General features: G+C 38.5%; 1 protein-coding gene and 1 long non-coding RNA gene across 2 annotated transcripts; one reads left to right on the top strand and one right to left on the bottom strand.

The window, feature by feature from the left end:
* Nucleotides 1–7,009: 7,009 nt before the first annotated feature.
* dchs1b (dachsous cadherin-related 1b) lies at nucleotides 7,010–104,478 on the bottom strand. The gene is made up of 29 exons (XM_055148251.1): nucleotides 103,648–104,478; nucleotides 103,031–103,228; nucleotides 102,165–102,521; nucleotides 101,207–101,623; nucleotides 32,417–32,605; nucleotides 29,329–29,560; nucleotides 28,191–28,427; nucleotides 25,949–26,995; nucleotides 25,691–25,878; nucleotides 25,412–25,508; nucleotides 25,071–25,228; nucleotides 21,999–22,433; nucleotides 21,240–21,535; nucleotides 20,588–20,703; nucleotides 18,295–18,534; nucleotides 17,673–17,798; nucleotides 17,169–17,378; nucleotides 16,467–16,723; nucleotides 15,739–15,945; nucleotides 14,811–15,207; nucleotides 14,443–14,556; nucleotides 13,882–14,093; nucleotides 13,117–13,268; nucleotides 12,684–12,814; nucleotides 12,046–12,332; nucleotides 11,417–11,558; nucleotides 10,666–10,837; nucleotides 10,161–10,570; nucleotides 7,010–9,504 (listed from the first exon to the last, which is right to left on the bottom strand). Exons 1-29 carry the CDS (start codon nucleotides 104,476–104,478, stop codon nucleotides 7,457–7,459), a joined length of 9,903 nt encoding a protein of 3,300 aa, XP_055004226.1. The 3' UTR covers nucleotides 7,010–7,456.
* On the top strand, nucleotides 65,507–78,815 carry LOC129407510 (uncharacterized). The gene is made up of 5 exons (XR_008631583.1): nucleotides 65,507–65,639; nucleotides 66,407–66,460; nucleotides 69,547–70,006; nucleotides 77,666–77,810; nucleotides 78,027–78,815. It is a non-coding gene; the product is annotated as an uncharacterized LOC129407510 (long non-coding RNA).
* Nucleotides 104,479–121,896: the final 17,418 nt, after the last annotated feature.

The raw sequence follows: 121,896 nt of genomic DNA, 5'->3' as shown, positions 1-121,896 counted from the left end.
ACAGTTCTAAGTCTTAGTTCTTTGGATTAAGTCTTGTCAAGACATTTCAAGAGGAAAAAGTAGCATATTAACAGTTTTGCCTCCACAAAATATGGACTTGGATATCATTAAATTTTAAAATATATTATTCTAGTAGTAGTAGCATAAGTATGGTGTCTGAAACATAGACTGTATAAAAAAGTGGACAAAGGGAGTGTAACGTCACCCATAGTGTTCGACTCCAGTCAAATGAAGCTCATGATACTTGCAAATTTGGGGCAATATGGGGCAAATTTGGAGCTGAGTTCAATACTGGGAATTTATTTGCAGACAAAATAACAAAATAAATACACTAGGATCATGTAGAATGTGTTAATACAAACATTTTAAGGCCAAAATGATGAGGTTCACAACAGTGGTTACAAAAAGAGGGGTGACTATGTTTAGGTAAAGTCAATTGAAGCCAGACTTGTTGGAGCCGGAAGAGCTCCTATGCTCACTTCCTATTTGGAACTCAGCAGTTAACAGTAGAGGTGTAACGATATCCAAGTCTCTCAATACGATATTGTCATGGTATGAACCTCACAGTATGATATTTATTGTGATATTGTTGGAAAGCTCACAATATGGTGGAGAGACTCACTATTAGGGATGTAATGATATCCAAATCTCTTAGTACAATATTTTAACTTTTCACGATATACATCTCACAGTACGATATTTATTACAATATTTTGAGGAGGCTAACAAAACTGTTAATATGCTACGATATCATGATATTTTTGTAATTGTTACATCCCTAGTTAACAGTTTAGCAAAGTCCATTTATACAGACAGATAATACATTTAAATACATTTCTTTCTTTTGCAGTATTTGCCTGTTTTTAAACTCCATACACCTTTACCTTAACTTGAAACTACCACTACATGACATCACAAAGTGGGACAGAACATTTGAGCTGTGGAGATGTAGACAGACTAATAATAAAAAGTTACTCAAGTATGTGTGAATGAAACAAAACACAACAGCAGGTATGTTTTTAATGACATTATAACTTGGCTTAAAGCTCACAAGAGTTAATTTTCTGTAACTTTTAATGCTAGCGTAATCATACAGATTTTAACTACCTGTTACTGTTCATTTTCCATGGCAAGCAAGAAAGGAACCACTTGCATGTTATAAATGTTCTTGTGCTACAGCTAATACCTATGACATGCTTTTAACACTTCCTGGAACTATTATTATATTTCAAGTCTTGGCCAAGTCCTGTCTTTTTTATTCACGTATAAAAGCCACAGCTGATTGACACCTGCACAGTTTCACTCTGAACCCGCTCTGGCCAAGGGAAAATTAGCATAATTATTCCTTTCCACTAATTTTCCTCCACCGTTGCAGTTTATTTGGCTTGCATTTAAATTCTGATTATTATTTTGTTCTCTTTCAACCAAAAGCAATGAACGAGCCAGGCTTTCATTAAAACTTTCATGTAATTCACCGCTAATTAACAACATAACCAACATTTGAGCTGGTTCCATGTAATTTATTCAAGTCACGAATCTTGAACTCATTACTTCAGTTGATCTTGCTTCTTGTGCAGTGTGTAGAGGTTATAGGGAAAGTGACTATTGTAGAGTAAGCACTAAAGAAGCAGCTCTACATGACTCAGCTGTCCTTTTTCCTCTGTTACTATTTCACTACTGCACGCTAAGGGGAATACGGCTTGGGCAAAAATAGCAACAAAAACATCTTTAAATCTTCAAGGGGAGTATTTTGTTATATTACTTCCACTGGAAATTTGGATCTCCCAATACCACACTAATAGTGGCTAAAAGGACCTTCAACCAAGACCCTAAACTAGACCTGAAGTAAATGAGGACTAAAAACATGGAACTGATTAAGATAACAACAAAGCTAAAAAAAAAAAAAAAAAAAGGTTAAAGGTGCACTATAACTTGTCTTGTGGCAAGTGCTTCACCTGTTTGTCTCTGTGAAGATCATATTACTTTGCATGTAATGTTCTGCAGAATGCCACTAGGCTAAGGTCAGAGCTGTGTAGAAGCAAACCTGTTCACAAAATACATATTTTCAGGATATTTCTTAGCATTAAACACACAATTGATTCATAAATTGATAGATATGTTTAATGGCCAAGCAAAAAAAAAAAAAAAAAAAAAGCACCTCTCATTAAAGACAAGCAAGAAGCAGACCGCAGACCCTCCACCAAAAAACATGACATGACCAAGATTGAATTAAACCAGGATCACAGGCCCATTTTAATCTAACTGCTGTTGTGTCCTTGGGCCACACACTTTGCCCATCACTTGGCTGTGAATGTCAATGGTCAGAGAGACATTAAGCACATAATGGTTGCAACATTTAACCAGGCCTAAACCAGCTCCAAACCACTCATCAGTAAACAGCGACATTACACAAGTGGACAATGTTTTCACAAAATACACTGAAACACAATAGTGTTAATAGTACTTCTATGTGTTATGAGAAACCAGGCACATATCTTTCATGCTAGTTCAGATAACCCGTGATAAACAGCCTGAAACTTAAGCCTCGCACATGCAAAGGTCAGAGGTCACGGATGTGTGTGCTCATGTAGCTCCCAAGAGAGATCACACCACGCACCAGGGCCAAGTCACTCCAGGCCAAAGCAAACTTAAATCACATTGAACTTTTGTTAACTCTGGCATCCAGTTCAAAGACGTTTGTGGATGAAAAGAATGCGATTTAATCCTGAATTGGAGCCTAAAAAGTAAATTAAATTATGGAAATTTCAAAGATTTATCTTAATGTGATAGCATGATTTAGGGCTAAAAATAGTTTTGACTGTGTAGAGAACCAATTATTTAGAGAAACCGTAAATCTCTGAATGATCTTTAGTAGAGGTTAGTTTGGGTCTTGGCTGATTTGTAATTGTCCACTACAGGTGGGACTATGTCAGAAGGCTATAGCACACATATGAAAAAATATGTTATAAATGGCACTGGCACTTTTTAAACATTATCCATTAGACAACATTATGGGATATACTATCATGTGTAAAGTTCTGAGTACATTTCCGTTCATATATTTCCCACACTATTCTATAAAAAAGTTCAGTGCAAACAGTGCGTGGGAAGACCAGTACTGATGAAAGGTAGTTCAGGAATCACCTGGAATAGCCACAAAGAGGAGCTCTAATGTAATGTGTTTTTCTGTTTTATCCAGTGCAGCTGTAGGAGACCAAACTGACTCAAACAAAGTATGTCTTCTGTTTTGTCACAATGTGGCTCTTGTTGAGAACAAAACAATGCTCATATTTACATGTCATCTATTTAGAAATGAGAATTCTGTGATGGGCTTTATATTTCATGTGTTATCATCAAGATAATCAATGAAAAATAAGTTACAATTTTACTCTAAAGACTGATTATTCATTTAGTTCTCCATAACTTTGCTACATACATTGTATATCGTTGGTGCTGTTTTGTACCTCATGGCAAGTATTTAGACACATTTTCCCCAGATTTTGGAAGAGAAAAGCGTGCCAAGTATGTGCCTGCACAGAGCTGGAGGTCAGCCAGTGCGGGCTGGGGGCTGTTGTGTGTCCCATTTGAGAAGCATGTCTTTGAGCGGCCAGGCTGAGTAGTGTGGGGGGCTACAGCAGGTCCTGGGACAGAGGTAAACACAGCTGTGTGGACATGACCATCTAAGGGAGGGCTGCACGCTCATCTGTTTGTATTCACTTTGAGCAGAAAGCACCAGAGCTCTGGCATATGTCCATTTAGCTGTTTTGTTTTGCATTTTTGAATGAAAAGATTATGACATTTATATTTTACACAATGCAATATCTGACAATAGCCAAGTGATCTGAGTTTGACATTTGATATTGTGCACGGCTCTTGATTCACTTTACAGTCCGTATAACAGTATTTATTTTGGTCACAAGTTTTGGGTCATGATCAATAAAACAGGACTGTCAATAAACACAGGCAAAATTAATTTCCTCTGGAGGGTAGTTTCCCCTAACCTTGCACAGCAAGATGGATTCTCGTGATATTTGTGAATCCACAAGCTCATGAGAATCCACCTTGGAGTGTGCCGCTGTTAGGTTAATTGGGTGTGTGGACCAATCACATCACAGCAGCACTGAGGTATGTGCAGAAACCAAAGGTGAAGTGCCCAACTGAACCAAAACAAACATGGCAATGCTGACAGATGTATTTTTAGCCTATTTTAGAATCAATATAGACTATTTTGTTTGTGAAGAATGTGCAGAAGGTAAGCACTTTGTGCATTTGTGGACAGGGAGGATGTCTGTGCTTTTCTCTCAACTGGATGTGTTTTGGCTTCTTCTGGCGTTGTAATTCAGAGTGCTGCACATATAAGTTATACATTAGTTTTGCCCTGAGATGTGGAAAGGAGCTCAGAGTAGAGTCACTGCTCCTCCATATCAACAGGAACCTGCTCCTTTATGGGGGAGTTCAAGGGACATGACCCTGTCCACATTGCAAAGATTATTCTTTTTGAATGGTTGGAGAACTCCTGGTGTGAAGAGTGAAGACTTGGTGTCCTTGAATAGATGATGACAATAGAGACGAAAGAACGATAGATTGATGGTGCTCCTGGGTCTGAATGTAATTAGACAAACAGTATTTCCTTCATACGTGCAAATACCACACTAGGATCCTGTTGTAACCTGTTTTTATTTCTTGGCTAATGTAGCTAGCCACAGATGCTAAAGTCCTAACTGGCAGATGTTGGACTCCACAGTTTAGCACCTTCCTGTTGTGTTTACCAGACCGTGCTGTTCGTCTCTGGAGCTCCTCTCTGTGGGTGGCTTGTTCTGCATCTTGTCCAAATCCATGTATCTCCCCTGTCCTGTACATTATAGCCAAATTAGGCAGAAATCGCAACAGCTACACAAACAGGCCTGCGCTCCATATGGAATAAACATTTGTAATTATTCAGCCACACATGATATTACTTTATATGAGCTAGGAGCACTGATGATTGAAACCTGGCGTGAAATTTGGTTGAGGTATTTTCAAAAAGACATCCAGTAGGCCTGTTTTAATCCTCATGATTCCAAATATAACACAGTAAAGTGGAGCAATTTGTCAAAAGAGATCAGTAGGAATTTATTATTTGCATTTTAAATACATGTACATCTCAGCTCTGTGAATCAACCAACAATATAACCAGAAAACAACAGCATACACTAATGACAATGATATGTAACATTTAACTCAGTCTGTGCTTAAAGACATATTATGTAGCTTTTCTAGATGAGGGTCCGCAGCAGGCTTGTTTCCATGGAGGTGGTAATTTTTTTTTTCCTTTTTTTTTTTTCTCTGGATTTTCTACAGACTGGTATTTAACTTTATCTATTTCCATAGAGACAAGCAGGTGATGCCAGTGGACCAAGTTACAGGTCAGATCTATGAAAAGATGACACCTCGCACTGTAAGAATGCATGTTTTTAGGGATTAAAACACCCATAATTGGATAAATTGCAAGATATAGTACAGTTTAATGCCATACTGTGGAGTATTCCAGGTTCCACCAGAAAAGTTACATAGTGCACCTATAATTTTAATGGGAAAATGTATAAGGATTTAGAGGAAATTTTGACCAAACCTATATGTCCACACCTCAATGATGTAAAATGGAAAAAAAAAGTTAAAATAAAATGGGCATATTGACTTTGCGTTGTATGAATAGGCAATGTGTCTACTGTATTCTATCCATTCACACCACACACGTTTTTAAAATAAATCTTGAATCTTTGTCTTGGCCTTATAGATTCTTATATGTCAGCATAGTGTGTGAGGGACGTGAATGATGACCAAGACTTATGCATTTCTAAATGAAAACATATGAGTGTGGACACAGCCTATATACAATTGTAAATGGCCTGTCCAAAGACCATCATGTTTTTGATCTATAGTTTTAGATGTTATAAAAATGGGGCATGTGAAATACTGTGGGTGTGGGTACAGTCTCTATTACTCTTCTAATATGTATACGTAAACATATTTTTAAATGAAAATTAGTGTCATTACAATTTTCAGTTAGCAGCTTTTTGCTACATCAAATTATAAGGATGTTGACATGTAAAAGACAGTTGTAATACTGAACTGGTAGATCATTGTACATTCATTGACTTTTTTTTCCTGTGCTACATTTGACCAATGCTCCCTTAATCTGACTTTGATTGGTGCTACCCCTTTCATTGTGCTGAGATGAAGTTCACAGTTGATGGTTTTAGTTTTTCAAACAAATTCAATAGATTTGTGGAAGCACTATTTTTCAAAGACACAGAGGTGACACTTAGTCCCTGAAAAACAGAGGGTTGAAACTAGAGCTGAAGAAATGACAAATTATCTTTTGGAGAATTTGACAAACAATTTCTAAGTACATAGCATCATACAGAATCCATTTTTGTATAAATAGTGATCAAAACATATTTTTTATGTCACTCACACAAGAACAAGAACACTTAAAAAATGAAATATTTTACATATAGTACATAGCAGAGGCTTCATACATACACAAATGCATATTAGGAATTACACAATCCTCTCTGTGCGAAATACTGCTGTTTTGAGATCTGATACTTTCTTATAAAAATATATAAAAAATAAAGTAAAAATACATGTCCTCTGTAGTGATAAGGGGCACATTAGTCTTTAGTGTTGTTGAAGCTTGGCAACATGTATCCTTGTGAACAAATTTTCAGTTCAAATACAGTTCACTGTAAAGTCAGAGGCCATTTTAAAAGCAGCCACGAGATAAGGTAAAAGCTGTAACTTGTCCACAAGAGAGGAGCTGTACTCTCTGGCCAGCCAGTGAGGTAAAACATGGAAACTACATTATCTACAGCTAAGGGATCTCCGACTGTCCAACATGGAAAGTGCCTCCTCCATGTTTTCTGTTCAGTTCAGCAGACCTGCGTCACAACAAACATGAGATCTTGGGCTGGCCCGGTCAGCCTAAAGAAACCCATGTTATAATCCATTAACACTGAAAGAGTAATACTGTCAAGTATCTACCAAGAAAAAGGCAGTCACTGAAATGCCTCGATCTGGGCACATGGCACAAAAGTTCCTTCATCAACAGTTTTAGTCCATTATACTCCATACATTCCACTGAAAGTTGAAAAATGTTTACTATGTGCTAGTTGTCCAAAAGTTCAATTTAAATAAAATACATAAAATCCTTTACAATTTCTTCTTGAGAACTAGATTGACAACAACGTCTAAAAGCAGGCTGCAAGTCTTCCTTTATGGATTCTCATTAGGCACTCAGATTTTATGCTCTTTCCTGTAGTCTGTCCGGCCTGAGACCATAGCTGGGACTGTTTGGGCACTTCGCACAACAGTTTTTCCTTTTGTTACATTCCAAGTTGTGAAAGAGGCAAGAACTCCTAGTGTGCAGTCTGTCTAAAAGTACACTTTAAATACAAACATTTAACAAAAACCTTCATATTCTCATCTCATGGTCCGGGCTCTGGTCCAGTGAGGGCTCCCTAGTGCTGATCATAGAAGCTGATGGCCCCTGGTTGACTCCGAACGGTGAAACTGCCGGTGATCTTGCAGCCAGTGGTGATAAGGATGGAGAAAAGCTTGGAGACATGGCAGCTGAGGATATTGATCCCTCATGGCTGATGGGAGACCGTCGTAGAGATGCTAAATGCGGGAATGATCGACCAATCACTGGAACTTTTGGAGGAACTGACATGGCCCCTGGATGAGCCACGGACGTTATAAGTGGCGGAGGGTCAATTCTTGATTTTGTATCTATTTTGGGTTTTGGTTGGAAAGGTGGGCGTGGATTTTGCGTTTGCTGAGCGGTTTCATCCTTGAGCCTGGCAATTTCTGTAAAAACATTAGCTAAAGGTTGGAACTGCGGACACCAGTTCAGAAGGTAGTCCCAGTTGTAGCTTCCTCTTAGCTCCTCATCGCTGGCGACTATAGCGGTGAGAGACCCGTCCACGGAAGGTTTGCCATCTTCTGGAAAAGCGTAGTCTTTGGGGAGAGAAATATTGAGCCCTCGTCCCACTCCTAGATACCCTCCTCCTTCATCTCTGTAGACTGGCAGCTGTCCAGAAAGCAATGTCCCGCTAAGACTGCCCCCAAGCTTCTTCCCCTTGAACCAGGTGCTACCTTCTAAGCTGGAAGGCTCACAGGAGATGTCTGATAACTGATCTGCATCTTGTTGGATACCGGAATCAGGACCTCGGGCTGAGATGTGCTCTTGCATGGATGAAGTTATGGAGGCCACTCTTGGGTATTCATTGATCATTCTAATTTCATCGTCTTCCGCTGCTTCGGCTGAACCTCTGCCACTGGAGTGAGAGGGGTCAAGTGAGCCTCCTCGGGGGTACGGGCCACCTCCTGTGCCACTCTGGTCAGCAGCATACCCTGGCAAAGTTTGGTGATAGATTCTTTCTCCTGGTCCGGAACTGCATTCGTCTAGCTTTTGCATGGCAGTTCCAGATGCAACATTTCTATTTCCTTTATCCTGTGCTTTCTTTCTTCTCCTAGATTTTACCAAGAAAACAACGACTGCCATGACAACCAGTAATACTATGAATCCAAGTGAAACAGCGATTATGCTTATTAGCAAAATATTGACGTCAGGAGCAAGGCCAAAGTTTGTATTGGTGACATCAATGGAAACCTGGGCAGTTGTAGTCCTGGAAGAATCAAGAGGGCTGTGAGCTTTTACATCTAGATTCATTAGTCTAGCTTCTCGTTTTGACCGGCCTGAACCTGAACTGCTACTAGCACTGCCAGAACTGTCCAGCTTTAAGAAAATGACACCAGTGGTTTTATTGACATCAAAATAAGGCGAGGCGGTGGGTAACGAGTACAAAACAATCCCGTCAACTCCCCCGTCTTCATCGTTGGCCTGAACTTGTCCAATGCTCTGTCCTTTTTTAGCTCCTTCTGGGACCTCAAATGAAAACTCTGAAGATGTGAAAAGTGGATCATACTCATCTTCACCGGTAACAAAAACTTGGACGGTCACAGTGGCAGAGTGGTTACCTGAGTCAACGGCTAATGCTACAAAGTTAAATGAGTTGACTTTTTCGAAATCAAACGACATTTTGCTCCTGATTTCTCCTGTATTCTGGTCCACTATGAAGCTATCTTTGCCCATGCTACTTCGCTCGATCATATAGTACTTAAGATGGCCGTAAACACCAGTGTCGTGGTCTATGGCATGGAGGACAGTCACCGCAGAGTTGGCTGGTTGGTTTTCCCTGATGCTGGCTGTGAGGACTTCCACAGGGAAATATGGGTGATTGTCATTCACATCTTTGACTTCAATAGTGATGGGGGCTAATGCAAAGTGGCCTTGTCCATCTGAGGCCTGAACGATGATAATGTGAGTGGATTGGTGTTCCCGGTCGAGCGTTCGCTGAAGTCGTAAAGCTCCGGTCCACTGGTCCACGGAAAACAGGTTAACCTCATCTCCAGAGCTGATGGTGTATTGGATCTGAGCATTTGGAGTGGAGTCGGGATCTGTCAGAAGAAGATGACAATACATAAGAAAGCAATTAAGTGCTTATGTTTGATTAGAAGAAAAACTGAAAAACAAAACTACAATTGAATAAAAGTCAATAAAAGATATGATTGCAACAAGACAAAAATAACATCTGGTTTGCAATTAGAACTAAGTCAAGTCTTATGGTTGATGTCATTTCATAATTTAAGAGTAATAAGAATAGTAGTGTATCTGTAGGGGAATGATGCTCTGTAGAAAGCACTACAGTTTTTGTGGTAAAAGCTCCCTGGTAGTTTTTTTTACATCCTCTTTTTAGTTTAAATCAGAATGCCAAAACACTGATTTCATTTTACTCTATAATGAGTCAAATGAAATCAGCATACAATTGGCATGGAGTTAAAACGACTGGCAAAACCTTGAGTTCAATTGATAATAGCCAAGGTAACAAAACAGATATTGAGAAAGACAGGGCAAACCACATGTAGAGAAAAAGACAATGCTTCATACTATTTCACAAAATCAGAAATGAGTGTCCATTTGAACCATGTACAACTCTCCAGGAGACAGTGAAATCGATGAAATCTATTTGTAAGCTGCCAATTGAGAAAGTATGGTGTCCTATGTTGAACTAAACCTTGATTTGTTTTTTACTGGTAAGATTAGTGTTGCTCACCTGTTGCGGTCAGTCGTATGATCTCCGTTCCAGCAGCTGCTCCTTCACTGAGAGCCACAGTGTAGTCTGCTCTGCTGAAGACTGGAGGATTGTCATTCACATCCCCAATGGTTATTACAGCAGCCACACTCGAACTTCTCTGAGGTACTCCGCGATCTGAAACCACCACTGTCAGATTGTAGAGCGGTCTCGTTTCAAAATCCAGTCCCTCAGCCAATAGCAGCGTCCCAACAGTCTGGAAGCCCCGCCCCTCCAGGTACCGAACGCTGCTCTCAATCTGGAAGGCGTTCCCGTCGTTCCCGTTGGCAATAGCAAAGTCAAATCCACAGTTTTCACGGGAGAGGTCGCTGTCAAAGGCTTCAAAAGTCAAAATGGTGGATCCCAGAATGCTGTCCTCAGACACAGTGGCTCTGCAAAAGAATGGAAATTTATTTAAAGTTGACGGTTCTCAAGGTGACAGCATAATACAGCAGGAAATAAACGGATACAAGAGTTTTTGGCTGACCTGTACTCAGACTGATGGAACAATGGAGCATTATCATTGACGTCAGAGATTTGGACTTGGACAGTGGTGAGAGAGGACAGCGAAGGAGAGCCTCCATCACAAGCTTCAATCACAATATTGACAGAGGGACGTTCAGGGTCGAACTCAGCTCTCTGATTGATGAACAATGTCCCTGTGTTTAACAAGAACAAGCAGGTCAAACAACTGCATCTGCTGCATGGTAAACAATGCCATATGCAAGAACTATTGTTTTGTATTTATTATCATTGGTCATATCTGGGGTTCAAATAAGAGTGGACTAATACACAGCTCAAACTAAATATACATTTTAATCTGACATTGGGAAAATTAGCTTTTCTATAGATATTCATTATGAACATAGATTTTTTAAAATGATTCAGGCTTACTCACTACTTAATTTAGGAGGTTAGGATATTAAGTAGTTACGAAGCCTGAACCATCTTTATTGAACTATTTATTCATTATGAAATCTAGTTGTAATGGAGTGCTATGAAATTATCTTGTACAGTTAAGACAAAATTGTGTAGTGTTTATATTTCTGCTTAGTCATACTGCTGCTTCTAGGACACGTCATTGCTGCATTTCTATGGTTCATTTGCAATACACTACATTACGTGAAATGAGATACTATAGACTCAGACTATAAGATAATGAAATAAAGATGCATTTGACTTTGTACAGCCATGACACAGCTAAAATAAGCTGTCAGAGAGCATTATGTTGCGTGTACCGTTATTGGGGTCGATGTAGAAGCCCTCCTGTGTGGATGACATGACTCGGTAGGTGATCCGGCCATTGTCCCCTGAGTCTCTGTCAGTGGCTGTTACCGTGACAACGGCACTTCCTGCTGGGGTATGCTCGGGCAGTGTCACCTGAAGAAGGAATATATTAAAATTTTAGCATCTCATCATCATAGTCCTAATTTATGAGAGTAAGAAAATAAACCAACACTTCACAAACAATAACACATGCATACACTACTCGCATCCTCACCAACCATCCTTGTAGTTTTCCTAATTTTAATTGACTGAAAATGGGCAACACGTGCTAGAATTAATACAAAATTTTATAAAAATAAACTGGTGCGTTGACAATTCTCCTCTGACAAGACTTGGTTAGGTCCTGTTTTAGTCCTGGTTTTGTCCAGGTTTAATCCTGACACTGGTCAATTTTTAGGAACAATTTTTGTGTGACATTTCAAGCCATGTTAAAGGCCAGATAAATTCATGATGGTGAATGTTGCCTTTTTTATTTTTGTATTTTTTTCTTCTGTGGGAAAATACCTTCATAAAGTAGAACTAAGTTGTATACAGTTCTATAAGAAAAAGGAATTTGGTAATGAAATGAATGGATGAATACCTGATACAGATCATTAGTAAACGTCGGTGCATTGTCGTTGATGTCCTCCACTAGTATTGTGATATTGGCCTCGGTATCATGGCGACTGTCGGATGCTCTCACAGTCAGGGTGTACCAGGTCTTCTCCTCAAAATCCAGAGGAGCCGTGAGTGACACACTGCCACTGAAGCGGTGGATGCCAAACCTCCCCATGGCTGCAGGCTCCAGTCTCAGAGAATAGGACAGTGCCGGGCTGGAGTCTACGTCATTACCCGTTACCAAGGTGATCTCTGTGCCAATTAAGGTGTCTAGAGAAGAGGAAAAATGGGTTAAATTGTGTACTTAATATCTGAAAATAGGACAGTTACCTTAAATTATAAAATAGGACATTTTTTTAAATACAGTACCACCCTTACAGTCTTTTTACGATAAGTTTGAGTTTAAATATTGCACAATTGTCAAACATGTTACAGGTCAATTGAAAGGGAATGCGCTAAAAGTAACAGTAGTTCACCTTTATCACAAAAAAGTCTTGTTAAGTGATTCATATTCGTATCAGTTTTCTTTTTTGTAACTGAAATGTAACTGGTTCCAATACCAAAAAACAAATAAAAAAGAAAAAAAGTTACACAAATAAAAAGTAATATTTATACACTTACTTTCTGGGATGCGTATTTCTTGAGGCACGGGAATAGTTGGACTGTTGTCATTTTGGTCGACTATAATCACTGTTAGCGTGGCTGAACCTGCAAGCTGCGGAGACCCTCTGTCAGTGGCTGTAACAACCAATCTGTAAAAGAATTAGAAAATTCATATTGTCAAAAATAAAAGTTTAAAAAGTTATTCATCTGTCTGGCTTGGGCATCTGGTTTGCAGGTATGCTCAGCCTCTGTCTTCAGCAGATTATGTCCACTTCCTCACCATCTCTTTCAACATCCTCCATCTGACCGAGTGTGATTTATAAATTTCTAAATCTAACTTTTTCCTTCAGTAGATGTAGTCTGTGATATAAAAGACTTCACGGCACGCCTCATTTTAAAGAAACATAAAGAACATTATATGGGTGTATTTCTGCTGCAGATCTGTCCTCACTTGGTCTGGTTGAAGATCTCACGGTCCATGATGGCTGCCGTGGTGATGGTTCCTGTCGTGGGGTCGATTTTAAACAGTGCAGCCCAACTTGACGCTTGGAAAGAGTAAGTCACCTGACCGTTAGAGCCTTGGTCCACATCCTCAGCCACCACCTGGACACAAGACAGAGGAGGAATTTTATTTATTTAATTCATTTAACTATACTATTTTCACATCTGATCATACACGTCTGAAACAATACCTAAGAAAAAGAAAAATCATGAAGAATTCACAGTAAAAGGTAAAAAGTACATCTCCTATCTATACTATCCTTTCTGATTAAAAGAAAAACTATAAAAATATTAATCTTTCATGGATATTATGGTGTCTGTAATAATAGCTTTTAATATATTTGATAAAGCAAAGGTTTCTGACTTTTTTTGGAAATTTGTATATACTGTATCTTCCCCACAAAGAGTACATTATATAAGGAGCACTTTGAGACAGTTGAGATAGCTGTGCACTGTCTGCTGCTAATAATAAAGTTTTTTTTTTTTTTTACTGTCCCAGAAGTAGTCCACCCCAGTTTCACTTCTGTCTGAAAAAATCTGACAGGTAGTAAATCTAAGTAGTTAATGTCTTACATAGCCTTCATATTCTAAGGTTCCCAAAACAAATCAACTCAGCTAAGTTTTCTTTAGACATCAAGAGTCTCCAGCCTCTTTTCATGCTCTAAAAATACTTGATAATGTGCTCACAACATCTAATATGAAAGTTTTTACTCACTTGTATAATGGGCTGCTCATGTCCGTGCGCCTCTCTCAGGTAGGCCACATAGTTCTGCAGCTGAAAGCGGGGCAGGTTGTCATTGACGTCCTGCAGAATCAGGTTTATGGCCATGAAGGTCGTGGAGGTCACGGTCTCCGCCTTCACCACAAGACGCAGTCTGGGAGAGTCCTCGAAGTCCAAGCCTTTGGAGCTCTCCACTGTGATCTCACCTGCAAGAGGAAGCCAGAGTAAGCAACAAAAGAAGTACAAATAATCAAATCAAAATCTCAATTTGGATGGTCATAATAAACTGCTTAGACTTCTACAAACATGTTCTGATATGCATGTGTATCAATTTAGCAGTTCATATTAGTTCTTCTCTCCAATGTTTATGCTCCTGGGTATGTTTAAAATGGGCACACTGAAGTAAATCTTGGTTTAAACAAAAAATAAATCACGACAGTAATTGCAATACTAGTCCAAAGAATTACAGTTTAATATTCTGCCAACATATTTTGCCATAATAAAAATTGGAAAACAATAAAAGCAAAAAAAGAATGACTTGGTTTGTGGACTTACCACTTGAGGAGCTAATACTAAAAGACTGTTTTCGGTTTCCACTGAAGAGGCTGTAGCTGATTCCCCTATTCGAGCCGTCTGGGTGTTGAGCCACAGCCTGGAACACCGCTGTACCTGAAAGATGGACAAAAACATGACATTTGATTATTATTACAGATGAAAAAATATATCTGATATTGTGTTATTGAGTTGAAGATTGCAGTAGTATCATTCATTTCTTGTATTTATTTATAAGCAAAAGCATTTATAAGTCATTATTAGTCTTGGAAATAAAATTCTGTAATCATAGTTATGTTCTTTTATATCTGAATTTACTTACAGATACATATTGACAATTTAAAAAATATATATCTAAAATGAAGTCTAACCTTTGGCAGCATTCTCCTGTATGTTGACATCTCGGGCATTTCTGGAGAACCTAATACCACTATACTGGACCTCCTTGACAAAGATGACCACCACGCCCTGAGCAGACTGGGCGGGGCTGCCCTGGTCCATAGCCTCCACAATGAGAGTCCTCTGGGCCTGGGTTAGACCTGTGAGGGGCTCTGTGGCCTGGATCTCCCCTGTCAGAGAGTTAATACTGAAGCCTTTGACTGCAGTGGCAAAGCGGTAAAACACAGAACCGTTGGCTCCGAAGTCCTTGTCCTCTGCTTTCATTGTGGCCAAAACGCGCTGGCTACGTTTACTAGACACTTCTATGATGAGTGGATCCTGGAGGAAGAATGGAGCGTTGTCGTTGACGTCTGTGATTGTGACTATCACCTGGAAATAAAGAAGACAATGGTTAAGCTCCATGACCTAACAATTTAGCTAAAAATGAAACACAAATTCAAGCTTTTTGTCATTTTGAATGTGTCAGAACATTTTTAAACTATTGTGTCTGGAGTTGTTAATTGCTATGGCAACAGTCCTAATTTGTCATCATTTAATCGGATAGATGTGACCACTGAGATATTAACTGTTTTATGTTGGTGGGTGGGACACTGTATGTAACAACAAGTGAAGATTTGTTTTCAAAGTTAATGTTTTCACAACAGGAGAGAATTGGGAAGTATAAGAATTTAAGTGAGTTTGACACTGGCAAACTTCTGATGGATCGACAAATGGACTCCAGCTGCTCCTGTGAGGTGTTTTCAGTCAGCACAAGCTACCGCAGTCCAAGACACACTTCAGATTTAAAAGATAGTTGGGATTTAAAATGCATTGTGGTTATAGACACATATTAGGTGTGTGGTCATAAAGTTCAATTTGATCAGTGTTTGTATTTTTGATATATTTGGGACTGCTTTTTACCTGAGCTGAAGTGTTCCTGGGTTCGGCTGGGGACAGGTCCACAGCTAGCACCTGGAAAGTGTATGTGGCCACTTTCTCTCTGTCCAGGGGAGCAGATGTGATGATATGTCCCGTATTTTCATCGACAGTGAACGCGCCGTATGCTTCTTTACTCAGGAAGTACAAGATCTTTCCATTGAAAGCTTCATCCTTATCTGTAGCTTTGACCTGGAAATTAGATTAACATCATTGCACTGATCAGATTAATAAAAGGTATTAACTGCTGTACTGTAGATCAAAAGAGATGAATTTCAAGACGGAATTCTGCTATAACTGGCAATAATGTGTCTTTTAGTCATAATTCCTATTGTGTGATATGTTGCTGTGACAATCATCTTAAAGCCAAATACTTTTTATTTACACGTCAGTTTTTCCCTACAGAAGGCTTTATTGGACAGGTCAAGTTTTAAACAAATACAATACAATACAATAAAAATAAAATGGAGGGTAAGAGTTGGAAGAGACATTAAGCAAATTGCCAGACCCAGGAGTCTATTTCACAACACTGAGGCAAACACAGAGCCTGGCATATTCTGCAGCCTGAATCAACAGACTATTATAACACTGAAAATAAAGGAATAATGAATACAATGTTTTTCTTAGTTTGTGGTCTTATGTTCTTGATAATGCTTGGTCTACCCTTATATGAGCTGATACTGTCATCATTGTACTTTATAGATGCACCCTACCTCCAAAACAGGTGTCCCCACAGCTGCGTCCTCGGACACCTCCACTGTGTAGCTGCTTCTCTCAAACACAGGACTGTTGTCATTGACGTCCAGCACCCGCACGTTGACTGTGACTGTGGTGCTCTGAGGGGGGCTGCCCTTGTCCGTAGCCACCACCTCCAGGTTGTACTCTGAAGTGGTCTCTCTGTCCAGGGCCCCAGAGGTGGACAGAGCTCCTGTGCTGGCATGAAGCTGGAAATCTCCATCTGGATCTCCACCTGAGGCCAAGCGAAAAAGAAAGAGAATTACAAGATGTTTTTGTAAAATGAGTGATGAAAGATGTAAGAAAGAGGGATAAGCGGGCTATGCCAACTCTGCACATGTGGTTGAATTGACTCCAGACCCACTGTTGTTGAGTAAAAAAGCGTTATGAATGTACAAAAATACATTACACAAATAAAATACACACACTTCTGCCAAGGCACTGGTTCTATCAAGCACTTAAAACAATACAGTGCCCAGGCCTGAACTAAAACACAAACATCTTCTATTCTAGGGGGATGTTCTCAAGTTTCTAATTGAACCACAAAACCCCCTCAAAATAGACAGAGTGACTATAAAAGGATCAAGAGCCAGACAAACATTTACAACTTGCACAATACTATACAGAGAAATAATAATGACTACATATGTATACAAAATGTATCTAATATATCTTTTCACCTGTGATCCTGTACTCCAGTTGTCCATTAGGCCCCAGGTCGGGGTCAGTAGCTTTGAGCAAACACAGTTCCACAGGAGCCTGGTTTTCAGGCACCTCCAGACCGTACCACAGCTTAGCAAACACGGGGGCGTTATCGTTGACATCCTGCACCTCCACTCGCACGACTGCTTTGGCGAAGTTTGACGGCATCCCTCCATCTCTGGCATAGACTGGAGAGACAATGGATAAATCATTACATTTCACTGTCAATCTTGATGTAACCAATTAAAATATATGTATTATGTAATGTTTTCCCTCAGTATAAATATTAATGGTTCATGCATGTTTGAGCAATCCTGCATTATCCTGTATTTAAGGCACTAAAACTTAAAGCAGCACTTCTCTGGTTCTTAAAAAAAAAGAAAAAAAAAAAAATCTTAATCAATATTGTGTTTTACAATGCTCCAAATGTAAAATAATAATATACTCTTTACATGATCAATACACGATCTAAAATGTCTCACCGGTCAGAGTGTAGTGGTCGTGAAGCTCCCGGTCCAGTTCTCTGGTGGTGGTGATGGCTCCAGTCACAGGGTTAATCAGGAAGCCCTCCTCCGTTACCCCTCCATATGTCACATGACCATTAGAACCTGTGTTCAAAAATACACAACATTTACTCAGATAAACCAGTGTGGCTTCAGTAGGACATTTAAAGACCCAATTAGATTCCACATATACGAGCTGTGTGTCTGTTAACCACACATTTCATTAGCTTGCTCTTTAGCCTGTGGTACTTTTGTCTATTTATAAGAGTTTACTGCTTGGTTTGCAAGTCTTTTCCAACTGCACAAGCAATAGTCTTTAATAATCCTTACTCAAGTTGATATAGCAACATAATATTTTCCATTTCCACCATGGGACCAATTTAATTTCTGGTTAACTGAAATTATATAGGATTATATAGGCCTACACTTAACACTATATGATCTGCACTACAAATATAATCAAATATTTACTTCTGTACTTTGACAAATTAGAGCTGGAAATGATATACTAAAAAAGTGCTAGGTGTGCAATTTTTTCCACTTATCAAGTTTGTCATCTAGAGCATAAGGGACCAGTCTATAGTAAAGACTTGGAGTTCACCTTGGTCACGGTCTGTGGCAGTGACAGTCAGCACTGTGGTCCCTGGGCCTTTGTTCTCCATGACGACGGTCTCAAACTCCCCCCTCTGGAAAACCGGGGCTTCATCGTTCACGTCAATCACTTGGACGCTCAGCACTTGAGACGTGGACAGCTGAGGTATCCCATGATCCTCTGCTACTATGGTAAGATTGTACACCTCGTGCTCTTCACGATCCAGGGCTTTGAGAATGGATAGAGAGCCTGCAAAGAAAAAAAATCATTAAAATGTTTGCTTAGGTGCGTTTCAGTTATGACTTTAAACTAAAGCAATTTTCTCTACCCAAGAGAGGCATTTGGGATAAGCCGAAAGACGCCGTAAAACGAAGCAATTTTGCTTTTGTTTTATGGAGCTTTCCAGTGAAAATAGAAGTTTGTGACACGATAACTGTTTCACTTCAACTTATTTTTTATAGAAATAATTCAAGTTTACCAAATAACACATACAGATGGAGCCAAACAGAGCTCAACTGCTATTATGGTTAATTCACAAGGCAAAAGGTCAGCCTAATAACCTGAGAGGAATTAAAATTGATACAAGACTGGCTAAAGAAACTATTCACCATTTCTTACTTTCATTTGACTCTATTATGTGCTCACTCCTGTCTTTATCTCAAATACAAAAGGAGGTCAGCCAAAGTGATAGGAAACATGACGTGTGTACCTGAGCACTGCTGCCAATAGTGTCCAGGTTAAACAAGTGAAAGATACAGGATAGACCATTATAAATCACAAATGTCCTCAAATGCCAAACACATATATCAAGTGGAGACTTCTGTGGAGCTTTGATGTTTCTTTAGTCCATATTGAAAGAATATTCACTGCTTTATTCTGCTCTATAGCCAAAGTACTCCACTGACAAAGCTGGTATAGTACTTGAAGAAAAGTAATGGGTTATATATTGGTGATTTAATATCCTGTTGTATCAAAATGGTCATGGACTAGGGTATGGTCTAAAGACTTTAGCGAGTTTACCAGGCTATATATGTATACCAGAACTTATTTTGAAATGATTTGAACCTGTTAACCACTTAAGATCATAGAGCTACTTCTAACAAGGCTGGATTCTGTCATCATTCAGCAATAATGTTTCATGCAAGAGTTTGTATTTCTCTGCTTTGACAATATATTATATACAGTATACTCATTCAAATTAATCTCAGACCCTAGCTACAAAAGGGTGTTACAATTGGATGCAACTAATTTTTCATGATGAGTTTACTTTTTGTTTAGTTAAATACATTAAAAAGGTTTTAAAATAAGTTCTCCTTCTCACTTTCTTATTACATTTAAAAATCATTTATATTATTCATATTCAATTACAAATAATGGTTGACAAAATTAAAATGATTCAAAGCTCATAATTCTGCCCTGTACAAACTATCGCCTTTGTAAACAGTAAAAATATTGAGCGCAACTATGACAGCACTTAAGTAAGGCAAAGGGCAGAATCTTCTCAGGGCATTAATAAAACATATATACTTCAAAACCACAAGAGAAGCGACCGTAAACTTTAAAGTGGCCTTTGAAATTCTCTGAGCAGCCGTAATTTCTAATAGCACAACTTCACATTGGCAGCAAAACATATCATTTAGAGCGCTAACCAGGCTAATGATACACCACACATTAGCTAAGTGGTTTGGTAAATGTCTTCACTAAATGCTAATCGGCTATTATAGCTATTATTAACCTGAAGTTCAACATGGGAAAGTGAACACAGGTTTTATAAAGGCTAAGACTTGGTGCCATCTGGAACATGCATTAACTGTGTGCCTAATCTTATTTCAGCCAACGTCAAGCACGGCCACACCATCTAGCCACCCTGTGCTTGTGATGAAGAGATTATAATGGGATGTATAGGATATCAAAGGAGCCGTACCTCCCCAGCCAGAATAAAGAACGGTTCCCACGGATAGATCTATTGCGAACTTCATATACATTTTCTAGTTGTTAGTTGTAAGTGATTTGAGTGTTTTAGCAGTCAAAACACCATAGATGTTTTTAAAATAGCGTCCTAATGGAAATATTGGCTTATGCGTTTGTCAGTTTTTCAATCCACAATGAAATCACACATGAAGCTCTCAACATTTCAGCTTGTGTTAAATCATTCAGCGAAGAAATTATATTGCCATTTATACAGCACTGATGGGGTGTAAATTGGATATTTATAGGAATTTTTCTCTAACCGCATAGTCCATTTTATTATTGCTGCATTATGATATTTTTAGATTAGATCTCAAGCTGTGAAAATGCTTACCAGTGCTGGGGTTGAGGCTGAAGCGTCCAGCGCTGTTTCCTGCTTGGATCCTGTACGAGACACGTCCATTTTCACCCTCGTCGTTGTCTCGAGCCATCACGTACAAGATCACAAAACTGTTATGAAGAGACAGAAAGAATTGCATTAAAGATTATGGAGTTAACATTGTTTGTGAAGAGTGATTAGAATACATTTGTATAATTAGTTTTTTCCATACAACTTCTACACACAAGCTAACATCATGTCCACCTTCACTGCATCAATAAAACTGTATTATTCTATCAATGTAGTTATTATCCCTTGCATGTTTGTGGCTTTAAGTCTAATTTTGCACAATGATTGTTCATCAGTTCAATATTTATTATCTAAAACATATTTTTATGCAGTAACCCATTTGTGTAGAGTCACACCCAATGATTTCCCCATTACCCTACCAGAGAGATATGAAGATGCTAACAACTCAAGATAACATTCTTGCAAAAGTATTTTGACCCAGCAGTTAACAGAATTGTTCCATGGCTCTTTCTTAACTTTTCATAAAATATATGAGTCGATCTCTATTCCACTAATCCATTTCTAACATTACAGTTCTTCCAATAGTGCCAATACAGCCAATCCCAGTTCTGACATATGAAACATGAGCACTCCTTACCCCACAGGCTGGTCCTCCATGACACTGACTGCAGACGGAGAGCTGAAGACTGGGGCGTTATCATTTTCATCCCTTACAAAAATCCTGGCAGTGACCGACCCCCACCGGCGCTGCGAAATGTCCACTGCCTGATCGGTGGCACGAACCACCAGGTACAGAGAGGGAGTGGTCTCGCGGTCCAACCTCTGTCCCAAACTCAGGACTCCAGAGACGGGGTCAAGGGTCAAAAGGTCAGCTGTATCAGGCCACTGGTGCTCAATGGAGTAACGGAGCTCACTGTTGGGGCCACTGCCATCCTGAAAAGTGGACAGGAAGTAAATGTTTAGTAGCTGTCTGTTGTACAGCACAAAACCAGAATCATATTCATATTCAATATAAACAAGTTACAACTGAAATGAACGCTGCAAAAAGAAATAAAGTACTAGTTACAATTCTTTACAGTAAGTTTCAGTTTTTAATTCGAAAAATTAAGCCATTCATTCAATGTGTGATAGCACCTCTACAATTAGAAAAAAGTAGAGTTGTTCTGAAAAAGAAGTGGCATTATTAAAAGTTTGGTGAAGTTTGATGATATTCAAATTTCAGTGACTCTAAGAAAATGTATGGCATGCACCACCAGCTCACATTACTGCTCTTCAATCTTTGTCTCTTGTATTTCAGAATGACATATGAGAACTCTTTAAAAAGACAGTAAAATATACTCTGCTTTCATTTGACTCGCTCAATGTACAAAATGTACAAAACAAAGCACTCACAAACCTGGTCTATAGCTTGAAACGTGTGCACAAATGCTCCTGGATCGATATTCTCCTGGACCACAATAGAAATGGGGTCCTGAGTGAAGTGGGGAGCATGGTCATTGTTGTCCTGAACATAGATGTCCAGCTGCACCAGGTGGCTGCTGGGATACGCCTGGGAGAAGTCAGACACCTCCACCTGTAGAGAGTACCTCGATCCCCTCTCGTAGTCCAGTTCTCTCACCAAATACACATCTCCTCTGAGCCGGTCCACCATAAACGTCCCATCACGGTCGGAACCACCCACCACCAGATAAGTCACCTGACCCTCCACTGAGTTGTACTGGTCACGTGATCGCACAGAGCCAATCACAGAGCCTGGTGTGGCCCCTTCAACAATGTTCAGCATCATGGACAGGACATTGGGTTTGGGGCTGGATTTGGATAAACTGAGAACCTGAAAGAGAACACAATGACAACCATATTATATTTCTTCATTAGTTGCAGTCATCGTTTTAGTTTTTTTATGATTACATGGCTTTTGACCATTTAAAAGATAGAAGACTTTGAATTATAGTTTTAATGGCAATGGTCCTAGATTGAAATAACTTGAAAACCAAAGATAATTCATTAATCAATCGAACAAGAACTTTTGCCCAGTTTAGACCTGATATAGAGTGCAGTGTCATGCATGCTGTTGGATGTAATTTCCTATGATATTTCACAGACAATGAATCTATATCAATCTGTTCCAAGACCATCCCTGGAAACAGCCTTGTGCTCTAGTCTGTTTCTGTTTTATTGTTATTACCGTAATTACCCTCGGAGGAATTGCGCATGAAGACATTATGTACGAGCTTGCCAACACACATACCAATACTGAGGTTGTAGCATTTTGGCTAAGAGATAAGAGAAAAAATCTGTGAACTAAGACTAAAACATAATGATGCTGATGGGAATAAATTATCCAAGTCAAGTTAACGACAAGTGTGTTTTGAATATCGCTAGTCAGGTTTGATAACAGTTCAATAAATGCCAAAAAGTGAATAGACGCTAAGCTTCAGCACATACGAAACTTAAAGGACAGATCAAAGTGGTCTGTAGACAGTGAATAGACAGAGATTTTAACAAGCTATAATTCAACATCAGTGTAAGGGCTGACTGTTGAACAAATGAATACACAATTATTGTTGGCCTGAGGGGACGATGCTGGTTTGTATGATGTAAACCAGAGAAATACTTAAGGATAATTATAGTATTCTGTATTAGACATTACTTGATTGCAATGCACATGGAAAATAGCTTAATCAAATAGTTAAAAGGAGTGGCCCCTTATTATCTAATGTGTATTTGTATAATGTGGACATCTACTTAATACACAGGTCTAAATCGATATTTTCTGATGATGTATTTGTACGCCAAAGCATTTGTACATACTATATTAGTTTACTCCATAGATCTCTGGAGAGGTGGCTCTGCTCACATGCTTGCTTTTGAGTAATACCATTATGCATAATTGAATAAATGCAAAATAGATATTTTTAATGCCATACTATGTAGCATTTCAAGCAAAGCAATAACATTTTATGGAGACAAGCAGGTAGTGGATCTCCCACTTAAAGTTACATCGTGCACCTTTAGAAATGTATTATAGCAATCTTGGTCATACATGGTAAATAGTCACATTTTTCTAGAGCACTTTGTCAAGGAACCGTTCACCCATTCACACACACTTTAATACTCCAGTGTACGCATACACTGGGGGCAAGGACAGTTAAGTGTCTTGCCCAAGAATACAACAACAGAATTCATCAGTGGGGGCTGGAAACCATTCTGGATTCTAACCGCCAACCTTCAGATCAGTGGACACCACTGAGCTACAGTCACCCACTGAGCTCTTAATAGTTGTTTATTAAATGCCATTTTAAATGAAGCCAGTTTTGTCCAAAAATGTCCTTGAGTCCACTGTTTAGTGAAATCTCAAAACCATTATAGTGGAATGTTACCATTATGTTTTTACATTCACAGCATGTATGTCCTACAGCAGCTACCGTGTGTATTTCAATGTATTACTTTTCCTCTTGATGTGATTTGATGCAGCTGGATTCCATCAAATCTCATCTGGGAGCGTTTGTTTCCAAGGTGCCTGCTCCCCTTCTGCCTAATCTCAAAGTTGCACAAGTATATATGAAGCCAGCAAGTACCAAAAGCTAACACACCCATTGTAATTAGTAGCTCCTTTCCTCTCTCAAATCAAATCATATTAAAAACACTGAACCAAAAACACAACACCACCCTGAAAAAATACTTCCACTTCCACAATTTGAAATTCCTGATTGAACACGTTGATACGCTGGACAGGGCCTGAAGAGAGTCCAAATTTGTAACTGGGTCCAGACAAGTTCCAGCCTCCCGTGGACTATGGGGTTTGGTTACCTCTTTAACCTCTGGAGCAGGAAGGAGGAAGTAGATTGGAAATATCTCTTGTTTGGACAGGCAAAGATTTAGTTTCCTCCTTAACTTTCTGTATCGTTTTGTAAATGTCTTTTGCAATTCATGGGATGGTGGTTTAAGGTGAGACACAACAGGTAAAACATGCAGTACAGTACAGTATATTAAAGGAATGTAAACTGGACTATATATTGACAATACTACGTACATATGTAACCCGTGCCTAGCTTTTTCTTTATGATGTTCAGACAATATAACACAAAAATGTCAATCTTATATTAAAAACTATATCCTCCTTTGACATCTTCTAAGAAAGGACTAACGGGTGCAAATAAATGTCAGATAAATTCATTTACCTTTTTGTCTTGTTTGAAGAAAACCAAACTAAAAAGTAATACCTGCTGAAGGATGATAAACTCCACAAGCTGCAAAACATTCATGTTCAGAATCTGGTGGTGAAAGGTTTGTGAGCTAGAACTGAGTTGGGAGTTGCTGCTAACAGTTATGTTGAATTTCCTCCCTTTGTTGCTATTTGAGAACAGGATACGTTTGGAACAAGGACTTATATATAAATAAGAGGTTATATGAAAGATGTTATATCCATCTGCAGGAGATGTTTCATAATGTCATGTGGTGTGCTTACCTGTATGCGTATCTGGCAGGTCGAGCTGAGTCCAGGTGTCCCGTGGTCTGCAGCGGTCACAGTGAAGGAATACTCTGAGCGCTCAGCCCATCTCAGAGGAGAGGCAGTCCGGAGCTCACCACTGTTTGGGTTCAGGGAGAAACGCTCTGCTCTGGGACCTGGAGAGACAGATGGATTTAAGTTTATTATTAGTAAAACCAGGATGGAAGAACTTAGTCTCAAAAATATATATAATTAATGTAAGAAAAACTATTCATTCAATGCAAAAATCGAGTCCAGATGATAACTTTTTGAAACATTTCTTACTATGGAAATATCTATGAAAAAATGATTGCACCGACCTGATAAGGAGTAGAAAATTGTGCCATTTTCTCCCTCATCTGGGTCTTTGGCTGTTAGTGTTGTTATCACAGATCCAGATGAAAGTCCCTCGTTGACCTACAAAAATTAAATAAAGTTAGAAACACACGCAGAAATGGAGAAATGCAGAAAGTGTATGAACAAAAGAATCCATATATTTCCATTCAATTTCTGCACTCTTTGTTACAACATTGTGATGGCTGGTTGAACTGTATAATTAATTATTTGGCCATATATCTCAACTACTTAATCTTTCTTACCTGTAGCAGCAGTTCCCTGTCCGGCCTCACATGAGAAAACATTGGTGTGTGGTCATTTTCATCCAGGACAGTGATGTGAGCTGTCCCTGTAGCGCTGCGAGGGGGCGTGCCTCCGTCTTGGACCACCACAACCAGCTGGTAACTGGACTGCTGCTCTCGGTCCAGTGCCAGGCGCGTACTTATCTCACCTACAGGAAAAACATGGTGTTTAAAACTTCAGATTATTTTTAGAAGGCACTATTTGGAAGTTAGCGTTACCTGTTTGCGCATTGATCTGAAAGTGCTTGTCTGGATGCAGCAGTCTGTAGGTTAACCTAGCGTTAAGCCCTGCATCTCTATCCGTCGCCGATACTCTTCCGAAACCAGTCCCAGCCATGAGATTCTCCCCAACAGCCAAAAATACTCTCTCTTGGCTTAGTCTTGGCGCATTATCATTTTCATCAGTCACCGTTACTCTCACTGTGGCACTACCGGTTCTTCCCACTCCCCCTTGTCCTGAAGTGGCTAAAACAGTCAGTAGATACATATCCTTCACTTCACGATCCAAAGAACTTCGAACAAAAAGCCAACCGCTATCGGGCATGATCCCAAATCCTGCAGCGTCGCCATCTGGTCGGAGGCGGTAAGACACAGGGGAAGAGGATGTACCACCATTGCCAGAAGATTCTCTGTTTAAAGCTCTAACTTGCAAAAAGCGAGTATTGAGAGGTGTATTTTCTCTCAGTTCAACGCGATACGTCAAAGTGTCAAAATGTGGACCTTGAGCATCTTGAGCTTGTATGTGAACGACAAGGGTGAAGGTAGAGCTAAGCTGGGGTGCGCCTCCATCTTTGGCAACAATTTGTAGGTCATAGCGAGGGACAGTTTCATAAGATAGACTCCCGATTAGTCGTACTTCTCCACTGCCACGGTCAACGCCAAATGTCCGCTGTCCGCTACTTCCAGCAGCTCCAGCAGACACCAAGTCAAAACTGAGCTGACCGTTGTGGCCCGAGTCCTTATCCGTTGCTTGAATACGGTAGATTACAGAGCCCATTTTGGTGATTTCAGGGAGAAGTAAAGATTCAGAAGACGAAGGGTAGAAGAGCGGGGAGTTATCATTGACGTCGGAGATGGTGATGCGGACTCGAGTGGTCCCATAGGCGGGAGGGGAACCCGATCGGGCCTGGATCTCCAACTCGAGACTGGAGCAGATTTCGTGGTCCAAAGGCAGAGCAGTGCGGATCGTGCCAGAAGAGCTGTCCACGGTGAAGTAGCCATCAGGATCACCAGACGAGATGGAGTACAAGATGTCCTTTGAAACACCTGGTAAAGACAAGCAAGTGTACTTTTAATGAGAGTCTTTACTACATATCGTAAAATACTGTGAGAGGATTGAATATAAGATGACATAAAATGAGTGTGCCAAAAATACTATTAAAATTAACTATTAATCAATCAACTAATGAGTATAAACACTGTATTATACCAAGACAACAGACCTAGGCCTTGGCTCTTGTGCTTGTGATAATACAGTCCAGACTTAAACTCTAAATTTAAAATGCATTTTTGTTTGTGACTGATTGCTCTTTTTTCATATAGCTGTGAAATCTCTATATTTTAGAACAGCACAAGAATCTGAATACATTTGTAATTAAACTTTCAAAGTAAAATATGTGTTAAAAAATGAAAAATGTGTAATTAAAACACTATTCACTAGGAGCATTGCCACACACTTAATGAAAATGTTTACTGCATGTATAAAGAGAAATATGAAGCTAAACTAGCCTCCATCACGGAACCACCACAAATCTCTGAATGAACTTAAAGGCACATAACAGCACTATACCCACAACCCAGTTTTATATTTCACTCAGGTAAGTGCACATAAATCCCACACATTAAACTGTTACACAATATGAACATTTACATTCTTGTGGTGAAGAGAATGGCCCGTGTGTGTCTGCTGCGTTCAGTGGAGAGGAATCATTCAGGGTTCATGATAGGCGCTGAGAGCTTTGCACAGTTACTCAAACAGATAATATCTTCAGTCCACTCCACCTTGGGTATATTTCACTTCAGACTCCTTACTATTACTTTGAATTTAATTCTAAGAAGAATATTTCTTGCAACCACCAGTCGCACAATTGATGGATGTGATGCCTTAATGCACTATGTATTATGTACATGCCATATAACGATCCATTAGTGTTGGTGCCCTGGTTCTACTCAGCAAATGTCAAATTAAGTTGGTATTTGAGCAGGGCTGGTGTTATGTACTTGGGATGCCTACGTACAAAACATCAAAGGAAGGTCTAGAGTTTTGATATGAAATGTATTTTTATGTTATGTTTTTGCCATGTTTTTAAGGAAAAACATAACACAACTCTATCCATGTATTCAGGCTTACCATAAACATGAGAAAATGACAAAAGCATCTAATTCTTATAGTTGGGACTTTGTTGTCTATGTGTAAACCCGAAATATAAACAACACTGAAAAGTTGAGTAAATGTGTTTACCGGTCCTGGAAGCAGCTCGGACAACTCCCACTGCTGTTCCCCTCAACACATCCTCTGGGACAGTGAAGAAGTAATGTGCTTGTTCAAACACAGGGGATGCCACTGAGCCACCCACAATACTGATGTTCACCCTGGCATCCACGGGCGCCTTCAGACCTCCGCCATCTTCAGCCGTGATCACCATGGAGATGACCGTGTTGGCTTTACCGTGGAGTGAGCGGGACAGGGAGATCACACCTACAGAGGATAAAGATGATGAAATACTCAGGGTTTAAAGGTAATACAGCCCTATTGAATAAAAAAATAAATAAAACAAAAACAGCTGAATCTGGAATGCTACTAGATGTCATGTACTGAGACAATATATCATAGAGAGCCTTTTTAGATTTACTGCAAAGTGGTTGGTTGTAGTTATGGGATCTGGCAACCCAAAGTAAGGAGTTCATTCTGCTTTTGGAAGGGATTACAAACCAAAACACAAAATACATACACAACATAAAAAAACTGGACATCATATAGACTGTTTTTGTTGTTGTAAATGCATTTCAACATGAACATTGTTATCAGTAAAATTGATAAATTGAAAATGTTTTCATTTGTAGACACAGAGATAGGTAATATTTATGAAACAAAAAAATCTGACATATACAACCTTTAAATGTTTTTCTGCTTATTCAAGAGTGAAAGAAAAAATATTGTAAGATAAAACTAGAGGCACTTAAGGAGTACAGTCCTGACACAATCTTGCAATGTTTATATACAGCTCACAGTAAGTAAGTCTTTATTTATATAGCACTTTTTCACAGACATTTTTATGTCACAAAGACGCTTTACAGAGCATTACATTCAGCATTATTCATTCGATCTATATCTGGTGATGGTAAGCTACTGTTGTAGCCACAGCTGCCCTGGGGAAGACTGACAGAAGCACGGCTGCCATGCCAATCGGTGCCAACGGTCCCACCGACCACCACCATCACTCACGCACACACCACTTTCATACTATACAATGAGGGTGAAGTGTCTAGCCATTAGCACCAGTGCTAATTTCTACCTACACTACACTTCCACTACACAGTACAGCACACAAAAACTCAACATTTTGTAACTAAAACATGAAAGTTCTTTGCACAATTACCTGTGTCTTTGTTGAGTGTGAAGAACGCAGAGCCTCCTCCCGGTGCAGTTCGGTACGTCACCCTCCCGTTGGGACCGAAGTCAGGGTCGTTGGCTGTTACCTTGACAACAGAGGTTCCTGGTGCACTGTGGGTACTCAGGCTCACCGTGTACAGGACGGGGTAGAAGGTGGGGCGGTTGTCATTGATGTCCACTACGGTCACCCTCACCCGGGCTACTGAGCTGAGGCCACCCTAAAAATAGGCAAAAACAACACAGTTATAGTTTTATCTTGGAGGGGCTCTGTTATATGTTTCTATTTTATTGCTTTGCCTGGAGTAGTGTAGTAGTGTGGCATCTATCTTGTATTTAGTATTTATTCAGTTACAGTTTTATTATTGCTACTGTGAGCAGGGTCACCTCTCCAAAGAGCTGACCTGTAATTTGTCCTTGTGACAGTACCTGATTGTCTGTATGGAAATATATAAGATTGCTTCAAAATGTTTCAACACAAACTTTTCCAGTTGTTTATGGATGGTGTCTGTTTCTTCCTTTTACTGGAATTGTGTGGCTTTATCCTATACACCGTGTTTAGTGTTACAAAAACTCTGAATTTTAGTTGTGGTAAAAGCCTGTTTGAATCTAAATACTTTAAGACAAACGTCAAATTGTTTCTTGTCTGTTTTTCAATTGGGACGGCCTTGGACTTTTATGTTGTGACACTGTGGCAATAGATTTATGTTGCCCTAAATACAAAGCAGATGTAAAAAATAAAAAGTACAAAGAAAGATGTCTGAGCGTTGTCTGCTGAGATTGTCATCCATGGAGGCAGTTAATCATGATGTAAGTAATTGTCACAAGAGAAGGGGAAGTTTGTGTTACATTGTATTTGTGGGTTTGGTTTTTATGACAGCACTAAAAACAGGCCTAGTGAAACTGAAGGGGATGAGACAGCAATGAAATGGACCGAGAATGTCTCAAGGGTAAGAAGAAAGAATTTTTAAAACTACCAAGCAAGCAACTTCGTATAGTAGTTTACTTTTATGTGGCAATGATTTTCACAAGCATGTTCAATCTGTAAATACTTTTTGAAACTGCAAAACAAATGCTGATAACACTTTATAATAACTCATCTCAGTTAAAAGCATGAAGGAAAGACTTAATCCATAATGAACACTTTATAAGACTTATTTAAGCTTATTTTAGCCTGACCCTAACTCCTAACTAACCCTGACTCAGTCTCAATAAATATACAAACTAAAACTGTAAATACTGTTAACAGTGAGAGTATAAAGTATTAACAGTATTCACTTTTAAATGTGGGTAAGTAGTAATATAAGTAACAAAGGTTGCAATGTAGTAGTGATAGTAGCAGTAGTAGTAGTTGTTATAGTAATCAAATTAACCATTGTGTCTTCTTTATACAGCCATATGTTTTGTAAATAGCCACTGGTTAAGAATTATACCATTGTTTGAAGTATTTTTTTTTATCATTCAGGTTTATGGCTCGCATCCTTTGAGCATCCTGATGTCTTTGCCATGCTGTTCCTGTTTTGTTGTCGTGGCTGGAAAAGGCATAGGTACATTCTGTGTCCTCTTTGATGAGATTTATTGAGAAGCAGCTGCACACAACTTTAATTTGCCGTCTGTCCTAAACTTTGATCACCGGAGGCATTGTACACACGACTGAGTTTGTGCAGGCCGAGGAATGGCACAAATCAAATGAGAAACGGCTTATGGATGTAGTAAACAGTTAGCTATACATTGCTTATATAATGTTTTTCATTTTGGGCAAGACTGAGTTGCACGATAGGTTAAACAAATGTTGGAAAAACTGGACAGTGACAGAGATGACAAAATTCGGGAAAAGGACCATCTGTTTTCTAGACATGATGCAGCTGTAAAGATGCGATATATGGAACAGAACAGCTTGGTCTCTTTGAACAGTTTCTGCCAGATGCCCTTCCCATTTCAGACAGTCACAATTATTTATTTAATTTATTTATTTATTTATTTAATGAAACAGACACAATATGCATTTACTTTAACAGGAGAGAAGCATTGTACATCGCTGTAGCACCAGTGCTAATTTCCACTTGTAGACCCTGGGCAGGTTAATTGATTGATTGTACTTAATTGACCTTAGCTATCCTCTATTCTTCCTGGAGACCTGTGTAGCATGTTTTACACAATATTGTTAAGTGCCCTGCCCTATAAAACAATAGCCTGGTGAAGCTTAATATGTCCAAAGGTTTTATCTTTAAACATGCACTTTGCAACTTTCTGGTGGAGGGTCCGCCGCTTGCTTATTTTCATGGAAGCGCTATTGCTTTTTTGGAATGTACCACTGTCAAATCTGTGGAGTCACTCACTGTAGGAATGCCTGTATTTCAATGCATTTTTGAGCACTAAAACATACACACACACACACACACACACACAAGCACACACACATATACATATATACTGTAATATATAAACATAGGCAAGTTTAATGCCATACTGTTTCATGGAAGATCCCTCAACCAGAACATCTACATAGTGAACCTTTAAGTAATATAAGAAGAAAAATAATACATTATAACCCCCAAACTAACACAAAATATGAAAAAGGCATTACTAGAGTCAAAATCACTTAGTTACATGTAAACAGCAAACCCAAAGTAGTAGTAGCAGGCCAGCTGTTTTAGGAATGCTATGATGCTGAAACTCACTTTGCTTCTTGAAAGTTGTAAAACGTGCTTAGAAACTATTTCATGGTGATGAATTGCAATGTATTATAAAAGTAAGAAGTGATAGTTTGGTCCACTACTTGGGGCCATTTAACGGTGCATTGTATAACTTTTCTGGTCGAGGGTACGCCACATTTTTTTCTTTTTTTTTTCTTTAGGGAGATGTTATTGTTTTACTTGATATGTTCCACAGTATGGCATTAAAAGTCTAGACAGAACTAATCTCAGATAGATGAGTTTAATGCCTTACTCTGAAACATTCTAGTCTGAACAATTAAGTACATCTACCTGGAGACAAGCATGTAGTGTGCCCCCCCCCAAGAAAAAGTTACGCAGTGCACCTTTAAGTGGTGTTTAGTGTTTAGTGTAGTGTCTTACTCCATCTGTTGCCGTGACAGTCAGGTCAAACTTGTCCAGGCCATCATCCCGGTCGAGAGTGGTGCTGGTGCAGATCTGCCCTGTCTCCTTGTGTATGGTGAACTGCGTCGGCACAGCTCCCCCTCCTGGCGACCCCAGAGTGTAGGCAATGGCACCAAAGGAACCGCGGTCTTCATCTGTGGCTGTGACCTGGAAAGAGAAAGACACCAAGCGTGAGATAAGGCTGGTTGAGTGACACCCAATGGCGCATGGATTCAAGGGTGCCACTGTGGAACACCCAGCATGCTTTAGATGTAAGAAAATGTGTCAAAGTTGTTATATACGATTGAGAAGGCTTTCTGTTATCACAATAATGCCAACTCCAGCACACCATCTTCAAACAGAGACGACTTATACAGTTGTCTAAATATCACACACCATAAGAGCTTGTTATGATTTCCAGGGTACTATAAACATCTGTTAGACCAATTCACTTTCTGGATGACATTTTTTGCGGTGACTTTGAAGCACTGGCAATACGAACAGGTGGGGCCCTCTACAGTTACAATGGAGGTTAAATAAAGACAATAAGGACATAACATTGCAGTGGACAGCTCACAAAAAGGGAGGAGAGCTAGATCCAAGTTGTAATTTAGGTTTCTGTGGTCATTGGAGAAACTCTTAAGTGATCGTGGATATGGGCTTTTAGTGATAGGGTGTATTTAAGATTTTAAGACTTGCAACACTGGGGATACCTAACTTTTCAAGCCACATTTTCTCACAGTGACCCAATTCTGTCTAGAGCGTGCAGTCGACAGATGTCTTAACTTCTCGAGGATCTCGTTTTAAAATTCAGGCCATTGTCTCAATCCAGTGTAGCAATGAATCTTTTTAAGAAGTGTTTTTTAGAAATGGGCACTTGAACAAAAGGGCATTGATCGTTCTGTATTGCTCTGCTGTACACTTAAAACCGCAAGGCTCTTTGGACTCTATTGATTCCACTTAATTTCAATATTGATTTATTATTGAACGGCAAACCTTGAAATGTAAACATGGATAATTAGGATATTTTGGAGAGGTTGTTGTAGTCCTTGATTTTCAAAAACCTGGCCAGTATATTATAAAAGATTTTATTACCGTAATGTTTGCTAGTTAATATAATAACTAGAGACAAGAGAGCACCAATTCAATACAGATTTTGATAATATGGCTTTAAGTTTCTGCCGATACCCAATATCAACTGACACCAGCGCAAAGACTGAAAAGAGCATGTATTTTAAGACAATAAAATAAGACAAAACTGATTCAAGTGTAGCAATTCATCTCTCATGTCAGCACAAAACAGCTTTATGTAACCAAAGTCCATTATTTCCAAGCTGCAATTGGTCCAGAAAGTGTCATAGTCTTTTAACATTTATTTATTTGCCAAACTAGGATATCAGTTAAATTGATATCTGACAGCTGATATTTGATCCAGCAAATTTTTCAGTACCAGCGCCAAGATCCGATAACAGTATTAGTTTGGTGTATCCCTAATAATGACAGCATTAATAAGAACAGCTGGCCCTATCTTTCAATAGTGATGAAAATCTAAAATCTTAAATATATTGTAATGGTGAATGTTCATTATTTCCCAGATCATTGTAATTGTACAGAATCCATGATGACAAATTTGCTTACGTTACTTGTTATGGCTAGATCATTTACCCTATCTCTCAATGATACAAACTGTTCCTAAATATAATTATTATTTCAATGTATTAATACATTTTTGGACATCTAAACATCACAAAAAAAATCTCACATAATTGACTGACTTAATAGATAGACATAATAGCTGTGGTGCATGAGCAGAATAATATATGCTGTCCCAATGACCTTGTTTTGTACACTCCGTTGCTTTGACCAGCTCATGTCCTTGTCTTTATATTCATGCTACATCACAGACACTACAATGACTCACACTCCTATATGCCATTATAGGAATATTAAATACACCCCATAGAGGCCTTCCAACCACTTTTCCCAAGCACATTTCTACCTATCGCTTCCTCTTCTACAATGACTATTTACAACTAGGGATTTAGTCCATGATTTGAACTTCCCATAGGCTACGATGTTGAGACTAATAGAATCTATACGATCTGGGTGTTGCTCATAAACTGGTCAGTAATGGATTAGCCACCTGTGGAGAAGAGGGCTCCACACACAAAGATGGCCCCAGACTTTGGACTAAATCTAATTAAAAGGCTTATAACTCTAGTCACCACCCACCTGGTCCCAATGACTTCAGCTCTTTCTATATCCCAGTGCAGGCTGTGGATCCAAGACACAGAGGAAGTACTATTGATATGATTGGTAAATGGGACAGGATTTTCCACATATGAATTAAAATATATATTCACTTTATGATGGGGAATTATACAAATGTAAAAATGATGATTGGATGATTTTTTTGGAGTCACATCACATTTTTTTTATGTTATCACGATTGAGCCTGATTCATCAGCCAGTTTCACTTCGTTGAAACCGTCTGATTTGTTTGCTTGACATTATCCGGGTACTTTTTTATTTAACCAATCGCTGCACATCAGCAAACAAAGCAGAGAGTGAACATGTCGGTCAGCAATCATTGATGTTACTGCGAGGTGAATTTGTGAATTAAAGATGCAATAAAAAATGCAAAGTTTGTATTTGACAAAGGAAGTCCAAAGGAGGATAGTGTATGCAGTCTGCTATCACAAGTCAGGTTGGTTATGGCCAACACACTGCTTCACTCCAATAGACTCTATGCGACATGCTTCAGAGTAATTCTGAGATTGAAGCATGACACAAACACGGAGTTTGATGTCATGGCTTCACGGCTCTTCACTGATTGGCCGGTGCACGGTCTACAACTTCTGGAGTTCTTGCAAACCATCTAGTGTATTTGATTCCTGACCTAGTTGCTGGAGAGAAATGAAATTGAGCAGAGGCACTAGGTGGAGCCAGCCTGGCTAATCACATTTATATACACATGGACTTTTTTTCTATTTACCATTATTACTTTAAGAGGTAAATAAAGTCTGCTTCATCTGAAACTTCACACTTTACTTCACAGCGACTGGTTAGATTGGTTAGGTAGCTGACTCATAGATGAAGTCACTGGGAACCAAGTGTCTGTGTTTGAGCAGTGAGCTGCATTAAACAGAGACATAGTGAATCACAATTTAACGATATTGCCAAAAAACCAGGTCACCACAGGACTGAGCTCACAATTCAATATTTATCACCATATTGCCGAGTACTACTTGCATATAGCAGATAAGCAAGTATATCAGAGGTGGAACAAGTTCTCTGGAGAAGGGTTCTCCACCTGCATGTCTCATTGGTGATACATGGGTTTAATGCCATACTGTGAAACATTCTAGGCAAAACAATAACAACTTCGTCATTTCATACTCACAACAAGAAAACTTACAGTGCACTTGAATAGACACTTTTTCATGACAGTCCATGACATTTTTTGTATTATTATTACTATGCCTTTATTGCCAAATGTTCCTTCATCTATAACATGTTGACTAATAGTAAATGACAGATCTGTTTGATATACATGACACAAGAGATCTATTTTAAGAGTACAGGGATTATCTGAACTGATTATGCCAGAGTTCACTTCATATCACTCAGTCCAGAAGTCCTACCAAAAAAATCCACTCCCAATTTTGCTGTATTTCCAGGATTTGCAACACTTATCTCATCTTCAAAATCCTGTGGGCCGATAAGGTAATCTAGTAAACACACACTAGCTAGACATTGCCTTAAATCAAACATTTCGGTGAGCCAGACAGGCACTTTTGCCAGAGAGAGAACAACTCCCACGCCAAGGCCATACTGTAGTCTTACAATCCATGTTGTCCAATCCATCTCCTCTGTCCAAAACTGAGATAAACACACAACTACATAGCAACACAACGCAGACAGAAGCCCTATGTTTTCAAACCCATTTTAAGACCCATATTTTTCCATTACTTGTGGTTATAGCTCACTGGAGTAGACTTTGGCCTAAAGAAGTTTTTGTCTGTGGTCAAGTTGTCAAAAGATATGTATTTTCATTACAGGGTCAAAAAGTCTTCACCTCCTCTGTGCAACATAACTCAATTTCAGCCATTCAAAAAGACAAAGACTCACAATGTAAATCAATCACTGGAACCTTGTTTAACTCAGTGTTGCTATTATGGTGAAAAAAAGACAAAAGTGGAAAAGCTCCAAGTGGATTTATGATACAGATTTGGCATCGGGTGAAAATTGTTGCTGTGTGAGAAAGTGGTAGAGTTATACCAAAAGGCCCGCTGTTATGTTAACAATACGCGATTTGAAGTTAATGGGGTACAACTTGCAAATCCGACATGGCGGTTGTGTTACATTCACTCTTATTATTCAAACGAAGCCAAGATTTGAAAAAATATGAGTAATGTAGGCAAATGACACATCATAGGTTTTGATTTATGAGAAAATGCTCCACTTAGACTGTACGCCACACAACTATAAAACATGTTATACCTTTTTACAACAATTTTTATATTTTATGGACTTTTTATGAGCCGTGGTCTTATGATGAAAATGTGGGCAAGATTAGTGCCTGTATATAATATCAGTAAATGGCTAATATACAGAATGTTCATGGGGAATTTATAACATGTGCGTGGTTGGTGGTCGCTGGTCGGCTATGTGACTATGGAGTAACGATGACTACATTTCACAGTCAAACTTTACTTCCAATGCACATCTTCTGCTTTGTACAGTACATTTGAACCAAGTCAGTGATGATGAAGAGTAAAATATGCTGAAATATGATGGGGGTTAGCGGAAGTCTATGATTCTGATTCATTTGCAAGTCTGCTAACAACTCAAATAGTGCAAATGAGCCAAGTCTTGAGCAACAACAGCATTTTAAGCCCAGACGAATATTATAATATCACTCCCACCTTAATCAAGAAGTAAAGAATGAATGTCGTGAATGTGAAAGGGTTTTATACAGTATCGTGTGCAGTTTACTGGCATGGTGTTCGGTTTTCACATCATCGGCTGGACATGGGTCCTTTGAATCTGGACTAAAGACCTGGACTGTGCAAGTGCGGTCTTGGAAGCTTCATCTGCCAGTCTGCCAGCGGGCTTTCAGACTCAATATTGCTAACGGGAAGGCTTGATAGTCGATACCAATTTAGATACAACAATAATAATAAAAACAGATTTGGATGATTTAGTGTAATTTCAACACAAAATACTAGTGGTTAAGTAAAGACCACATATTACTATGTGGTCTGTGGTCTTATAGTTATCAGGGATGGGACAAGATCTTGTGCCTCAAGACCTTGTGAGGCAAAATTACAATAAGATTGTGCATACATGTGAAAAATTATCTCGTGAGATTTTTTCCATGCGTTTAGACTTGGATTTTACAAAAAGGGTGAAGTGCTGGCGAGTCACATTTCTTGAGAAGCTGTGCAGATCCAAAAAGCAGTCCTACAGTGACAGCAGAAATATTAAATAAAGTAAATCAAAACTGATGAGGCCAAAATTGTGAACTGAACTGCAAATTTATTTGTTAAAAAATCTGTCAAAATGTGCTCTCCTAAATCCAATCTTGTGTCTCATCTTGCCTTGAGGGAATTGTGTCCTGTCCCATTACTAACAGTTATGGCAAGACAATTCTAAAAGGTCAAATTTTGTCTGATTTAAGTCATTTTTAGTATGGAGTACTTTTCAATACTAGTTGAATAATGAGTGTGTTTTTTTTACAACCAGTGTACCATACAAACTTGAAAATATTATATATATATATATAGATTGTAGGAATATATAACTATATGTAACAGTATACAAAGTCATAGAGCCTTATATTAGCTGACTGAAGAACAGGACCACAACTCATTGCTGGAGCAACAGGAGGAGGATAATACAAAAAAATCAAGATAATATTTTGGCAACATTCTTCATGATATTCACATCAATTTATTTATATTATCAACCCCATTCATACATTTTAAATTACACTAAAATATCTTTAAACATCTGCCTGCCACGTGAATGCACAATTTATTCCAATGTGAGCGTTAGAGTAACCATTCCATACATAGACAATATAGAAACCTCATATGGTCAAAGTATGTGAAAAACGGTGCAGACGAAGCCAATACTTGTGCCTGTATCTCCACAGAGGACCATCCATCGCTGTGGAGGACGTCCGAGCAGCCATCCCTCACTGCAGCATTAGCGAAAAGCCAGACCTCATCACTCATGGCTCACTCCTGTGTCTTCTCTCTCCTACTTAGCACTCCACTTTCACATGCTCCTGCTCTGCCTTAATGTAAAGCAACAGTATGAGAGGTCTCTGAGGTAGTTCCATAGTACAGGTTCAGCACTTCATCTGCGTTTATCTTTCATTTGTCTTCAATGGTGCAGAAAAGGACTGGTCTGAGCACGGGAGGTGATGCACAGTAGTGTTGAATGAATGAGTAGAATGGCTGTGATTGTTGCCTATTGCCTTTTCCCATCAGCAAGTGGTATAGCGCAGTTCACTTTTGTACTTTTGAGTTTGCCGGTGAGGTAAAAGACAAAAAAGGTCCCAGATATATAGGTACAAGCTGTTTTCAATTTTAAGTGGAGGCTGCAGCATTTGCCTGTCACATAATCATGAGTGGAATGAGATGCAAACCTTTTCTTGAAAATAGATTGTCTTGTTTTGACAAATGAGTTGAAAATGTTCTTTTTCCTCAGATAAACTCTTGATTTCACATAGCCTAGACAGCTGCCTGAACCAACATTTTGTAGATCTCGTAATGATATAGAAAAATAGACCTGATTTCAATCAGGAATCATATCCAAGAGCACATTTGTAAGTTAATATCCAGTAAATTACATTTGCAGATGTAGATAACAGCAATGCACACCTATAATGAGTGGACTGAATAAATACTTATGCTAACCGCTCGTTTTTATACAACATTGTTTAATTTTCAACACTAGGATTATTTTGGTTTCTTTCATGTTACTATGTGGTCTCATAACAATTCTGAAACCATTGTAAAACAATCTGAGAAAGGTCATTTTACAGTATTGATACTACTGGTTCAATACACGTTTCAGTATTGCTCAGTATCTGGGTTACCCTCATGCTTTGTATATCAACAAACACTATGTCTCAAATATAAGAACACTGCAATTAAACCCCATGCCAAAGAAAATATTGACATTCCCAATTATTAAACAAAGCATACTGTGAAGACCAACACCATAATAAATAGCATTTCTGTCCTTATGCTATATTATGTTGTCATGGCGACAGGCCCTGGTCCAAAAGTCCCTCTGCTGTGGATCTGTGCAGAGTTTTGGCCACAGTTGGAGATCTGTAGCACTTTTACAACTTCTCCTTAAGAAACCCATAATGAATGCTGTAAAGCAGAGGACTGTCAGCTGTACTCATCCTCTGACTGAGACCAGGCAGCAGTAAAGCGATCATCAACTCCAACAATCATATGCAACACTTCTTTGTTAAGTATAAGCAACAAGAAAAACATATTCTTCAAGGTTGTTTGGTACACTGCCATTTGAGACACATTAGAATTCTAATTCTTTATTGAAGATGTCTTATTTTTGCACCCAAAGGAGCACTATGTACATTTTTAGGCAGGGGTTCACCACCTGCTTGACACAATGGAAAGGTTATATATCTGCATGGAAAGTTTTACAGTATGGCATTTAAAAAATCTATCAAACATTAGTGTTCTTATAGCTAAAAATACCCAGAAAAATATGTTTTTTCCATGAGAGGTGGGTCACCTCTCCACACATATGGTAACCGTGACCTTGGACTTGTGATGAAAGCTGCTTGTCTCTACCAGAGCGGGATGTTTAATACTACACTGTGGAACATCTAAAGCAATAACATCTCCATGGAGACAAGCGGATGGCAGACCGTCTACTAAACAGAAAAGTTAACTAATGCATTTTTAAAACAGGAATGTCATTATCACAAAAAAAAAAAAAAAAAGTTATTGTTTGTGTCACATTCACTTCCTTCAGAAAGTGATATTTCATAAAGCCAATCACATACTTGAGGAATTTTGTATTAGACACCAGTGTTGAAAGAAAGTTCAGTATTTCATTAACTTACTAGATGATAAACAGGTTTAGACCACACAAGCCGAGAGCATGTCAAAATATCTTCTATTATTTTGACATCTAGACTAAATCTGTAAATGTTCGTAGAATTTTTCGCAAGACTAGGACCATCAATTATGCAACTACACCGTACACATGATACTCCTCAAGTTGTAAAAAAAGCTCAATTATCCTTGAGAGAAACAGCGATGACCATATAAGACCAGAATGGAGCAAAGAATGCATTTTTACAGAGCGAATGCAAACTAGCTGGGCTTACTTTCAATGAGAGTAAATAGTGACGTGTCTTTTAATAGAAGTGCGGTTGGGTGTTAAAAAGAGCTAAAACAGTCCTCAAACTTTTTTTTCCGTGAGTAGCATTCCCCAGTATAAAGCATTCCCAAATTTCTAAAGCAATTTGTGCCTCCATGCTATGAATAGACCACAGCAGCATGTGTAAAATGAAGATGTATGGAAAGGAAGTGAAAAGAGGGAGGCAGATTTGTGAGAGAAACAAGCTAATGATAACATGAAACAGAGCCTTCAGCAAGGTTTTGACCTATAGCAGTACGAATTGATACTTCAACATCATTCGTCAACGTCATCATCATTCCCTTGAGGTGTGATGCTAACTGGAGACACTGCTCTGTCTGAAGCTTTGTAGACTTTGATCTGACCTATAATTTAACACAATCTGACCAGAAATAACCGTCTTAAGTAAGGTGAGCTGATTTTTTTCTTGAGATCTTAAAGCTTATTTGACAGTGTTTGCTAATGTGTGCATTGTGTCTACATGTTAATGGATGAACATTCCCCAACAAACACATACAAATACATGTAGAACACCCCCAGTGTGATGTCACTGCAAAATATCAATATAACGCATGGCCCAATTTCTCACAAACTTGCTTTTAGGTCTGAATAAAGGGCCCATATTACACTATTTTCTGATCTATGTTATAATGTTATTTCCTCATCAAAACATAGCTGGGGTCGTGTTTTGTTTCATTCACACATGTTTATCAAATCCTGAATGTTTAGGCTAAGTTCCACCTTGTGATGTCATGTGGTAATACATGAAGTGCTCCATTGTATTTTCAGACTCCATACACCCTCACTGGTATCATTTGGATGATGTTGAGCGCTGGAACTGAACATCTCTAGTGAACAAACAGTAAAATCATAAGGTAGAACACAGCATTTTGAACTTTGGAGATGTAGTCAGACTATCCAGTGAGGTTTATTTGGTCAGTTTCGACTGCTCACTAGTGGTGTTCCTCAGAGTGGTAAAAACTATAAACCGGGACGAAGGGGCTTTTTTACTCTCACACACTTAGTATACTGTCCTGAGGAAGTTGGACTGCAGATGGCGCTGTCATCCTGCCTCCACCAGTAGGAAGATCAGCTGACCGGACACGTCACAGCAACATCACGAGACCACTCTGAGGAAGACCGCAAGTGAGCAGTCGAAACAAACTCTTGGTTTGAAAAAAGGGCCTAATAACATGTATGTAGACACACTAATAAACCAGGGTTACTTAAACATGTATGAAATGAAACAAAAGACAACTCCAGGTATGTTTTTGATGAGTTAACAACATTCTAACATGGCTTAAAGCTCACAAGAGTCACTTGTGTGTAATATAGGACCTTAGCTTTACATTTGGTTTACAGCATGATGTCTGTTTTCGAAAGTTACAAATTGTATTGTTTTCTATCTTTCTTTCATTCCTCATGGAGCTGTTTTCCCAGTAAAATGTCCAAAATCAACCCATACGTGCCTCCCTGCTGTCAATGGCATAAGATGAAGATGTATGGCAGGGAAGTGGAAAGAATGAAAGAGGGAGGGTGATTGCGGGACGGGGGCGATGCTTTGGCAGAGGAACAAAAGGCCAGGCTAATGATAACACGAAACTTTGAAAATGGGAATTTAGAGGAGCAAGGACTTCATCTCCTCAATCTCCATTCCTCCCTTGACCTCCCCAAGTATTTTTTGTTTCTTTTTTTGCCTGTGTCTCCCTCTTGCTATATCGTCTCTGGAGCGTGATCTTTCGCCACCCTATTACACACGAGCACTTGTTGTCTTTCATGTGGAGTTCACGGCTGGGAATGATTAGAAACATCAAACCGCCAAAGGGAGGCATAGAGGGAGGACCAAAAGACTTCTGTTACTGCTATATTTGGAAGAAAGATTTATAATACAAACGCGAGAAAAGTTTGGACAATGAGAGAAATTTAAATAAAAACATATTGAAGACTACACATATCTATTTCACACTAGAAAGTCAGGTCCTAAGCTGATAAAGCTTCAGAGTCAGTCCTGAAAGGAAATCAGAAAATTCTATCTAAGTCATTGTAAATAGCACCATTGCCAATCGCTTCTTTATTGCAAGACCGCAATATCCTTTCACATTTTCCCACAATGCATAACAAAGTTGAACTATGTAACTTTTCGACACCTGCTTTACCATACTAGAAACCACAATATGGCTTTAAACATATCTATACTGCATTTATTAAATTACTAAATGATTGCAAAAGAAAAAAAATAAATACTTTGAGGGTCTGTTTAACACTTGCAGGTAAAAACAACAATATTTTATCAGAAGTGCGTTTCGTTTAGACGGTGATGGCCTTTTTGGGGCTTAAAAACGCAAAAATCTGAAACCACCCTCCAGAGAAGAAAAGTTGAATATGCTGCGCCGTAGCATTTCCGTGCTCGTGTACATGACGTGGTAGTGTGTCACAGCACCACCTAGCCGCCTGACATGCATACCCAATCAAATTCCACACACTTTTGTGTCACCGTACGCACGCAGATCTCGAAAATGCTTGTCTAAACGCAGAATAAAAAGTGAAAACACGACACCACTTTTGCATCTTCTGTTCAGACATCATCTTATAAATGTAGCCTGAGAAACAGGCTCTCCTCTCCACAGATCTGACCTCTTACTTGACCTGCTTGCCTCCAGGGCGATAGTTAAATGTAATGTCTCACTGTGGAGCATCCCAAAAAACATAAATACATAACATATCCATGGAGACAAGCAGGTTTTGGACCCCCCCCCCAACAGAAAAGTTACATAGTGCACCTTTAATAACTTGCATTGTTATGAATCTCCATGTTGTTATCTTGTAGCTTTTAGTATCGAGGTCCATCATGCGGTTTGCATTAGGGGCCAGTGTATCTACAAGCAGCATACAACTGACACTAAGAGACTCCAGTTGTTTACCCATTACCGTCGTGCCTGTTTACACTGAAGATAACCCACAAACAAAATAATGGACTCCAGCTATTGGACTCTTCAAATAAGGACGGCTGGAGTTTGCACAGTGGTTGAGTGCACTGGGGAGCAGCTGTGAACGCGCAGTGAAATTAAATTGTACTCGCCATAATGGAGTAATGCGGTCAAGAGCAAAACACCAAAGTGGTAAGAGGAGATGCACAGCTAAGAGGTCGATATAGAATGTTGAGATGGGGGAGTACAGTTTATGAAGAGCTTTTAAAAGTCAAAATGTGGTTCTAAATCTATTGTGGTATTGAGACATTTTAATTAATATACTGTATTATTGTAGCAATCATGGTTTCCAGAAAGGATAGTTAATAACTATCTGTATTTCCAATCCTTCTCACATTTTCATTAAATACAGAGCAACAAAGTACAGTAGATCGCAATGGGCAGCAAGTTATCCTCTGCAAACAAAATATCACTTATAAATGAAGTTTAGAGAATGCAATGCTTATGCTCTCAAAAGTTAAACTATTTTCTAAACTATTTTCTGATCTCTCATCACAAACATTCCTGGAGTTGTGTTTTGTTTAGTTCACACATGTTTAACACACAAACCCTGCATATTTACGTGGAGTTCTTCTCTCAAACAGAAAACAAGATGCTCAAGATGCTCTGTTCCACCTTGTGATGCCATGTTGTAATGCTCCACTGGGTTTTTAAACTCCATACACTAGAATCATTTGGATTATTTCAACCGTAGAATTTCTAAACTCTACTGAACTAAAGGTAAAAATTAACTGTTAACTTGGGGTGACCAGACATCCCGAAAAATTCAGTACAGTCCCGAAATCTAAGCTGTTGTCCCGAAACCCGAATTCCGTATCTGGCCCTAAATGTCCTGCAAATTACACTCAAACAGAATACTGAGTAGTTATTTTCTAATAAACATTAAAAACTGTTTGTAGAGAGCTTGAGTTCACTGCATGCAGCCCTGACGGCTTCTAAATGGCTGCAGGCATCCCCAACTAGCAGTGATTAATTGATGTGTATTGTTATTTTTCCATGATGACATTTTGAGTTCATGATTTTTATGTTGTTTTCTTGTTGCAGAAATATTAATGAAAGACTTGATCTTTGAATAAATATATGTTTATGATAGGTTTGAGAATTCATCTTTTATTATTGTCTATGTATCATCAGCAAGTCCTAAACACCAACACAAATTTCAACCAATCTCATCTGGCCACCCTATGTTAACTTGAAAACTACAACTACATGGCAGAAGGTGGAATAGAGTAATCTGAGCTTTGCAGATGTAGACAGACAAACAGTAAAGGGTTACTCAAACATATGTGAATGAAACAAAACACAAAACTCATGGCTAAAAGCTCACAAGAGAGTCAGTTTTGCATAATATAGGACCTTTAATGCAGTGTATAGGTTAAAGGCACTGAGAATTTAACCTTGATTTTGGAACATAAAGCCAAAATATAATTACAATCTTTAAAAAAAAAATTTCAATTGTTCATAGTATTTCATGATTTATATCTTGCTAATAAATAGTCTATCAAAACAATTAATCTTTTCGCTTTTGGAACAAATGGGAACCAGGTTGAGAAAGATACTGGGTGGTTGCCTTGTTTCTAAATGAAAGCTAAAAGCAGGTTTAGACTCTGATAAGACTCTCGTTACTGGACTGGACAGTGGGCTGCAGAGGGACAATGAGGATGACATCACCTCTCTGGACTCTGAGCGATAAGAAAGCCTTTGGGATTACAGTGCTAGGATCCTATCTCATCTAAAGCCCACCAATGTGTCCACTTTGACCCCAATGTACAGATATGTGTGCCTCCTCACCTCCCAGTCAGACCCACTGGCCATGATTGACAGCTAGACTAATCGGAAGAGAAATCACCCCCCCAGTTTACTTAAATATTTATAGCTGTTTAAAGCCAGACTCTAAAGCTCTACATCTGTGACACAGGCTTTATTGGATATATCAGCTAATGGGAAACTACAGGCCAGATGACTTAAAGGTGCACTGTGTAACTTTCATATTTATTCAATTAGAGTTTATTCATTTCTCAAAACTGTCACAAAAACATGCCTTACTAGCAGGTCCACAGATCTGAACTATAATTTGGGCCTGCTTGACTCCAAAGTTACACAGTGCACCTTTAATACCCACATGTGCCACACTACATCACAGTGAGTAGTAAGCATAGTAAGGCCCTATTCACACTAGTACCTATTTGAGTCGTTTTTGTTGTGGATGCAGTTTGTCCTCACTAATCCAATGGAAAACGGCTCCAGAGACGGAACGATGTGGTGCCGCCAGCCCCCACGAATTCATCTGAGTATGGATCTGATCCGGCACTGTGTGGACGCCTGAAAACTTTGATACTCTGACGTAGGAGCTCTAGTTGCGTCTTTATTGGACCACGTTACTGTGACTTGCGCCTTCCTGATTCACTGGGTTTGTGACATTGGTCATGTGACACTATTGTGTGAAATTGTTTAAACAAATCATAGACAAATGGGAAACAGCGTAGCTAGAACTACTTAGTAGATGGTCCACGAAAAGACTGTTTTCACGCTTGCCATCTTCCTCGGCTCAAAATTGAAATGAGAGAACACTCATATTCCACTGAGTATCCTTTAGTCTGACAGAAGCTGAACCGCATCAACACACATGGAGCAAGCTGTTTTTTGCGTTATTAGTTATGTGTTATTAGTTATTAGTTTATGCAAATTAGCCATGTGGTTTTAGGTTTTGTTTCTGTAAAACATAAACAAATATGCACAAAGCTGTGTGGATAGGGAAGGCTTGTGGACACAGAAAAGACGTGTCTGGACGCATATCGTTTCCAATACAGTGATACGGCGATATGGTGATACGATGATTCGTTTCAGTGTAAACGTAACATAAGTATAGACATGCTTATATTTTGTTTTGCAAGTGCAGAAGGATTATGGATCATCAAAGTTGCAGTTAAATAAATAGAGGATATACAAAGAATGGACAGTAAAGAGACCAATTTTAAAGCACCATGTCTGATGTTAATCCTCCTTGCTGGCCCAAGTTTAACATTGTTTGGCACTATCTCACAAATTCCTAGAATCTAAGAGCTAGTTGGGTAACATGTCCTAATAAATAAATACAGTATTGAAACCAGGAAATCATGAAAATCACAGACAGTACTTGGAGTTAGACAGTACACATTACAGTTGTGGGATTCTTAACATAACTGCACGCTGGCCTACATTTTGCCTCTCGATAGTACTTGCACTCAATATAAATAAATAAATGAATGAAATGTTGATCCTATTTAAATCTATTATGTCACAATTTTCCATTTCATTATCTTATGTTGATCAAAACAACATAATCAAAAGCTGGTTGTGGGTGTGTGAGGGGATGATTGTAATTGTCTTTGTAAAGCATGTTGGGTTACTTACTATGAAAAGTGCTTTGTAAATAAAGTTACAATTAATTGATGCATAATTAAATGGGAAAAAAAAACACTTCCTCTGTGGGTATTTTTCACTTTGAGTGGAAAAATACCAGTCACATTTTCCAATACAATCCTCAACAAACACAATAATTAGTGGAAACTGACACAAAGCCCAGTCAATGACCCTTGTTCTGCAATCAAACAGACATTTGGAGCTAAATGAGCCAAATCGCTATCACAGGTTTGACAGGCAACACAACTGCTCTGCTTTGTGTCATCAGAAAATACAACTTGTGCATAGCTTTGAGAGTATCTATAAAGTATGAACCTTATTATTTCTCTTTAGACAGAGAGAAAACTGTAATTACGCTGGGGTGCACCACATAAGTAAAGTAAAGTAAAGTACCACAAATGAGGGACTGTCTAAGAAGATGAAATGACACTATCTCAAGGGACTGACTCTCTGAGGGAGACTCTGCTTCCTCTGAGCTACAAATATTTCATTCACCAAGGGTTTTTTTTTTTTTTTACATGAGTGAAAAACCCAGATCCGCAGCAGACAGTTGTGTGCGGATTAAATATAACTATACACTTTGCATTTTGGTGGTTTGTCCAATAAAAACAAATCCCAGAGTGGCCATTTTGCTCTTCGTTCCCTCCAGGAGTTTATACTGGGATACCACTGGGTTTTATGCCCATTCGACCACCACTGTGTATTTTAATAATATCTTGTTGAAAGAAATGGCAGATATAAGTAGAATTTGTTTTGTTAAGATGTTACAAATCTGTCTTGAATGTGGGTAAGACATTCAGCTGCTGGAAATCCGGTCTTCCAGTGAGCTTGTTTAGTAATATGAAGTATTGTCACTGGAAGGGCATCTGGCCTATCACTGCATTATTATAGTGTTCAAATACCAGCAGATTCCCTCGCAAATTCATTATGTAACTGGTGTAATACAATAAAGTTCCTATAGTACACAAAATTCAGTCTTGTGAGCTTCAAGCCATGTTAGAATGTAGGGATGTAACAATAACCGAAATATCGTGATATCGTGATCGTGCAACAGCTCATGAACATCAGAATCTACATATCCCATGATTCATTTCAGTGCAAACAACATGAAGAGATATGTTTTTTATTTGAATTCTTGGGATTATGATGGAAATAATTCACACCAAAAACTTGTCAAGGTATTTTAAAAGCAAAAAAGTGTCCTATCTACAATTACATTAGCCTCTCCAAAATATCGCATTGTGATAATATCGTACTGAGAGAGTTGGATATTGTTACACCCCTATTGGAATGTTGTTACCTCATCAAAAAACATACCTGGAGTTGTGTTGTTTCATTCACACATTAAATTAATTGAGTAATTCTGCATTATTTGGCTGTCTCCACAAGCTTAAAATGCTCTGTTCCACTTTGTGATGTCATGTAGTGGTAGTTTTCAAGTTAACAGCTACCTTTTACCTTTTGTTCAGTAGACATTGGAAATTCCAGGGCTGAAATTATCCAAATGATCCTAGTGAAGGTGTATGAAGTTTAAAAACACAGTGGAGCACTTTCTGTATTACCGCATGACATCACAAGGTGGAACAGTGTTTTGCGTATTTTTTGAGAGAAGAACTCAGCCTAAATATGCAGGGTTTGTGCGTTAAACATGTGAGAATGAAACAAAACACAACTCCAGGTATGTTTTTGATGAAGAAACAAGGTTATAATAGATCAGAAAATAGGGTAATATGGGTCCTTTAGGGTGCCTTGCCCAATGACATACTTTGCACAGGTTCAGAGTGGGAATTGAAGTAGCAACACTCCTTAAGTATTGTGAACCATAACCATTCACTTGGAAAGGAAAATTGCCCATTCTACAGCTTAGCAAATTTGCAAATGATGTTATGGCTACTTGGTTAGTCTAAGCAGGCTTCACTGGTGTATTGATTTTGCCATATGTGAGAGCAGAGTAAAAGACTGGATCAATAAGGCCTGAGTCAAGAAATCTTTTATGCTTCAGCAGCTAAAACCATATGAACAACTGCCAAGATTCTCCCAAGATACATGTAAAAAAAAAAAAAAAAAAAGAAAAGAAATAAAGTATGTGAGTGGAGCTTTGATCTCAGATGTAGTAAATTCAACTCAACATGGCGTGTGCTATCTCTCTGTTTACATTTAGTGGTTGAGGCGGTGCTGATAAAGCTGAGGCTAGACAGTCTTCAAATAAACATAAGCGGCGTTGCTATTATGCCGAGGTGTTTGGACAAGTATTTCCAACCAGGAGACAATATGAGATATCTCAGTCTTGCTGTAGGATTTGCAAATATAGATATGCAAAATGTACTGCACTAAAATAGGATTAGGTTTATCTTGTTTGGATGACAGTTTTGGTTCACTGAAACAAATTAGTGGACAAATTAAGGATTTTATTTAGTCACCTACATAGTGGAAAAGAGACCTCTAGCATGCTTTTATAGTATTTTTAACCAGGTAGTTTTAGTTCATGGGCACATGTATAATAAAAGTGTTGCCACAATACTAAAATAAAAAACTGGTATTTATTAAGACAATTATAAAACTATTCAGAAAAGTATGAATTTTGTTCTGTTAAAGGAGCACCCTTTACCAAAAAGCAACATTAAAGGTACACTCTATAACTTTTTGGTAGTGGGTCCAACCAGAAATGTCATTTCTCTGGTTGAAATGTTCCACAGTATGACATTAAACCGATGCACCTTACATTTATTCAATTAGAAGTACTTTTATAGCTCAAAAATACCTACAAAAAAGATGCATTCTGACTGTGAGCAAGGTCGCCACTCCACAGATCTGACCGCAACCTGGTTTGGTCTCCATGATGACAGAAAGGTTTAAGGCCAAACTGTGAATTATTCCAGACAAAGCAATAACATGAGAGATGGCAGAGGTGGGGACTTACAAGTCATGACTTGGACTTGAATTAGACTTGAGTCACTATTTTCAGGACTTGAGACTTGATTTGATCAAATGGACTTAGACTTGGGACTCCACTTGGACTTGAAGGTCAGTGACTTGGGACTTGACTTGGACTTGAGGCCTGTGACTTGAGAAGACTTGGGAAGCACTTTTAAATCTGAATTATTTCTATTCTTTGTATCATTACTTGTTCAAATAAGCAGTTTTAACCTTATCACAAGAAATTTACATCAGAATTTGTTCCAATTTGCTCCTTGGCAATAGTTGCTGCTACTCCTGACTTTTACTAATACTACTACTACTACAACTACTGTCTATTTCTCCTACCAGGCTTTAATAAGAGGTTACTCTGGGTGAGATGAGTTTAAAAGCTCTGAAGCATGTCCTCTTTTGAACTGTAAAAGTTATTGTCTCACACTTAAGACCAAACTACGTTACAGATGGAAGCTTTTACCTCAAGGACTTATTGCATTACTATCTTTGACTATCTGTGCCCTGTGGCAAAGTCGACATCAATCTCTAAAGGATTCTCCACTGACATGTTTTAAATTGAATCTAAATCACGTCCTTAAAAAGTAAATCAGGTTGGAATAGACTGCCCTCTCCATTTTGTCTATGTAAACATTTATATTTTATCTCCCCATTTGTAAACCAACTTGTGCCTCAGTGGGAGGTTTGCACTAATAATGCAAAGTGTGTTTATGGTTACAAGTGGCTTCATTGAGAAACAGAGTATTAGTTACGCTGGTATAAAAAAAAAATACCATCTGTAAAACTAGGACACAAAATAGAATGCATTGTTGATTGATTTACAGGTTCAGAATGTAACGTTTCCAGTGGTACTAACGCACTAACTGTGAGGAGATACTATTAATACTTTTCATCTGATGTAAGGATGTAACGATATCCAAATCTCTCGGTACGATATTATCACGATATGCATCTCACGGTACGATATTTATTGCGATATTTTGGAGAGGCTGATATAATTGGAGATAGGAGATGCTTTTAAAATACCCTGACAAGATACTGTTATAAACCCAAGAATTCAAGTAAAAACCTATTTCTTCATGTTGTCTGCGCTGAAATGAATCATGGGATATGTAGTTCCCAATGTTTATTAGCTATTGCTACTATAAAACCATGTATTTAAGCAAATGATTTTGTAATTCGATTTATTGTAACAGCCCACAGTATTATTGTGAAACTTTTGATAATACGATCTCATGATATTTCTGTTGTTGTTGTCATCCATATTCTCTGGGAGTGTGATGCTAAGTGAAGGAACTACTCTGTCAGAAGCTCTATTAGACTTTAATCCAGGCTTTATCTGGGGTCTACCTAAAGAGCATCATGAACACTTGTATTGATCACAGGCTCCTGAAAATGAGTTTTTTTTTTTTATCTAGTTTGTAGTTTTCATCAATGTTTGCCAATGTTGTGGCTAATGGTGTTCATTGTGTCACCATGGTAACCACCAAAAGACATACACGTAGAACAACCCCAGTGCGATGGCTCTGCAAAGTATCAATTACTTTCCCTAGAATATCCTACAATATGGTATTTAACATCTCCAGATAATTGTATTTTTATATATATATTTTACAAATGGACAGTAAATTCTACCCTATAATTCATACCTTCCCCCCACCTTCACCTATTTTAAACATAGAATGTGAATGCAACCTATAGTGCCACATTAGGTCCATATGAGAATCTCTAATGTGTGATTAAATCAATGTCAGGCCTAAAGATCAAAGGTCAATCTCACTTCCATCTGGGCCTCTCTCTCCTCGCTGACCCCTGGAGACCTGCCTCAAGTGTGCGTGTGTGCAACAGGTCAAGCGTGATGGAAATAAATGAAAATGTGACCGAGGAGGAGGAGAGAACACCTGTTGTCTTTGTGCACAAACAGACAAATTAGCATAATGCAGCCGCAATAGGAAAGCTAATTGTATTGACAGAACAATAGACAAGCTATTGAGATCAAGATTACTTTGAAAAATGGAGGATGAGCATATAAAAAGGGTTTAAGAAGTGTTTTGTCTTTACTTATTTAGATCTGTGGTTCCTCTGGGTCACTTCCTGTTACCTTGTACTTCCTGGGGTCACGCCGCTGTGACCTTAACTCCAGAGACGTGATCACAGTAAACCAAAACAGCCCATAAGCTTCAGGCCACAGCATCTGGGGGACTTTATCTAAATATTTTCCTAAGAAAGATAACATAGCCATATACTACGAGCAATAGTTAGGGTTAATATATTGGAGAAGGGTCCGCAAAATCTCCATGGAGATGTTGTTGCTTTGCTCGAAAGTATTCCACAGTATATGGCATTAAACTTATCTAGCTGGAATTTATTTAATTTTATGTATTTTATCACTTAAAAATACACTGAAAAACATTGACGAACTTGCATTCTTACTCATTCTAACACGCTTCTCCACAGATCTGACCTGTAAATTGCCATCTGCTTGTCCAAATAGAGTTAGATAAGTTTAGGGCCTGTTTACATGAGAATGCTTGCAGGTAAAAATAACAAAATATTTTATTGGAAGTGCCTTTCGTTTAGATGGTGATGGCGTTTTTGGGCCTTAAAAGTGCAAAAATCTGAAACCACTCCAGAGTGGAAAAGTTGAATACACTCCACCATAGTGTTTCTGTCTACACTGCCCAAGACGCAAAACTCTGGTCAGATCCGCTTGAGTCACGTACACGTTTAGGTCACATACATCTCCATCTAGTATCACCACACAGCCTCCTGGCATGCATGCCCAATCGAATTCCACACAATTTTGAGTGCACGCATATTTCCTCCTGAAAACGCTGGTCTACACCAGATGCGACACCACACGGGGTAGTAGAAGTAGTAGTAGTACCAGGCTGCTTTGATAACTGGATTAGAGTGTATGACCTTCGTGTGAACTGCAGCAGGAGTCAGGGCTGGGGCACACACACAGAAAAGAGTCTGTGTTTGTATTAATGCTCATTAGTGAAGCGGTCGCCAGCAATGATCAGGTTAAACACAGTTAGAGGAGTTAGATTAGAGAAGAGGCTATTTCTAAAGGCCAAAGTTTATGGCCTGCTATTTCAAGTTCTACATCGTATTCTTTCCACTGATGAAAAAAAAGTTATAGAGAAATCATATGTTTATGTTTATGTTTCCTAATCTGCTTGTTCCATCTCAGCTGCCTCACACATTTTTTGCCTTACCATGGTCTGCAATAATGTTCACTTCACAAATTTATTATCAGAAAATGGTTATACAACAACCCCAAAAGAAGAAGTTGTCCATAAATTTGTGACCATGATTATGAATGACATGTTTTTGCCCTGTGAACATGCTTGCTTCAACACAGATCTGACCTGTTACTTGGCATGGTTCTGGTGTCGCCTAGTTATCCTCAGTGAGCTGGATAAATTTAATGCTATACCCTGGAAAAGAGGGGGGACTTCCAAGTCGTGACTTGGACTCAAGTCAGACTTGAGTCACAATTTTTACGACTTGAGAACTGACTTGATAAAACTGACTAAGACTTGGGACTCAACTAGGACTTGCTGGTCACTGACTTGTGACTTGACTCGGACTTGGCATGAGAAGACTTGGAAAGCACTTTTAAATTTGAATTTTTTTCTATTCTGACCATAATGATTCACACTAAAATCTTGTCAAGACATTTAAAAAGAAAAAAATAACAAAATTAATTTCTCCAACTCTTACATACTCTATAAATACTCATATATACCTTGACTTTGTAAGTACAATTTAGTTTAAAATTCATATAAATTGCAAAAAGCTAAGCTATATTTGGTACTTTGGTGTCAAGACTTGAAATGACGTGAAGCTCAAAGCAGACGACTTGGACTTGACTTGGACTTATGGGTCAGTGACTCGAGACTTGACTTGGACTTGCCTGTATTTGACTTGGGACTTGACTCTGACTTGAGGTCAATGACTTGAGACTTACTTGAGACTTGCAAAACAATAACTTAGTCCCAACTCTGCTATGTAACATTCCAAAATCTCCACTGATACAAACATTACTTATTTATTTATTTATTGCTCATGCTATTATTTTTATTATATTATTATGATGTTATTTATTTTAAATACATATTTCTACGGTTATTTGTCTTGTCTTTGCTGCAAGAACAAAAGGAAAAGGAAGAAGATAAATCTTATAAACCCTGCTCCTTTCACAGATCAAAAAATTTAACATTTCTTTAGTAATCATTCACCCCAAAAACTGATCCCAGTCACCAATCAGTAAGCCATATGCATGTTACAATCTCTCTCTTGTGCTTTCATTAACTTTTTCTTAGTCACATAGTCCATCATAATTTTATCCTTGTACATTTTCTTGAACAAGGCGGTGGACTCTGCACAAAGTTAGAGCACCTTTAAAAACAAGTCATTTACCATAAGGACTTAAAGAACCTTTGTATAGCAGTAATATGCAGCGATATTAGACACTGGATCTCCATACACAGCCCACGGGACCCAAAGAAGTAGCTTATCTTTGCTGAATTAATTTCCTGACTTTACGCAAGTGAGAGGAAATCAAGGAAGAGTGAAGAAACTTGGTCCTGATTCTAAAAGCACCTGTTAAATCATCCTCCGTGCAGTTCCAAATCTCTCTCCCTCTCCCCTACCTCTCTCCTAAATTTTCATCTGCACAGAAGAGGGAGCCAAGTTATTTTCTGGATAAACTGATCCGTCTAGAGTCACTCCTAAATCATTTCGCGTTGTTCTGCCTTTATCCTGTCCTCATGGTCAGGGCTCATGTGTTCCTTTCAGAGAGGATTTAAGCTAATTGTTGCGCCGTGTGGGTCGCTAACTTTCCCCTTCACTTGCCACTGATTTTGAGCACAAACAAAGGCCTGTGTAGTCAGTGTGGACAGCCAGCCAGCGGGGAACTGATCAGATTAAAGCAAGTACCAAAGGACTCGTAAAACCAAAATACACTTTACAAAAGGGCGAGGGACTGTTGTAAATTAACATCCATGTGGCGTACAAGCTTCCAAACTAGTTCCACGGACCGCCGAGCCAACTGGAATGTCCAAGAAAAACAGACTGGGCAGGCGTGATGCAACCCAAGGGTCAGAGCGGTGGCCAACTCCTGCAGCGAGCGAATCAGGGCAAAAAAGAGACAGAGAGAGAGAGAGAGAGTGAAAGAGAGTGAAAGAGAGAGAGAAAAGGGAGAGGAAATCTGAATGGTGAGTATCATACGACTAAAAATATGCAAAAAGGGGCTTCAAATCAGCCACACTCCCACACTGTCAAATATAGCACAAGGGAGTGAATTTAACATGCCTTATATATGAATTCTTTAAACATGTTTCACAGTACGGCATTAAAACACTACATCTTCAATTTTCAAGCGTTTGTGCTTCTGTTATTAACTGAATAACTGAAATATTGTGATATCATATCGTCAAACGTGTCACAATAGTATAGTGGGCTGTCACAATATATCAAATTACAAGGTCCTTTTATTAAATGCATGGTTTTAAAGTAGCAACACCTTATGGACATCAGAAACTACATATCCCATGATTCATTTCAGTGCAAACAACATGAAGAGATTTTGCTTTGTTCCACATACTCTCCACATACAAAATGTTTGCTGCAAACTCGGGTTGATTTCTTAGGCAGCCAAAGGTTATCTTTTTCATCCTTCCTGTGTATCAATACTGCCCATTGCTCACTATTTTTCAATTCCATCGGTAAGGGAAACAGTTTGAAAGGAGGTTTGCAGTCACACAGATCTGATTCCCTTTTGCATTTATGGAGGTCGCAAACTTCCGAAGCCCATTTCTTGAGCCGTTTTTGGCTGTTAGGACATCCAACAACCACATAATTACGATCTCTGAATCCCATAACTAAAATATGACAATATCACAGCGAGAAACAAAAGCGATATGGTTCAAAAGACTTGAAAAGACTGACTTTCACAATAGACACATCCCACTGGGAAAAACAAACATGGCGGTTTAATGCTCATTTTTTCGGAGGGCCCTTCCCAGTATGCATTGCGCGATGACTGGAAGTCCGAAATTCGGGATGCATGTATTCTTGGGATTATGAGGGAAATAATTCACACCAAAATCTTGTCGAGGTATTTTAAAAGCAAAAAAAATTTCCTATCTACAATTATATTAGCCTCTCCAAAATATTGCAATAAATATCGTACCATGAGATGTATATCGTGATAATACTGTACTGAGAGAGTTGAATATCGTTACATCCTTAGTTATTAATGTTATCACCCTAGAAACTGCAATTACCAAATCAATGATATTACAGTTTTATCTCATCTCTCTTTAAATTATTACATATATTACACTATTTTCTGATTATAACATATGTTTCCTCATCCAAAATAAACCTGGAGTTGTGCTTCGTTTCCTTCATACATGTACAACACACAAAAGCTGAAGTCTTTGTTCAAACTGAAAACAGTCTGTTCCACATTGTGATGTCACGTGGCAATACAGGAAGTGCTTCACTGTGTTTTAAAACTCCATATACCGTCATTAGAGTCATTTGGATAATTTCACCTCTGGAATTGTCAATCTAAACTGAACTAAATACAAAAGGTGGCAGTTAACTTGAAAACTATAGCTTCATGGCATCACAAGGTGGAACGGAGCATTTTGAAACAGTACACAACTCCACTTATTTTTTTGTTGAGGTAACATTATTGTCTTTTCTGCGTAATATAGGACCTTGAATCATTCCATTCACGTAGCCTGAGCCCATCCCAGCGACACAGACACAGAAAGTCACAAATAGCCCTTGTACTTTCCCTTTAAGGCAATTTAGAGTCGACAATTCACTCAACACTTACAATATCTTTACCAAATAACCAACCGCCCACCCCAAAAGGTTGAAGAATGTTTGAAAACACACCTATAGACCCGGAGAAAGACGCCTTAAATCAGCCACACGTCCACACTTCATCAGTCTGCTCACTGGGAAATGGCTTCTCCTCACACTGCACTTTAATACAAACAGTGAGAGCGCTGGGCAGACACGAGACCCAGCCACAAACTACTCCATTGTCTACTATAAAAATAATAAAAACACACTTTACATTTTTGAATGCTTTAGACCGTGTTATTTTACCAACCAAAGGGAAATGAAAGTCCTAATTACTTGAACAGCAACATGGAGGCACTGATAAGCTGCTATGAAGATTAATTTATAAGCTGAATAGAGTTGGGTTTAAAAAAGAGAAATAATGAGACTCCAGTGAGTGCAAGGATTTAAATGTTGTTTTGGCTCATCATCTCGTCTCCTATCTCGAGCCTTCACTCACTGCTGAAGAATTGCCTCTGATGTCAGGGACCAAACCTTCAGTTTACTGATTACTACACAGATTAAAGTGCAGCTTCATTTTAGACCAAGGACAGACGGACAGGAGGAAATGTTGTAAATCTGACACTAAAGTTCAGTCTGGTTACAATGTAGAATACAGACGTGTGGACAGACTTGTTTTTTGGTGTTATTTTCTATAGTGGTGTAATTTTAAAACGTCAAATTAGACACATTTTTTGGTTCCGATAACAATTTCTTACTATAACTTTAAGTATCTGTCAATAAACATTACCATTGGAGACTGAGAACAGTATTTATTTCCTTAAAACTAAAAGAAAATTAGACAGAACTGATCCAAATGTGTTATCTAGCTGTTATTTATCCCACAGCTAACTACAGAACAGCTTTGTATAGATAACAATTCAAACATTATGACACTTTCTGGGCCAACTACGACCAGTAAATAGTCTTATTATTATTTCAATTTATATGTCCAACCAGAATATTGGCCAGCAAAGTTTTCAGTACTGGTGCCAGTATCAAATCGGTGCATCCCTGAGATTTTTATTATTACAGCTTTGCAACTCACTTTTGGCCCCCCACAGTCCAACAGAGAATCCTCAACTGTCGCAATCAAAACAGTCCAATTATAGTGTTATTGCACATGCTAGAACAACGGCTATTATCAAATTAACTGTTTCCAAAATATCAAATACTTTCCAATAAACACTGAAGAATTTATGATAAATTTAGATATAGTTTTGTGAGATGTTATCATGTCAATAAAATAGCACTACATATGCTGTCTTCTGGATGGCATGACCAGACTAACCTATTGTATCTGCGGTGGTAAATGGCTGTGAAGAAAATGAGATTCCACAGGGTTGTACAACATTGAGAGGTGATGACATGCATTCTATAAGTGTTTGGTACAGTTCACATTCAGAGCAGTGGAAACTAAAGGATCAGACATGAGTGAATTGAAGTTACATGGCAAAAAAAAAGGCAGAGTGACACTTGAGAAGTAACTGAGGACTGCAAATCAACAAAAAGTTAGCCATTTTTACAGAAACTTTTTGAAATTATATCTGTGGGTATTATATGATTTTGCAGGGACTGAAGAAAAAAGAGATTAGTGCAAAGTCATGGGGTGCAGACCTCCAACACTGAGTCAGGAGAGAGAGAGAGGGAAAGGGGGGACATAGACAGAGAGATAGAGACTAAGGAGTGATCAAAAAGAGAGCAAGAGAGAGAGAAAGAGGGAAAGAGAGGAGGTGCTGAGTCAGATGCACTAAAGCATGGAGTAATGGGACACGATGGGGTCCCAGCTATCACATGACCGGTCACACCACGACTACAGAATCTAAGAGAGGGGGCAGATTACTAGAGAGATCAAAGCTGCCTGTGAAATAAAAAATGGAGGAGAACAGAGGGCGAATTGAAGATCCGGAAAATATTAAAGAAATTCTATTAGTCGCCTAAGGGGCATGCTGGGGTGCTGGCAAAAGTTCGCAAAGCTATGATGTATGTGATCCAAACTGCACTCAAGACCTCATAAAATGTCTTCCAGGATTTCATTAACAATACAGAGACATGCCAGTAAACTGGGGATTTTTATCTAAAATAAGGAAGAATATACTCACAATGTATTTCAATGTATCTTTATAATCCCAGTAAAACGTTAACTAATTAATTTTGGTCAACTAACAATCCTGACCGATAAATCATCTTACAGCCTGCCATAACTTTATTGGTGGAGGCTCTGTCACTTGCTTGTCTCCATGGAAATGTTATTGCTTTGTCTAGGATGTTTCACTATGCTACATTATAGTTCAGAACAGAGTCCTGCACCAGGTCAGGTATCAGCGGGAACCCAACGAGTACGGGCAAACAGTTGCTGAAACAGGCAGGTGTTAACGTTTTGGAATTTTACAGGCAGGTATACAGGTGGGTAGCAATTACACACGGGCAGATCAGGACTAAATCAGGACTAAACCAGGACTACACCAGGACTAATCTTGGACTTAAGAGAGAGGGAGAACCCCGAGCCCACGGAGCAGGGTCTCCGCAAAGCGCGATCAGGTGACAGCTGCGCTTACCTCCATGGGGTGCGAAGCTCTGCACCGGTCCTTTCACCTGCGGTCACCCATCAGTCTATGCGAGCACACCTCCAAGCCCACCCCGACAGTGAGTCCTGGTTCAGTTCTGGTTTAGTCCTGGTTTAGTTCTCCTGGTTCAGTCCTGGTTTAGTCCGTGGCGTGTGCAGCGCAAAAGTCCAGCATCCTGATCAATGTTTCTTCTGCTCAGTAAATAATTCCTGTGAAGTGATGACAGTCGAGTCGAGTTTATGAAGTCGTACTCGTACTGAAGAAAGCGTAACCATTTCATTTAATTTGTTCAGTGATTGTATTTTCTTGAAGTCGTAACTTTTCAATTAGTATTCTGATGGATGCTTCAGTTGTAATGCTTTTAATTTGTGTGTGATTTATCACGGGCACGGGCGGGTAATGGATGGAATCTTAACGGGTCTGGGTGGGTACGGGTATAACTTTGATAAAAACGGTTAACGGACGGGTGCAGTGCTGTACTGCGTGGGTGCGGGCTTGTGCAGGTCTCCAAAAATGGACCCATGCAGGACTCTGGTTCAGATCCGTGGAGAGTCGCATCTATTCACAGAAGGAATGATTGTGTTCTTGAGCAATAGAAACACCCATAATGAATAAATGCAGATTTGTCAGGTGCTCTTGACCAATATCCAGGCTCAACAGAAGAAGGGTCCTGTGCTGTTAAAATGAAAACAAGAATTTCAGCAGCTTAAAGCATTGTTTCGTTTCCAACCCATTTACAGTATACGCCAGTCCCTCTGATCTCACTGTGCACCTGCTTGAACAGATTTGCATGTTTTTTCTCCCCCCACCAACCCCGCCCCCACTTTCACATATCACGGGCTGCCAAACTCACTCTCCCCTCTGCCTGCATTTCCATACCCTTTAGTGTATTTACTTGACCTCTGCGCGCTGTCCCATAATGTTATTCTCCTCTACCCCCCTCCACGGGCTCAGATGGCCCCTTAGCCAGCACCAGTGCGAGTGTGGGGGTCACATTCAGCCCCGCTCAGCACTAACAAAGGAGAGGACACAAGACAAATAATCCAACTGCAGAAAAAGGAAGAGGTTTGAAGAGACATGGGGCTCCTATTGGTTTTCTCTTCCATTACTGGCCATTGTGTTGACTTGGCACACAGCTTCTCCCCGTGGATAGGGACTTTAAAGACTGCTGCGCTGCCAACACTCAAATATTCATAATAAGATTGGCATTAAAAATATGGTTGTAGATGTATTAGTGGGCAAACATAATATTATAGTTCAAATGTGCAATGAATAGAGAGAACTTGTGGCTACAATTATCTGAGTAGATTGGGTAAGCAGATTTCCTCATTAAAAACAATCCAGGAGTTGTGCTTTATTTCACTCACACGTTTAACACACAAACCCTGCATATTTAGGAGTTCTCCTCTCAAAAGGAAAACACTCTTTTGATGTCATATGATAATACAGGAAGTGCTCCATTGTGTTTTTAAACTCCAGACACCTTCACTAGAATCATTTGGATCATTTAGCCCTAGAACTGCCAATCTCTATTGAACTAAAATGTACCTGTTAACTTAAAAACTACTGCTTCGTGACATCACAAGGGGGAACAGAAACACGAAAATACAACCCCAGGTATGTTTTTGAGGAGGTAACTGCATTGTAACATGGCGTAAAGCTCACAAGAGTAAATTTTGGTAATATAGGACCTGTTAACATTTTTTTACTACTTTAATAAACATATATATATATATATATATATATATATATATATTTTTTTTTTTTTTTTTTTTTTTTACTGTAGTATTCATATTTTTGGACCATTATAGGGATTAAATAATTTGGAAACTGCTAAAATCTTTTAGCTTCCTTTGGGTGACATTTTGAGGAATTTGGACCATTCAAAAGATGCAAAACTGTGCAAAATTTCCATCTGTCTGAAACCCATGGATAGCTGTTTATAGCCACAATAATAAAACAAAACAAAACAAAAAACTAACTATGACAATGCCGATATGACTCGTTGTTTTAAAACTGGTAGGGAAAAAAAAACAACACTAATGATATGAGCAGGTAAGGCTTGCCTGACCAGCCCGCATGTAGGACCGGATGTAGCCAGTGGTAGCAGACCTGACCAAAGGCTAAATGTCCCTCTTGGGTCTTTTAACCGCAGGCCTTGAAACAGGGAAAGCACTGGTGATGTGGCCGAACAGCAGCTGCCTGGACGGTGGCAACAAAACACCCTGTACATTTCTATCTTAAACACATCGCTCCCGGCGGGCCTAGTCAAAACATGCCTGTCAAATGCAGTTAGAGAGGGGCTGTCAGTGTACAATGGCGCCTTGTGTGCAACGGCCTGAACCACAATGTCCCTTAGCTGGGTCTATACGTGATCTTTTCTTCACCTTTCACATCCACTGACTTCCTCCAGCCACTTCAATGTCATCGGCCTGCCCTCCTCCACCTTCTCCGCCCTGACACAAGTTTATTGACCATGTGTCCCCAATGGCTGCAGATTTCCACAGCATGTGCAATATTCCTTTACTGCATGCGAGTAAAACCTGGAAAGCTTAGCTAATTGCCCACTGTGTCAAGAAGTCCATTTTGTCTGTAGGGATTTCTGTACCAATTTCATTTCTTTACAATGACTATATAGTATTTTGTCATTATTGTCGAACATCCAAAGAAATGCGTAGTAGTTACATACATAGTTACATGTTTATTCAAAATTGCAAATATTATTCTAAATTGAGGGTAAATTTCCATCTTTCATTACATGTTTTTGCTACAGCCATCAAATGTGTACATTAGCTGTAGTCTCTCCACCGCTGCTGATTAGACTGCTGCATGCTGCCCACAATACGTCAAATTTTCCATTTGGCTTTTACTCATATGTGGGGTGCTTTGATTTGTACAATTAGCAATCCTGAAGCGATCATTATTTATCGATTTCATATTCAACTTGCTTGTTTTTAGTGGCTTCTTTAAAGGTCCAGTTTTACACACAATTGACTCTTGTGAGCTTTAAGCCATGTTATGATGTTGTTCTCTCATCAAAAACATACCCGGAGTTGTGTTTTGTTTCATTCAGACATGTTTGAGTAACATGCTGAGGACCAATGATCCAAATGATTCTAGTGAAGGAGTATGGAGTACGCAGGTATGTTTGTGATGAGGAAACATCATTGTAACATAGATCAGAAAACAGCGTGATATGCATTCTTTAAAACATCTGTCTGCAATACAAATACAATATGTTTTTTAAATTATTTTTTTATTACTGTGGTTTTCCCTCTACTCCGATATTTAAGTACTTGTTTATAACTGAATTTGCATGTGACATCATTCTACCCAGCTGGACACAGGAACAGTAAAATGCTCAATAAAATTCACTATAAGCTTCCTTTCTAGCTCACTTCACTGCCAGATCGCCGCATCCTCCGTGTTATTATCTGTGGTATTGTGCAGTCCCAGCCTCTGCCCTTTTTGTTCTGCTGGAGGTGTGACCCTGCACGTGACCACAGGGGGCAGTACAGTCAGGCTCACTGAATTACAGCTTGCACTCACTCTATGACACATACACAGCTGCCAAGAATAAATACAGCATCAAGGTGTAATTAAAGTCATTTAGAGAGTCATTTGTAAGTACAACTTTAAGTACTGTGCTAGCAATGTATAAAAGGGTCAAAATGGAAGACAGAAAGGTGTACAGCAGAATACTAGACTTCAGATTTTTAGAGCAGATTTGGGTTGCATCAATACAGTACTCTTATTTTGGTCTATAAATTGGTGTAATGAGATGATTTACTGGCCAATGTTCGTTCAAAATGTCTCATTATATTAAACGTTTGTTTTTTCAGGGCTGTTCTGTAGCTACTAATAACTTTAAATAACAGTTATAAAACACATGTGGGTAATATTTCAAAATACGCCATTTATGTTTAAAGAAAATAAATTATACTTTCTATCTCTGCCCTGGTATTGGCTGATATCAAGTACTGGCAGATACTTAAAGATAAAGTATCAACATCAGTATCCGAACACAAAAAGTTAGATTGGTGCATCCATAGTACAATGAGATAATGAGATTGTTGGGCAGAAATGCAAAGATTTGAGCTGTACATAACTGCAGCTGTTTGTCAAACCTTGTATGGAGCTAGTCTCATTTTGGTTGTAAAGTGGTAAGTGGTCAGTTTTCTGTTCCAGCAAACATGATCTATTATGTAAATGTTCCTTCTCATAAAGCAATTTGAAACTTTTATGTTTATTTACGAGAAGGAAAGAAAGTCCTTTGACAGTGTTCCATGTTATCCTATGTATTTATAGAGTACTTTATGATTCTATGAGCAATTCAGATGATTCACACAAGCGATACTGATCCTATATTTACAACACTGAATGCCGAGCTGTATGATTGCACATTATGGAAATTTGTACAATTATAGTCAATCAGTGCATCCTGGGACTGTTTTCAATGATCAAGATTGCCAAAAATGATGAAACACGCGACTCCTTTGACAACATTCAACAATAAAACAACATTGCTCCACACCCCTGGCACTGGAGTACGGTTTGGATAAATAGCAGGACTAGATCAGGTTGTCAGCACCGTAGCCCATCTCCCACAATGCACCACACAGCTGCTCTAAACAAGGCTCTGGGCCAGGTGGATCCTATGGCCTCTCAACTCTACACTAGACTCCTGCCATGACTTAATTCAGCAGTGATGAAACACAGATACGTGGGGAACTGTGGTTTTGAACAACTGCCTAACATGGACTTGGACTAAACAGATCAACAAAAAGATCCTCTACTCTTGGGCAGACCACCCCCATCTCCTGATAGACCACCAGCGCAGTGTCCATTGAACCAGGATGACCCAAAGATGGACCATAATCCTGCTAAGGGTTTGACTAAAAAAAGCCCCATCTTGACAGACTAGTGACATCAATCAAGAGAGAAAATACAATCTTATTATTATTAGAAACATTATTGTAATATATGTTTTTTTCTTTTTTAACACATCTGCAATTGCTTGAATATAAATCAATATCAATAATTTTTTTTTTTTATTATTATTATTTGCTGTCATAGTTTACAGCTCTTTCAATTCAATGCCAAGTAATACACTAATGCAGTAGATTGGTACCAGTGCCAATGTTGATACTTTTCTGCTAGTACGGATGCACCGACACAATATGTTATTGGACTCTGGCGCTGATATTGAAAATTTTGGTGGATAGGATATCAGCTGCCAAGATACTGACTCAGCTGCTATCCAGTTTTGCTTTATAAATTGGTGTAATATAGTAGCGTCTCATAATATTAAACTTGCACTTTTACAAAAATGTTCTGTAATCACTTTAAATGATAACTAACACATTTGGATATTTTTAATCTTTTTTCACCTATGCTGTTTGTGTTTAAAGGAATCAGCAGATAGCAAAGCCAAAGTATCGGTATCGGAACAGAAAAAGCTGTATCGGTGCATCCCTAGACTAGTGGGACAATGTCTACATTTATGACCTCTGTTTCGGAAATAGGTGACCTAAATCAGAAGTCATACTTAACTTAACGCGGCTTTACGGGTTTTAAAAGTGAGATAAAGGAAGAACTGTTGCCGACGAGGTGTAACATTTGATTAGTGTGGTACATTTAAAGTGTAAAGGTGACCTGCACACTCCAAAGGTTATAGTAACTGACAAAATCCAACCTCTACTGCTCCTTCAGTTTATACGAGGAAATAACCCTGATTTCCTCGAGCTGATTTCGCTATAGTATGTACATTCTTGTATCTTTGAGACCGGACGCCACTGTGTAAGATGGTGTTTGAACTCAGACAGGAAGTGACGCGATAAGACAGGAAGCTGACTCTATTGTTGGAAATAAAGGAGGAAGCAGTGGCCTGGGATGATATGCGCAGAAGCTGTTCAACAACCACACCAGAAAGAGACCAAGGAGATCACCAAAATACTCAACCTTAACCTCACTGTGAACACCAGCAAGAGTGAAGGGGTGGATAGTAACAAATCACCAAAACATGCAATTCAGGTAGGCAAGTGTACAGATTTTTAAAGGCGGACTGCGTAACATTTCTAGTGGAGGGTCTGCCACCTGCTTGTCTCCATGGAAATGTTATTTACTTTGTTTAGAATGTTCCACAGTATAGATTAAATATATCTATCATGAGATACACAAGTGGGTTCGAGCACTATGATACATTACAGTACAGATCTGTGGAGAGTCACCGCATTCCCAGTTGGAATAATTTATTTTGCATGTATTTGTGAGCAATAGAAACACCTGTAATGAATAAATGCTAGACAGGACTATTTAAAGTCATACCATGGGACATTCCAGGCAAAATAACATTTCCATGGAGACAAGCAAAACCACAAATATTGAAAAAAACAAAAAACTCTAAAATAAAACACCATAAACACAACGAAACAGGTTCGCATCGACAAGACTAAAGTGACTAAATTAAATAAAAAATATATATATGTTGTGAAGATAGATGCACTGATTATGATTTTAACATACTCAATAAAACACATTTCATTATTGCCTCCTGTTTTTAAAGCTTTATAAATCCTTGAAAATACATGCATGCAAACACAGCAGTGGCCTATTCTGCTTACGCACATTTCACACCTCTCCTCCACACTTTCAATTACACCTTTTTCACAGTATCGCCATGGGCAACACACACATAAACCATGGTGACAGCAAGCAGCCTCAAGTCTCTGCAACATTTCATTTACACATCTAAGCTGAAACTAAAATTGCTTTTGAACATCCTAAATTCTCCATCACAGTGCCAGACGTGGAGGTGAGCCGTGCACTGTACACAGCGTGATGCCAAGTTCAAGGTAATACAAAGGCATAGACCTCATTATGAACAAGGACAAAAGGAAGCTTGTCAGTCACACAGAGACTTAATGTAATTCCCACAGTGACATTCAAACTACCTCTGAGTCAGTGTTTTCAAAGGGATCTTCAAGTAGACTTTTGTAGACTTATTAAACCTGCTTTAGTCCAGGTTTTGTCTTGGAAAAACTCAACCCAGTCTTGGTTTGAAAATGAAAGCGTTTTTTTTTCTAGTTCCTACTTAAGTAACTTGTATAAATACTTTTTTCTTGTACTTGAGTCATATTTTAGTAATTGGTATTTTGGGGCAACCCATCTTTTTATTGATGTGCTATTGTAGTAGTTGTTGATTTAGCTTCAAAAGTACATTATAAATCAAATGTATTCCTATTATTATTATTCTTATGTGGTACTTTAGATTAGCCTGATTCATCAGCCGGTTTGCCGGTCAGTCCTTGCAGCATTAGAATTCATTCGCTCGACGAGCGGGTACTTTTTTTCATTTAACCAATCACGGCTATTTGGTTGTGACATATGTAATGTGCCACTAATGGGGCTATCTGGTATATTAAGCTTTCCCCCAAACCTGTAGGAAAAAGGACAATAACGTCTTTCCCATTGATAAAATTCACCAAACATTCTCTTTGTTCTGGCTTCAAATCCCCGATCTCGGGAATTGTTGCCAACACAGAATGTATGACTCTTTGCTGATTGGCTGGTGCCCAAACTCGCACTTCTGGGGTTTTTGTGAACCGTCTAGTGTATTCTGACTCCTGACCTAGTCGTTGGAGAGAAATTAAATTGAGCAGAGGTCCTAGGTGGTGCCAGCCTGGCTAACTTTAGACATTGTTGGATGCAGAATTTGTTTTGGAATTTTGGAACTGGATTAGACCAGAACTAAACCAGAACCAAAACAAGTCTACATCTGGACTAACCTTTAGCCTTTTGAATTTATTCTGTAATAATATAGAGAAAGACCAGGGCTACTCTTGGACAGTGGGATTACACCATCTCCTTCTGTAATAATACTTAAGTCTTTTTTCTTCCATTTTAGCTTTTCGGATTACTTGGTTTTGTTAATTGTTGGACTATACAAAACCATAAATCATGTATAATGTTATTCTTAAACTGACTGTAAAGACCATTTCAGGTGAGATAATGTAATATAGTAAAACTGCTTTGTTCCATCTGGACAGGATTATACCGATTAGTGGTTGTGATATGTCAATTTCAATTATTTTTAGACCTGGTTTTACTTCAGGGGACATATCGTTTTTACATTGACTCTGGGTAAAATAACACATAATATACCCTATATAGCATAAAGCTGTCTCCTATACACAAATGGGCTGTCATATTTAGTCTGTGTAAAAGGTATTAGCATTAGCGTAGCTGTTTGATTAAGCCTATATGACTAAACCAGATGTGCGACTCTATAATGACCCATGTTATTTTCATCTCAATGCAAGTCTATGGAGGTCTTTAACTCTTTATTATGGACTGGTCTGGACTGCTGGTGCAGAGTGATTTTCCTCACTTAATCCCAGACGCCTCGTAGTGTCTCACTGTCCCCACGTCAGGAGTCACTAAAAACACTATAAACTACTTACATCAATGCAACATAATTCGTTATAAGCATATTGAATGACTATTCTGAAATATGAAAGACTTCGCTAGACTGTTGATTTTTCAATGTACTCAGTTTGGTACAGGCCCAAGAAATAAATACATCGGATAGGCTACTTCCATTGTTTGTGAGGGAAACATGCAACCATAAATCAAGCTATTTAACAATATCAGATTATATCAGCAGTCATTACTCAAGTGTATCTGTTGCTATGGTAACGCTTAAGCACAGCCCTTAAAAAGATTGAAGAAAAAAAAAAAAACTGGATAATTTCCTTACAACCTGTAAATCTTGTAAACCTGTAATTTCCTTGTTTTCGTTTCACTTGATGCCAGGCGGACTTTAAACAATCAAAGGAAACTTGGGTGTCGATCGAACATGTCAGAAGGGTTAACAATTGGATAAAGAGTGATTGCAATGCCATATTAATAAACATGGCTAAAGACAGTCTACAGTCGTAGCAGTAGCCTATATCATTATTGTATTCAACATAGGCAGTGGGCACCATAGACTCCAGTTGTTTGATCTATGGCATTGCAAATGTAAACTTATAGGAAGAGGTGGGAGTTAACTATTGTGTTTGTTCCGTCACCAAAAGCTCATTTTAGCCATGGGAAAATGGCACAAGGATAAAATGCCTTTGAGACTGCACAGTTCAAAAGGCTACAGTTGTTACACACACGATACCACATGAATTAAAGAAAAAAGTCTGACCCGCTGCTAGTTATTTATATTCTACCAGGCTTATCAAAAAAACAATACCCAGAGAGCATTTGATCCTAAAACTAGTAACTACTCATTTGAAGTATCAATACTTTTAATAAATGACATAAATATGACAATTTAAATGCCAGCTGATATACTGTGACGGCACTGTAAAGTTAGTCATCTATTAGTGATGGGACTTTTGGCTCCTTTGTGGGATCCGAATCATTCATGTCAAAGAGGCGTTCAAAAGACTGGCTCTTTTTATGTTTAATTACATGACAGATGCGATGTGACTACAAACTAATCACCTAGAGAAATGACCAAACCTCAGATTTGTTTAAAATGGTTCCAGCTGACAGTGGAAGTGTATTTACCCTTTGAAATTCAAAATAAAAATGATACTACAATAATCATTTGTACTGTTATTAACAAGGTAAATGCATAAAAATTGGAACGGAAAATACTTGCTTCTTTTTAAAAATGAGATCCAAATCCAACTGTTCAAGCAACCATTCAGAAGAGACTTGTTCAAAGGAGACTCATTCATGAACGTCATATTATTATTATCTATGGTCAGAATGCTGTCACAGTACAATTTACATGTGATTTTCTTGGAGCTGCGCCGCAAAGCTACACTGAAATTTCAAGCTGTTGTGCAGTTTGCAACAGGCACTATTCAGTCAAAACAAAATACAAAATAAAACTTGTGACACAAATGTGGAACAGTTTCATTTTCCCAAATCTTTTTCTCAGATCTTTTATCAGCCTGGGATCGGAGCCTAACACAGCTGAGCAGGTTGATTCGTCACCACAATTTTAAACTGCAAAAGATGAAAGTCCCTGCTGCAATTCCAGGTAATGGCTTCCAGAGAGCTGAAGTTCAGAGATATTAGCAAATATACTTCCCATGCCAAGGCCAGAAACTTTTTGAACTAAGGCGTATGCTTCGACTGGTAAAACTTCTCAAAATATTTATGACTTTGAAGGTGTCTTGTTCATTAAAGATAGTTTCCATAACAGGCTCGTCAAACTGGGACATGATCAATAGGCCTGTAAATGTTTCAGCACTGGCTCTACAGAGCGTGTGAATTATTGAAATGATGGACTGAAATACAAGCTCGGAGCATGGATGACTATGTTGTGGAGGGAAAGGAGCAGTCAGCATTATGAAGAGCAGTCATTCTACACCCCCATGCGTATATGGACCTGACAGGTAAGAGTGATCAGAAAAGTCAGAAGCAATTTATACAATCAATCATTTGCATTTTCCAAGGTATTAGTGTCCTGTAAGAAAGAATTGTTTGTTTTTTTTTTGCTTAAAATCACATGCTACTTTTCAGGTAAAAGGTCCACTATCTAATTACTACTACGGTACTACTACTATTACTACTTTGCCTGGAATGTTCCACGGTATGCCATAAAACATATCTGTCTAATGTTAATTATTATTATTGCTCAAAAGTGCCTTAAAACATGCATTCTCATTATCAGTGTAGTTGCCTGTCCACAGATCTGACCTGTCACTTGCTTGTTTTGTTGGAAACATATATGTTTAATGGTGTACTGTAGAAAATTTCAGGCAAAGCAAAGATGGAAACAAGCAGTTGGCGGACCCTCCACCAGAAAAGTTACACAGTGCAAATTTTTTAAAAGTTATGGCAATTGTAGATACCAGAGGTGAGGACTTGCAAGTCGTGACTTGGACTCAAGTCAGACTTGAGTCACTATTTTTAGGACTTGAGACTTGACTTGATAAAATGGACTAAGACTTGGGACTCGACTTGAACTTGAAGATCAGTGACTTGGGACTTGACTCGGACTTGAGGCCTGTGACTTGAGAAGACTTGAGAAGCACTTTTAAATCTGAATTCTTTAATCTGACCATAATAATTCACACTAAGATCTTGTCAAAACATTTAAGACATCTGAAAAGGAAAAATTTACATTTCTACAACTCTTACATCCATCTATAAAAACTCATATATAAATATACTATGATTTTTTAAAAGTGCAGTTTAGTTTAAAATTCATATAAACTAGACTTGAAATGACTTGAAGCTCAAAGCAGACGACTTGGACTTGACTTGGACGTATGAGCCAGTGACTTGACACTCGAGTTAGACTTGCCTTTCTTTGACTTGGGACTTGACTAGGACTTAAGGTCAAAGACTTGAGACTTACTTGAGACTTGCAAAACAACTACTTGGTCCGACCTCTGGTAGATACTAAATGCAATGGTATACAAGCCTCATTACTTGGCACAAAATCAGCAGTTAAAGTAGTAGTTAAAGTGAGACTAACAAAATAAACAAAAAGTCACGTTTGACCGTCTCAAGCTTGGATTCAACTGTGGCAAATCCAGAATGATATCTCTCTGAGCACACACATCTGAACCGTAAAGGACTGAAGAAGTGTGTATTCTGGACCTCAGGCAAGCAGTGCAAGTGGAATGTATTTCAAATAAAAGTCTGGGCCGAACAACAAATTACATTTAAAAGCACTAGTTATTTCCATTACTCTTCTGGAAGGATTTTGGGGTATTCACGGGATTTAGCTTCCTGTTATATGCAACATTTTGAGGTTTGAATTGTTAATATCTATGGCAACAGTCCCAGAGTCTTATCATTCTGAATAAATAGCTATAGTCTCAAAGGACAAACAGGCAGACTTTAACTGAAAAATAGTCCACATAAATCTTCACTGGAGATGATCAATTACAGGTTGTATTTACAAAATCAAATCCCAAATGTCATGCGCTCTCGGACATGAGACAGCACTCCTCCTTATGTGCACTTAAGCACACTTATCATAGTCTCCATGATTTATCCGATTGTATACCAACCCACCTCCTCAAACCCAAACAACTGTAAATATATATGGTAATATAGTTCAGGCCCGAAGGCTCAGGCAGGATCAAGTATCTGTTGTAACAAAGAGGTAGTGCCAGTTGATTTAATAGACAGTGTTTACGGGTTTCTATATGTTTAGGAACCTGACCCAGGAAGCGCAGAGGAGATGAGATTAGACATTTAAATCTGCGGTGCCACTGGTATACTTTAATGAGTCAGTCACACACACACACACACACACACACACACGGTATCTACTGAACAAAGTAAGATTTGATATAGATTTTTATAGATTTTCATTTGATTATTTGATCATATTTTTAGTCAATAGTCTGAAATTAAAACAACTTTAAAGGGCCCATATTACCCTTTTTTTAAAAATCTATGTTATAATCTTGTTTCCTCACCAAAAACATACCTGGAGTTGTGTTTTATTTTATTCACACGGTTAACACACAAATTGTGCATATTTAGGCTGAGTTCTTCTCTCAAACAGAAAACAATCAGCTCTGTGCAGTAATACATGAAGTGCTCCACTGTGCTTTTAAACTCCATAAGTCTTCATTAGAATAATTTGGATACTTTCAGTGTTGGAATTGCCAATCTCAACTGAACTAAAAAGGTAGTGGATAACCTGAGAACTACTGCTTCATGACATCACAAGGTGGAACAGCGCATTGTGAGCTTTGAATATGTAGGACCTAATAATGCAGGATTATTCAAACATGTACATGAAACAAACCACAGCTCCAGGTATGTTTTTTTATGAGGTAACAACATTCCAATAGGACTAAAAGTTCACAAGAGTGAATTTTGCATAGTATAAGACCTTTAATGGATGCTACTAGTGACGGGTCCAAGAAAATGTTTGTTTGTTTAAATCCAAACCAACCCACATTGTTCTACATGTGGTCTGCGGAACCATAGATTTTTAATTAACCAAACCTGTGCCTTTCTGAACAAACAAGTGAATATTTTTGAATCAATTTGCAAACTACTCATTCATAGTGTTGCTTACCATAACATAGCCATTTTCTTTAACAAGTAGAAAGCAGAAATGCACATAATTAGCATGTTTACACAGCATTTAGTGGTCAGTGTATTGCACAGCCCAATCAGCTCCTAATTACTGTGTAACATTTCACTTTAGCAAAACAAACACTTGTGGTAAATCGGACCATTATGTAACAGGCCTTTGGTGTCAGGCCCTCTCTCCTGTACGTACAGTACTGGTGGGATACACAGAGCTGACAGATGGCTAGGGGTCCCTGTTCAGCACCTCGCGTGACTCCTGCTCCCCCAAAGACTGTGCCCCGGGCCCAGACTTTAACCTAATCAGAAGAAATGGAAGAACCACATGTGCACGTGTGTATATTTACCTACAGTACATCTGCTAAAACTGTGCTTAAGGCTACACTGTGCATAGCTTGGCATACACTAAAAGGAGTTGAACTAAGGTTGTCGGATTTAAACTGGTGATTTGTCCACACATGTTTTCCTTTACCCCTGAGATGGTCAAACTTTCTTACACCAAAGATCAATATAACTCCAATGGACAATGTCAATGTAAAATGTGAGGACTAAAACACAAATACAAAGAAATAATTTAATAACAGTTCTACAGAGTGAATACATATGGAAACAATCAGCTAAATACATCATATTTTATAAGTCAATATTTGGAAATTCTCACACTTGCAAGTTTGAGCTGAAATATTTTGGAAACCTTCCTTGTATGGTTGTTGTAATATTGGCAATAATAGTAAGCAATAGTATTAATCCAGCAAAGAGATACCCAGAGCTAAACTAGTATTTACGTTTAACAGACTTACTTTCAAAAGTACCGTAAAATAAAAAATGTATAAATACTGCATGTAAGTTTACCTTTACCAAAATATAAGAACCACTACCCGCCCATCACCTGCTTCTTTCCATGGAGATATTACCTGGAATATTCTACAGTATGGCATTACATTTATGACAGAGACAGCAGGTAACACCACAAGGCCAAGTTACATGTCAGATCTGTGGAGAGGCAAGCCCACTCATAGTAAGAAAGGTCAATAAAAACATGTTATTGAGTACCATATTTTTTGGGCTATAAGTCGCTCTCACTCCAGATCACACAGTAGAGGAAGCGGCGCCCCGCTTCCTCTACTGTGTAGCTGTCGTCAGACTCAGCATCAGTTCCAGTTACAATTATTCTGGCCTTTCTGAATCCCACCGGATGGTTTGAGTTGTCTTTATGTTTGTTTAAATTTTAAACTGTCAGTGATACAGAAGTAATGGTGTGATTGGCTGACACAATACCAGACAGGACAAATCTTTCTTTTTCTTCTGCAGCCGACATGCGCAGTACAGTGCGAAGTGACAGTGGTACAGGAGTACACAAGAATAGAGCACGCTCTTAAGGCTGTGAGTGTAAAAATTTTAACATATATGTCGCACCGGAGTATAAGTTGCAGGACCACTCAAACCATGAAAAAAAGGGTGACTTATAGTCCGAAAAATATGGTAAATGCAAGATGGATACATTTAATACAATACCAGGACATTCTAGGAAAAACAGTAACATCTCCATGGAGACAAGTAGGTGGTGGACCCTAAACCAGGAAATTTACACAGTGCAGCTTTAAGTCAGAACTAAAGTAGCTGTATGGATGAGTGACAAAACATATGAAACATAAAACTTGTGTCCACTTGACAGGATTACATTCTCGTTTGCTAACCCCTGCTTATAGGCCATCAATCTTTTCTACTGTACCTCTATTTAACCCAGCAGCGGTCACTTGTAGCAAATTCAGGGCAGTAATTTTGCTAATTTCCTGACTCACTCTGTAGGCGACCAGTGCTAGCTAATAGTATGCCAGATGGAGAGATGACGTTGAGATCATTGTTGATAATTCACTTTTCCCATAGTTCAATATAACACAAAATGATGGAACATGTGGCGAGGGGCGTTCGTGTGTAGACCTGGTGTGATTACTTCCAAGTGTGGAGAGAAGTAAATTAAGATGAGAAGGATGGCCAATATTTGACTACTTATCGCAAATTAGCTTTTACTTTGAAGGAAAATGTCCTCTTTGAGAAATACACTGTACAACTTCAAAGCATGTATGTGAAAACGCTTACCACTAAAGATATAGGGCCACAATCCAGTTCTCATTATGAGGATATTCCAACATGGCTACAACGGTGCCAATGTAGTTAAACACGCCTTTGACATGAGCCAGGAGGTGTCTAGAGTGATTATTGTCTATGTAATTGATCAAGACATCCTAATTGAAGTACTGGGGGGTTGCGAGATACATGAGCTCTGACCCTAACCTCGGAAAACCTGTAGGGAAATACTCCAAACCCCCTATATGTGTACTTGATATCCCAAAGGTCTGGCACAGCAGATACCATTTTTCAAAACATCTAAGTTTATTTGAATCTGCGTACGAGAAAGTAATGCAGGGATGCAAGATATATTACCATTCAACCAAAATCGCAATGTGTATGGTCGCAATAAGAAATCGCAAAGACTTACCAAATATATTTCCTCTGCAAACAATAAAAAATAAAAAATACCCTGTCCTATTTCTTATTTTCCTGTCTTTAGTAGTTCAGAATTTATAAAAACATGTTCTGAAATGATCTCTGAAAAGAATTCCACTATTGAAACATACATTGATATCTACAAAATACAATTACATATTTTTTCCAAGTTTTTGCTATTGTTGTGGGACTACATATATAAGTTCTAGCAAGAATATTCATGATTGTACTAGAACCTATTCAGACAAAAAGGACATTGTGTACAAGTTAAAGTAGTATTTGTATTCTGTTTAGAAGTATTTTAGTACTGGTGGTCTTATAAACTAAATTCACTGACTCACAAAGCTGATTGATGAAAATGTAGGCTAAAGTAAAAAGAGCAACTTGAAATGCCTTTTTTAATTTAATAGCATCAGCATCAAAAACCTTGAGGCATAGCAAAAAAAATGAATGGGAAAGCATCTTAAGTGCTCATTTACTGTGCAGTATTTGGGTTATAAAGCCATGCACTTTTCTGGTTAATATTAAGGTATAGAGACAAGTGGACAGACACAGACAGAGTAAGCACTACACAGTAAATCACAGTAATGGTTCTCTTTGAAAATGCCCATAAGAAAAGAACAGGGAGAGGTGGGTTTAATAGCACAGATTAAATCTCTATAGCTGGACCATAAAGCGAGTATATCAGTGTTTCCATAGGTCTGCTACAGCCACCAGCTCATATTACCTCTGTCCTGGCTCTGAGGCTGCTGGGATAACCAAAGCTGACGCCTAGATCCTTTTTGGGTTGGGGAGGCAAGAAGCATGTCCCAAACTGTAGCACGAAAGCTAAACAAAAACTGCTCTAATGTTTAAACTATGCATCTGAAAACAAGGATTGTATAGCATGTAAACTGGTAGAGAAAAAAATACACATGCAGGTTTTAGTAATTGTAAGATTAATTACTGCTACAATAACGTCAAAGTAGTAAAATATATAGTGCAGATTGGTATGGTAATGAAGTAGTAGTAGTATCAATTAGTAGTCAGAGTATACTAACAAAAAACATCGTTAATGGCTGTCATTTTTACCTGAAAACAGATTTTTAGAACAATTTCCAGATTTTTTTTCCTGTGATAAGAAGTGCACATCTTAAACTGTAAAAGTTTTCTAAGTTCATGTGCTAAGTTTAAAATAGGTCTGAAACATTTCCAACTTTGTCATAAAATACTTGATACCAAAAACTGCAAAGGCTGCAAGATTGTTCTACCATCTGTCCTTTTTGTATTATAGAGTAACAGAACATAACCTAATATTAAAATAAAAAGATGGTATATGAACTGTGAATAACTTTCATATATTAACTAATGCTACATAAAAATGACATGGTTTATAATAGATCCAGTCAAAACCCATTAGATGTATTCAATAACCTTTAGCACTGATCAGTGTTGACATTACACTTGGAAACCATTGCATGTCAGTGGCAGCTTATTCCTGCATACCATCACATATTTCTGTTTGTCAGACATAAATATGAATTTGGATAGAGGTTGTGGCCGAGCCCTGAGGACGGAGCTGTCAGCTGTAATTCTGGTCCAGGTGTGGGGATCTAAATGAAGCTTTGTCTCTCTCCTACCTGAAGAACCCAACGTACTTTGACGGAGGTATCCTGCTTTCAAATCGTGGTATAGTGCAGGACATGCAAGAGCTTACTAATCCTATTTTCACTTAGTATCAAACACAAAGCATTCCTGTGAGAGTTAAGCTATTACTAATACTACAACTACTATCATAAATGACATACAACCAACAAATGAGCTTAACCTAGTGAAGGTCGGAGAGCAAAAGTGTGCAACTACAATTTACTACAATTACTAAAACAACTACTACAACAACTATTACAACAACTATTTCAACTATTACCACCACCACTATTACTACTATTACTACTACTACTTCTACTACTACTACTATTATGTGTCAATCCATCATTCAATCCATCATACGATTGTATAGATAGTTAACCCTATGCCTATTATATTATGCATGTTAACCGAGCCTTTAATATGGGTGTGTATATAGGGGTCGGCAATGTCAGGGAAAGAGGCAGGTTGCACACTGAGCACAAACGTCCAAAAGGCGGTGAGTGACTGATTTATTGGATGAATAATTGCTCCTGTTTCTTGGCTGTAAGTATTTCAAGCTGTGTGCATGTATGGGTATATGTGTGTCGTTACTATAAAACTAAAAAAGTCAATATAGACCACCAGCTCTGAGTTAGCCCGGGGCAGTGAAATGTATACAACATGATGGACAGGATACAAGTTGCAAAAAAATTAAAAAGAGAAAATCAGACAGTGCCCCCATGGAAGAATTGCACAGACCATGCAATTGTAAAGACTACTGAGAAGTATAATGTGTTTTTATAATTGAGACTTACAAAACCATAGTAAAGAGTATGCTGTTTTTAATTGCACAATTTATCTTCTGTTTTATTTAGTGTTTCACAGTACTTCAAAAGCAAATTTCTCTTTCAAGATGTATCTTCTCTGGTAGAGGGTCCGCAACCTTCTTGTCTAAGTGGAGATGCTATCTATGCCTATGGAGACAACAAGTACCTGACCCCCTCAAACCAGAAAAGTGAGGTAATGCACTTGAGGCATTTTGAGGACGTTTCATCATTTAAATGATAGGACCTTTTGTTTTCAATTATTAATTGCTATGGGGATGGTTCTAATTCTTCATTTGAATAGGTCTAATTTACAGTTCAATGAAGTATACTGGACTAAAAACTACAAACTAATGGTTGCATTCATTGTATACATGTGTTACTGTCTGTTGACCCAATGTGTCTGATTTAGGACTGGAGTTAAACGCTTTTGGATGCATTTCATGCTTCACTGATGCGGGATGAAAACACAGGCAATCTTCAAGAGAGCCAAGCTGTGGAGACGACTTATTTATCAAACCCGGCTTTGTGGAGAGGTGGATCAGACTACAGCCCCCTAAATCACCTGCATGAAAACGGGAGGGAGAAAAGACGAAATCACTTTATTACATGGTGCACAGGCAGAGAGGCACTGGAGCCAAGACTAAAACCAAAAAGGAAAAGAAAGAGAAATGTGTGGTTAGGAAAAACGGAAAGCTCTCCTCCAAAAATAGTAAGACATGTTTTGTTTTTCAAAATGAATCGAAGTGAGGTATACCAAAAATAATTACGTTTTTCCGGGTACTAAGATAGATTCGTTTCATCGGATTTTCTTTAACTCAACGACCCACTGAGTGCAATTTTAACCAAAAAGGAGCCTACACCTGTTTAAGAAATCCTAAATGTCTAAATGAGGGTTTGATTGGATGCCAAGGTCAAGTTCGAGCTTCCTTTTCTGAATTTAAACAGATAAAAGCTGCTTTGAATCCTAAGCCTTCATTATGTGCAGCAGGAGGACTCGAACAAAGCTAAATGGAACTTCCTCAACAAAGACATCCCAGGACTATTCATGGAGGAACAAGCTGAATTCGCCCCTCGCTGTGTGAAGTATAGGGGGATTGCATGAAGCTCGGAGTGACCCAGACAATGTAACAGGCACTTCACTACAAGACTGGCAGATTCAAAAACAACCACAGAAATGAATAGGCTTTTAAGAGTAAGAAATAAGAGGAGAAATAAAAAAGAACCATTTTATATTTGGGCGCCATTTTATACATTTCTCCATTTTAGTTGATTTAATAATAACAGAATCTTTTTTTTCTTGTTACTTTCAGACATTTATAAAGTTACAATTAGGACTTGCTATCAAACTGAAATCCAAATTTGAGTTGTTGCCATGATCAAATCACTAATATTTAGATAATGTCCAGACCTTAGTTTAAACCTCTACTAACATGTTCTGAAATGTATAGTCCAGCAGTTCATATTAAAATCTTCTCTCAAATGTTAACACTCCTGGATGTGTTAAAATATGCACTGTGAACTGAATATGAAAACCAAATATAATCACAATTGCAATAAAATAGCAGAAAAAATGTAAAAGTGCACTGTAACTTTACACTGTAACATGAAAATGCTATAGCTTTGCCTATAATGTTCCACGATATGGTATTAAACTTATATGAGATGCATTTAATGAATTATGGATGTTTTTATTGTTCAAAAATACCTTTAAAAACGATCATTCTGACTGTAAGTGGTGTCGCCTCTTCACAGATCTCACCTGTAAAACCTGAGTTTAATGTCATACTTTGAAACACTGCAGACAAAGCAATAGCATCTCCATGGAAACAAGCAACCTAGCAGGTTCTCTATCAGAAAGGTTACATAGTGCACCTCTATTTTATTTTATTTTTTTCTCAAAGTTGCCCTAGTTACAATAAATACCGTCATCTTAATGCAAAATATGCTATAAATGTCTGGTGTAAATAGAGCACGCACAATGATAACGATGGATAGTTGTCCCGGTGCTGCATATGGGACCAGTATGCAGCCTATGTAAACAGTGACACAGGTCTGTCCTAACACTAATATGGACTCCTCTAGTGTCTCGTACAGCCCAGCACCTCCAGGACACAGAGCAGCAGCAGACTGTGAGCTGATGGTTACCAGATGAGGGGGGCCCATCCATCCTGAGGCACTTTGTCATGGAGCTTTATCTCCAGTGTGGCTGCATGTGTTGACTCTCAAATGTACAAAAGCTTTTAGGCAAGTGCGAAAAAACAAATAATGCCTGAAAACTTCATTTGTATTGGAAAATTTTAGAAGATGTTCAAAAGCATTTCTCGGTCTAGATGAGCAGCTCACGGATTCCTTTGCAAGTCAATTAAAGCCACATTTTTGTCAATTTTTAGACCTGGTTTAGCTATAGTTTAGACCGTGATTAGTCATGTTTAAGGCCTGGTTTAGCTCTAATGATATTCAAAAATCCAAATATTTTCAGTTGGTACTTGGTGTGAAAAGTGTTTAACAATTAATATTATTATATCCATGGATTTCAAGTTACGGAAAAGAGGTAATTCACAATTAAATTTCAAATATTCTTATAAGAATAGGAAAGCACAGTCCTTCAAAGCAGGAATCTTTTACCTTGAACTAGAAGATCGTTATTGTATTTCTTTCTTTCTTTGGGTGCTTGTGGATGGGGGAGGGGCTGTGTTTTTATTGGGTGTGAGGAACCCCCTCCTAAATTCTACCATTTCTCAGAGCTGGCAGCTGGCATATGTGCGTCCCATTCAAGTCAAGTGACAAGTTTAATTTGACAATTAAGAAAACAAAGGGCTCTATTTAGAGGTGCTGTTGGGGGCTATATTGACTGTGTGGAAGCTTGCACTCTTTGATACTCTATATACTCCAAATCTAGACATTGTTGGTTCAGATAAGTAGGAAAACAAGAACGCAATTAAGTTCAAGCTTGGATCAGATTAACAACAGGTAGTGAGCAGCTTCCGGACACTCAAATAGCTCTATAAGTATAACCCCTAAGACTCTTTCAAATATTAATACACTTCCTAGGCACCTTTTCTAAACACAAGCTATCATGTTTGAGGATTATTAATGTTTTAAATTACTGTAGACCTTAAGTAACCTTGATCAAAATATATGTGTAGATATGTCAGCGCATTTATCACACAGCTGTTGGGTGGTTCTACCTTTCTACAGGTCTCCAGCTCCAAAACAATCCATAACCATTTCCTTATCCGTAACATATGACCCACGCAGCATCAATAACCTCACAGTTTACAGTTAATATTACACCCAATTCATCATTTTTATCTCATGGTTGCTAAGTGTTCAAGTGCCAAGCCATGCACATCCTCCCTCCTTCCACTAACTTTTATTTGTTTGAAATTTCACTTGATGCCCTTTAACCATTTTCCACTTGGCTTTGTCCAGCTTACATCTCCATCACTGCTTATCAGGAGATCCAGAACCCCCATAATTCCCCTTGTCTACCCCGGACTACCCCCATCTCCTCCGTGCGCCCTCCCTCGTCCGTCCGCCATTTTGTCCTGAGAGTCCAGTTGCCATGGTTACGGCAATTGAAAAGCATCACCCATCAAGCCCCCCGCCTCCACCCCTGGCACACATGCACACTTCTGCTACATGCTATCTGTATGAAGTAATGGAGGCTATCCTTCACAGAGACCAGGGTTCATAAGAAAACTGGCCTCTCCGTGCCCATTTAGAATAACATGACCCACTCTTCTCTGAAACCAGTGAAAAACAAGAATGGAAGACCTCTTTTCCAGAAGAAGGGAATAGCAAAACAGTAATCAGCTATTGCTCTTAGACAATATGTGCTCAAGCCGATCAATGATAATCAATAAGCTCCTTTAATGGTCTCCCGTGATGGTTACAAACTCAACAACGGTTCATAGGTTTGCACAATTTATCAAAATAATGGCATGAGCTTTAATCAGGACTGAATCCTTGTCTTTCTTCTTTCTATGTAAATGCTAAAACCACAGCAGACGCAACCACAAATATCCAGTCATTCATTTCAGACTTGTTGTGACTAAATACAAATAAAACTACATACTAAAACTTACTTTGGAATGATCTTAGTGTTGTAAATTTATTTTTAAGGTGGCATTTCATTCAAACTCACTGCTTTCACTTTTTGAATAAATTTTCAAAATCTGTGCAATTTTCCAGAGACAAAAGACACAGTCCTGGTGGCTGTCTGCCCACTACAGAGCAGCACTGGCCAATTCTCCACTGCACTGCTCCACTTTTCATTAGCGTGCAGTGGGTAATGTTCTGGCCGAGGTAGAATGGAAGAAAAAGAACTCGGCTGTTTCAAGGGCAGACAGATGGAGGTGAAGCCTCACACACACACGTACACACCCACACATAATACACACACATATGCAGTCGCACAGAGGCACATGTACAGGGCCAAAGTGGTGATAAATTGGTTGGGCTCCACCTCCTTTGGTTTCCTCGTCGCTCATTGTCATAGTAACGGCTGCACCTCTGCTGCATCCTGCTCCACACAGTGTCAGCTCTGTCAGCTTTTCTCTAATTTCTCACTCAATAAAATGTTCTTCTTTCATTTGTGCCAGTCCTAAATGCCCTCTTCATATTTAATGGGAAATAAGAAATGTGTGTGCGTTACTGTTTAGTGGTGGCATACTGACCTCATTCTCATATTATGTATTAGCATCCATGAATACTCAATAATGCAGTTATAAATAGTTTATGGAAATGGAAAACAAATCACAAATTTTACATTATACAAAGTAATTGCTGCCCCTGAGGAAAAGTAAGTGTATTTCTTACAGTGTTAGACAAGTGAGCTAACCTAATGGTAATATTAGTGGGCTTAGTGTTGTAGAATGAGAAGTAATGGCACTGGTAGATTGGCTAGGAAGAAAAAAGTACCTTATAAATTACCTTATACTGCATTCAGTGCCTAATTTACATTAATTTAAAGGTGCAATATTTCACAAAATGGATTTTGGTGAGCTTTAAACCATGTTATAATGTTGTTACCTCATAAAATATCATACCTGGTAGTAGTTACAGAGCAACCCTGGTTTATTAGTCTGCATCGCCAAAGCTCAAAATGCTCTGTTCAACCTTGTGATGTCATGCAGTGGTAGTTTTTATGTTAACAGCTAACTTTTACCTTTTGTTCAGGAGAGATTGACAATTCAAGGGCTGAAATCATAGAAATGATTCCACTGACAGAGCATGGAACTTAAAACACAGTGGAGCATTTCCTGTATTACCACATCACATCAGAACGTGGAACCAAGTGTTTCCCTTTAGGATGTGTGTTAAACAAGTGTGAATGAAACAATACAGAACTCCAGGTATGCTTTCAAGTAACATAGGTCAGAAAATAGCGTAATATAGGCCCTTTAAATGTAATTTATGTGAGCTATGCTTTAAGTTCTATCATTTGTACATACTTTATATAGCACGACTAGTACATTCACTTGCACAGACAGACCATTTCTACATTTTAGTCACATCAGCTTTATGTACAAACATGTTTATTGCTTTAGGTAAGCCACAAAATGATTAAAAATGTCCCTTATTCTAGCTTCACGTGTTCACACTTATAGAACTGTTATCTTTGGACGGTCTTGCATAAAAGTCCCAGATGTTTTTGACAAGCTAACGCGCCAACCCTGCTCTTCATTATCCCATTGATTTAACTGCATGCCTCGTTACGACAAACAGTGGAGTATACATTGAGCATTAAGCAGTATCATCTGTGCCACACTTCCTGGATCTCCTCCCTGCAGCTGGTCCACATGAAAGCACCGTTTTACAGATAAGCATGGTTAAAAGGCTTTAGATAGACGAGCATTATTGGTTGGTTTTTGATTCTGGTATTAAGATCCAGTATCCAGTGCTTTCTTTGTAATCAAGCAGCGTAATCACCCCATACTGCACGACAAAACACACCAAATGAGTTAGTTGGAACGCAAGCCAGTGTATCAGACAGCACTCACAGCTTTCTAAACGGAGATTTCCCAGAAGGGAGTCAAGTCGTAGCCAAAATACAAGCACAGCAAGAGACACAGAGGCGGGGAGACACTTGTGAGTGTAACATTAACAATTCATGGAGGAATGAATGGTTTGGAGAGCCGTGAACCCGTCTGTGATGTGTCCTTCCACCAAGCAACATCTCACAGTTTAACCAATGCAACATCTGTTAACAGGCTTTATGCACATCATCTTAGGCTATTTTCAATAGTGTTGATGCATTTCTCAAATGAAGCTAATGCAGGAGCTATTTGGCTATTTTGGTTTATTCTAAGCGTGGTTTATTATTCTTGTTTATGTCAATAGTTTTGGCTAATTTGCATATTTAGTACAGATATTTGCCATGTTAATATTTCTTATATGTTTCACTAATTTGTTTAAACTAATTTGTTGTTATTTATTTTATTTAAAGTCAGTGATGTAGTGGGGATTTTTTAAGTGGGGGTACACAATTCATGACGTCATTGATGTGATGAATCCCGCCCACCTGCCACCTAAACCAGGACTAAACCAGAACTGAACCAGGACTAAGCCAGAACTGAACCAGGACTAAGCCAGAACTGAAACAGGACTAAACCAGAACTGAATCAGGACTGAACCAGTACTGAACCAGGACACCAGCATAAACCAGGTCTAAACCAGGACTAAACCAGGACTAAACCAGGACTGAAACAGGACTAAACCAGAACTGAACCAGGACTGAACCAGGACAAGACAGGTCTAAACCAGGTCTAAACCAGGTCTAAACCAGGTCTAAACCTAGACTAAACCACAACTAATCTTGGACTTGAGAGAGAAACAGGGTGTTTGCAAAGCGTGATCAGGTGACGGCTGCGTTTCGCCCCGGAGCTCTGCACCAGTCCTTTCGCCTGCAGTCACCCAACAGTCTACACAGGCGCACCTCCAGGCTGAACCTCCGGTTCAGTCCTCCTGGTTTCCTCATGTCACAGGTCACTATAGAACAGTACTGTAGATATCATGAGCCTATGCAGGTTGTTTTCACTGTTGCCAATAGCTCTAGTTTGACCTTTAAGCTGTAGGTATTTTATATTTGTTATTTTTTTATATCTCACGTTGGGAGAAGTGGGTAAACAGTGTATCCCCGCATACCCCCATGTACCAAGCCCACTACACCCCTGTTTACAGTATCTTAGCACCGTTTCTGTTTTGGTTTAGTCAGTGGGACGCCTAGAGAATAAAGGTGGTCAGTGCAGACAGACACGGGTGGGCCTATGGTTTTTACCAGTCAGCAGGAGAGGCACCAGCTAGGCCTTTGTACATATTACTTGTCTGAATAAATCTCTGAAAATGAATCTCTTGAGCTGGACATTGATTTTGTTATGTTTTACTGCTTAACCACGTACCCATGGTGCCTAAAGTGATTATTTGAGTATTGTTTAGTCTTAAATTTGTCCACCACTTTTGTTTGTTAGTTTTCCTTGACAAATAGTCACCACAACTAGATTTTGTGGAGGTTTGTATTGAACCCACAACACCAGGGCAAGTAGTAGTCACTTTGCATGACTTATTCAAGGGAATATTCAACCAGTATTCTTAAAGACAGGGTAAGTGATTTCCAAACCCAGAAAGGAGCTCACACAAACACTTTGGCACATCACTAGCATTCACATGTTTGAATTCTCAGGCACATGTGCAGCTTTAGACACACTCCTGATCCACTCTCCTCCAAAAGCACATAAACATAAAGACGCACACAGCTCTTTCTTTCTTTGCACAGCAGTTGGATCTTGTGACACAATGCTGTTTTTACAATATAGCCTACTATGTGGGGAAAAAATGTATAGAATTGGGCGACAGTAGCTCAGTTGGTAGAGGGTTTGTCCACTCATCCAAAGGCTGGAGGTTTGGATCTCGCTCTCAACATAAAACATCATTGGCCGAGCGGTCAGATCCACTGGAACACAGGTTGGTGGTGCGATTCCGGCTCCCACAGATGAATGCTGCCGTTGTGTCCTAGGACAAGACACTTAACCCACCCCGTCCCTAGTGTCTGCGTGAACTGATGTGTGAATGGGTGAGTGGTTACTTGATGTAAAGAGTTTTGAAGGTGGAAAAGCGCTACAGAAAAATGTAACCATAGATAAGAGAAAGGTCAGGTACTGTATCTTTAATTAATAAATCTTGTTTTTGGTTTGTTTGGTCATGAATTTAGCCAGTCCAGTAATGCCTCTATCAATATCACTAGAAGTATGACTAGAAATTCACAAAGAACCATAATTTCAGACTCACTCACACTGCTTATTACATGCAATGTCAGAACTTTCCATTTAAGCACCGAGGGATACAAATCCTGTCAGTGCAGCTAACCTTTAATTGTTGTGTTCCCCTCTGTTGCAAACCACAACTCAATTTTCCGTCTTCATGTGTCTCAGCAACTAAGCAGATCTGCTCAAAACTGCGCAGAATCATCTTCACCTTTTGATCTTTTTCTCTTTTTTCCCTCAAAGTCCCCAAACCGAGAGTGAATACATTAAGCCATTTTGACTGACAATATAAGAATTCTGTCATTTACAAATGCTTTTTCCTCTTTGATCCATTTTCTATAGGCGCCGTGGGATGAGTCGCTGAAATTCTCTGTCACCGAAAAGCCAGCATTTTCCTCATCTCTCAGTGCAGTGCGTAAAAGAATCTAGTGGCACTTTTCTTGCTGAATCCTATAAGACGGACATGTTATTTCAAAACCAGATTTATTCCCGGCAGCACAGAACTTCCTTGACTCACACCGGGGTATGTTTAGTCCCCGTAAATCTAAGTCGACCAAAAACCACACATCTGAAAGCAGGCCACGAGCTCTAGAAATGTTACTTCTCCTAAATTGACATTAAATCTGACACATCCTCGCTCCAAAGGTTAAGTCGCTAATGCAGTCCGAACAGGATGATTTAGCTAACCTCAGCCGACACCTACGGCCCAAGCCAAAAGTCTGTGAATGCGCTCAATGAGAGGTTAAACAAACAGGGGCCACTATACTCTTACGTGTCAGCAGGATTCATACCAGGCTCAGCGCAGGTCCAATACAAACAGCAAATTTTAGCTATGTTTTTCGATACTGACAGATCCAACATGGTTCATTAACATTAGGGACAGTGTCAGGACATAGGTGGTCAGGCGCTTGTTACTCTTGGGCTTGTAAGAAATAACATATGCTCTAAATCCGTATTGTCATTTTAAACAAATTTATTCATTCATCTTTGGTTAGACCTGTTTTGTGTCATGGGTGGCTGCAATCTATCTCAGCAACTCAGCCATGGACACTGGCCATCGTACCCTGGCTGACACAGAGAGAATTTGATATTAACTTGGCGCTTTTTTAGAACTTAACCTATAATTATAATGTAACCTCTAAATACTAGTACTGTAAACTTGAACATTGTACATCTCAAAACTACATTCTCATTGTAATTTCTAACTTACACTAAATTAAAGCAAATGGTAAATAGTAGGGATGTAATCATATCCAAATCTCTCGGTACAATATTATGACGATATGCATCTCACGGTACGATATTTATTACGATATTTTGGAGAGACTAATCTAATTATAGATAGGACACGTTTCTGCTTTTAAAACACCTTGACAAGATTTTGGTGTGAATTATTTCCGTCATAATCCGAAGAATTTAAGTCAAAAACATATCTCTTAATGTTGTTGGCACTGAAATGAATCATGGGACATGTAGTTCCCTATGTTTATAAGCTGTTGCTACTGTAAAACCATGCAGTTAAGCAAAGAAACTTGTAATATTGTGACACATTTGAAGATATGATATCACAATATTTCGGTTATTGTTACATCCCTAGTAAATAGCTATTAACCAAAGGGAGTAGCCACAAGGGAGCGACCACTCATTCAATTCATGCTTCAATATTTGCAGATACTGAAGGCAAGAAGGCATGAGTGTCTTGCCTGAGGACAAAACAACAGGAGTGGGAAAGGGAATTGAATCAACAATCTTCATAAAACAGAATAAACGAAACTGAGCTACTGTTTTAAAGATCAGTTGTCAGCTTGATCAGGTAAATGTCCGTAAGTCATGTGATGCTGTACTCTCAAGATGTGTGATCCAACCACAGAAATTATTGTAAAAGGTGAATCAGTTCTTCTACTTTGATTTGAGCTCCTTATATAACCCCTGCTTTCATAGTTTCAGGAAAGTGTTTAACCAGCTCTCATAAATAAAGCATTTCCCCAACTATTTTGTTTGGACCACCCAACTTCACCTGTTAATCGCTGTCTTGAGACATCATCATAACTTCTGCATTGTGTCAGTTGGTGTCACCTTGGGCTGAAGAGCGAGAGAGGAGTGGGGTAGCTACTTGTCAGAAGAATTGAAACCATGTCTAAGCTTCATCTTAAGCCTCTCATTAATGTAATATTGTGTTCACTGCATGACTGGGTTCAGCAAGTGCACTGAGCAAAAGTGAGGACTATCCCCAAGAGAGAGTCTGCGGACAAGAGAGAAGAAGTTTTGTGCAGAAAATCTTAATATTAGAAGCTCAATAAATCATTTTCTGACGTCTATTGAGTTCATGTGTGAACTTTTCTCAGATCGCCTCTCCATTTGTTGTCATCACTTCTTACTCTGTTATATATTCCCTTTCGTCCTTAAGATTTTCTAAGTTCATCGATACAAATCACAGTCCTTGCAAACAGCGAGGATGTTTCCACTCGTGTAACCTCTCCACTTCTCCAGCCAGCAAACCGCTAACACACACGCAAACATGCAGGGTAGTGGAAATATGGCTATGGCTGTGGTATTCTGTGGTTAATATTTTTAAAGCTTCTGAAGTGTGGACTCCTTGTCTCGCTAAGTATTTTCATGAATTTTTTTATTTAAACTTTTACATCCAAAGACAACTCTGCGAATCTTCCAGTACATACAGCATGGTGCCTAAAACTATTGAGGAGACTGATGTGAACAAAGATCGCTTTAATCAACTTATTTTTCTTTTAGGTCATTAAATTTAAGGAAGGGTCAGTTGGGCCAGGAACAATTTGAGGTATTATCAAAAGCTTAATACTTCAGACATAAATTTTCAGTAACTAATAAAACCAAATTACCCTCCCTTCCTGTAGAAACCGAGAGAACATAGTCAAAGTGTGGATTTTAGTGTTCTGCCCAGTGACACAAAAGCAGATATTGCGCAGGAATTGAACTACTGCTGCTTAATAGTCAGCTCATTCAAAGACCTCCTCTCTGTGGTTGCGTTTTGAGTTTTTCCACTGAGCCACATAGCTTATAATACAGCTAAAGTAAAATCATATTTGAATTATGTCTGTTTTCAGTTGGAGTTTCTTTTTGTTTCTATGAAGATGTCATTGCTCTGCTTCGAATGTTCAACAATATGACATTAAACAGCTCTACCTTACATGTATTCAATTACAGGTGGTTTTATAGCTCAAAAATACCTAGAAAAACAGACATTCTGGCTGTGAGTGGGGTCGCCTCTTAGGGCTGGGTATCATTAGGAAGTTGCCGATACGATACATACCTCAATACATAGGCCACGATATGATACATAGCTCGATACAGTGCACTTCAATTCAATATGATATATTTCAAATCAATTCGACACGGTTCAATAAAAAACTATGTCTAAATCTTGGCTGTGATACTAAAAGTATTTGTTAAACCACTTCTTCTGCAAAGTTGATATGAAACAAACATTTTACTCACAAAAAAACTGTGAAAATGTCAAATGTGTCACATAAACGAGTTTCCTTCCTCTGAACAAGCAACAAAGTTGTAGCGCTGTAACAAAATAATTTTGTAAAATATACAAAAAAAATAAAATAACTCTTGGCGATATATTGATACAGCAGCTCACAATATTGATACTGTATCATCACATTCAACGATATGATATATCAATATTTTGAAATTTTTGCACACCCCTATTGCCTCTCCACAGATCTGTCCTGTAACTTGGCCTGGTTTGGCATGACAATAGAAAGGTTTAATGCCATATTGTGAAACATTTCAGACAAAGAAATAACATCTCCATAGAGAAAAGCAGGTGGCAAACCCTCCCCCAGAAAAAGTTACACAATCAACATGTACCTAGTTACACTTTAACTTCCAGAGTAGTACTATATTGGGCAAAACATTTCGAGATTATATCAGTGCCTTGGCAGAGGTGTGTTGTTTTTTTTTTTCAAAAGGTTTCTGACTGACATTGCATTTCATATATTGTTTTTTTACATTTACACCAATAGCCCTTCTCCCTTCTCTCCCCTTCATATGATTCTCTCAGGACTATTACTACTACTGAATTGAAAGCCCTCAGTGGTGCTCTGGCACTTTCACATAAAGACCAGAAGAAAAATGGGGTAGCTGCATTTTAATAAGGCAGGTGGCAAGTAGTGAGGGATTTCCTTGTAAAATATTCCACATTTGGAGGGTGGAAAGTTTTCCTCTGTTTCTCCAAACTTTAATAGACATCTCCTGGTGAGAACTATCCCCTTAAAAAGCCCAAGGTCCATAGAAAAGACAATATAAAGGGCATGCATGAGAGAATGGCATCTGGGACGTGCAAAGGAAGGCAAAAGATGTCGACCATACTGAGAATACAGGATATAAGTCTGTGCCAGTTCTGTGATCTCATCAAAAGACCTATTGTTTTATACCCCATAAAACAGCACTAGATCTAGACGACTACAATGCATTAGTGACTTCTTCAAGTATCTTCCTATACTTTGAAAAACTTGATTTATTTTGAGGAAAAATGTGTTTATCTGTACTGCCCGTGAACTCCGGAGGTAAATAAATAAATAAGGATCTAGGGCAAGGAACACTGCAAACGACCAAATGACCAAAGAAAAGACTTCAAGGATGCTTTCTAATGCAACAAATCATCAGAGCAATAGAGACAATGACTTTAGCATGTTTATTTATACATTCAGAATAAAGAAATGTAGTTCGCAAAGGCTGTAAGTTGCTCAAGACAACATAATAATAGGTTTTGTGATATCGTTTACATCCACAATATGTTATTCATTTAAACAAAATGCCAATGTCACATAAGAATTGGATAGTATTTTGATGGAAAATGTAGCAGTATAAAGGCTATAGAGCTGGTTAATTATAATGACTCCAGTCTTTTGCATAATTGGTTTTCAAAGCTCTGTAAGTACTCATTACTAATCAAACATTATCCATGCATGTTCCCGTAGACCACAGTTATTCCAAAGCTAAAGCTATCATTACTCGACTCCTCTAAATGGAATAACAAGTCAAATCAATTGGGAAATGCAAGTTGTAATATGTTCCTAAAATGTCTACATAAATTTGTGGAAATCTAAATAACAAAGTAAAGCGCAAGTCCTGTTACTAATACAATGGTTTATATAATTATATACTGGGATAGTACAGTTTTCTTTTTCCAGTCACCCTTTTACTTACTGACCACAAGCTGTCCTCAACGCAAATCCCCAAAGTCAATAGTCTCTCAGTTCACAAAATTCACAGTTTGTTCACAATTTCAGGCACATTTATTGTTGTGTTTTTGTTTTAATTTAAGATACTTTGGTATAGATATACAGTATATGAAGGAAAGTGCAGTGTAGACAGTCTGAAGAAGTGAGATAGGCCCAAAGGAAGACTCAGATAGGGTACATGTCTGCTCATAGTTATTGTCTGTGTTTTGTCTGGATCTGTGTCCTGCAGTAGTTTGATAGTGTGGTGTACTGTAGTGAAGTAAAGATATCAGCTCTTGTCCTCTTTGTTGGCTTTAGGCTTCCTCGTTGCTTTATCACTGTGCACTTTGAATCTGCTGATACAACACAAGCCCAGTCAGAAGGGATTACTGTGGGCTTGAGTTGTAACGATACTGACCTGCAAACCTTTGATACTAAAGAAAATGCTTAATAGTATATTTTTTTATAGCACATTTATAATTAATAATGAATTATTATACATAAATAAATATATGTTTTTTCTATATCAATACCTGCTAAAAAGAGTAATGAGTAGGGAAATTTATGGTGCAGCAACAGAGGGAACCACATAGCCCATGATCCTTTGCTCTATTACAATGTACACTATGAGAAGAAATAACAGTTCTAAGCACTTTTAAGTCTTAGTTCTTTGGATTAAGCCTTTTTAAAAATTGTACCATGAGATGTATATCATGAAAATATTGTACCGAGAGATTTGGATATTGTTACATCCCTAAACATGAACCTCCCCACCTTATCGTCAGCTTTCCTACGATATCACAATAAATATCATAGTGTGAGGTTCATACCGTGACGATATCGTATCGTGAGACTTGGATATCGTTACACCCCTAGTAATGAGTTTAAGTAAGAATCAGAATCTGGGTATCGATTTTTATGACAACTGCACTGTTCACTGCACAGTTTAGGGAATATAGTTGAAATGTCTGAGAGGATGCTGACTTTTGTCCAATGCAAAATAAGTTTTGAACTGACAAAACAATCTTCAAAAATTTCACAAAAACTTGAATGGATTTCTGAAAGGCCACAGGCACAAACTGTGGTTGGAATTCCTGGCTTCAAGTCGGAAAATGGAAAAGCCGGACCTCTGCACCCGAGGCGTGGATAAGTTAGCATTTCACTAACAGGGAGTCTCAACAGAGAAGCATAATGGTGGTGGCACAGTAGTAAAGCAATTAGCACCTTTGCCACACAGCGAGAAGGTCATGGGTTCATTTCCCTGGTCTGCCTGTGTGTTCCTCTCACGCTTGGTTACTCTGACTCTGATTTTACCCCAACTAAGAGGCAAAGACTCCTCATCAGGATCCTGGTTCAACATCTGGTTCATAAAGTGTACAAAGGAAAGATAGTTCTGATATGACAAACTAAAACTAAAACTAAAACATACAGGGACAATAAGTTTTTATGGTGCTTTGTAAAAATGTGATATTTATTTTGGAATGTTATGAATGCACCAACCTCATTCATTCTCTATAGTACACTTAGCATGTTTGGTCACCCTGGTTTCCATTCCCATAAAAAGTAAAAGTGATGAGCCACAGGATTGGGTAATAAAGCCCTGCTAATGTAGACATTTTATTGCATAGATTTACAGTAAAACCATCTGGGCAAAGAAAATGGTCTTTATCTCCAATCACTGATATAACATTGATTCCTTTAAAAGAAGTTGCCAAGAACAGTCCACAATAACATCCAAGGTTAGAAACCAAGAGAAATGGTGAAAATACAACCAGATGAGATGAAGAAATGGAACAGAGAGCCATAAATTAGGAGCAAAAATACAGGGAAAAGCCCATTCAATGCCATATGGTACAGAGTATTGCACTTAATGAGGCGTGAGGCCATCTCTTCCACACAGAGGCACCGGCCAGTCACAGCACACATGAACGGGTGAGTTTAAATAGGTTTAAAACACAGCATATGCCAACAGCGGTGATATGGAACCAAACTACTGTTTCTGAAGAAAGAAAACAAGAAAGACTGATTGAAACCAAAATGGGCCCGAACAAGAAACCCAGCTGAAACAAGCTTCTAAGTGAAAATAGGGCTGGGCCATATATGATAATATAACAAAAACATATATATAAATTAAAAAAAAACATTTAAAATTTCTTCCTCGAAAGTCTGAAACACACACAAGATGACCATAGATGAATAGAAATAACTGAATGAACCTTAAACTTGGTTAAAATGTGATTATTGCTTAGTTTGAATTGAAATGTAATACAGTCAAAGTATAATGTGATACATGTTTGATAGAAAAATGCAATGACATGGTCAATGTCAGGTACTAGTGGCCTACACAAAAATGTATAAAAAATATATATTCTAATGATGATTTTAAGAATAGCAAGATTTTGTGGGATGAACACCGCAACTAGTCATATTTTTTAAAGGTTTAACACTACATGCCCTCCCTGAAGAAACGTTCTCTGATGATTCGGGCTGGGAAAATTAAAATGTGTCAAGCTTTTACAATATATGAAATTTTACAACAATTCACTATTTACTATTGGCTAATTATTTACATCTATAATTCTGTCATAAAAAGAGTACAGTAATTTACCTCAATCACCAGGGGAAATATTATAAGGCTTTAGGACATGACTGTAAAATCAAGCGGGATTTGGTTGGTGGTAACTGATCTGGCAGTAGCTAACAGGTGATGAGAGCTGCACAAGTGTTGATGGATGTTATGGGAATATTTGGCATACCAGACACCCCATGCTGATCAGGCTTCACACACGTCCAGTCGAGCTAACACTGGCAGCTGACGGACACGCAAAGATCGAAAAGACCCCTGCAGATAGACCAGAGAGGAAGTGTGTCTCCAAACGCCACACCTGTTAACATCGTGAAACCATTCGCCAAATTTGTAGATCTGTCCAGAGTCTATAAGCACGATCATTTGTCACCACTGATCACCTGTTACACGCAACCAGGCCGCTGTGTTGACAAGCAGCAGCCTCCCCCTTTGTGATCTTACAGCACATTTAACATAGTGACAGATTAATTAAAATATACAAGACAAAGTTTGAACAGCTGGGGTCAGAGTGAAGCTGCGACTGAAGACGATCACAGAAAAAAGCCCAAGACAGGCGATAAATGTAATGGTCCACAGTCTCCAACAGGTTATTCTCATTAAGAAGGTATAACATTGTATAATATGATACTGCGCCCCCAAAATACTGACAAGTTTTAGTCTTCAATATCTGTATTTGTCTTCATAATTACACAAAAGGGAGCAAAGGGCCATGGTCTGGTTTCCTTCCTAAGCAAAAAACAATTAATTGAGATATTGGATAGAAGCCATATCACCTTGTCAGTGCCCGATCTCATCTAATCCTGGAAGCTAAGCAGGGCAACCACCCAGGTTCAAAATTTGCCCCTACAGCCGCTTGCACCCTGAGCAACATTAGACTCAAGGTGCTCGTGTGGACAAGCACAGGTCACACAGCAGCCAATGTGTAAAAGTGCAGAGAAACGCTAATCTTGAGTTGAACACCCTGTGCTTTGTGAAAAAAATAAAGGTGGTGTGTGAGAGATAAAACTAGTAAAATGGACTAAATATTTCTCCAAACAGCCACAGACCAGGTCAACTCTTAACAGCTTGTATCTGTCACATTGCGGAGTGGGGGCGCAACATAAAACGCAGGTGACATTCGATCATTGCTGCATCCGGCTAAATTTATCATTAGTATTAGTAGTAGCAATATTATAGTACGACTAAACTACAAAACCATCAAACTGAAGTTATAGTCCAGCTGCAATGTCTCTTGGTTGACTCTGGTTATTGGAGAAGTACTACATAAGTATACTATGTCTGCCCTGTGGGTTTAATAAATGTGATTAGTCTCAGCATCCACATGTCTCAAATATGATTAGTTTGTCCTTATGGAGCTTTACACACTCCAGATTTTGGCTCTTTAAATTTTGCACTAAGATCCTGATTGCTCTGACAGACAGCAGCATGTTTATTTAAGCAATATAACAGAGTTCAGAAGGGTCAACTACACAAAAAGAGTTTCCCAAGTTTTATTTTCTGGTTTCACACCAAATTTGCATGTCCAATTACAAATTTCCTATCAGTTTCCTAGCTGGAGGGTCAGTAATTGTCCATTTAAAATGTAATAAAAGTCCTATATACCCGTATCTAATAGGCTCCTGTTGATCTTGAGTTACTGCCAGTAGGTGAGGATTTCCTCTTCACAGCCTCATAACACAGGTGTCCCAAGAACATCTGTGAGTTGAGTAATAACTGTGTATAGTGTAGTAGTAATAGTAATAGTAGTAGTAGTAGTAGTAGTAGTAGTAGTAGCAGTAGTAGTAGTAGCAGTATTAGTAGTAACAGTAATAGTAGTAGTAGTAGAAGTAACATATTTCCATCTGTGTTCCTCTGTTGTGTGCTTAAAACAGCATAATGCACGGCCCCTCGCTGTTTAATATGTAAATGCATGATAGAATATTTATGGTTTACATGATAACAAGTGGAATTTGACAGGACCGTGTATCCTGCACAAAGCAATGCCTGCGGTGCTCGGACCTGCATGCACAAATTCCAAAATTCTACATAGTGCCCCATTTAAGAGTATTTCTAAATATCACAATATAACCTAAAACCTAGTGATATACTTCACTGAAAACACTCAAAACCCAACATATGAATCCTATATCAGTCACTGCCAATCCACTGTTTTCTTAAGTATTTAATCTATAAAAACACAGATCCTTTCTCTATTTTACTTCCTGACAGGTCTCAATTTTAAACTTGTATTTTTCATCCTGGTTTCCTTTGATTCTGGATGGCGCGCACCTCCATATCTCTTTGTACATCTGCAGCTCAGCCCACATCTGTGCGTCTGTCTGAATGATTGAATGCAGCGTAACAGGCCTGACCAGGAAACCACATGGTCAACATCACAGGGGAGAAGCTTCACCTGCTCAAAGTGAGTTCTTGGCTCTTTCACCACCGCAAACAGGAACACAGATGTTGGACGTCCAGGCACTGGTTCTTGTCCACATGCATCAAAACATTACTGTTGATGTGCACAGGCTGAGACAGGGAGAAGTTGGCCATTTTATACACATTCCTCAAAGAAAATAAGCAGTATTCATGACCTACTGTATAATTCTAAATACTTAGCAAGACGAATTAGAGATAAGGAGAACTCAAACTAAAAGCACATAAATTTTGGTATAGCAAACATATAGTGTTGATAATAGGAAAATACTTAACACTAGGGTTGTGCAAATATATCGAAATATCAATATGTCATGATACTAATTTTGGTGAAACCTTATCATTATCGTGGGCTGCTGTATCAATATATCACCAAGACTATTTTTTGGTATCTTTTTTTGTGACTGCAAGACAATTTTGTTAGCTATTTTGTTAGAAAATTGTTTAAGCAATATACTTTACATATTCACAGTTTTAATAATTAAAATTGATGTATTTCATATTAACTTGTGGTTTAATAAAGAAATGTTGTTGCTAAAAATGTATTTGATTGTGTATGTCTGTGTGTGTGTGTGTATCATGTGCAATATATCGATTATCTCATGCATCGCCACATTGTGATAATATCATATCGTGAGTCATATATCGTGTATTGTATTGAATTGTGAAGGACCCTAAGATACCCAGCCCTACTTGACACTCACTACTGATGGTGAGAATAAAAACACATTTTTAGACAATAGAATGTCATTTCTAAATTTAGCTGTAGGTTCTTTAACACTATCATGTGGTGTTGATGGTCTGATATAGATCAAAACATAGACTTCCATATCTTCTCTGATCCTTCCCTGAAATTGTGAGTGTGACAGTTATTCGGGGATGAACAGTTGCTTCCTCGTGGTCAGGTCATGCTGGACCGAAGCGTGATATTAGATTTGGCAGAAAACGGCAGGAGGTAAAAACCCACACAGAAGGAAAGAGAAGTTCAAATGCAGATGATATGGTAAGGAAAAATGAAAAACATACTTGTAAAAATACTACTACAACTTTTACGTTTTAAAAATATAAAGCAAATGTTCAAACTTCATTAACTTGCACAGTGTGGGAACTGTGTGTGTGTGTGTCTACAAAAACTCAACTAATATTCATAAAGGGCCTATATTACACTAGTTTTTCATCTATGTTATAATGCTGTAACACAGACCAGACAACATTATAACATAGCTAAAATCTCACAAGAATCCATTTTGTCTACTATAGGACATTTAATACACATATGGAATAATGTTATATAATCCTAAATGTGTTGATAGTACATTGATACTTCACTTTTATTTACATTATTTTGAAGTAACTTGCTTGGATAAAAATTTGCACTATGGCACCACAGTATGACCACTGTAGCTACACTCAGTCACGCAGCGCAGGAATCCCAACTTTCTCATGACCTCTGGATCCTCAGGATATAAACCTGAATGGAAGTCTACACACAATGCACCACGGCGACGTAACCCTCCAGCCTGAGAAATACTCGGAGGAAGTGGAGGAAGAGGAAATAAATAGCTCCTTTGTGTGGCCATTAAATAAACTTTGCAGCATATTATAGATGACTGTAGTGACGGCAAAATCTTACACTTTTTAATACACAATAATCTTCAGAAGCCTGCAGAACTGTGTTTACTAGAAAGTAGAAGGGGGGGAAATGCATATCATACATTCATGTATTCACTTATGTATTCTGTTACATCAAAAGTATAACTGGAGATGCATATGCTCATGTCACATTTTTATATATTTTCCACTTTCAAGGCACTCAAAGCGCTTTACATCACCCAATCTCTTCCACCCACACATTCATACATCAGTGTACACAGACACTGCAGGGGGTCAGTGGATATGACCACTCAAGTAATGATATTCAGGTCTAGAGTGGGATTCGAACCGCCAACACCCCACCAAGAAAGCAACACTAGAAGCATATGCAAGTAAAAGCAGTTAACTCACAAAAGAAACTATAGTAGAAATGGGCAGTGTTGCTTACTTAACAGTACTACTATAACTTTAACCATAACTTCTACAATCACTTGAAAATATTATTCCTTCATAGCAATACCACTTATGTGAAAGTATATGTTGCTAATTTCCACCACAAGTTTATAGGCTAATTCATTCCACATTTAGAAGTTCCCAAATTTCTGCCACATTGTCCAGACTTGATCCGATTCGAAGCCAAAAGACTGATTGTGATCTGATGTAAATATTAGCACAATTCTGGGAACGCTTTGCCTTTATCTCGACAAAGTTTTTCATGTGACAAATTTGAATTTCCAGAACTTGGGAGCCAAAAACACATCATGTAAAAACGTAAACTAGTCTTATTGGTGCCATTGACCCAGATTCTCTTTGTGTAAATTTCTAAATGCTTAATAAACTTGAACTAAATGAACTGGGGAAATCTAATAGAAAAACACGAAGGAAAGACTGAATGCATTTGAGGCTGCTTTTTCTATGGCACCAAGTGAAAGAAGTTGCAACAGCTAACTCCCATTATCCTGCAAATCACGGCCCGGTTGGGGGGACTTTTGCCCGAAGTCTTGGCTCTGTGGATGGGTAGAGAGCTGTACAACGTGCCCCAGTGAGCAAATCAACCCTATTCACTGGCTCTGCCCCAATGGAAAGCCACCCCTGTCGTTTGGCATAGGGCAAGACTGCTCAATGCAAAATAACTGCAGGCTAGGATTAGTCAAAAAAAAAGTGTTGATTACAAGTGTTGCAATGATTGGAATCAAGGTCCAGAGGGTTTATTTATTACACGTTTTGGTTATAATAATTCAAGTTAGCAGGCTGATTACAAGCAAATTATAGGGCCGATAACTCACTGATGGACAGGCTGTGTAATCTGGAATGGGAAAGTTTACAAATCTGTAAACTTGCGGTTCGAAACATGTTTACACCAAAAATCTATGCAGCTAGAGGTAACAATAGCCAATAATTGCAAACAGTACGGAAAAACAATATTAGACAAAAAAATAAGTAAAAGTAAAAACCTGCTTTCCAAATAATGATTATGATGCAAAAGTTACCTTTTTTTTTTTATATTTTCATACATGTTTTCATATGTAAAGTATAGATAGTGTATTTTTTTATATATATATATTATAACTTTTTCACAACATACAATTCAAAATACCTAAAGGTGCACAATGTAACTTTTCTGGCGGATACTCTGTCACCTGTTTCTTTTCATGGAGGTGTTATTGACTTTCTTGGAATGTTCCATATTATAATATCTCTGGATACAAGCAGAAGACATCCAAGGCCATGTTATAGGTCACATCTATGGAGATATGACGCCACTCATAGAATGAATACATCATTTTCAAAGTTGAGCAATAACAACACCTGAAACTGAATAAAAGATACATACAATACAGTGCAACATCACAACAGGCGAAGCAGTAACATCTCCATGGAAACACGCAGGGGGCAGATCCCCCATCAGAAAAGTTAAAGTGAACTTTTAAGTAGACGTTAAAGTAGTAAGAGTACTCCATATCAAACAATACAATTAAGGTTACTCTGTCTGACGATGTACTTCAACACTACCCACTTTGGCTTCTAACCGCGCTCTTGCAATTTGCATCTTACATCACGTCATATATTATCTTTGTCTAACTTTCCTTAACATTATTACTTCCCAGAGGCCAAGCCAAACACTCATTCAAGACCATTTTAAACCCATAAAAAGTTAGAGGAAACAACTTCAAATTGCGTTTCCACTTCAGAAGCCACGTCCACACGCTATGACTAAGAATCAACGTAGCAGAAAATTCAAGGATTTAAAAGTAGTCTCCTCATCTGCCCTGTAAAAATATTTGGTCTACAAGGTCATGATGGTCAGTTCAGATCTGGAAGACAAACAGGCTGTCATGCTTTCTCGTTCCTCAGCAGAGCGCCCCTTTATAGAGGAGAGTAGCTGGATTTGAGATGAAAGTAAAAGCCAAGAGATACTGCTTAGAAATTCACTGCTCTGGGTTACCGTGGCAACCTCCAGAGGTGAGAGAGAGGACAAAGTAAATCTCTGTTCAGATGCTTAAGGAATGCAGGTGAAGTTTTCCTCCCTCATATTGGACTCCCAAATTGTCAAAATGAGATGCGCCGCACTATATTAAGAAATTACACTTACACTACAATGCGAAGTATCATGGCCACCTTCGGCAATGCAATATGTATCCAGATTCCAGATATTTTTCAAGCACGACAAGCAGTTTTTTGGACAATTTATAATGTACAATTTGACATTTTGGAAATACACTTGCAATTATTTCGTGACTACATCCAATTTTGCTATATTTTTTGTTATATTAGTTCCTATTTGATCACATATTTGCATGTTTTTAAGATTGTTCAGTTGTACAGTAGAACTACCGTGACCAAGTCAATTTTGTTTCTTCATCAGTGAAGTTTGTCTTGACATTTGAAATCCAAATTTGAGCCACAGCCAGCCCAAACATGGACCATTATTCCCAATCACCTGTCTCCAGCTCACTATATTATTCTTTCCTACATTTCATAGAAACTGACCACTGCACAACCCCCTGCACATGCTACATAATCCATCTACCCATCACAACTATTCAATTGTATTAGCATCCTTATACTGCATCAACATCAATTTTCACTTCTAATCTATCCAACTATGCAGACAATGTTAAAATTAAGCCTGATATATCACACCCACTAATAAGCAGCATGGTCATCTGTGGTGTGTGGATGTCTATGGTGACCATATTGTGGCTTGATGTTCTGTATTACACGATGCAAATTGGAAAGAACTCGGATATTCATTCTTAACTTTCATCCACAATCAAGTAAAGTCTGTTTTTGTTTTTTTTGTTTTTTTTCCCAGACTGCAATCAGCAAGGAGCAAACGTAAAAATGAGATCACAAAAGAAAGGAGACAGAAGAGAACCTGACTTTGGTTTAAGAAATAGGACAATCGTGTAGTGCTGTGACCATATTGCTGCTAGATTGAGCACCGTGAGGATTCAAAGTGGCAGCTTCAGTGTCGAGAGGGATACAAGATAAAATGGTTCAAAGTTATTCCTACCTCTAAAAAGCAGGTCCCAGCTGCCGTGTTCTCTTTTATGGAGGCGTTGTAGAAGTTACTGGAGAAAACAGGTGTGTTGTCATTTACATCCTGAAGTACAATGTCCACTTTAGCTGTAGATGAAAGCGAAGGCCTGCCATTGTCTGTCGCCACTACAGTGATACTTGGGGCTGGTTCAGACTCAAAATCCAGAACTGTCGCTGTGGTTATGATCCCTGTATCCGGGTTGATAGAGAACCAATCAGAGTGTGAGTTTTTGCCTTTGAGGAGGCTGTATCGAACGTCCCCATTGGGTCCTTGGTCTTTGTCTCGAGCTGTGACTTGGAGGACGAAGGACCCCGGGTAAACCACTTCTGGTATAGTTTGTTTGTAGGATTGCTGGTCGAATAGAGGAGGGTTATCATTGACGTCCATTACCTGGAAGGATAAAGAGTAAAAAAATGTACTTGAGTAAAAATGTTAAAGTCAAATTTACTACCTTGCCATGTTTAGTGAAATCTAACATAAGCAGGATGCTATACTTGGGGTCAGACAAATTGTGCTTTGAAATGCAGGACAGGGCTACTAACTGAACCAAAAATAGAAAAGAGAATAGATCAACCAAGTGAATAAAAGCAGCAGGAATAGATTTCATATTGTAGAGCTAAAACACTATGTTAAACAAACACTGCAAGATAAAAGAAAATTTCCAACATTTTGAAAAACACTGAAGATTACTTAATTACTTAAGTCTTAAACTATGCTCTCCCAGTCTTTTATCCATGTGTTTTAGAACTATGAAAAATGATGACTGTTGGCATAGCAATTAACAAATTAAAACAAATCATCTTCTGTTTTGAATGATGAAAAGTCCTCAAAATTTAGCCAATAACAGGAACCTGGCACATATGAATACCGTGTGCATATAATTCTTGAAAGTGATTTATCCCAAACTACTAAAATGTACGACTTCTGTCACCTGTATTGTGAAGGAGGACTCTGCTCTGAGAGGAGGAGTGCCAGAGTCAGTTGCCATCACCCTCAGGTCATACGAGTCCCGCTCCTCTCTGTCCAACAGCTGGTCCACATAGATCAGGTAGATGATGCTGTCTTTAGTGGTCAGAGCAAACTTCCCATCTCCACCCTCCAGGGACACGTTAACGTTTGCGTACTCTCCATAGTCCGGGTCAGTGACAGAGATGCGGGCCACATACTGTCCAGGCTGGGCCCCCTCCGAGATCCGGGGAGAGCCGTCCTCACTCAGGAAGATGATGGTCATGGTGGGCTGGTTGTCGTTGTAGTCACGGACATGGATGGTCACAAATGCATTAGTTACCTGTGGAACAAAATACAGTATCAACTGAAAATTGTAAGGATTAAATTTAAAACAAACCAACAGTACACCAGGATTAAAATAAGTCTATGTTCATATTTGTACTGGCTTGATCCTGTTTGAGCCCACTTTGAATCTTGATGTAGACTTGGTTAATCATGTTCTAGTCCTGGTTTTGTCCTGTCAAGTTCAGGTTTGGGTGTGAATGCACCTTCGGGAATTGACCAGATATAAACCAGTATTAAACAAAGCTGAGAAACAGATAGAAGGACAATACAGCAGTACAAAAGCCAAGGTTTAGTTTTGGGTTTGTTTTCAATTTTGATGAGGTGTGTAAGTGTTAACACAACCAAAATCAAAACAAGGATTAATTCATCATAAAGTCTGGATTTTATGGATTATGTCTTTCTTAAACTAAATCACACTTAGAATGTAACACGTGAGGACCTCTTCAAAGTACTACACTGTGTTATGTATAAACAGTTTAATACACTCAAATAGACTAGAATTACCTCTGGGTGGCTGGCATTGTCTCGCGCCTGCACCACGAGCTCATGCACTCTCTTGAGTTCATAGTCCAGGGGTCTGTTCAGTGCGATGACTCCAGACTTCATGTCCATCACAAAGTATCTGTCTGGGTCACTCTGACGACGGTTTATTTCATACAGCACCAGCCCATTGTCTCCTTCATCCTCATCTGTGGCAAATACCTACAGATACAAAACAAATTATGGCACTAATTCGAAACTTGAAGACAATATAGAAAAAGAAAACAGCTAAATATGCTACATTTTAATATACTGTCCGGCTTCAGAAAGAGCTGATTAAAATAAAATAAACTTGCAGAGTAATCTTTCAAAAGGATAGTCATATTTCTGCTATGTTACCACCCATTTGGTTTTATTGTGAGATACTTCAACCACCACTAGATATTGGACTCAGTGGTTAGAGCAGTGGTCCCCCAACCTGAAGGTCAGAAGATCGACTCCTGCTCGGACCAAGCTCTGTCAGTGTGTCCTGAGGCAAGACAATTCACCCACCTTGCATAGTATTAAAGTGTTATATTGATGTATACATTTTTGCCAATATCAACTAATCTCTATTCGTCAATGTAAACGCCAATACTAACCTGTAGGATGCTGCTTCCTTGTTGAAGACTTTCTGAGATGATCGCATGGTACCGACTTTGGTTAAAAACTGGTGCGTGATCGTTGATATCTGTTATGGTCACTTCCAGAGTCATAGATCCCATTCTTTTGGGCATCCCTCCATCGTACGCCTCCAAAACCAATGTGTATGCCGATCTCTTCTCTCTGTCCAGTGGCCCATTGACCACTAGGTCCAAGTTCAACACTTTGTTAGTACTTCTCTTGGTCTCCAGTCTAAAGGCTTGACCCACGTTGCCTTCTCTGATGGTGTACCCTTGCGTTGTCAGTTGGTCCTTGTCCGCATCCAAAGCAGGCTCTAGGTGGAATCTTGTCCCGACCTGCGTGTGCTCAGGTATTTTGAGAGATGCTTTCTTTTTGGCAAACACCGGTGCATGGTCGTTGATGTCATTGACTGTAATGGAAACTTCAATAGTCGTTCCTGTCATAGTTACAGCGATGAAGCTATAGTGGTCTCTTTGTTCTCTATCGAGACTCTTCGCCGTGGTGATAATGCCTGTAGTTTCATCAATGTAAAGATCGCTGCCTACACCAGTCCCCTCGTGATCTGAAATGAAGTAAAGAGTGGCTGTTTCTCCAGGAGGTAAACCGGCACTTATGTCACCGACTATTGTCCCCGCTGGCTGCTCTTCATCAAGCTGTAACTCCAGTGCCCCAAAGACCGCTGTGCTCTGGACAAGGACAAGTACGACATAGAGATAAACTAGTGTGTTCCTCCACCTCCAGAGACCCGGGCTCACAGGGGGCCGACTGACCCACCACCGCAGTCCTGACCCTGCACTTGTTATCTGCATGGCTGGGTCCTGTTACACCTGCAATAGACACACAAAGAAAAGGAAAAAGTCAGTTAAACGATTTCAATACCGCACATTTGGAGATCTAAATTTGTTTGGAAATTTCTTTTCAACACAGATTTGTAATAATGAGTCTTATAATGGATCTAAATTATTTAGGAAATTTCTTCTCAACACAGATCTGTAATAGTGAGTCTTACAACGGAACAGAAAAATGCATTATAAATTATTAGAAAAAGTCTGTTATTTCATTGCAGCACCATATCTCAAAACGTTACAAGCAAAGAGTGGCATGACGAAGGCCTACATAATGTGCTTTTAGTACTTAATATCTTGCAATGTTACAACAGCATTCCTTCACAGCATCATTTAGAGAGTGTGGGGTTAGACTACCCAGATTGAAGACACCTTACACTAAAACTTTCAACTTTGCTCCCATAAAAAGTGTTATTTTGGATAGAACGCCTGGGCTGCTGGATCAAACATTTAAGAGCTCGAAACGGCCCAGATCTGTCCACTATCCAGACTGGATTTAAAAGACTCTAAAGACACATCCATAAGCATATGTAACAAAAAATATGCTCAGTCCACCAGGTGAGAACACATTTAATGGGGAAAGTCACACTGAACTCCAAAGAAAAACAATTAACATGACAGAAACTTGCATCGAGATTTAGTGCTTTTATTTCCACTATAGAATAAATGATTACACACTTATACACATGAGGAATGCATGGGAAAATAGGCCTATAGCTGCTGCAGAATAGGTTTTATGGGAATAGTTGTCATCTAAGATTGTAAGTTCAGAGCCCACGTTCCCAAAAACTTAAATCATGCTTGAAATAAAATAATAGTATTCCCCTCTTGTTAACGTTAAATCAGTCTTATCTCTTATAAACTTGATTAGAAACTGCTGCCTGTGAATCAGCTGTCTAAAAGTACTATTTTATTTAGGCCAGTGTCATCTTGTTAACAACTTGACATGTTGAATTGAACCGGTTTTAAAATCCACTTTTTAGCACAATAGCAACATCTGGAACTTTTAGCATGTTCAAACAAACAGCAGTAATTATTTGCAAATGGAATCTGACCAGAGTTCAACTACTATACAGTAAAAATGAAAATTCTTCACATAAATATGCTCAAAAGTCCGCAGCCCTCCGAAACTCTCACGATATGCAATATGCTCTCACGTTGCTTCTTGATTGGGTGCGCAAATATTTATAATACACTCAAAATGAGAACAACTGTTTATGCATATCGCTTGGGTATTTATAATGGAAGATTAATTGGGAACATAATTCTGCATAACATCCCACAATATGGCGGACTGCTCAAACTCATTTATCACAATTTACTAACTGAAAGACGCATATTTTCAACAAACTTCATTGTCGATAATAACATCAATACCTCAACTTTATGGAATGTGACTGTCTATTAGCTGATATCTGTGGCTCAGTATCAAAGCTTCACATGTGCAGTACAGGCAGTGGGCCAGTAGCAGAGATAGCAGGCAGGATGAGGATAGATGAAGGGTGTTGGTCATTGCTTATAGTTCAGACAATCACTCCCCCAGCGACTGTATTCTGTGCATAGTAAACTTTAGGAATGCCAAGAGAGAGAGCGATGGAGGAGAGAGAGACAGAGAGAGCTGGCTATTTAGCTGTACTGTTGACATATACTGGTATAAGCACATTTAGTTGGATTTGGGTAGAACTGACATTACTGGCAAGTTGCAAGTGTAGTGCAAATAGTGTGAGAGACATCTTGTGTATTGAATGTAATGATGTTCTGCAATATTGCTTCAGTACATAGCCCGTGCAGTAACAGTACATTGGAAATACTTTTCTTGGTCCAAGCAAAATCCAACATTTTGGCCCATGCACTTTCCAGCACTCACAGTTCCTCGAAATAAAAATAAAACAATTACCAGTTTCTTGCTCCGATATCTGAATTAAGTTATTTTAGTTTGATCAAATCTAAATCAAAACAGTACTCTACAGTTAGCTAGTGTACATCAATTAGTAATCACCAATCTTTTGAATGGAGAAAAGTACTCAGAATGGTGCCAATAAACAGGAAATTATGACAAAAAATGACCAATAGCAAAAGCATTATAACCACTGGAAGAATGCCTATTTTGTTAGCTTTACATTTTGCCCTTTAGTCCCTACAGACTTATTAGCCGCTATGTAACCCACAAAGGTAAATATAGTACATTTCTTTATTTCCGCATCCATTTTTCTTACTTCTGACCCTAGCCTCCTGCAGTAGTTTACGAGGCCTGTGAGGAGGAAAGATTAATAAAGTCTACTGCTCCTATGGGACACTGGGGGACACTGATACAGGTCCTGCTGCTGGATGGGGTGAAGGGGTGCTCTGACCTCCACATCTGGTCTAGACGGGACTCCTACACTAGAGCAAAGGGAGAAGAAGAGGAGAGATTGGACAAGTCTGGAAACACACCCTGTATTGTTTGTAGTATTTGTGTTTGTGGCGCTGTCTGACTGGAGTAGGGGAACAGACTGGGAGGAGGTGAGTGAATATATTTGGTGTTTTATGTTGGAAAGAAAGAAGACTTCATGGTGATGTGAGGGGAAAGTCTGTTTGGGTCTATGGAGATTGTGCTTTGACGAGTTAAAGAGCAGGCCAGGAATATAGAGAACAATAGAGCAATGCAAAAGTAAACAAGGGAAATTTTAGTCGGCAAATTCAAAACATATTCCCACAAAATTCCCAATTCCCAAGGTAACTAGTGTAAAATATATCTTAAGTCAGACTGACAATTCTGCTTTATAGCTCCATCTTAAAGGCACACTAGCTTTTTAACAACTGAGAGATCGAATTTAAAGGAACTTCTCTGTTAGAGGCTTTGTCACCTGCTCTCCAAAGAGATGTTATTGCATTGCCTAGAATGTTTTAGTGTGGCATTAAAGGTCCTATATTAAGCAAAACTGACTTTTGTGAGCTTATAGTTGTGTTAGAATGTAGCTACCTCATCAAAAACAAACCTGGAGTTGTGTTTTGTTTCATTCACACATGTTTGAGTAATGCATTTTTATTAGTCTGTCCACATTTCCGAAGCTCAAAACGCTCTGTTCCACCTTGTGATGTCATGAAGCTGTCGTTTTCCAGTTAACAGCTACTTTTTATCTTTAGGTCAGTAGAGATTGGCAATTCCAGGCCTGAAATTCTAGATGTATGGCATTTAAAAACACAGCGAAGCACCTCCTCTATTACCACATGACATCACAAGGTGGAATAGAGCATTTTGAGCTTTGGACAGACTAATGTTTAAGAGAAGAGCACAGCCTAAATGTGCATGGATGTGAGTTTGTGGGTTAAACATGTGTGACTGAAACAAAACACAACTCCAGGTATGTTTGGGATGAGGAAACATCATTATAACATAAATCAGAACATAGTGTACCAGTAAGATGGGCTCCAAGTTACAGATCAGATCAGATGAGTGGCACAGCCCGCTCACAGTAAGATTTTTTTTTAGCAATAACATATCTTGGAGACAAACAGGCAGCAGACCCTGTGCCTTACTTATTGAACCTTTAAAATCAAAAGCAGTCAAACAGATTTTTTTATTATCGTTATAATTTTAAGAATGAGTTAGCAATATCCAAGCTTTTTTGGAACAGTTTGGTTTGTACAATCAGTTGACTGATTAATGCTCCTGGCGATATCTCCACATTGTCATCGAAGAGTTCTGTTTTATGGATGTGCGAGTGATTTGATTAGAATATAACATGAACAGCACACTGCCCAGAATGTGTGTAATGTCTGTAGCTTTGAGTGGGAGTGAATGGTTGTATTGATGAATGCATCGCACGGCTGCCATCTGTCTCTGCCAATGAACAGTCTGCCATGACGTCACCCATTCTTCACTAGCACCGTTATGCACAGGACTTGAAACAATGGGCTGGTGTGGAGCAGAGTGAGAGCTGAAGAGATCCTGATGAAAACAGGGCTGGGGTTTAAATACTTTTCCTAATACGCTTGAATAGTGTGGTGATCTTAGGGAAGACAATACATTTCCTTGAGCCTATAGGTCACAATTTGGATTTAATAATGAGTGAAAGTTGCTTTTAAGAGGTAAAAAGTATGTGCTTCTTTTAAGAGTTCATAATTGACTCGTTTTGGTTAAATCTGCCTGTCAGTCACTCAAGAGTATGACTAGATGAAGTAGACTAGACAACACGTGTCTGTGTTTGAGATACAATAAATCAATGTTTAACCATAATTGTTATATCATCCACTAACCTCTAATAATAGGCCTTCATACAGACAAATCAGATCATGTCCACAATATAACAAAATAAATATGTTGTCTATCATTTCAATTGTCTGTAATTTAAAGTGTCCATCATTGAAATTGCTTTATAAATAAAAGGGTCATACAACATAATCTCTCATACATGATTTCTACAACCTTTAGCTACTACGTGCCCAGTCCTCTGAAGAACTAAATAACTTTAATATGTTACTGTGCACACCTGCAAAACATGTGTGCGTACAGCCTGTGACATCATCATTCTGCGACCACACAGACCCACACCAGTCTGGGCTCCAGCGAGTCTCACCCACACTATATCTGGCATTGCACCCCCATAATCTCCTCCACTGCACACAACCTCAAAGCCTCAAAGACACACGCTTCCACTCTAAGAGCCTTAACCATATAATAGCAAACCTACTGTTTTCTATAGGATGGGACTATTTGAAGTCATGTTTTCTAAGTGTGTGCAAATGTCTGTGTAAAGACTGGAGAAAGCTCGCACAAAGCCAACAACAAAGAGGAGCAAAACTGTACTCAACTAGATGTGCGAAAACATTTCACAGCTCACAGTCACCGAAACCACCACGAACTTAAAGTCTTGTTAACGGCATCTGATACTTCCAAAGCTCACAAAATTATTAGGATCCTGCCCAAACTATGTATACAGAAAAGTACAAGGCTGCAGCATCTTCCAGTTAAAACAGTCAGCTCCAGAACTCATCCCATACAATTAAAATCCTTTTAATTCTTATAAACTATAAAATATACAGTTAATCACCTAAAGGAATAAAGGACTACAGCACACACCACCCGGTATACACAAAGAAATAAATCATGAAATTAATGTTCATGAAATTAAATTTAACAAACATTGTCAAAAAAGGGGCAAAACACATTCACATTTACAAAATATATCATATAAATGAAACCAACAGTAGAGTATTTCAGGACTGTAAACAAAGAGCCCAAGTACTTTTACTTTGTTACATTCCACCAGTGTTTCCTATCCATCCTGTTTCTGCCCCTCCCTCTTCCCTCTAATGGTTTTAGCAGACAGCTCTGGGCACACCACACTAGCCTTATCCAAGCCAAAACGGACCAAAAGAGTCACGCAGCTCCAGCCAAAATGGCCACTGCAGCCGGCCTCGTCTCGATAGGTTTCCTGTTCTTTTCCAGGACAAAGCGCAGAGGAGCAGTGCATTTCAGCTTTAGTTTTTCAGTGGTTAAGAGGTCTGGCACTGCAGTTATATATCAGCCCATAGACACACATGCAGGCCTCTAACTGCTGCTGTGTTGAGGAGAATACTGGCAGGGCATCTGATTGACAGAAGAGCAAGACAGACACATAGTGAAAGACAACACCGCAAATTCTTTAAAAGTGATTTAAAAACAGACTGTGATTTAAAGTGCACAAAGTAATGTTTGTGTGAAAGGGTCTGCCAATTGATGGTCTCCATGGAGATGTTTCTGCTTTCTGGAATGTTCCACAGTATGGCGTCAAACTTATTTCCATGGATTGTGGCATATTTATAGGTCAGATCCGTGGAGAGGTGACCCCACTGATGGTAAGAATGCATATTTCTTTGCAGTTTTTGAGCTAAACAACCAGAGCTTAATAGAATGAATGCAAGTTTAAAGCCATACTGTTGAACATTCTAGTCAAAGCTCTACATGGATACACTAAAAAAGTTACATAGTGCACCTTTAAAGTAAGTAATTTGGTATATGCTTTACACCACTTTTAACAACTATATACTTGGAAGAAGACATTTTAATCGCCATCTAATTTGAATTTTTCCATAATAAACTTTCATTATGATTCAAAGTTTGTATGTTTTTTTTTTTTCCTTTTTACTTTGACCAATATGCAAGTAATTTGAAAAGATAATATACGGTAGTTTTACATCTGCATCGAAATGCATCTAGCAGGTAATATTTGTACAGTGTATTTACTATGCGGAGCTGCCTCTTCAATCAATAAACTACCAAACTTTTACAATGAAGCGGAAAAAAGCAAATATCTTTGTTAATGGCCCACACTGTACTACCGGTAGTTTTGTTTTCCCAACTTTTCACCCGTCAAGTTACAGAAAAAAGCTGTAAAAACATCCCCATAAAAGTCACATTGTTTGGCTTTTCCAAAGTCGGAAAACTCAACACAAAAATGCATCAAGGAAAAAAATTACAATTTATGACGCCATTATTAAGTAACACCAATTTTAAAACCTCCACTGCATATATATCCTCCACTTGCCCTATAGAAAGAAAAACATTTTTACGACACCCTTTGCCAGTCTGCAATTACACAGTGGCTGCTGGAGTGACACCAAATACTTGACTGACTCAGGCTTGGGTGAGTTGTGGTTGGAGCCGGCAGTTTTTGGTGGAGTAAAAAAAATAAAGATCTTTGCGTGTGAAAGTTGAGAATCTCGATTTACATGTTGTAAAGTGGTGTGTGTGTGTTTTTAGAGGGGAGACAACTTTGACCCCTTGTCTAGCTCTCCGTCGCCTTTCTCTATCCCACCAGACGACCCCAGCTGTCCCAGGCACTTGGAGCGTGCTGTGAGGAGGGTTATGGAGGTGTATATTTGAGAGTACTTCCACACTTGTTCCCTCGCTTCCTCTTTCCTAGAAGGTAGTATTTGTTACCATAGCTGACTTAAAGGTTCATTGTAAAACTTTTCTTCTTGGAGATGTTATTGCTTTGTCTGGAATGTTTGGCAGTATGGCCTTAAAATTCTCTATTCTCATGGAAACCAAAACAGGCCAAGTTACAGGTCAGATCTGTGGGGAGGCAACCCCGTTCACAGCCAGAATGCTTGTTTTTAAAGGTATTTTTATGCAATAAAACCATTTGTAATTGAATAAATGTAAGGTCGAGCTGTTTAATGTCATACTGTGGAACATTCTAAGCACATTCTAAGTGACATATCCAAAGTTACACAGTGCACCTTTAATGAAAAAAGGAAGAAACAGGGAGCAAGAGTATTGTGCTTTGAAAATAATAATATGCAAACTAATAAAAAAAAAATAGGCTTAGTGATCATTCCAACAATTTGTGACTTGTAGTAAATATATATATTTTTTAAACTGTTACAGACAATGTATACAAATAATTTACGAAAGAAAACAGAACATGAAAATCTATCTTTTCTTAAAAAGGTTGATGAAAATTGCCCCAAAGTTAAAGGATAATGTCACTTAGAAATAGTACTTTTCTAAAGCCAAGAAAAACACTGAATAAAAGCTATATATAGAAGTACAAATTACAATAATAACAGTCTCTCAAATCTTAGTAACCCATGGCTACTACACTGAACTCCAGTTAGTAGCTCCTATAGTATCAGAGACGACCAGACTGTCTATGAGGTTAACCACTGAAATATACATGCACGGCCTCTGAAGTGTAATCAATATTAATACCACTTTGCACTTAAGAGTTCACCACTGAGTTGTTCAAATAATATTACTTCACCCAGGGGAGATCTGCAGACATAACTCACATCCCAGAAACCTAACCCTAACCTCCACTGGTCAATGTGGAGTGAGTAAAGCCTGAATTAATTATGATGAAGCCCGCGCTGTTTCTTTGTTACTCTGGAGACTCCATGACGACAGCAAGGGATGATGGGATACAGTCAGAGGGACATAGCAACCAAGGGCTAGTGACATTTACAATATTTATTATTCATTTGGCTATTTTGCTATGGGAGTGCACAGGAGGGTCACTTTGATAGGTATATCTTTCAGTTCATCTATCTCTGGTGAGAATAGAGTAGATGCAGGACAAATATTGATTATTTTAATGCATACGTCCAATGATAAATGTCTAATGATTTGATTGATATTACAACCCATACAAGTCTCTTCTTTCTTAAGATCCAACAATACAGAAACTCTTAATGCCCAGGAATCAAACCTACAACTTTTTTGCATGTTTGAGGGGCTAACCACTCTACCACTGAATACCCGATACTGTCCAAAGACCTGTTTCTTTATTTTAGCATTTGTCTTGGCCAAGTTTGACCGTACCTTAAGATGATTCCAACTGTAACTTGAATTTTAACATTTCAAAGGTATACTCCCAGAACTTTTTAGCAATAATATTCACTTATTTTATCTTACCTTTGTAGACAAAACACTGAAAACTAATTCTAATTTACAGTGTTGACTTGGGTGATAAAAGTATCACGTCTCACACAACTCCCTCATATTAGATTCGTGCTTATTTTTGGACAAGGTTAAAATCTGTCTGGTAATTCTGCCTCTTATCACAACCACCATATTTACACTGTTAATTCTTATTAGGTATTGTTCACTCATAAAAGTTCAAGTATGTAAAAGCTTTGGTCTATTAAAGTTTATTCTGGAGTTTTACGAGGCTTTTCCTATAAACCTGCATATCAGTCACTTTGGAGTCTGCACAGTGTCAGGAGGTCCACATCGTCAAGGAAAGTTCAGATGCTAACGCAAAAAGGTTCCTCTACATCATTTATGTTAAACATTTGGTCTGTTTTCCAAGGATTGTCTCCATTCTCTTATAAAAGTAAGTATTTGCAAAGAATCTTGGGTGACATTTTCCAGTGGTTTTGGCCGTATGCTCTAATTTGGATGGGAAATGGTGCAATGAAAATAAGGTTAAGTGCTGACTTCTTGTAAAATCGTCTTTTATTCAGAATCATAAAAGTAAAGCCCTAGTTTTACATTTTATTCATATTTCTGGTTCAGTGGTTTTCAGGTCTTTCATTTTTTCATAAAACTGTCTTTGTTGCAATCCTCTCTTGGCAGTCACTTCTCTGCATGTTAGAGCAAACTATTCATAGCAACGCAAAATGGGCCGATCAGCCATTAGATTGTATTGCATTGTCAAATGGTCTGAATCTGATAATTGAATAAATGAAAGCTCAACTCAAGCATTCATTATTGTACCATTAAAAAGTATTGAAAATGATCTATTGCACATCAGTGGAATATTTGCAAAAATGTTTGAAAAGTTGGCGATAAAAGGACAAATGTTATCAATTTGCATTTATAATGTGTTAAAGGGACCATATGACTGTATTTCCTGATATTAAACTTCATATACATTTATATAATATGGATAATATAGATGATTTCAGCGCTAGAATTGCCAATCTCTACTGAACAAAAGGTAAAAGGTAGATGTTAACTTGAAAACTACACCTTCATGACATCACAAGGTGGAACAGAGCATTTTGAGCTTTGGAGATGTAGACACACTAATGATAAAGCATGACTCAAGCATGTGTGAATGAAGCAAAACGCAACTCCAGGTATGTTTTTAAGATGGTAACAACATTATAACATGGCTAAAAACTCCATTTTGAGTAATATAGGACCTTTAAAGTTGCACTTTGCAGGAAGAAAAAGTGCTTTTCTATATGGTTTTGCTTTGCCTGGAATGTTAAATATGTAGTCATGGAGACAAGTATTAACACAGAAACAGTAAGAATGCATGTTTTTGGAGCAATAATACACCTGTAACAGAACAAAAAAAAAAGGATAGAAGAGTTTAATCCCGTACTGTGGAACATTAACATTTGGTATTTGGTCGATCCTGTTTCATGGCTGATCTGAGTTCAGGTTACAATTACAAAGTGGTTTTGAATGTGGCACAAATGTTACTATTCTTGCATTCCTCCATGGCTCCACAGAGATGCTAGTAGAGGGGGAAAACAGCTGTAACTTTGAGGGTCTTAAAGCGTGACAATTCAAAGGCAGTGACTCATATTGTTGTTTATTTTCTCACACTGCAAAAGAATAAACTGGAAAACAGCCCACCACACCTACAGCACACCAGCAGGTCCCAGATGGTAATGCGCCCCAGATTTCATACTGCCCGAAACGAAGAAGACAGACAGAGGAAGACGTCAAGCAGAGATGAAGAAGACACAGTGAATTGAGTTAAGAAAACTTTGGGAAGAGAGAAGCAAAAGTGAGAGAGGCTCAGTTTACAAAGGGGGAGAGGTAGACTGGGTTTGTTGATCAAAAGGGGCACAGACGTATAGAGTTTTTGTGATTTTTCAACTGATGTGTCTGGGGATGAAAATGTACAGCTTGAAAGTAATACATAAATTTGAAAAGTGTAATTCAACTTCTGTCAAGTTTAAATAGAGAACATTTTAAAATTATGATTCATACTTTTAATAAGGCTGCATAATGGCTCTTAAAATCATTTCAAATCAAATCAAATACTGTATAAAATTGCAAATCCTGTAAAAAGCATTGTGAACTGAAATTTACAACAAAAATGGCAAAACTCTAATCACAGTCACAATATTTACTAGATTATTTCCCCAAATTTCCCAAAATAGAAATAAGTAACAGAACATGGTGATGGGACGTAACAAGATAAAAGTAGTAATGTACTGTAGTTAAGTATACATTTTAGGAATCTGTACTTTACTTAAGTACATTTTAAAGTGGATACTTTTTACTTTTTCAAATGGGTACTTTAATACTTTGTTTTTGTTTGTTTTTTTCATGTGCTTCTGTATCTGTCCTTTGACTTAAGTAACTAAATGGAGTACTTCTTCCACTACTGAAAAGAGCACACTGCAACCTTGATACAAAAATGCCATTAACTATAGTTTTCTCTCTGTAAACAATTTTAGATAGGGCACAGAACAACACACACTATATTTTACAGACTTTACAAAACCAAAAGTTCTTTAAGTGTGCAGCTGTCCTCAAACATCACTCATCTCTCCACACCATTAGAGCATATTGAATCCACCAGGGCAAGAACTTAACCATCCAAACTGTCAAACTCCATCAAGTCACTGCTGAAACTGAGATAAATGGCCTTTATACAGAAAAGACAACAAAGCAATAGTCTGAATCACACCAGAGCAGCCAGAGCTGAGACTGGAACCAATTAAAGACCAGGAAGTGGTTTATCAGTTTTTAATGTTGTCCACGTTTTTTACATCGCACATGATTAAATATGCGGTATGGATCATTTTGACAACTTGAGGGTTATCAGATGATTGCATCCATTTATATGAAAGGCAGTAGTGATTGGGACAGCTTTTGACAAGAACTGTTCCTAATTTAAAGGTAGAGATTGTGTCCAGAAGATAAAGTAATAAGAGCATGCATGTATTTATGCATGTTGAAGAATGCTAACAACCTGGGCTGATTAAATTTGTGCCGAGAAATCAGAGTCATCAAGAAGACAAACTGCAAACTAAGAGAGGAAGAGGTCACAGTCAAAACAGCCATGAGATAGCCACAACAGAGACACAGAAGGGAAGCTATAGGCTCTATTTGAAACAAATGTGAGTTTAAACATAAGGCCAACAAGATGAAGTCTCCAAACGAATGCTAATAATATGGAACAATAATGTTGATATTTTCTCATTGAAGAACAGGAAATGTGTTGGCCTGCGATCCAGAATACACACTTCTTCAATACTTTATAAAGATGTGAGCCTGGTCACTGGTGAATCTCCACATTTTCAGATGGGACACACGGTCCATCCGTATCGGAAAAAGTGAAGTAAACGTAAGTAATAAAATACAGATAGAGATATCATTCTGGATTTGCCAAGCAAGAAATGTGTAACCTGTAACAAATTTGTCCTAAGGACTTTAATGCTGTGGCACTGTTCAGTGGAGGATGCTCTGACTGACTAATACAATCTAGAGAGAGAGAAACAATGCAGAAAGAAAAAAGAAAAAGATGACAATGTAAAATTAAATTGATACAGTTTTCAGAGTAACTGCAAAGCAATTGCATATTTTCACTGTTAAAAGGAAGCTCCACTATTGTTGTGATGGTAAAGGTTAACAGCACCAACCGTTTTAATATTGGAAAAGTGATTCATATTTGAAATATAGTACTTATAATGATGAAACATTTAGTTTAAAGAGTGCAATCTCATTTTAAGTGAAAATCCTTCAGCGTAAGAAAACAACTTAAAAAACAGTATGTTCGAACTCTTTACTCTCTTCACAATTGTTCTTGACAGATCAGGGAAACTGTCTGACTCATCACTGGCTCTATATTTGGAAAAGTGAAATGAAAGGATTTTTGGAGTTATTAAATTCTCCATCAACTCCCTGGTTAGTGTCGCGCCAACAGCTGCTCGGCCTGGGAATGCCTCAGTATTATGTTTCTCCATTGTGTTTCTTGTGGTAAGCCCAGAATTAAGACCGCCTGTCTGTGGTTAATTTGCTTTGGAGAATAGAACATGCCCTGATACACACTGGTTAATAATGAGCCTAACGAAAGACAGAGTAATGACTTCATAAAGAAATAATTAATCTAAGGGTAATGGTAAAAACATAGTATTTACATTTGACCTGGCACCTTCTTGACACCAGTTCAGGAATAAGTGCTTAATTCATGGAGACACAAAGTCGTGTTTCAGACAACTGCAAAAAACTAACTCATCACATGTTTCTCAATATAAACCAACCATTTTGTGGCAAGAATTAGTATGACACTATCCCCAAATGAAAACATGCTGGCATCTATGTAGTCATCAGAACCCAGCCCAAAATGAATTTAGTATGCATGAAAACATGGACCAAAACACAAATATAAAAGCAACATAAAGAACAAGAACTTTGCAAATATTTAATTCAACTATTTAAAAAAATCAAACTCACTAATAAAATGACAATGCAATGCACACCAATGTGTAAATGCGAGGGATATTAACTTAAAAATGAAAACAGCTCAACAAATTTAAAGATGCAGCTAAGTCTGGTGAGTGGAATGAGACAGAAAAATCAATTTGGCTAAAAAATAAATAAATACTCACACAGTTATGCTATGGGCTTGTCAGTATGTGATTTGACATTTAGACATCAGATACAGCAAACCAATGAGAGTATATACTACTACCATAACTCCTCGTGACTCAATACTTAAAGGGCCCATAGTACACTATTTTCTGATCTACGTTATAATGTTGTTTCCTCATCACAAACAAACTGGAGATGTGTTTTGTGTCATTCAGTGTTTAATACACAAAGTCTGCATATTTATGCTGAGTTCTTCTTTCAAACAGAAACAACTTTGTGTGGTAAAACAGGAAGTGCTCTATTGTGTTTTTAATTTCTATACACTTTCACTTTGATAATTTCAGGCCTGGAATTGCCCATCTCTATTAAACAAAAGGTAAAAGGTAGCTGTTAACTTGAAAACTACTACTTCATGACATCACAAGGTGGGACAGAGCATTTTGAGCTTTGGAGATGTAGACAAACTAATACAAAAAATGACTCAAACGTGTGAAAGAAACACAACACAGCAGGTAAATTTTTGATGAGGTAACACTATTATAACATGACTAAAAGTTCACATGAGTCACTTTTGCATAATATAACACCTGTGATAGCGTCCAAGCCAGAATCCAAAATCTAAACATGTTCTCCTTCCAGCCTTTCCTCTCCTCCTCCCTCTCCTGCAGCCACACTTGTTACCTACTCCCTTAACTCTCAACACGTCTCTGTACCTGAGTCGTCTGTGCCCTACATGCAGCTCTGTGCTCATTGTAGTGTTTGAAGTCACTGTGCTCAGATCATCTCACTTACCTCATTAAAAACACATGAGAGACTACACAGACGGGACTTCTCCTTCTCTCTCTTCCTCTCTCTTCCTCTTTCCTGTATAGGTTTCCCTCTGTAAGTCTAGTCAAGCTTCAGATCTGTAGATGTGATTGGCAGTAGTAATATTATTCATTAGTCTACACATACATTTTGTTATCTCTGTTATGGTAATGTGTAATGTATACTATCTATTCAAATGGACCAGATGGGATCCTCTACTGAGTTCTGTCTGTCCAAAATGGTAATGGGAAAGTATAGTAGGAGATAAAAATAATAAATCATGATCTCAGTCCTGTGACAATCTGCTATCAATCAACTATTCTTTCGCTTCTTTAATAACTAGTTTTCAGTATCTTGAATCAATATCTTGAATCAAACATTTTTTTTATTTCCAAGTAGTGGGTCAGGTGTACTCTAACTTTTTTGGAAATGTTATTGCATTGGCTGCTCACTGTATGACATTAAACTTACCAATTACCATCACAGCACAACCAGGTCACATTAAAGGTTAGATCTGCGGAGAGGTGAACCTGCTAACAGTAAGAATGAATGCTCCATTTTCCTTATATGGTCACACTATGAAACACTCAACTAAACAACAACAACAAGCAGTTGGCGGACCCCTTGACTAGAAAGGTTAGTCAATGCCAGGGGTGTAATGATATCCATGTCTCACGATACGATATCATTACAGTATGAACCTCACGGTACGATATTTATTGCGATATTGTGGGGAAGCTCACAATGTGGAGGGGAGACTCACGATTAGGGATGTAACAATATCCAAATCTCTCTGTACGATATTTTCACGATATACATGCGATATTGACTGTGATATTTTGTCAAGGCTAATATGCTACTTTTTCCTCTTGCAATGCCTTGGTATCCAAAGAACCAAGACTTAAAAGTGCTTTGAACTGTTATGTCTTCATGTAGTCTACACTGAAATGGAGCAAAGGATCATGGTCTGTGTAGTTCCCTCTGTCTTTTTGTCAATTGCTGCACCATAACTCTTAATTTAAACAAAGAGACTTGCAATTCGATATATATATTGTGATGGTCCATGATATTATTGTGAGAACTTTGACGATACGATATCACAGTATTTCGGTTATTGTTACATCCCTAGTCAATGCAGTATTGAGTATCACTACAAAAATGCAAAATATAGCAACAATAGAAACAAATATATCTGTAGCACTAGACCCAAGTTTGAAAAGTAGAGGATTGCACCAATAAGCATTCACTGCACGCTAGGGGGCTAATTGCAAAAGTGAAAACTAAAGAATTGTGGTCAGCTTTATAATGAAGTCCTAAACCAAAATAATTTAAAGCTCCAACTTAAACATCGATATATAACATAACATTTCTTTGCACATTGACAGCAAAAATAAACGGCTTTGGATGTTGCCATTCTTACAAAATCAAACTTTACGTAAAAGTATTGCCTGTTCTTTTTCACTTTTCCTTTCCTTTTAACCACAAGGTCTCTGGCTGGTGCTCTAGAAAAACACTAACGTTATAATCCTCACATTTACCAGGCGCTGAGAACATTACAAGAAGCTTTTCCAGTCATTTGACATCTGACTAACTCCACAATCACTGATAAAAGAAGCAAAACTAAAAATCAAACATGCCACAGTGCCCACTACAAAGCTATGTCCTGGGGCCACACACGCAAGCCCAGAGCAGACACACTCTGTCTTTTCCTCTGCAGTGACAAAACCAAATATGCTTCAAATGAGCTGACCATAATGTTGGCAGTGAGCATGGCAGTAGTCTAAAGTCCAGCTCTGTATGCATGAGAGGAAAGAGGAGACAACAGAAAGATTTACAGAGAACTTTCATCCAGGAATATAACAGGCTTTTCCAGTAGTTTATGTCTATTATAGTAGAGAGCCAGTGTAAGTCTTGGTCTGGGCATGGTGGTGACTGGATCAACTTTTGTTACATTAAGTAGGAAATGACAATGGAGAAATATAATGTTTTGGATTTAGATGTGGACAGATTCTGTACTGATGTTTCTACTGCTACTGCTACTACTCAGAAACAACAGAAAATATATCTATAAAGAATTATTTCAATACATTACGACAGAAATCTCAGCAGAATGTTTAATTCTAGTACTACTACTACTACACTACTACACACTTCTGCAGCTACTACTTTTAAAGGCACATTGTGTAACTTTTTGGAGAGGGTTTGGTGGACATGTTTAGCCAGGCTCAATTTCATTTCTCCCAAGCAACTAGGTCTGGAATCGGAATACACTAGACGGTTCACAAAAACTCCAGAAGTGCAAGTTCGGGCACCAGCCAATCAGCGAAGAGCTATACATTCTGTGTTGGCAACGATTCCCGAGATCGAGAATTTAAAGCTGGAACAAAGAGAATGTTTGAATTTTATCAAGGGGATAAAAGACGTTATTGCCCTTCTTCCTACGGGATTTGGGAAAAGCTTAATATACCAGTTAGCCCAGATAGCGGCGCATTACATACGTCACGACCAAATAGCAGCGATTGGTTAAATAAAAAAAGTACCTGGCTACCGTCGAGCAAACAAATTCTAACACTATAAGGTCAGACACTTTCTACAAAGAGAAACCGGCTGATGAATCAGGCTAGGAGATGTTATTGCTTTGCTTAAGATGTTCCACAGTATGGCATTAAAATGATTTATCTTGCCTTTATTTAATTACAAGAAACACTGAAACACATGCACACACACACACAACATACAGATCTGGCATGTAACTTTGTCTATACTTTTTTTTCCTTTTGCTCACTAACTCCATCGACAAAATTTATTAAACAGTTTACTGTCACTACAACTACTTATTGGTGTGTTATTACTTCAACATACACACTACCTTGTCATTACTTCAAGAGCTAGTGCTATTGACACTACTGCTGCTATAGACATCATAGTCAGTCTTTGGCTCACATTTCTGGTCTCCTCTCCTCCTCAGCTGACCCGGCCATCAGAAGTCAAATTAAACTGGACAAAAGAGTGTGGATAAAGAGCTATCCTCTGACATCATCAGTGGGCCCCAGTACAAACAGAGAAGTCTCGAAACCCCGGGCGCTCCATCATTCAGGCTCTGACACGAGAGCGCAGTCATTTCCTTTGATTGGGCCACTACGTTTAGTCCTAATATCTTTTCCAGAGCCGTGGATAAATTACTTTTCATACTGGACATTTCATTGCATTGGGGAGGTGGGGTATGCCTCTAACAGGGATACATACCTTAGATTATGGCTCTTTTTAAGGAGTATATATGCAATTTATGGCAGTCATGAGTAATTATTTTTATAGACCTACTCATATGAACTTGTACCTCATATTTCAAATGTTATAGTAATATAGATAGAGCATATTTATAGCTCTGTTCGCAATTCAAGGTCCCCCCATGCTCGCACCCACTCACATTGTACAAACTGTAATTAAATTTCACGATTATTATCAGCAGCGTGGCAGACAAGATTGTAGCAGCCATTGCCACAAGATCCCCCCAAGCACGTGGTTAATGAAATGCAAAGCAATCT

Source organism: Boleophthalmus pectinirostris, unplaced genomic scaffold (assembly GCF_026225935.1).
Source record: "Boleophthalmus pectinirostris isolate CB_2022bp ecotype Guang Dong unplaced genomic scaffold, ASM2622593v1 HiC_scaffold_12, whole genome shotgun sequence".
Lineage (NCBI taxonomy): Eukaryota > Metazoa > Chordata > Actinopteri > Gobiiformes > Gobiidae > Boleophthalmus > Boleophthalmus pectinirostris.
This window is presented reverse-complemented; position numbering and strand designations above follow the sequence as displayed.

What these genes read in the sequence shown, in the direction of transcription:
- dchs1b (XM_055148251.1), bottom strand. Translation starts at nt 104,478, where the DNA reads ATGCAGATAACAAGTGCAGGGTCAGGACTGCGGTGGTGGGTCAGTCGG. An exon ending in CGTTTCAAGCTATAGACCAG is followed by an intron (nt 21,536 to 21,998) that starts GTTTGTGAGTGC and finishes TCCACTTTTCAG; the next exon opens with GATGGCAGTGGCCCCAACAG. An exon ending in TTCCATCAGTCTGAGTACAG is followed by an intron (nt 10,571 to 10,665) that starts GTCAGCCAAAAA and finishes ATTCTTTTGCAG; the next exon opens with AGCCACTGTGTCTGAGGACA.